General features: G+C 40.7%; 2 protein-coding genes across 2 annotated transcripts; both read left to right on the plus strand.

The window, feature by feature from the left end:
* Window positions 1-21,471: 21,471 nt before the first annotated feature.
* Window positions 21,472-21,996, plus strand: LOC110870149. Its single transcript, XM_022119351.1, has one exon. The coding sequence runs from the start codon at window positions 21,472-21,474 to the stop codon at window positions 21,994-21,996; it is 525 nt and encodes a 174-aa protein (XP_021975043.1).
* A 3-nt stretch (window positions 21,997-21,999) lies between these two features.
* On the plus strand, window positions 22,000-74,029 carry LOC110870148. The gene is made up of 8 exons (XM_022119350.1): window positions 22,000-22,840; window positions 22,931-23,242; window positions 35,070-35,188; window positions 35,351-35,517; window positions 35,854-36,150; window positions 68,728-69,260; window positions 72,619-73,118; window positions 74,003-74,029. The coding sequence occupies exons 1-8, from the start codon at window positions 22,000-22,002 to the stop codon at window positions 74,027-74,029; spliced, it is 2,796 nt and encodes a 931-aa protein (XP_021975042.1).
* Window positions 74,030-144,179: the final 70,150 nt, after the last annotated feature.

The raw sequence follows: 144,179 nt of genomic DNA on the forward strand, positions 1-144,179 counted from the left end.
AAACTTGTAATCAGAATTAATACATAAAAAGTAAAAATATAATAGCAATTTATAACTCTCTAAATACTACTTTGTATACAACATTTGATGTTTTATTCGTCACACTACCATCTTTATCTAACATTAGTAGTTAACTCCGTCTCTGCTTTCAACCCTTAACAAGATCACATATAATTGCATATGCGTCAAAACTGGATCTTTTAGAAACAATCCAACTTTAAAAAACTGTTTACTAATTTAAAGTTTAAATTTGTATTTTCTCATCGAGTAAAAGATTAATTTATGAAATTAAAAAAGAAGTAAAAATTGACTGTAACATTTAGAGGGTTTGTTGTTAAACTGAAACGTCTAAATTGACAACGAAATGTTCATGAAAATGGATTTATAGGTTCACAACCATTAGAACTATAATATAATTTAAATGTCAAGTGAATTAAACAAAAAATTGTTACATGTTCATAGTGAACTAAATAACTATACCAACAATACTTGATACTTGAACGAATTGTAACATGAATAGTAATGTTTTTATATTAACATAAGAAATCATACACAATATTAATTTAATAGTAATACATTAACCCTATAATTCCTCCCGTGTAAAGTTACAGGATTTAACGTAGTGTAATATGAATTTATTATCCAATTATTTGGTATAAAAAATTTAATTATAATTGATAATAACCTTTTATGTATCATAAAAACTACCTTGTTAAGACCGGACGGTATGGGGGACGGCCCAAGGCCCATCCTCTTGCCGCCGCCCCAGCAACGCCACCCTCCTGCTCCGTTGCCGCCCCTGTGGCGTCCTCTTCATCCGCAATCAGCCGCCCAAGCCGGCCTCACTTCCACACACACCTATACATACATACATACATATATATACATAAAGGGGCTCGTCCCCCATCCCCTAGGACATCCCCTTTAGGCCCATACTCACACCCACTTACGTAACGGTCTACGTGGCGGCTCATCCCCTTAAAAATAGGCTCACCATACCTTCCGGTATAAAACTTACTTGCTTATTAAACAAGGGGAAGGTTCAAATGAAAACCACTAGTTATTGTGAAAACTCGAAAACTAACTAAAAAAACCCTAAAAAAACATACAAAATTTTTTTTTAATTTTTTTTTTTGCAAATCAAATTTCGCAGGTTTTTTTATATAAAAAAAATTTAAAAAAAATTCGTGTAGTGCACATGTGTAATACTACACATGTTTATGTGTACTACACATGTGTATTATTACACATGTGTACTACAATTTTTTTTTTTTGAAAAAAAGTTTTTTTTATATATAAAAACCAGTGATTTTTTATAAAAAAATTGAAAAAAAAATTTTATGTGTTTTTTAGGATTTTTTAATTAGTTTTCGAGTTTTCACAATAAAAGTGGTTTTCAATTGAACCATCCCCTAGTAAACAAAACCATGTTACTATATTTTATAAACTATTTGTGACTAATTTATTAGCTTAATAAATTTCGCCGGATCCAAATGAAGTCAGATGCAAAAAATAAATTAATAAATTATTAAACAATCATTCTACCAAAATAAATCATACAATTCCTAAAAAATGCATTGAGATTGGGAAAGCTAGCTGTTAACACAGTAGCATGATTTGCCACGTGTAACATCATCACGTATCAGCGAATTAGAGACTTTAAGATAGCCTAAAATAATAGGAGGGTATTAGCCCATGGCTTTATAGTCTAGTGAAATTTTAGGATTGGAATAAGGATTTGTGACCAACAGGTTCTATGTTCTCGATTTCCACAAAGGGGGTTTTCCTATATTTATAGGGTTTCCTCCTGAATTGGTGTATAGGCACAATGTCTAGTGAAGATGGATATAATCGGATGCTTCCATTAATGGCACAATGATACTCTAATGGTACGTCAGTTATCCAAATTTTTCGTTTAAGAAAATAAAAAGAAAATAGGAGGGCATTGAAAACTAGCCAAGTGTACTTTTAAGTATAAGGATACATAGTTGACATGGTTTTAAAATTTTTTATATGTCGTTAATTCCTGTTAATCATACAAAAAATGTTGATTTCGATCGTTCATATTGTAAATCTTATGATTGAATTGTAAATCTTATGATTGAAGATTCGATTGAAAAATGTTGATTTCGTTCGTTCATATTGTAAATCTTGGATTAAGATCAAATACAAAGGATCCTAATTATAAGAAGTGTAAGAAGGATTTATAGAGTGACAAATGTCCAATAACCTAAAAAACCCCACTACACAAAAAAACCTCACTACAACAACAACAAAAAAAAAAAAAAAAAAAAAAAGAACCTTAAACATCCACCACCACCAAAAACCTAAACCTCCCCCCCACCCCTCACATCACCCACCCCCAAATATATGTATATTTGCGGAGGGGGTGGGGGTTTAGGTTTTTAGGTGGTGGTGGGGGTGGGTGTTTAGTTTTTTTTAGGTTTTTGTGGGGTGGGGGGGGGTTAGGTTTTTGGTGAGGTATAGTTTTTTTTTTTTTTTTTTGCCGGGGGAGGGGGAGGGGGGGTTTAGGTTTTTGGGTAGTGGGGGGGGGGGGTTAGGTTTTTGGGTGGTGGTGGGGTGGGTGTTTAGGTTTTTGGTGGTGATGTAGTGGGTTTAGTTTTAGTTTATTGGACACTTGTCACTCTATAAATCCTTCTTACACTTTTTACAATTAGAAGCCTTTGTAGAATAACTTGACCCTGTAAATCTTATGACTGAAGATTCGATTAAATTTCGTAACTGATATTAGTTGGCTGAGTAAAATTGGAAAATCTTATGATTGAAGATTTGATAAAATTTAGTAAAAACTAATCTAGTTGGCAGAGTAGGTCAATGGCATAAAGAAAGAGGGTTGGAGACTTGGAGCTGGTAGTCCGCATTACCGATGGCTGAGTACGCGAAGGTAAAAAGTTGATGACTATTTTTGACTTTTAAAACAATAACAACAATAAGACTAAAAATAAAAGTTTCACCTTGACTATTTTGGTCACAGCCAACAACTTTATAAAATTGGGTGATTGAACAACAGTTTTAACTTTTATAAGTACACGTTACTTTTCTAGAACATCAATTAAAACTTGACTGTTAACAAAATAATATAGATCACATGGATCAAATATTTTTTTTAACGGCAAATTTGGATTACTGAGGGATTATTAGAGTATTATCGTGCCACTAATGAAACCATCCGATCATATCTATCTCCACTAGACAATAATGCCTATACACCAATTCAGTAGGAAACCCAATAAATTTGGAAAAACCCCCTTGTAGGAATCGAACCCATAACCTAATGGTAATAAGCGTTATCCCACCACCAATATGCTGCTAGGATATAATGCCATGGACACATGCCTCAAATATTGATTGTAATTAATGATAGGAAAATTGGTTTTTAATAAACCAACCTTTGTCCCGTTTGTAAACAATAATCTTATCTGCGTAATTGGTATACCATAATCCTACCTATCAACATGTTGGTACTCAATGAACTTCCGTTAATTTTTTTAACTGAAGTTAGTTTTTAAGTTTTATTTATTACACAAACAGTCCCTGTAGTTGTAATTTACTAGTTTTAACTATTTTAAAACTAGTAAATTACAGTCCCTTAAGGTTTTTTTGTTTTATAAAATAGTTAAAACTAGTAAATTACAACTATAGGGACTTTTTGTGTAATAAATAAAACGTAAAAATTAACTTCAGTTAAAAAAATTAACGAAAGTTCATTGAGTACCAACATGTTGATAGGTAGGATTATTGTATACCAATTACGTAGGTAAGATTATTATTTACCAACGGGACAAAGGTTGGTTTATTAAAAACCAATTTTCCTTAATGATATTACTATTTTATATAATATTATGTTAGTAGTCTGTGTATTACACGGGATTTTTGTTTATAAATATTTTATAGTATAAACATGTAAGTGGTAATCTGATCGGTAAGTGACTCAGAAGATGATCTGAACAGTAATTTAATAACTGAACGTTTTTGGATAAAACAAGAAAACCTTTTTGAAAACCGTGAACTCGCCAACTCTATGTTGACATACTAATGCATGCTTGCAGATTTACAGGTACAGTTGCGGACGGACGTTGCAAAAGGATGGATTGTGTGTGGTTTGGAAAGTTTTATATTTTGTACATTATTTAAATTGTGGTTTCTAAGGCTATGCGGTATGGTAGAGGGTCAACCCTTGGGGGATGATCCGTCACGTAGGCGCTACGTCATAGTCCTTGGAGGATGCCCCTCCAAGGTAGAAACACTAGAAATGGTGGATAAACCTACCCCACCAACTTTATTTATTTATTTTTTTAACTTCATCTACTTTTTTAACATTTATTAAATTAGATATAAAAATAAATTCATTAATATTAAAAAACCAAACATTACATAAGTTAAAAAAATAAACTAAAAAAATAAAAATCTTAAGAACTTTCATACTTTTTCATGATTCTCTCTTGCATTTTTTTTTAAAGTAGCTTTTTTTCTTCGGGATAATTTTCAACGTCGGCCGTCATTATGTCCCATTCTTTTAGTTGTTTTTTTTCATTGTTCACCCGGACATTTTCTTTAGCCACCCGCGCCTTCTTTTTTGATTTTTCCCGGCCTGGGGGACATTCCTCCTCTCGTACGGCGTACTCTTCTTCGTCAAATTCGGCATCGTCGTTCAAATTAATTTCACATCTTGCGTCCGAGCCGCCGACACTAAAACTATCGGTCTCCGAGGTTTTTTGTCGTTTAGCCATCTCATCCTCAATTGGAACCGACACCCACTTGTTGGACGTTCGTAAAACTTCCCAAGCCCGAATGTGTGGGAAAGCGGTTTTTGGTTCGATTGGTATTTATCCATCGCCTCTTTGAAAACATCATCGTCGCTCATCCCATTACGGCGATTACTTGTATATAAATTATTATATATAGCCGCAAACCGGTTTATGACCGGATTCATCTTTCGCCACTTCGAAGATATCGAGTCGACATCTTGATATTGTCCTTGTTCCATTATCGCAAGAAACTTTGATAATACCGCTTTCCAAAACCCCTCGCCGGTTTGGTTGTTATCTATATTTAACAAAAGTATATATTAAAAAAAATTTCTAATAAAAAGTACATATTAAAAAAATAAAAATTTAACTTTACATACCGACAACGGGGTGTGTAGATGTGTTAATATACGCCTTCGCTAAGGCCTCCTCCTCGATCTGCGTCCACGGTTTTGGCTACGGTTTCGAAGGTTGATTTTGGTCAACCGCCACTTTCTTTTCTTTTTTTACGTTTAGAATATTGCGGTTGCGACTTTGGAACGACTTCAATGTCGTCTTCAACGGGTTGTAGTGGTTGAGAAGATTGAACGGGTTGTGGTGGTTGAAAAGATTGAACGGGTTGCATGTTGAACGGGTTTCACATCATTAAGTTTTGTAACGCTTACATTTCTTGCGTATTCGAAAAGCGTTCGCAGATTGTTGGAAACCCGCAAAAGCGTTGACGGAAAATTGCGAGAAAGCGTTCAGTTCCATTGTAGGATAGTACTCGGGCACTGAAAAAACGTTCAGGTTTGGATTTTGGTTGTTCGGGTTGTATGGATCCATTGTAAAAAGTAGAAGAATATTTTATAAAAAAGTAGAAAAGTTTATAAAAAGTTGAGAGAGAGATGAGGTTGAAGTGGGTAAAAAATGGGGTATTTGAGTTGTATTTATAAAAAGGTTTGATGAATTTTTGGGTATTTTTGAATTATTATCGTTTGTTTTTTGAAAAGGTAAGTTAATTTATTTTTTTTCCAACTGTTCAAAGCCCAAACAGTCAAAAATTTTTGTCCTCACATACCCGTTACAATCGTACGGAGGGAGACGGGGAAGATGCTGCTGGGGGGCGGGGGGGAGGAGGAACGGTGTTTGGGATGTCGCCGGGCCTCGTCGAGCCCAAGCCGAGCCCCACACCGCCTAGCCTAACTATGATAAGTTTATTTTACATTTCCGCTACAAACTTGAATTATATTTTTAAAACATTTAATTTAAACCACTAATTGTATTATTTGTAATGATTTTCAAATTAAGCAAACGGTTCAAAATAATTAGTGGCTAGATCCTAGGCAGTCGCACGCCTCCAAGGTCATATGCACTAAGCTTAACTACCCACTTGAGGTAGGCCTAGGTTCATACTTAATGTCATATGCACTAAGCTTAACTACCCACTTTGCCATTCTACCTGACATTTCAGGTTTCCTAAGAATATTCTTAATAGGAAAGTTAGTTTTCACAATAATAGTGTGAGTTTCAAAATAATATCTAAGTTTAGTGGAGGCCATAATCAAAGCAAGAATTAATTTCTCTAAATGAAAATACCTAGCTTCATCATCACGAAGGCTTTTACTTACATAGTATACTGGATGTTGTTGGCCTTCATGATCCTTAACTAACACTGCACTTACTGCTTTACCTGAAACAGCTAAGCACACGAATAATGGCTCACCATCCTCTGGTTTCATTAAGGCTGGTGCTGAGGATAGATAGTCCTTGAGAGCCTTGAGTGTAGCTTCATGTTTCTCAGTCCACTCAAATTTCTTATTCTTTCCCAGAATGTCAGAATGTCATAAAAATCCTTGCATTTCTCTAAGGACTATGAGATGAAGCTATTTAAGGTTGCAATCCTTCCTGTTAGCCTCTGTACATCCTTTGCATTGGTAGGAGACTTTATATTTACAATTGCCTTTATCTGCTCAAGGCTAGCTTCAATCACTCTTTTGGTCACAATGTATCCTAGGAATTTCCCAGCTTTGACACCAAAATGACACTTTGAAGGATTCAGCTTCATGTTGTATTGATCCAGGATGTTAAATGCCACTTCAAGATCCTTGAGATGATCCTCTACTTTCTTGGACTTAACCACCATGTCATCAATGTAGACCTCCATAGTGTCTCCAAGTTGTTCTTTGAACATCATATTCACCAGTCTTTGGTAAGTGGCACCTGTATTTCTTAATCCAAAAGGCATTGGAATATAACAGTATATGCTAGTGGGAGTCATGAATGTTGTATCCTCTTGGTCAGATGGTTCCATCTGAATTTGTTGAAATCCAGACGAAGCATCCATAAAGGTGAGCAATTCATGGCCTGCTGTTGCATCCACCATGGAGTCAATGTGTGGGAGTGGGAAAGGATCCTTGGGACATGCCTTATTTAAATCTGTAAAGTCAACACGTACCCTCCACTCTTCGTTTTTCTTTTGAACAACCACCACATTGGCTAACCATTTTAGATACTTGACTTCCCTAATCATACCTGCCTTCAAGAGTTTGTCCACCTCCTCTTGGATAATGATATTCCTTTCAGGTACAAATTTCCTTCTTTTTTTTTTGATGGATTGGCCTGAAAGACTTATCAATACCCAATTTATGAGTAATAATGTCTTTAGAGATACCTGTCATATCTTCATGTTTCCAAGCGAAGGTTGACTTTCTTCTCTTTAAGAAGGATACTAGATCTTGCTCTATACCATCAAGGATCCCGGATCCTATAAAAACTTTGGATTCGGGATCCTCAGGGTCCAGTACTATATCCTTGATGTCTTATTCTCTTGCCTCCATGACATCCATTGGAGGATGCTTTAATTGCTATGTTGCCCTTAGTTTTTAAGCTGGTTTCATTGAAGATGTGTAAGAGTTCTTTGCCTCTTGTTGATCGCCCTCTATCTTTACTACTCCCCATGGGGTTGGTAGCTTTACACATTGGTGGTATGTGGAAGGAACAACTTTCATGTCATGTATCCAGGGCATGTCAAGGATCACATCGCAACAATACAAATAGTTAATAACACAAAATTTCTGTACAGAGTTTACCCCCTCAATGTAGATTGGGAGTTTGATGTCCCCAAGCGTGTTCTTCGTTTCACTGCTGAATCCTACAAGGACTGATGATCTTGAACTATTTCTGATTCTAGGATGTTCATCCTTTTCAGGACATCAAGTTGAATGATGTTCACAGAGCTCCCACCATTTATAAGGATCATGTGAACAAAGTGGTTAGAAATAAACAAGGTAATAACTAAGCCATCATGATGAGGATCCTAGATATCAACATGATCATCCTCATCAAAGGATATAACTTTCTGTTGAGTTAGAGTGGAGGTCCTGATAGGCCTGTCTCCATTTTCCAGCTTGGTTTCTTTAGCATGCCTCTTTGCTGCAAAGAATGAGGTTCCACATATATTTGAGCCTACGGAAATGAAGTTGATGATTTAAGTATCTACAAGTGGTGCAAGAGCCCTTTCTGGTACTTTTTCAGGATCTTAGATCCTTGATTTCTTCCTACCAAACAACTCTTTCAAGTGACCTTTACTGAGGAGGTAGCCTATCTCCTTTCTGAGTGCAATGCATTCATCGGTAAGGTGGCCAAAATCTTCATGGTATGCACACCACTTTGATTTATCCTTGAAGGATGTAGACTTTGCATTCTTCTTGGGCTATCTTGCTTTCTCACGTAGATTCTGCAAGGCAAGCATCAATTCACTATTATCAACAGAAAAACAGTATTCAGATATACGAGGATATTCCTCATCTTCTTCTTGTTCAACTGCATGAACATTTTGATTGTCATGCTTGGAGTATGGCTTGGAACGATTATTCTTGTAGAAGGATCCTTGTTTCTCATGTTTAGATGAACCAATTAACCTGTCTTGGATCCTTTTATCATCCTCTAACCGGTTGAATCTTAGGGCCATAAACCTGACTTCATCTAACTTCCTACATGGTGTCATAAAAAGGCCATCATAGAAAGGAGAATCCTTTTGTAATCTCATCCTAAACGCTTCTACAGCAGTTGTAATGTCTAAGTTTGGGATTTCTAAGGATTCTCTACCAAACTTAGTAACATAATCCCTAAGTGACTCATCACAGGCTTGGGTTATTCTATATAGGTCACTAGTTAACCTTTCAAAAGTTCTACTACAAGAAAACTGATTATTGAATAAGTTAACCAAGTGTGAAAATGAAGTTATAGAGTAAGGAGGAAGACTTAGCAGCCATTTTAGTGCTGATCTAGTGAGTATGGATCCAAAGCCCTTGTATAAACAGGCTTCTTTCGATCTTTCAGGGGTGGGGTTTATCTCCATCATTTCTCTATATTGAGCCACATGCTCCTTTGGATCAATTGTACCATCATATAATTTCATGTTGGGGGTCTGAAAGCATGTGGGTATCTCTGCGTTATATATGGGAGGTGCAAAGCGAGATATTATGTGACTTCCTTTTGGAATCTTAGGAATGGGTTTAACCACTCCTGGGATGCTAGATATCATATCCTTGAGTTTCTGCAACTCCCTGGCCATAGCTTGATTAATCCCTGCATCTTGCATGAAACCATAATTAGTATCAACAGATGTATTAAAATTGTTACCTCCTGGTTGGCTTGAAGTTGGTATTCCAGAAGGGTATCTAGGATAGGACATGTATGGTGTAATAGTAGGGCCAGAAGAAGCAACGGTCTGCATTGGGATGAAATCCCCTTCATAGATTTCAGAGCTTCTCCATGATTGTCTTCCTAAGGATCCTTGATCCTGAAAGACATTGGATCCTGGGTAGGTCTGAGCTGGAGGTCTGGATGTATGATCCATGGATCCTTGAACTCGGGAAGAGGATCCTTGATGATTGAAGTAGGATCCTTGAGGTTAGAACATCTCCATGTATCCTTCTCAGCGGAGGAAGGATCCTTGAGGCTGGGCATCGCCACTGATCCATGTTGAAGGATGGAGGATCCTTGCGGTAGAGTCATCGCAGTGATCCCTGCTGATGGATGGAGGATCCTTGAGGCTGTGTGATGGACCCTAGGCACCAATGGAGACTGATCCTCTGCTGGCCCCTTTTGCTTCTTGATATCATCAATCTCGCGAAGGATCCTCTGGTTGGTTTTGTCTTGCTACTCCATGTAGCTCTTAATCTGCGAAAACAAAACAGAAATCTCACAGTTAGTATTAGTAGAATATGAACTAGTAGAAGTTTGGGATCCTTGGAAGACTGATAATGTCTTCTTTTGAGCATTATCCACATTCTTCTAGAGTGGTAGTGGAATAGGAGGTAATGATGCACTAGTTTGAGATGAGGTAACCGCCGGCATGACAATTGAAGTGGATTTTCCCTTGGAGGCCATGGAGTTGATGAAAATGAACAGAAACTGTGACATCTGTGCCTCTTTGAGCATCATAAGAATACAAGACCAATGAAATATTGTGTTTCATACTTGGTATTTGTATAAATGTGTGTATCAATTGCACATATCACTTCTTTTTTAATTTCGAGCTTTAAATCGCTTTCTGGAAAGTTATACGCGAACTGATGCGTAAACGTAATCGGTTTAACGCGACAAACACTCCGGAATAGTGACACAGGCTTAACATACCTTAAATAACCTATACATAACTTAGAAATAAGTTTTGGAAGGTTAGGTGTGTCGAAAACAAGTTTATTCGATCGCAGGGACTATTTGCGACAAACTGCGAAACTATGCCGATTTGTAACGAACATTCTGGAACTTGATCATAGGTTAAACATACCCTAAATATCCTTTACATAGCTTAGAAATAGGCTTTGAGGGGTTTGGTATGGGAAAATAAACTTATTCGATCAATAGGGACTAAAAGCGTCAAAAAGTGCATAAGTTTGCATTTTCGCGCATATCTCATGTTCTGAACATATCCGCACATCCAAAAATCTTTGTAATCAGTAAAATATTTTGTTTTAGTGATTAGAATGCAAAAATACCCTTCGTCATGTAATTTGGATCGTTTTCACGTTCGTTCGAGTTTTCGTCGTAATTAACCGAACAACGAGACCATACGACCAAACGAACCGACATCCGAGATGTTTTCAAGCATATTTTAAGTTCCCTATGCTTTAACTTCATTGTGGAGCCTTGAAATGGGGTTAACAGGGCTTAAACGTGTAAAAAATGCATCGGAAACTGAGTTTTGGACATGCAGGGACTAAAACTGACAATCTGTCAAAGTGTCTAGGAGGGACGCGTAAGACCCTGTGTGGATCTACGCGGCCTGCGATAGACTGCCAGTACAGAAACAATGAATCTGGTCCTTTGAGCTGGTTTTGATGGTTTTGATCCCTGTTTTGGAATACCAATTGATGGTTTTTGATGTCCCCTTGTATTGTAAACCGTGGGCAACACTTGTATGGTCCAGAGCACGAATTACGAGAAACGATCCTAACGGTTCTTGAAAATCTATAAATACCCACTTGATTTTCACTCATTTCTCACACATTTGATGTGAAATTGCTCTAAGTTGAAGCCTTAGCTTCATACCTGAGTGTTTTAGATCAAATTCTTCATTACTTGGACCTTTTGTAAGCTTCTTTCATGCTTGTTATTGCTTTTTAAGCGTGAAAGTCAAACAGTGTTTGACTTTCTACTTTGACTAGGTTATGGTCAACACAAAGTTCGTTCGAACTTTGTAACGTGAGCGTAATCACGATGGTTATAGTCCCTTGTGACTATACCTACTGATTACCACGTCGATTAGTCGAAGTGACGAGTCGAAGTTTCGGTCAAAATGCCGTTTATGCGCTTTTGAGATGAAACTATTTTCGGGTATCAAGACCCTTTGTTTTGATATCAAAACCTGTTTTCTAACTTAGTTAAACATGTTTTAACATGTTTAGCTCATCACTTTTAGTCTAGTGCTTGAATTGGGTCGTAAGATAAGCGGTCTTCACAACCGCTTAGACTTTTGAACCCGACCCGTTTTGTCACAACCCCCGATCCCTTATACAAACACAGGAATGGGTAGCCGTGAGCCAGTTTCGGTGGTATCAGGTATTGTCTAATTTGGCAGCGGAATTTTTCATCAGGACCGTAGTTAGGAAATATTTGATCAGAGTAAGATACCACATTTTCATAATATTAAACACATGGGATAAAACCCAAGTTTGCAGTACACACATTTTCATAGGAATAAATCTTATTTTATTTAATAAAAACATCTATTTTATTTTAGGTAACTTTATTGCCACTTTTCCAAGCCTTCAGTGCTTTCCAGCTGGCTTTTATTGGCTTCACACTAAGTTACCTGAAACACGTGTTTAAAACATTTTATCAGCAGGAAATACTGGTGAGTGAATCCCAGTTTAATCAAGTTTAAATAAAAACCATTATGCAGTATTGAGGGCACATCTGCAATTACATTTGTTTCCAAGATATAACAATTAACATCTGTGGTACTGTCATACTCAACTTGTGGAAATGTTACCACTCCAGTAACAAATTTTGTATACAAAACCCCAACATACCCACGATAATTGTATTCTTACAAATACTCAATAACTGCTTAACATATATTTTATTAAGTGCGGTTTTGTAAAAACATTTAACAAAAAGAGGATTACTCACATTGCTATTATTGGGCTTTCCTTTGTGATTCCCTGGTTATAATCTAATTAAATAAACAATGCACACGTGTTAGTATAATAACCATTTTAACATTAGTAATACCCTCCCCGAGACGGCATTCCAACGACGTCGGGCAGAACCACGACAGCCGTTACGGAACCCTAGATCAATCGGGCAGAGTATCTAATATGTATCCAGGGGTTATGATACTTACAATGAGGCAGAGCTTCGCTAATTAGGGGGGTATTATACCCGTGTATAATGCCTACACTTTAGAATTGAGAACGAATCACGAATTTTGAGCGAGGAAAATGAAATGCTGATCGTTCCAATTTATAGGGCCTGTTTTGGGTTTTTACGCGGCCCGCGTAAGACGTAGCTAAAGGCTACGCGGCCCGCGAGGTCCAGAAAAGGCGGCTAGGTTTGCCGAGTCATCGACACGTGGCGGCACCAGGATTTCGTTTATCGTTGAGCTGTCGCGGCCCGCGTAAGCTTAAGCTTACATCTACGCGGCCCGCGAGCGACTGGCAAATCTTGTTTTCCTTGATTTCTACTAGCATGAAGGTGTTTCGGGACCGGTTTTCGTATACGGGGTGTAATTTAAGACATATAGGGCCACTCTAAATATATTATGGGTGTCAGAAATATTTTAGGAGGGTTGTTATATTTTGGGTATAACTCCTGGGTTATTTAATAAAGTATATAGTGCACTCACATTAAGTATAGTAACCCAATTCTACTTTATCCCTACGTCACGAGACAGAACCCCAACGAATTTAGGCAGAGCCTTGATATACGTTACGGGGCACTACGTCAGTCGGACAGGGTATCAGTGATCAAGGGTTAAAACACTTAAAACGGGGCAGGGCTTTGAAGTATAATGATGTAAAATATTAAAAGAAAAAATGAATATAGAAGAGACAGTGGCTAGAACGAAAGAAAGAATAGAAGCAGAATTAAAGTTTGAATGGCAACCTCTATATATAGTTGCGAGCAACACTTGTAGTGCACGACAATTATTTAAATTTGAGACACGTATCCATCAATATCATTACAACTGAATATTTAGTTAAAATTTATTTTATTTGTTTATAGTCCACGTAAAGCAACAATAGATGCGAAGTTAGTATATTTTTTTATTATTTTATTAATTTATATATTATAATTAATTCAACTGGTTCACTCATTTGGCGCGTATAATTTCTAAAATATGACGTTTTATAAAATAATGAATATGCCATTAGAATGAGAATATTTTTGTCTACATTTGGGTCTAAGTTTCATTAAAAATAGAGTAGGTTCAAATATAATGTATTTTTATTATTAAATGGTTCCTACGCTTGCCCAAAATATCTCATATTTCCATTGGTCAATTTACCCATGATGCATCCTTTTAATAACATAAGTTTTTATATATTTTATAAATAAAAATTTTGGGAATGTTACATCCTTTCCACCTTGTTTTAAATCTCGTCCTCGAGATTTCCTAAAATATGGATGAATATTTTTAGTTAGTTTAGTTTCTAGGTGTATTCTGGTCTTTGTTCTGAATTTCACTTTACTTTGACCAGAACTATTCTCTGTGAGATTCTTATCCTTGACTGAAATATGTTTTGTATTTTAACACAGCTTTTAGTTACAGGTTTCCTAATGCGTTAATAATTGCAAAGGAAATTCTTATACTTTCGATGACGTTCCAACTTAAAGAGTTCCTGTCGTTCATCTTGTCGCACAAACTACGAGACGGATGATCAAACGAAATAATGTTTGATATCGAAATTATAGACGTATACGGGAGATTCCTAATAAATAAGTCTAAAATTATCATTGACACACCTGTTCGTGATTTATCCCTAATTGTCAATCATTATGGTCTTTGGATTTTCTCATAGATATACATATCTATATAATCATATATTTCACATACTATAATATACACACCATTCATAAGGTCAATGTATTTAACAGATTCATATTTCCAAAAACAGGTCAGACATCAAGTCAAGGTACTATTTAGGGAATTTCATTAATATAACATATACCCCATCTCACCCGATCTCGCCGGAGAGGTACCCTCATCTTACCCGGACAAGCTGGACTGTATACCACATCATACCCAGGCTTGCCGGAAAGGTAATTATCATTGTATTTCCCATAAATAGAATTTCTCTCCAATCATGATTTTAAAAGTGCATCATTTATTTTGACTTATATCAAGAAACAAGGAAATTAGTATTCTCATGATGGATTATATTCTAGAACCGAGTAGTACTAATAAACAAGAAATAACAGTGGCCAAGTGTTATTGCTTATTTATCATACAGGCACTGTTCTAGTTATCATCCTCACGGGATACCAATAATCATCACACTTTATTTACGCAAGTAATTGACTTATCTCAAAGCTTTATACTAAGGCATTTTTCTTAGATTCAAGTCTAAATACTGTCCTGGTTGTTACCAGTGAATATCAATATCTTAACTTTTTCATTTAAGCATAGATATTATTATGGTTGTGGTTTTCTTTTGGTTGGAGAATGGAGTTTCAAATATATCATTGTCTCCATTGATACTATAGCTAGGTTCAATGTAATAAGTATGCTTACAGCCAACTCTATTCATGCTTTGAGATTCCGATGCACGGAATATTTTATTGAGACAGATGGTATTTTAAAACATAATACGTTTCAGGATTTATTCTTATATGACTTCATGTTTTCATATGAATCACCAATGATATTTTCTCTTATGTTTATCTTACAGAAGATATTATATTGGGTATACCATCAAGAAATTCTATTGGATATATGCATATGTGTATAAAATTTCAAATCTCTAGTTAATATTAAACTTACGGAATATATACACACATATATAAAATAATAACTATATATCCGATGGTACCAATCATCAAGCTTATTTCCATGACTTTATTTTATCCTTTTATAAAAGTAGTATATTGAAATAAATTTCTGTCAAATATAATAATTTGGAATTAAAAGTTTAGGGAAATAAATTACTCAAAATATAAATTTTCTGGACTCATAAGAAAAATTTCATTTTTTTTAAAAACATTTTGTTGCGTATTTCATCCCATGCTATCAAAGTATGTCTATTTTATATTCAAAATATATTTAGATTAATACTTTACTTCATATATATTCGAGATCTATATTCAAGTATTTAACTAAATAGATCTTTTATAGATTCACGTAACCGACTTTATAAACTTTATTTGTGTCACGGTTACATCACTGATATTTTATTACTACAGTTATTTTATGAGAATTTCCATCTCCATTATTTAACCAATCACAATTCAATCTCATCTCTTTTATCTTCATTATAATCTTTTGAAAGTATGAGAACTTCGAAACCACTTAAGGTAAGTTTAACATCCAATTTATCAACTCAACTCATTTACTAGTATTGTATTATTTAGCTATTATATATCAGCCAGCTGACTTGAATACTTTTCTTTATAATTTAGGACACACAATCCTATAATTAATATGACTGGCTAATCTTGTAGTTAATCTTATAATCTTGTATTAATTATTTCCATGCATAAGACCTATTCTGGATATACCTTAATATTAAAGATTTGTAAAAATGCTTTCAACGTTTAGTTAGGCCTTTCTACGTAGTTCAACCCACCCAAATCTCTAAAAATTTTAAATGATTTTATTTAATCATGAATAACCATCATATTCATTTAACCATCTATTTTATCGTTAAGTATTTCAATAGAAACTTTTACAAGTAATCCTAACATCAGTTAATTCATAAACTATGAAAGTATGAAGTCTTATGGCCAACTGGTTACAAACCAGAAGGAATAAAGTAAAGTGGGAAATTGGTACACCTAGGTTTCAAAACTTGCTTTGGCTCGATCCACTAAAGCAATCTTTTATTAATTTTATTAATTCTTAAAATCCTTTCGGTTAATTTAATAGCTTCGGTTTTATTTATTAAATATAAACTATTTTGAAATAATGTTATTAAAACCACGAAGGTTTAAAACTTTATACCATATATTTATATATTTTAAACCAAAGTAAATGATTGGTTCCAAAAGAGAGTCATGAACATGATTGCTTTGTTAATAACTGACTTAGTTTGATGTATATTATGATATTATTTGAGTAAGTGGTATTAATTATCACAGACAAATTTTTAGTATAAACATTTGGGTACAATCATAAAAATAGATTGATTAAAAACGACGAACATTGTGACTTATATATATGTATTTATTATAAACTACAACTGGAATTCAAAATATACTAGTGATTATGCATCCGTAACTTATTTTAGTCTATCTAGGTAATAGGAGTATTATGCTCAACATGCCTTTATGTAAGGTTTATTCTATCTCTTTCCTCTACTAGGTTGTTTATTTAATGGGCAAAGTTTCTTTAAAATTTCTGGCTCATAGGTGGTATGGGTGCTGGTACTAGTTTGGCGGTTCAACTATTTATTATAAGTTAGCATTTACTGCTGTTGTGGCTAACATATGGAGATTTACCCATTGTTTATCTAATTCATTTTTCCCTACTGGGTCTGTTTCCTGAGTTTGTGCATTTATTTCCTTATTAATTTTCGCTTCCTTTGGTTGTGACTGCTTTATTTTATTTATTTTCTCTTGTCTTTTTCTAATAATTCTTCTTCTCTTCTTAGTGGTAAATGGTTTCTCAGACTGTGCCTTACGAATAAAAATTCCCTTCTCAGTATCTGCTGAGTATCCTGAGGGATTTGGTTGAAATGATGTTCCCTTATCTTTTGGCGAATTATCTAATTGACGATAGATATCTGAAATCTTTTGCTTACCCATACTGTAGACTAACAAATAGGCAAATAATATAAAACACATAATTACATAAGTTATTTCCTAACACAGAATTTAAAACTTAAGTGTCAGCAGAACACTTCTTTGGCTTGAACCAGTGGCATAGCTCTGATACCACCTTCTGTCACAACCGCCGATCCCTTATACAAACACAGGAACGGGCGACCGTGAGCCAGTTTCGGTGGTATCGGGTATTGTCTAATTTGGCAGCGGAATTTTTCATCAGGACCGTAGTTAGGAAATATTTGATCAGAGTAAGATAGCACATTTTCATAATATTAAACACATGGGATAAAACCCAAGTTTGCAGTACACACATTTTCATAGGAATAAATCTTATTTTATTTAAGAAAAACATCTATTTTATTTTAGGTAACTTTATTGCCAATTTTCCAACCCTTCAGTGCTTTCCAGCTGGCTTTTATTGGCTTCACACTAAGTTACCTGAAACACGTGTTTAAAACATTTTATCAGCAGAAAATACTGGTGAGTGAATCCCAGTTTAATCAAGTTTAAATAAAAACCATTATGCAGTATTGAGGGCACATCCGCAATTACATTTGTTTCCAAGATATAACAATTAACATCCGTGGTACTGTCATACTCAACTTGTGGAAATGTTACCACGCCAGTAACAAATTTTGTATACAAAACCCCAACATACCCACGATAATTGTATTCTTACAAATACTCAATAACTGCTTAACATATATTTAATTAAGTGAGGTTTTGTAAAAACATTTAACAAAAAGAGGATTACTCACATTGCTATTATAGGGCTTTCCTTTGTGATTCCCTGGTTATAATCTAATTAAATAAACAATGCACACGTGTTAGTATAATATCCCATTTTAACATTAGTAATACCCTCCCCGAGACGACATTCCAACGACTACGTCGGGCAGAACCACGACAGCCGTTACGGAACCCTAGATCAATCGGGCAGAGTATCTAATACGTATCCAGGGGTTATGATACTTACAACGAGGCAGAGCTTCGCTAATTAGGGGGGTATTATACCCGTGTATAATGCCTACACTTTAGAATTGAGAGAGAATCACGAATTTTGAGCGAGGAAAATGAAATGCTGATCGTTCCAATTTATAGGGCCTGTTTTGGGTTTTTACGCGGCCCGCATAAGACGTAGCTAAAGGCTACGCGGCCCGCGAGGTCCAGAAAAGGCGGCTAGGTTTGCTGAGTCATCGACATGTGGCAGCACCAGGATTTCGTTTATCGTTGAGTTGTCGCGGCCCGCTTAAGCTTAAGCTTACATCTACGTGGCCCGCGTGCGACTGGCAAATCTTGTTTTCCTTGATTTCTACTAGCATGAAGGTGTTTCGGGACCAGTTTTCGTATACGGGGTGTAATTTAAGACTTATAGGGCCACTTTAAATATATTATGGGTGTCAGGAATATTTTAGGAGGGTTGTTATATTTTGGGTATAACTCCTGGGTTATTTAATAAAGTATATAGTGCACTCACATTAAGTATAGTAACCATATTCTACTTTATCCGTACGTCACGTGACAGAACCCCAACGAATTTAGGCAGAGCCTTGATATACGTTACGGGGCCCTACGTCAGTGGGACAGGGTATCAGTGATCAAGGGTTAAAACACTTAAAACGGGGCAGGGCTTTGAAGTATAATGATGTGAAATATTAAAAGAAATAATGAATATAGAAGAGACAGGGGCTAGAACAAAAGAAAGAATAGAAGCATAATCAAAGTTTGAATGGCAACCTCTATATATAGTTGAGAGCAACACTTGTAGTGCACGGCAATTGTTTAAATTTGGGACACGTATCCATCAATATCATTACAATTGAATATTTAGTTAAAATTTATTTTATTTGTTTATAGTCCACGTAAATCAACAATAGATGTGAAGTTAGTATATTTTTTTTATTATTTTATTAATTTATATATTATAATTAATTCAACTGCTTCACTCATTTGGCGCGTATAATTTCTAAAATATGAAGTTTTATAAGATAATGAATATGCCATTAGAATGAGAATATTTTTGTCTACATTTGGGTCTAGGTTTCATTAAAAATAGAGTACGTTCAAATATAATGTATTTTTATTATTAAATGGTTCCTACGCTTGCCCAAAATTTCTCATATTTTCATTGGTCAATTTACCCATGATGCTTCCTTTTAATAACATAAGTTTCTATATATTTTATAAATACAAATTTTGGGAATGTTACACGTTTGGTCGATCGTTAGGATCCGACCAAGCACATTTAGTGACCATAGTTGTATAGGAAATAACCTTCCGAGGTTATACCTTATGGTCACTTAGTTTAATTAGTTGCATGATAGGTAGTTTATATGCCTTAGGTAAATGACCAAAATGCCCTTTTCATGCATAATTGGATTTTAAGCATATGTGATGCGGGCCCAAGTATGGAGGAGCGGGCTATTCTGTATTTGGAGGCCCAAGATCGTGTAACAAAAAGGGGCTTCACTAAAATGGCTCTAAAAACGCTTATTTCCATGAGTTATTTTATGTTTTGTGTTTTTAGTGGGTTTTTTAGACTTTTATTTTGTTCTACTTTTTGGCCCAAGTGTGTTTTAGGCCCATTTTCGAATTTCGGTCTCTATTTATATGTTGCTAAAGCTAATGAAAAGTTCAGACTTGAATTTTGAGACAATCAATTTTTTCACTTCAAATTCCGTGCCTTTTGGGTGGAATCTTGGGGGTTGGGGAAGAACACACGGGTATTCTTTGAATCAACGTTTTTGATCTTCGTTTCCGTATCATGCGCTACATTAGTTGGTATCAGAGCCGAATTCCTGGCTCAAAATGCCTCCGAGGAGAAACAACAACAGGCCTCTTGATGAAGTGTATGAACGAGAGTTGGAGCAGCGACTCATGGCGAGAGTGGATCAACGGTTGGATCAGGTGGTCGATTAGTTGACTGACCGGATGGCCGACTTGATCAATCGTCGGAGGCAGGGACCCAATGACGGGTTTGGTTCTGATTTCAGTAATCCATTTGGTGATGGTTCGACTTCCGAAGACGAACAGGAAGGGCGACCAAGGGGTGAACGTGGAGGGGGTAACATGCGTTGGGATTCTGGGATAAGGGTTGATATTCCAGAATTTGATGGGACTAGTTTGAATCCGGAGGGGTTCATCGATTGGTTGGCTACCGTGGAGGAAGTGTTTGAGTACAAGGAGGTGCCTGAAAATAAGCGGGTGGCCTTGATCGCTACCAGGTTATGTGGTAGGGCCTCTGCGTGGTGGCAACAATTGAAGTTAACACGGAATAGGCTCGGAAAGTCAAGGATCGTGACATGGACCAAGATGAAGAAGTGCTTGCGGTCCAACTTTTTGCCTCATAATTTTCAAAGGTTGATGTACCAACATCTGCAAAATTTAAAACAGGGGGCTAAATCGGTTGATGATTATACCACAGAGTTTTACCAGTTGATTGCTAGGAATGATATTCAAGAACCGGAGGAACAACTTGTTTCTTGGTATATTGGGGGTCTGAGGGTTCAAATCATGGAGTCCGTGAATCTTTTTGACCCGTTAACCATTCCAGAGGCACACCAACAGGCGTTGGCCTTTGAGAAGCAAAACCGTCGAGTGGGCGGTTCATTTACCTCTGCTGGAGGAAACGTTGGGTCGGGCAGTGGGGCACCTCGTGGCGGGCCTAGTCAGCAAAGGCCGGGGGTTAACAATACCGGGCCTACTTCTAAGGGGGCTAGTAGTAGTGGTCCGAGATGTTTCAATTGTTGTGAAACGGGCCATCGTCAAGCTAAGTGTAAAAGGGCTGGTAAGAGACATTTATTTGCTGAGTCTGAAGATGATCAGTATGAAGAGTATGAGAATAACCCAGTGTACGATGAAGAAACTGAATATGAAGAAGAGGTTGTGACCGGTGATGTTGGGGTAAACTTGGTGGTCAGACGCTCTTGCTATACACCGAAGGCGGATGGGGATGACTGGCTGAAGCATAACATTTTCCACTCAACATGTACCATTTTGGGAAAGGTATGCACATTTGTTATTGATTCGGGAAGTTGTGATAATTTGATATCTGAAGAGGTGGTCCAGAAGTTGGCTTTGAAAACAGAAAGTCACCCCAAGCCTTATAAGCTTCAATGGCTTTAAAGGGGGGGGGGGGGGTGAAGTGACGGTATCTAAACGAGCCCTTGTTTCAATTTCTATTGGGTCCACATACAAAGATGACGTTGTGTGTGATGTGGTTCCTATGGACGCGTGTCACTTATTGTTGGGTAGACCTTGGGAGTATGAACGTAATATAGAGCATAACGGGCGGTCCAATACTTATAGCTTTCTGTTTAGTGGTGTGAAGATAACTCTTGTTCCTAGAAAGACTAAGCAGTTAGCCACAAAAGAGTTGGGTACTTTGTTGACCATCAGTAAGTTTCAAGATGAGTTGGAGGACACAGACAATGTTTTTATTTTGATAGGGAAGGCAGTGCCCGAGGAAGTCAAAATTCCTGATGCTATGGTTCCGTTGCTTGAGGAATTTTCTGATGTTTTTCCTGTTGAGTTGCCTGATGGATTACCACCTTTGCGTGACATCCAACATCATATTGATTTGGAGCCTGGGTCACAGTTACCCAATAGACCACACTACAGGATGAGCCCTGCTGAGCATGAAGAGTTGCAAAGACAGGTTGAGGAGTTGATTTCTAAGGGCCACGTTCGTGAAAGTATGAGCCCTTGTGTTGTTCCGGCTTTACTGACTCCAAAGAAAGGTGGTACTTAGCGTATGTGTGTTGACAGTCGAGCAATCAACAAGATTACTGTGAGGTACAGGTTTCCTATTCCTCGACTTGATGATTTACTTGATCAGATTAGTGGTGCTACTATTTTTACAAAGTTAGATTTGAAGAGTGGGTATTATCAGATTCGTCTTAGACCGGGAGACAAGTGGAAAACTGCCTTCAAGACTCGTGAAGGGTTGTATGAGTGGTTGGTGATGCCATTTGGTTTATCAAACGCACCAAGTACTTTTATGCGTGTGATGAATCAGTTGCTTAGGCCTTTTATTGGGAAGTTCGTGGTTGTGTATTTTAATGACATTCTCATTTATAGTGCTTCTTTCAGCGACCATGTTGTGCATGTGAGGCAGGTTTTGGCCTTACTTCGTAGGGACCGTTTTTATGCAGCCACCAAGAAGTGTGTGTTCATGACCCCTAACGTGTTATTCTTGGGGTATGTTATTTCTGGTGATGGGATACAGGTTGATGAATCCAAGGTGGCGGCTGTTCAAAATTGGCCAACTCCTACTACCATTACTGAAGTTCGTAACTTCCATGGGCTTGCTTCTTTTTACAGACGGTTTATTCCACACTTCAGTTCTATTATGGCCCCAGTGACAGATTGTATGAAGGGGAAGACGTTTTTATGGACAGATGAGGCAGAGCTGGCTTTTCAAGTTTTGAAAGAGAAGCTCACTACAGCACCAATTCTGGTATTGCCTGATTTTTCTCAAGTTTTTGAACTTCATACTGATGCCTCAAAGGTTGGAATTGGTGGGGTTCTTAGTCAGGGTGGTCGACCTGTTGCTTATTTTAGTGAGAAGTTAACTGGGCCTAAGTTGAGGTACAGTACTTATGATCTAGAGTTTTATGTAGTGGTCCAAGCTGTAAAGCATTAGCACCATTACTTGTTTCAAAAGGAGTTTGTCTTATTTACAGATCATGATTCCCTAAGGCACATTCGTACTCAAGACAAGGTAGCTCATAAACATGGGCGATGGTTGGCCTTTCTTGAAAAGTTTACTTTTCTGGTCAAACACAAGACTGGTGTTTCAAATAGGGTTGCTGACGCCCTAAGCAGGAGGAGTAATCTGCTTGTATCCATGAAGGTTGATGTGCCGGGTCTGGAGGTCATTCGTGAGCAGTTAGCCATTGACCCTTATTTCTCAGTTATTTTGCAGGATGTGGAAACTGGGAAAAAGTCAGACTTTCTTTTGCATGATGGTTTTCTGTTCAAGGGGAATCAACTATGTATTCCCGACTCCTGTAGGATCGTTTTCAGACCCGAATGAGTCGATCAGAAGAGTTTATCTCTAAACGAAAGGCGGAAACAGACGTGTAGAGTTCAATTCAGCAAGATTCACACTATAAACTGTTGTATGATTGATATAAAGACGTTTTACAACCTGACAACACTTCGGCAGCACTTCGTTGCACAAGCCGGAAAGTTACAAATGATGAAAGTTTGAAGGGTATATATAGGAGGGACCCTTCCGTTTGAAACTAACATAACCTCTTCAAACGGAACCCTTCAAACTAAACCCTCTTCAAACTTTCAGCTTCAAACTAAACCCTTTTCAAACTTTCAGCTTCAAACTTTCAGCTTCAAGTGTAGTAAACCAAGACTCGATATAAGACGAAGATGACAGACGGATGCACCAACAAACTCCCCCTCGGATGTTGACGGAGTCTTCAGTGTCGAGTCTTCACATCTTCAATCTTTATCAGTCCTCTCGAACTCTTTGAAGCATATGACGTTGTAAGAATCCTCAAATCTTTCTCTTCTCTTTTCATCATCATCAACAGACTCCCCACGAACAATCTTTACTCGGATGTCTTCAGACTCCCCCTTTCGATATGCTGGGATCGCAGTCTGGCATATTGAAATTACAAAGTCTTCAGGTATCGGAACCAGGCACTCTATCTTCAGGTTCAAAATCAAAACCTGGCTACACCTGCACATTCTTAACCCAGAAGTAAATTTTCTAAATTTAACAATTTAATGAATGCACTAACACTGACTCTCTCTCATAAACATGTGTATCAACTACAACTCTTCCTCAGACACTCCCTCTCAGATCATTCACATATGATGAACCACTTGTTGATTTTAAAAACTATATCTTGACAATTAGAAGCACTCCCCCTCACAACAATGTCATCATGTTTAGCACTCGGAATTTTGATAATCAGCTTTCCAACATCAGTTTGTCGAAAATCTTTTTGAATTTTCTGAAAGAAAGAAACTAACACTACTTTGGAAAGAAAATGCAGAAAATGAAATATTTACAAACATATTTTTGTGAGTTCGTGTAAGATAATCATATCAGTTTATGAGACATGTCACTAACACCGTTAAGCTGTATTACATTTTCAGTTCTAAACAATTTACCTAGATCATCAGTATATCGGTCCACTGAAATTTTCACACAAAGTTCAATTGATCAGAGATACGATATTAATGTCTTAGAAACTAACTTATCTGTGTGTCCCACTACTTGAATATACTCCCGTATCCAGATCCCAATATTCAGTCTTACAGGTGAGTATACCACAGCTGATATCTATCTGTATAGGGGTTAGATGCGAGGGCCGTGAGAGATCAGGTCGATACTTCCGTATACGCAGAGAGATGATGACTTCGACTTTTGGTGTGTCCCCTTTAGAGGATCTTTTAATTTCAACAGCAGCGACTATCAATTTTATTGTTTCATCAGCATGCTGAGGGTGAAGCTATGTTTCAAGCTTTTTGAAGAAAGCATTATCCGGGGACTAGGTCAGTACTTCCATACAGCAGAAGTCCCGAGATAATACCCCAGATATCACTGAGCATAAAGACCTAGTATCTCAGAATAAGGGACCTTTCAAACAAGATTTCAGGGGTTACCTATATATCAAAGTTTGTGTTAACCCACAGAACAAGCAAGTTTAAACTTTTAGATTTATATCTCGTCACAATTTACTAAATGTGTAAAAACCTACTGACATATCCACAGTAAGACTGTTTATCAAATATTATCTTTCCAATTCTTTAGCATGTTGTGACAGCCTACTAACGTACTATCATTTCCTCTTTTCACAACGAAACTCATTTTTGAATTTTATCATGTTTTTGGCTTTTTCAAATTTTCTAATGTTTTTGGATTTTCTGAAATTTTCTACTCCCCCTAAAATGCAAACACATTAAAGAAATTTGAAAACAAACTATACAAATAAAGTTGACAACTGACATCGAATCACATCAAATCTCCATTCAATAGGCATAAACAATCAGAACTCCCCCTTTCAACAAACCATTTTCTCATTTAGATTTCAAAACACTTAAGTTTGTTTTAATCAAAATGATTTTTCCGGAAAATGGGTTTGTTTTTACCACTTTTAAGTTTACCACTTGTGAAGCATGGGGATATGGTTCATCATCTTGTTTATCAATCTCATATGAATAGTAAATCAAGTACAACTTAATGTCCCTGATTTGCCAATTGCAGTTCAGAAACCTCTGTATCACTTGTAAACATAATCTCTTCAAAGTATAACAATCAAATACCACTTGTAAGTAAACCCAAAGAATACCACTTGTACTTGTAGGTTTTCCTATAGGAATGAGACATCTACAGAAACCTCTTTACCACTTGTCAAATTAGTCAGAAAAATGCCGATTCCTGCTTCTCAATTACCAACCTAGAAGCTCCGGCGTAGTCCTTTAACCTGTAAAATTCATACACTATTCAAAATCTTTCAAACAAACTTTTCAAACACTAGAATGATGCCGATTCCTGATCCACGATATAAACTTGGGATCTCCGGCGTAGTCCGTTGACTTCAAGGGAAACAGACTTCCATCCAAGTCTTCTCAGACTTGATGGCTTTCAATTCTTACGCAGTGGGGTTGTATGTTGCCTTTTTAGTCGCATAAAAATCTTTAACCCCCTTTGCTTTCCCATTCAACATTTTCCCAAAAAAATTCTTTACACTTCCATTAAATGTTTTCTCGACATCAAATTCTTTTTTCTCAGTGTAAAACTGTTTTGAAATATCAACTTTTCCAATTTTCTTTTTAACTTCTTCAAATTTCAGTGATGGAAATTCATCATCATTCACTGAAATTTTCTCCTCAACCTGTGGCTCTTCTGGCTTTGTGGAACCTGATTCATCGCCGACATTTTCATCATTCCTTTTAACAACCCACACTTGGTTGTCCTTTTCTTTCTTTTTGTAAAAATTCTTCTTCGAACACTCACCAACCTCATATTTTGAATTTTCAAAAATTTTAAGTCTATTGGTTGGTGGTTCAACATCAACAACTTTTTCTTTTAATTTCTGAGAAACTCCTTGTTTTGTTTTTGCATTTGTCGAACAGTTCCATGCAATGTGACCAGCTTCATTGCACTTGTAACAGGTTCGAGTCTCTCTTTGATAAAACACTTCAGTTCCATTCTTCTTTCTTTCAGCAAGAAACTCATGATTTGACTGTCTCCAAAAAGGTTTCTTCTGTTCATCTTCTGAGCTTCCACCTGACACAAATTCTGTTTTTGTTTTAGAATTTTTATCATTTTTATAATTTTCTGGTGGAATAAATCTCAAACCTTTCTTTTTGTAGCTATGATTTTGGTTTGATTTCTTTTGAAAACCAGAACCAGAATTGTAACCTTTTTTCTTGTTTAAACGTTGTTGAACTCTTGAAGTGTATTTTTTAGGTTTTCCGGTAAGATTTAAATCTTTTATTTCAGAAATATTAATTTCTGTCATTTTAAAAACCTTTTTGATCATTTCAAAATGAACACTTCTTATTGGAAACTCTTTATCATAGTATAGTTTGTCCGAATCATTTAAAGTGTATGCAACTTCAAATGTTTCATCATCCAAATTTGCTTTCGATAACAAAAATTCTTTACTATAAGATCGTTTAACCGACGACTTTGAACCATTGACTGACGAATTAGACCCTCCAGACTCAGACTCTGACTCGGACTCCTCATCAGTATCCAACACCTGATGGACCAGCTTTTTGATTAACTCAGACTCATGATCAGTGTCAGACGAGGTAAACGTGACGTCAATGTTTTCTGGTAATTCATCAGTTGTGTCAGTTTTTAGCTTTATATTGACTGCTTTTTCAAGTTGCTCCTCGTTTGGTTTTCTAGGAGAATACCCTTCCTAGATTAGAGGCGGACACTTGTTATAGCTAACAATCGGTTTCTTACCACTATCTTTCTTCTTTGGCTTGTCATCTTGGAAAGCTTCAAAACCTGCAACAGTCGGATAAATTCGATCAATGAGATAATCAGAACTAGAATAACTTTGCAGTAAACGTCTAATTCTCTCATTCTCAATCTTTTCCGTTTCTAACTCTTGCTTCCATTTTGCACTCCCTTCAATGTAGAAATTGATAGCTTTTTGTTTTGTCATCATAACAGCATTAATCATTGTCAAAGCATCCTCTCTTTCCGAGTTTGTCTTTTGGAGACCAGTTACTGTTTTGTTTAAGACATCGTACGATTCTTTCACGTAGTTGAGGTTGAATAATAACTGCTCTTTCTTCTTCTCATACTCAGCTATCATTCCATCCTTGACTTTGCATTCTTTGCAAGCTTCAAGACACTTTTCACAAGGCTTGACAACTTCTACAATCTTCTCAACTTCAATGATCTTTTCAACTTCGATCACTTTCTCAGCTTCAGTCACCTTTTCTTCTTCAACCACTTGCCCAGTCTCAACCATCTCCTTAGCAACACTTTCAACTTTCTGAACATCATCTTCAGATTTCTTTTGTTGTTGTTTAGCAGCTCTTTTCTCCTTCAGTTTCTCCATGCGATCTGCAAAATAGAAATGAAAGCTTTCAGGAGAAAGATGAGATTTTGCAACATTTATATGTTTCTCCTCCTCATCATCACTGTTACTGTCAACTGGTGATTGATCAAATTGTACAGATTTTTCAGAATCAGCATCTGATACTCCAGAATCAGACGGTGTTTGATCAAATACAACTTCTTTTTCTGAAATAACCTCATTCTGTACACACTCATCTGAACTCTGTAAACTTTCATCAGAATTTTCTGAGCTTTCCTTAGATGTAACAGACTGCTCCTCCACACTCTTCACTGTCACACCAATTGACTTCATCCAGGTGGTAAACATGTCTGGCTCTCTCACAATCTTTGCAATAAAAGCTTTGTAATCACCATTCTCATCCATGAACATATCCCAGCTGAACCCCTCAGGTAGTCTTTCATCATCTTGATCAACTATACAAGCTTTGCTGTCAGATGATATGTAGTTTCTCCAGCTGAGATCTACTAAACATGCTCTCTTTGAATCCTCAATCTTCCTACCATGAGCCGTTTGTGAATCTTGTGATTGACCAACCTGCTGATAAATGGCTTTCCGGTAGTAATCATCTTTACCTAATGGATTCTGAGCACCGCTAGCTTCTCTATTCTTGCATTCCCGTTTGAAATGGCCTTTCTCCCTGCATCGAAAACAAGTAACTTTAGATTTATCAAAACCTAAAGTAGATACATGAGCATCAAGAAAGTCATTTCTCCCGGTAATTGTCTTGAACTTTTCAGCTCGTCTAAGAACACTAGCTAGACACCATTTGATATCCATTAGTTCCATCTCTTCGGCGTCTATTTGATCATAATCCTCTTTGGTGAGCATAGGATTTCCGATCCGACCAGCTACTAGACCCTCATAAGATAACAATACAGAACCAAGTAGAGCCATGTGGTCTTTAGCAGTATCCTCAGAAAAACTTTGACCTTCTGGGAGATTTAGAGCGATGTTGCACTGAATCACGTAGCCATTTCCTGTCTTTGTGCTTTGAGACTGAAAGCTGGTGTTTGACTCTTTAGGATTAACACTCGGAAATGATGAGAATCCACTGCTGATTTTGCTTGAACCCTAATCAGCTTTTTCCGATGAATCTCCAGCACTGAATGCAGTTTGGATTTTCGGACTTCTCTCAGATTCTGGAATTCGAATGCTACCTTTGTAGTACATCTTCACGTCCTGTTTACCACTCGGACTATTCATCCTAGAGATCTTCTGCTGTTCTAGATCCTGACTTTCGATCTTCTCTATGAACTGAGAAATCGTTAGAGATCATACACGCCCGTATTCTTTAATATCATCAAATATGTTCCCCACTCTTTCTGTGGTAGTGCATCAACAAGTTTGTCTACCCACTCTTCACGATCTTTTGTAACACCCAACATCGACATTGATCGCACTAAGTGACAGTATCTCTCAATCAGCTTCTTTGTGTCTTCACCCGGTAGACTGCTGAACAGATCAAACTCCTTTTTTAACAACGCCTTTTTGCTTTTAATCATATTCTCGCTACCGTCAAACTTGACTTTAAGTGCATCCCAGATTGATTTAGCAGTTTTGTCGTGCTGAAGCAGTATGAATATGTCTTCTTTGATTGCTTGCTGAAGAAGACTGATAATCATTTTCTCAGCTTTGTACATAATCCGTTCTTGATCTGTGAATTCTGATAACTCTTTGATAACCCGCAATTCTGTTCGAGGCAACACGTATTTCTTAAGAATACATTCCCACGACCTAAGATGGTTTGCCTGAACCCAGTTCTCGAATCTTTCTTTCCACCCGTAGTATTCTTCGATACTCATCAATTTCGGGGGTTTCTGGGTGGTTCCCGTCTCATTTTCTAAATTCATAGCTTGAACAACTGCAGCTGGACTAGACGGTGTTGCAAATGCGTTGTAGAACTCGGTATCCATGTTTCGGTATTGAAGAATTTCTCAAACAAGCTTTCAAACGAACTGGTTCACCTCGTAAGCCACCTGGATCACCTGACAACAAACAAACAAAACACAATCAGTTTAAAAATTTATCAAATAACAGAATAAGACTGATACTCGAACTGATGAGTATTCTTTGTGAACTGAAGGTTGACACGCTGTGCGGACTACTATGACCCGGATCAAATTCAAACGACCTTTTTCCAATGACCTCACTAAACCACACGACCTTGACCGAGTTTGAAATCAAATGAACTGAACCACGTCTTGTGAATGTGAATGTTATGCTTTGATCTTGATTAAACAAAACTTTGAACTTAAGCCGAGATGAATGATGGGCTGACAACACTTGATCATAAATGTGATTGGACCTCAAATTCCACTAAACCGATAATTGTTTAAATGATATCACAAAAAAAAACCGATTTGACCAAACACTTTATCTAGCCGACAACATCAAGTGTAATCACATGGGCCGATGAACTATTGCAATTTGACAATGACCAAATCAATGATATTATCACATGAAGACTACTCAAATGAAATGAAGACAATTGATTGGACCCTTTAAACCACTAATCCGACAACTTTGATCACCCCTCAATCTCCATTGGACCTTTTATTTTAGTGGATCTGACATCACATGTAAACAAATTTATATGGCCGACAAGTTTGATTCCACATTCAATTTCATTGGACCTTCATTCAAAACTTGTGACATTAAAAAGAATGGCTGACAATACTTCACTTGATTAGGCCAATGACATGAAATGTAGACTGACACATGCAAATTTTGTCGAAATAGTATGACTTATCTGCACAAAGTTTTAACCTTTTTTTAAAATGGCCGACAATCAATGTTCATATTATTATTTCATTGGGCCGATTATTCTAACAATTTATGAGTTTATGCCTTTAATCATTTCACATGGGCCGCTGACAGTTGATAATATCAAGAAAAGTATCACGTGAATCTCTGAACCAATTTCAAACGGACATCGTGTTTCAAACGGTATTCTCAAACGGTCACACCTTCAAACAGTCACACCCTCAAACTGTCACACCCTCAAACGGTCAGTCATTTTCAAACGGAAAGGTGCAGATTTCAAATGGTCACATGCATTTTCAAACGATATGCTTACTTCAAACGATATTCAAACGGTATGGCAGTTTCAAACGATATTTCAACCGGAATGCATGTTTTAAACGAGATGACCATGCATATTCAAACGGAATGTCAATTTTTCAAACGGAAGTGCCAAGCTTCGTTCAAACGGAAGTCCGATTTCAGTCCATTTTTGCCACGTTTACTTCGAATTTTGAACTAATATTCTCAAGGGTTTGTCAAAACACAATTACGCACACATTGTGAAAGTTTCAGCCGATTTGAACTGTGAAAACTTGTGATTTTCGAAAAAGAAAGGTGTAGAAACAGAAATCGCAGCTGAATTGGTATGAACTCTTCCACCTGAGCTCTGATACCACTTGTAGAATTAGTTAGACCCGAACGAGTCGATCAGAAGAGTTTATCTCTAAACGAAATGCAGAAACAGACGTGTAGAGTTCAATTCAGCAAGATTCACACTATAAACTGTTGTATGATTGATATAAAGACGTTTTACAACCTGACAACACTTCGGCAACACTTCGTTGCACAAGCCGGAAAGTTACAAATGATGAAAGTTTGAAGGGTATATATAGGAGGGACCCTTCCGTTTGAAACTAACATAACCTCTTCAAACGGAACCCTTCAAACTAAACACTCTTCAAACTTTCAGCTTCAAACTAAACCCTTTGCAAACTTTCAGCTTCAAACTTTCAGCTTCAAGTGTAGTAAACCGAGACTCGATATAAGACGAAGACGACAAACAGATGCACCAACAACTCCAGTCTTCGCTTGCAGATTATTAAGGAGTTATATGGTGAGGGACATGTTGGTCGTGATCATACTTTACAGCTAGTGCAAGCTTCTTATTATTTGCCTACTATGAGGAAAGAGGTGGATCGTTATGTGAAGATGTGCCGTATTTGTCAGGTTTCAAAGGGTACGACTACCAATGCGGGTCTCTATATGTCTTTGCCAGTCCCCTCTCAGCCATGGGTTGATATTAGTATGGATTTTGTGTTGGGGTTACCTCGTACTCAGAGTGGTAATGATTCCATCTTTGTTGTGGTGGATCGGTTTTCAAAGACGGTCCATTTTATTCCCTGCAATAAGACAACTGATGCTGTTAATGTAGCCCAACTCTTATTTCGTGACGTGTACCGTTTGCATGGGCTACCTTCTTCTATTGTGTCTGATCGAGATACCCGATTTCTGAATCATTTTTGGCGTAGTTTGTGGAAGATGGTGAATACTCAACTGTTGGGATTGAACCCTACCAGTGGAACAGATAATGTAAAGCCAAAACCGGATCACATCAGTGGACTAACAATAAGCAGCAGCTTACACTTTGCTCTCCCCTTGAATGTGGCTCAAACATCTGATATGCTCCAAAGTACTGCCTATATCAACATCTGCTGACCTACAACTGCTGCTCAACACAAAGACTGATGAAGACTAAAACCCTGCTGTTCAATCTGTTGCCTTGACTCAAGCACTGCTGTTCATGACAAGTACTGCTAGGTTCACAACAGTGGAATGATGCAGCAACATTTCTATTCATCTTATGTAAACGTTATACACTATCAGTAGTTAGCAAAGCAGTAGTTGTATAGATCAGTAGATAGAGTTTGTTAAGTTGTTAGATGCCACTTTCATGGTGACGTCAGCTTTGATACTTCAGTGGTTTGATTTGTCTATAAATGTAACAGTACTCTGTACTGTTACATTTGATAGTTTTGAGTAAGTTTTTCTCCTCAATTCAATCCTTTCATCTTGTACAACCAACCTTGGGGCATCAGGCTGAGGGGGAGCTTAGTTTTGTAAGCATGCTTATAATCTTTTGATTTTCATTGTAATCATTCAACTTAATGAGAAAGCATGTGTTTATCAAACTATTCTCTTCTTTGATTATGTTTATAAAGTTTGTATTCATTTCCGCTGCACTTTACATTGTTTTATATCCATTGATTTGTCAAATTCTTACAAACAAGCATAATCATGACAGCCTCCGATCCTAACAATTGGTATCAGAGCTTGGACAGTCAAATTCGATCTAACAATCAATTTGACATAACAGTTCAGCTCAAAATTCATTGATACTGAGGTTGATTATATTTAGTTGAAAAACAGAGTAACGAGAAATCATGTTCAAAATGATGACTCAAAAGCTCTGTAAAACAACCAAGATGTCATAAGATTCACAAATCTCATACAACTGGTGATGTCATGCACAAATCACTCATAGTTTCCAGATCTGGAAACTTATCTGGTAACTATGGTATGTTTATCTTCATTCAAAATTGATTTCAACTGTTGTTATGAACTTTGTGATGTTTTCATATTTTACACTAAAGTATGCACCACAGATTAGCAAAACCTATGTTCATCTAAACACTGGTGCTCTGCTAACATAGAAAGAGGGAAATAAAGCTCTTGTCAAAAGTTCTCATGTGCTCAAAGGCAGGTTTGTTGGTGCATGTTTGTGACAACAGCTTAGATTTGGTCTTTGGATATCTTGTAATTAGTAAACTGATAAACAGTTAGCGGGTTTAGCTTTGTAATAGTTTGTAATAGTGAATTAAGAGTGATTGGGCCTACCCAAACCCACATATGGGGAGTGGTTTGCGAAATGGGCCTTGCCCAAGACCAAGCCCATATGCAAAGCTTTGTCCTATATAAACAAAGCTTAGCATTAGGGTTTAGGTTAATCTTCTAATCACCTTAATCACTTGGAGAGAATTCGTGAAAGACAACGGCTTGGACGAATTAGGATCTTGATTGATTGTAATCGTTACGAAGATAATCAATAAAGATCGGGTTTGAAGGAATTTCTGTTTTCTACACTTTTCTGTGAAATCTGATCTAGAGGATTCCGCACTCTAGGTTAGATCGACGATTCTGTTATGATCCGCACGGTTTAAGGGGACCTACAATTGGTATCAGAGCATTCGGCTCTTGATTGGCTTGGTTCAGAATCGTTTCTGCAGAAAAATCGGCGTTTTTGGACGTTTTCGGAGGCCGAGTTCGTGTTCTGCTGCTGATTTCGGATAAGATTCAAGCATTTCGGATCATTACTGATCAAAATACTTGGAATTCGGACCAAAAATCATTCATTTCGGATCGACAGCTTGTATTTGGGACCAGAAACAAGCATTTCGGACCAGAAACAGGCTATTACGGACAAAAATCAAGCAATTTCGAACCATTTCGGATCTTCTGATTGCATTATGGATAAGAAGTCTTGGATTTTGGATCAAACAGGTTGCATTTCGGACCAGGTTAACTTGCATTACGGATTAGACAGTTCAATTTTGGATCAGGCATACCATTTCGGATCTGAAGGTGCTGATTTCGGATTAGTCAACATCATTTCGGATCAGACTTGTTCATTTCGGATAACCATAACCATTTCGAGCCATTTCGGACCCTTTCTGCTCATTTCGGAGAAGGTGGAATTTTTAGTGGCTTGCGTAAGAAAAATTTTACTGTTTTGCGTTTAGAGAACTATCCGTAACTCATCTGGACAAACCGTTTGCACCGTTGGAATCTTTGGATTTTTAGGAAAAAAAACAGATTTCGGACATTATATATCATTGGAATCGTAATCTCGAGACGAATCTAACAGTATAATTTGATAAAAACAGATTTCGGACAAAATTTGTACGGTTTTCCCAGTCTGCTTACGTTAAAATGTCGAACATGACTAAATTGAATGAACTCTTAAGGATGGAACATGAGGTTGGCACTACGAACAAACCACCAAAGATGATGAAGGTGGAGAACTACTTGACATGGAAGGATAGGTTTCAATCCTTCATTGAATATCAGGACACTCGCATGTGGATCTATATTGTTGATGGGTACACAAACCCTACACATGACTTTGAAGGCAGACCTCGTGTCACAGCCTATGTGAACATGCAGGAGAACGATAAAAAGATGTATGAGGCTGAAAAGAGAGCCTTGGCTGCCATCAAGATGTCCCTACCTGATAGTATCAAACATACCTTTAAGAAGTACACTACGTCAAAGGAAATGTGGGATGCTCTAGAGAAGAGATATGAAGGAAATCCTGATGTCAAGAAGAACAAAGTTGATCTTCTGAAGAAGCAGTTTGCTGTGTTTAAGTACATGAAGAATGAGTCACTTGAGGACATCATCACTCGATACTACCATCTGATGTCAGAACTGGATAATTATGATGTAGACTGCTATTCTGACATAGAGAAAAATGACAAGCTGCTTGATGCTTTACCTGCTAAATGGGATATCTACACTCTCATGATAAAAGGAGAAGCTGAATATGAAACAAAGGAGCTGGAGGAAGTTGTTGGGAAGCTAAGAGCTTATGAGCTCAGCATGAAGAAAAAGGACACTGGATATGATCAGGTTCAAGATCCAGGGATCTACCATGGGCTTACATCTTCTTTATCTCATGATGCGTCTAGCGACTCTGCTACTGCGTTTCTTTCGTGTGATAATGAGCAGGTCACAGTAAATGAAGATGGTGATGTGTGTTTTGTGGCTGCTTCAGGAGGATCAACAGGAGCAAAGAGAACATCAGCGTCTAAGCAAAGTAGTAGTGTTAAGTCAATGCCAATGAGTGTGAAGTCTGCCGAAGAACATCTTGCACTACTCGCTTCATTTGTTGCTTCGTACGAGAACTACATTCAGGGGAAGATATCTGATCCCGCTACTTTAGACGAAGACTATGATCAGATTGACCCTGATGATCTAGAAGAGATGGATTTACAATGGCAGATGGCCATGATTTCGAGACGTGTGAAGAGGTTCATGAACAGAACTGGAAGGAAGTTTGTAGGTAAGAGTGTTGGTTTTGACAAGGCCAAAGTCAGGTGCTTTAACTGTCAGAGTTACGGTCACTTCGCTAGGGAATGTCAGAAACAAAAGCATGAGACTTCGAGTCAGGGTTCAAACAACAGAAATGCATCAAACAACTCTAACTCAAGGGCATTGATCTCTACTGCAAGAGAAGGTTCATATGATTGGAGTGTTCACTTGGAAAATGATGAGAATGTCACTCAGGCATTTATGGCAGAGATTGTGCCAGTTGATGAGGGTGAAGCTACAGTACATGATGCTAAAGTTAAGAAAAAGGGTGAAGCTGAGGTAGATAAGGCGATAAGGCCGATCAAGCAACAGATGCTGATAAAGAAAAGCCGCAGTCTGAGCATGAAAGGGAACATGAAGAGAAAGATGAAATCATCAAAAAACTGGGAGCTCAACTTGCTGCTCTTATGGCCAACTCAGAAAAATCGACAGGAGAGGTAAGTAACTCTACTACTTCTGTTTGTTTAAAGTGTCATGAATTACAGGGTGAAGTTGACAGGTTGTCAACCCAAAACAAAAGTCTGGTGAGCGAGATGTCTAACGTAAAAGAATCGAATTTCTTTGCTAAAAGAAATGAGTCATCATATTTAAAAAAGATAAAAGGCTATGAAGCTGAAATTGAAGTTTTAACCTGCAAATTAAACGAAAAACTTCAAGTCATAGACCTAGCTCATGACATGATGGCTGAGAAAACAAAAGAGATTTCTGAAAAATGCAAAGAGTTGTCAGATGCACAACTCAAAATTGTTGAACTTGAAAAGAAATTGGGTCAATTCAGGGATTCTACTTTTGTTATGAAACACATGATGGGTGGGTTAAAGAAGAGTAATGACAAGAAGACTTGGGATTCCAGGGCTTTAATGAAGTCCCACCTCCTCTTAGTCATGACCATTCTTTCTTACCTGATGAAGATGAGTTCACAGACTTTTTGTCAACATCACCAAGTAGTTTCACATCCAGTCAAGGTGATGTGTTTGTGGATAATGATGCTAAGAAGGAAAATAATAGCAAACCTGTTTTGAAAAAGAAAAATACACCTTCTAAAAACAAAAATCAAACTCTTGTTAAAAAGGTTAATTTTGTTCAAGGAAGTGACATGAAGAACGAAACAGCTGTTATAGAGAATGAATCTAATGTAGAGTTTGCTAAAAACAAAAACCAAGAAAAATCTGAAACTAAGCAAACTGAACCTTCTAAGGCATCATCATCAAAACTAGAATCTAGTTCAAAGGCTTCAACTGAGAAGTCTTCGAAAAAGAGATCGTGCTTCAAATGTCACACAAAGGGACATGTAGCTAGCTGCTGTCCTAACAAAAAGATTGAAGCACAAGATAGTGATAAGCAAAGAGGAAAATCACCAGAGAAGAGTGGTGATAAAAAGGAGAGACAGTCTAACTCTCCAAAGAAATCTGCTCCAAAGCAACAACAGGATGTTGCTAGTGATGTAGATAAGGCTGAAAAAGGAACTCCTCAAGTTCCTCGTTTTCAAAGAAATCAACCTAGATTTCAGCCTGAATCTACATCAGGCAGATATGAGAGACCTAGAAGTAGTTCACCAAGAATGAACAACCAAAATTCAAATAATTTCAGAAGTCAAGGTCAATATCAAAATCGATACCAAAATAATGGTGGTCGAACTTTTTATAACAATGGCTTTAGAAATTACAACAATCAAGCTTCTTGGAATCAAAGATCAAGATTTCAAAGGTCAAATAGTCCAAACACATATAGGAACCCTCAGGACCAGAGACCTTATGGAAATCGAACACCATTTCCATCAACAGGTCCAAGATCTAAGACTCCAGTTAGGAGTGATGGACATTGGATGGATGTTCCTGTAGTTGATGAATCTGGACGACCCAAGACCATCAAGGCTTGGGTCCCCCACTCTGACTAATCTTTTGGTTGGTGTGTGCAGGAGCTGCTAAGGAGGATTATCAACTTATGGTATGTTGATAGTGGCTGCTCCAGGCACATGATGGGGGATGCGAGGTTGTTTTCTCAATTTGAAGAATATGATGGTGGACATGTTAATTTTGCTGGTGCTAAAGGTGGTAGGATTACTGGAAGAGGAAAAGTGACGAATGGGAAGATCACATTGGACAAAGTGAACTATGTTGAGCAGCTGAAACACAATCTGATGAGCGTGTCACAAGTTTGCGACAAGGGTCACTCGGTCCATTTTACAAATACTGAGGCATTGGTGTTGAAACCGGGTTTGGTCATTCCGGACGATTGGATAGTGATGCGTGCACCAAGGAAAAATGACACTTATGTCATGGACATGGGTGCCAAGGATCCAACTGCTGCGGTGGCGTGTTTACTGTCAAAAGCATCTGAAGCTGAATCTATGTTGTGGCACAGACGCATGGCTCATATTCACTACCGCAAAATGAATTACATTATTAAAAATGAGCTAGTGAAAGGAGTTCCATTGCTGAGGTTTCAAGTGGAAGATAAATGTCTTCCATGTCAAAAGGGAAAACAACACAAGAAACCTCATAAGTCTAAAACAGTAAATTCCATTAATGCCCCTTATGAATTACTTCACATGGATTTATTCGGTCCAGTGAACGTGAGGAGCATAGGTGGAAAGTACTACTGTCTTGTTGTCACTGACGATTACTCACGTTATTCATGGGTTTTCTTTTTAGGTACAAAAGATGAGACAGCAGAGATGCTTATTGATCTTTTTACAAAATTGGAAAACGTTCATGATGCAAGGATCAAGAGGATAAGGAGTGATAATGGCACGGAGTTCAAGAATCGGATTCTGGATCTCTACTGTCTTCGAAAGGGAATAGAACATCAATATTCTGCTCCTTATACGCCTCAACAGAATGGAATCGCTGAGAGGAAAAACAGGACGTTGATTGAAGCCGCTAGGACTATGCTTTCAGATTCAAAGCTACCAGTTCTTTTCTGGGGAGAAGCTGTGAATACAGCTTGCTACGTTCTAAACAAAGTTTTGACCGTTAAACGTTTTAACAAAACTTGTCATGAGTTGATGTTTAACGAAAAACCAAACTTAACAGGCTGTGAACCATTTGGATTACCCTGCACCATTGTGCGAAACAAAGATAAACAAAAATTCGGTGAGGTGGCTGACGAAGGCTACTTTCTAGGCTACGTGCCTGGCACACCGAATAAAAGGGTTTTTAATCTAAAAACTGGTAAAATTGAGGTTGTTTTCAATGTAGAAATTACTTCCTACAAACCTCAACAATCATCGAGTGGTCCTGCTATATTATATGATTATGAAAGTGTTTTTAAATCATTTAATATTCCTGAGGTTTCTGATGCAGATGATTCTCAGCTGATTCAAACAGTGGTTGGTGAAGACGATGAAGGCAAGTTCATGCCTAAATCGAATGTAGATATGTCAGATGCTCCGGAAACTTCCCAAGGTGCTGCTGATCCTGATTCAAGCGATAGTGAACCTGAAACCAATCAGGGGGAGGATTTCATTAATCCGTTTGCAAATCAGAATATTCAGGGGGAGGATGGAACAAACTTGGGTGATAATCTAGAAGTCGATGCTGTTGCTACCACACGGGCAAATAGAGATCATCCAGTTGATATGATACTTGGGGATCCTACTGCAGGTGTTCAGACAAGAAGAAGCATTGCAGCAAATTCTGGGTTATTTGTTTCGATTGAGAAGACTGGGATAGTTAATGAATGCTTGTATAGTTGCTTTATTTCCCAAGAGGAGCCGAAGAATATTCATATGGCTCTTAAGACAATTCATGGGTTGAAGCTATGCAAGAGGAATTGGCTCAGTTTGCGAAGTTGAAGGTCTGCGAGTTAGTGGACCTTCCTAAAGGTGAAAGAGAGATTGGCACTAAATGGGTATTTAGGTGCAAGAAAGATGAAAGAGGTATTTGTCACACCCCCAAAATCCACCTGCGGAGTATCACCGCTTGGGAGCGTGACTGACCAGGATCAAGCCACCAATCATATAGAACAATGTATAAAGTAAAAGTAATTGCAATTTAACCAAACCAATCCATATGAAAGGTGTTCCAAAACGTAAATATTTTATCACTGTTTAGCAGAAGCGTATAAGTAAAACCCAACATAATAAAGTGTGAAATGTCATAAGTGTTTAATGAAACAATCACGATCCAAGCCCACAACGACCAGCTCCTCCCTGTGCAAGCTCCATGTATCTACGACCTGCAAGGCATGTAACAGAGGATCAACAACTAGTTGAGCGTGTTCACAGAAAGTAAATGCGTAATAGTAAGTTCGTTTGTAACATGTGGCTCTACTGGGCAGATAGTACATTCTACTGGTGGGGGCTTCCCATGTTATATATCCACTAGACTATTCGTAACCATAAGTGTTCTACATATCCCGAGAACAGTAATACGTACAAGTTTACGTAGGTTTTACGTAAGTATCCTTCACAACCGAGGATAGGGGTACGCGGGGGTTTACGTAGGTTTTACGCAAGTGCCTGACACAACCGAGGCAGTAGTAAGTATAAGTTCACGTAGGTTTTACGTGAGTGTCCTTCGCAACCTGAGGACAGTGATTAGTACAAGTATACGTAGGTTTTACGTATGTGTCCTGCACAACCGATGACGATGGTATGGTAGTCTAGTAACAGTGTATGTACGAATCTATTCAATCTCATTCCTTCAATCCCATTCCCAAGCCCTGGGAATCCCATGCCTTAGTAAGAATGTGAACTCACCTTGGTTTGCTCGGTATGTTATTGCTTCTAGGGTTAATTAAATGTCTAAGTCCATTACACATGACCTAGGATACATTGCACATGATTCGATGTAAGGATTACATTCAATTAGGGTTTACAAGTCCTTGATATACAAGCAATTGTGTTATGTGTGTTCATTGTGTACAGAATGATATGAGGTGATTGTTCACACATACAGGATCATACAGTTGCATTCAGTAGCATACAATCATATACAGAATCATACAGTAAGCTTCAACACTGATGTTTGTCATAAGCATATATCATACGTGGTATTCTGACTAGTAGCATGCAAATCAGGGTGACAATCATGCTTAATTCACAAAGGTTTGACAACACAGCACAACAGAAGGTCAGACAACATTCCAGGGCAACAAATTCGGACCAAGGGGGTTCCTTACCTAAAAACTCGGACCCTCAAGGCTTTATATGCAAAAATTCGGACAAAAGGGGAGTTCCTCCCTCACAAATTCGGACCAGAGGAGGGGTGGGGGTTAAAACTCGGACAGGGGATGGAGCAAAGGTTCACAAGGTCGGACAGGGGAGTCCCCCTTCACATAACTCGGACCAAGGGGGGGGGGGTTTCCTGGCTTAAAAAACTCGGACCCTTAGTCCCTGGGTTAAAATTCGGACCCCTCCCTTCATGTATAAAACTCTGACTTCCATTCCTTCCCTAGGATAAAACTTGGACTTTCTTCCCTAGGATAAAACTTGGACTTTCTTCCCTAGGATAAAACTTGGACTATCAATTAGGGTTACAGAACTCTGACTATGTTTATCACAAAACTCAGATTCTTGTTAGGTATAAAGTTCGGACTAAGCATGTTGTTACAAAACTCAGACAAACACAAAACTCTGACCTTTGTGACTTCACAAAGCCTTGACTGTTAATAACGAGTTTCAACATACGTGATTTCCACAACCAATTCACAGAATCAAAGCAACGGTTACATTCTAACATTCATACGATCAAAACCCTAATTCATACTTTCATAATGCAGAATCAAATCAATCATCAATAGTTTTGACAAATCAATCATCTAAATCATCAGGCAATGATTACACAATGATCAACATCACTTCACAATAATCAGAATTCAATAACACAGAATCATTACATATGGAACTAGGGTTTACATGAATCACATAATCAAGAATCAGTGACAACAAACAATCATTAACAATTACCTTGAATTGATTCTAAATAGATTGAAAGATCAAGATTGATGTAGAAGACTTGTGCCAATGATGGAGATAATGATTGCCAGAGAAGATCAGAGAAGTGGCAGTACGTGTTTTGTTTTTGTGTGATGATTAGTGAATGATTAGGGTTAAGAATCACTAGGATTTCACTAATTACTCTATACATCCATAAGTATCATATTTTACACAAGTACACCATTTCAAAATAGTTCACAATTTCACCACCAAGTTCATACATTTGACAAATCTTTCATAATTAACCCATAACCATGTTCAATATACAATATACTTAACTGAATCAAAACGTTACAGTTTCACAGCAAACTAATTGTGCAAGTAAACAACTAAACAAACAATGAACGTGCAATAAATGCGAAAATGGAATCTTAGAAACTCGAGTTGTCACATTATCCCCAACTTGAATGAAATTTCGTCCAGAAATTTAGCATGCGGTTATTGAGGAAGCTAGGTAAGTTATATCGTTTACTGGTTTTCCTGGGGTGTCACATCATCCCCCCGTTGATTTGGGATTTTGTCCGAAATTCTGTAGTAGTAGCTTCAGCCTCAGTAGTGGTTGCACGGTTTCCGAATAACTGGGGATACTTGAGTTTCATTTGATCTTCACGTTCCCAGGTATACTCTGGGCCACGACGGGAGTTCCAACGAACTCGTACAAGAGGTATTCTAGTGTTCTTGAGGACCTTGACATCCTGGTCCGTGATTTCAACTGGTTCCTCGACGAACTGTGTAACACCCCCAAAATTCCACCTGCGGAAACCCCGCGAGGCGTGTTACGCATCAGAGTTCGAGCCACCAATCACATTGAACCAATGGTGAATACTTAAATAAAACATGTCATTAATTACTGAAATAAAATGTCAGCCTGATATCAATTCCCAAAATGTTGTGTAGCGGAAGCACGTAATCGTTTAGCAATCATTTCATAATAATAACCAAAATCAATGTATTGTTTATAAGTGAATCCAAGAGTCTCGATCCATGACCACTCCAGCACTCCCAGATAGCAAGTCCATGTTCCAAGGTTAACGACCTACAAGCATGCAAACAAGTGTGTCAGACTACGCTGGTGAGTTCAAAGTGTTTCTTACGGGTTGTGCTACCAGATATATGTTAATGCGATTTAATGTTGTGTTACGATGTTGCTCATGTTAGTTACCCTAGGGACTACGCCCTTACGTAACCGAGGAGTGTGCCTCTTAGCAACCCACTATGTTGTTCACGCTAGTTACCCTAGGGAAAACGCCCTTACGTAACCGAGGAGTGTGCCTCTTAACAACCATAGTGAAACCCAGATAATTAGTTCACCCCCGTCCTTACGGCCCGGTGTGAGGTTTCCCACCTAATAGCGCTATCAACTAATTACCCCATTGCCCTCCAGGCAATAACCAAAACCGATTAAGTTGTTTACCCAATGTTTCCCTTCCAAATGTTTACCAGTTGTCCCCAAACCACTGGGACGCATGCTTGAGAAAATGCAATGAACTCACCTGGGATTGCTCGGTATGATATACGAAAAGGTTCAGTTAAGCTACAATGTGATCAACCACGTCCTAGCAGGTTTATCATACAGGTCAGGTTTGTATTCAAGTATTGCACGTACAGTTACACAGAGTTAACACATTACAACACGTAGAGATCATAGCAACACTTAGCAGTTAAGTAATACAAGTTAACAGTCATAACATATTCGAACTTGTACGATTTAATAAGCCCAAAGTTCCCGGCCTAACATGTTGTGCGATCCACAACATGTTGTGCGATCCAATATGAACCGGCCCAACATATAATTAGCCCAATAGCATAAGTAGTTTAGCAAGCAAACGGCCCATTTAAACAAACCAACGGTTAACTTGTGCGACTCAGAGTTGGGTTGTGCGACTGAATAGGTCTTGTGCGAATGAGATCTTGGGCTGTCCGGCCCAGTAACAACAAACGGTTATTCACCTGTGTGTGGCCCAACATCTTGTGCGATTGGCACCAGCTTGTGCGATCCACAAGATGTTGTGCGATCATGCAAAATTACACATCTTGTGCGTCCGGATTAACCTTGTGCGTTCCATTTGGGTTGTGCGATCCGGCCAGCCCAACCCAACATGCCCCCGGCCCAACAGTTTAAACAACCCGATAGCTTGTGCGGGTCATAAATTCTTGTGCGACCAGAGAGCTTGTGCGAGTGACTAGTCTTATGTGATGGGGTTCTTGTGCGAATTTCATGCAATCAGTTACAAGTTTCCTTAATTCACTAAATTAGTTACATATCCGGATTTCTTGCCAATCGGTTACAATCATTCACAGTTTCCAAACATATGATATCAATTAACACAATCTAGGTTATCACCATTCTCTTAGTCGATCAAACAAAAGTTTTTAACATTCAATTCATATGAACCCTAAATAGATTCAACAAGAACATCAAGCATAGTCAATTAACATGGTTCAAGATCCTAACAACATCACTATCATCATAACTGTTTATCATAGTCGATCATTCGCAAACAATTTCTAGATCATAGTCAACATTACATGATTAACAATGATTGACCAGAATTCTTTACATGTGAACCGAGAATCAATACTAACCATCAATATTCATAATCAATCGTATATCATGAACACTAACCTATCGATGAACATGCAGCCGATTACTTATTATCTCATCATGATTCCTTGCACAACATATGATAATAACAACTAACAAGGACCCTAATCACTAACAAGATCATCACATAGCAACAGATTGACAATCATACACTCAATCCAATCATATTACACAACACGTAAACAATTCATACAATCAACTCTAATCGGCTAAAACAAAACGTGGAATCATAACATCATCAACTCGTAATTTATAACTCAAACACTAACCGATTGAGAGGGGAATGAAATCAAAGAAGCTTCGAAGGATGGGAGGGCCGCCGGCTTCGAGGGAGGTACGAGAGAGAGAGCTTAGGGTTTTTGTGTGTCAGGTAAATTGTAACAAAATGAAATCACAAATCCCATAGGTGGTTGTTTACACGTTTGGAAGGAGTGGGCCGGCCCTTACATGGGCTGCCCTAGTCCGATTTACAAGATGTGGCCCAAATGGGCTTGTGCGATCGAGCGGTGTGTTGTGCGGTTTGGTTCGTGTTGTGCGGTTGGGCCATTATACACATTCATACATAGCACACATCCACATAACAACATATCATGTATTCATCAATCATATTATTCACATAATTAGTCAAGTTCATAAAGTCGTGTCATGTTCATAAACGTTACACAAAGATAGGTTCAGAATTACGAGTTGTCACAGTATCCCCAACTAAAAAGAAATTTCGTCCCGAAATTTGGTACGCCCTCACTGAGAAAGCTAGATAAGTTAAAGCTAAGTAAGTTATATCGTTTGCTGGTTTTCCTGGGGTGTCACATCCTCCCCAACTTGAAAGAAATTTCGTCCCAAAATTCACCAGTGATATCAAGAGTTGGTTCAATCCCTTGAACAATTGAGAACATGAAGTTTTAACATACCCTTCCATTCCTATGTGAACTTCAGTTCACGTATTGAAGTTTAACAAGCCCTCACGATTGTCACATGACTCCTGCTAGCGAACCTTGACTTCTTAGCCCATGCTTTCGATAGATTCCCTGATATATACAACTGATCCGATGACCTCAAATTCCGGTAAGGGTATCACCAGGGTTTCATCGGGCAACCACTGCATTAAACCTAAGGCATACATACCATTACGATGGTTATCCCGCTTCATCAATTAGCCTGAGTTTGTGAGCCAAGTCACCGTTTGTTCCAGAAATCCGAATGTCTCACGCGTCGTAAAGTAAGTTTGCCATGTTTTCTATAGCATACCGCACCCCCCCCAGGGTGATGCTTTCGATTATGACACGTTTGCCTACAACAAACTCCCAGTGTTTCCTAAGCTAATCAGCTTTCCTAGCGCTCATGTGCTGCCATCAAACAATTTCCAATCTAAGCAATGTTCGAGAGTTTTGAGCTCAAGTCCTGGACCTGCAATTACGTCGCCAACTACGTTAGTCCAACAAGGAGATTAGAGTTACTGTCCAGGTTATGCCTCAGCATGGGCTGTATGCATACTATCGTGGTGCAGCTGCATTGGAGCTTCTCCCCAAGATAAGTGTCCTTCCCAAACGTTTACTAAAGTCAGTTATGCACATACTTACAACATGCCTTCGTGTGCTCAGATGGTTCGTCACTTTGCTCGATTGTCCTACAGTAATAAGCAATGTTCATGTCAAGACGTGAGCCAAAGGTGTGCGCCATGCCCGCCTTAAATTAGGTATAGTCCAATAGGTAATAGGAGTTGGCACCTCATGCCTATAATCTGTCTCTTCCAGAGAAATTTTCACAAGCTGAGAAGACTCATCAGTTCCCTTGACTGCAAGGAGGTGTGCTGGTCACATTCAGCGATCAACAATTGTTACTGTTTGTGTTTCCACTAGTGGCAGCATTCATAGCAGTCCGCTCCCATCTTCCACATAGGTGCTGCCAGTTTCTTATACTACGCCTTGACTTTTCCCAAAGTCAAAAGTCATACCCATACATTGTTAGACGGGTTTTCATGCCCAATCATCAGTACAAGATTTACATGTCCAAACGGCTTTCTTTAAAATCCAGTTGAATAGAATTTTCGAAGCCAGTGTGTTTTGCTAACCACAACTCCCCTACCGTTGCTGTGAAGTGAGATTTATAGTCGTTCTATGAGTTAATGAATATCGTTCGTTTCACCAAGGTTGCTCTTCCATGCCCCGCATGGACCCAACTTGAAAATTCTCTCCCGTTAGTTCCCTAGTTCGTACAGAACAAGTTGGGTCAGGTGGGTTAGAGTCGATGGCGAGCTGCAAAGTCCATGCACGTTCAGGTTCCACAGTCGTAATCCTCCCCGAAGTTCCATCCTACGATGCCATTTACTGATTTAGCTCTTTCGAAACCAGAGTACACAGAAGACCCTTGTGATCGGTCTAAGTAACGCATTTGGTACCGTCCAAGTAATGCCTCCGTGTAACTCCAAAGACCACGGTTTCCACCACTAGTTGTGTGTCATGCAGTTCTTCTTTGTAATTTCATTACGTAAGTCGTTACTCTCTCGTGTTGCGTCGACGTGTAACCGGGACTCTGATTCAAAACATAATGATGTACCACTGTATTACCCATGCCCTTGGGTAAAAATGAGGCTCAGTACCTTACTGAATTAGGATTCGAAAGCTGAAGAGACGTCCTCATGTTCTGGCTTTCGCGAACACGGCACCCCGCTGTGCTAAAGGGATCTAAGCTATGCGGCCTTCGAAATTCCTGTGGTAGATCAAGCGGAATCAAGAAATCGTTGTATCCTCGAAGGACTTTTGGTGTCGATCAATTTCCAAAGAAAACGGGTCTTAGCGAGATTCACGTGCATTCCCACTTTGTTGATTACATTACCCAAAAGGTACCTCTCGCATTCAGAAGCTACATTTATCGAGACTTCGCGTGATGTGGCTCCTCCATCAGGACCTCCCAAATAGGATAAAAAGTTGTCCATGTTGTTGCTTTCCCCCCGAGAAGGGTTCAAAATGTCACCCACTAGCACGGTCGGTTCACATGATCCATGAGGTTGCTGGTGTGATGATCGCTCTAAAGGTCTTGGAGTACACAGTTGTATGGCCGAATTGCGTCTGGTAAGCTTCTTTAAGAACTTTCTTCCCTTGGATTTCCATCTGATAATAATGCGCTCGTAAGTTAATCCTTGAATGAAAGCTCGTCTCTTGTAACTAGTCGATTGGTTTTCGATACATGGCCGCGGCAAACGGTTCTCAACTGTCGTCTCGATGGGTGCTCGATAATTGGTACGTACACACAAAAAGGCTTTTCTCCACGGATATAACTGGGGCTTCCCAAAGTGAGAATTAGGTCCGACAAAACTCCTGTTCAACAATTCTCGCAGTAGATTTTACAGTTCTTGCAACCCTCCTGGTGTAAGACGGTAAGAGTATGAGTATTCGGGGCTCCCTCTAATCGTGAGATCACTGAGTTTTTGACTAATAGTTGTGGTAGTAGACCTGAAAGCTCCTCCAATTGCACCTTGAGATGAGTCACAATAGTCGGTGGGTCCTCGATCCTATCTTACTTAGTCTGATCATTAGATATAGTTGCTAATACCGTGAGGTCCTCCTTCCATAGGCGCTTTCGAGGCTGTCATTACTGACATGATGCTAATCTTTTCACCACTCTGGTACTTTAGAGCATATAGTGACGCTAAATTTCTTCTCACAGGGTACGTCCGGGCGATGTGTCCTAATAACCCACCAACACTAACTATTGCGCCGTAACTGCCAAGGATAGTAGAGGTAACACCGGTGTCGAATGTCTGTCCCTCGCAATATCGAGTTTGCATCCCAACTAACATATGCAGTTTCCGCTGACCTGCCATCAGCCGGTTTCATAACAGGTTTGGTTTCAAGAAGCATCAGGGTTAAACGGAATCGAGCCGAAGCGATTTGCTATCCATCCAAACTACCATGTTGTTATTGTCCTGTCGTCGCCCACGTCAATCCTAAATACCCTTTTGCGAGCACCACTGCCGGTGTTATTGTTACAATCACACGGATTCTACCATACTGTCATCGCTCCCTTGGTTGTTGTCGTCTTGAATTATCGGCTGCCATTACATGCCGTAGGCTCCTTCATTTCCATACTGTAAGCTACTATTACAAGTACCTTGATGTCACGATAGTTGTTGCTTCTAATGTTGTTGTTCGAAACAGGACTCTACGATCCTTTACTAACGATGTCCATCTCTTCATATTTCGTGCTAAGTTCCAGGGTGCTACTCGTTGTGTCGGAAGTTACACAGTCCACATCCTGGTCGATCATCATCGTTTACGTTTCGATTGATTCGTGAAAGTCGGCCCCCATAAGTTGCTGACTAGAATTAAGGATTCGTTTGGAGTCAAATCGTTGACGTTCATTGTCAATAATTGAAGTCGTTCAAATGCTGAAGTCGGTAGAGTACTAAATTTACCCTTATGCCCATCGTTCTTACAAGTTGACTGGGTAAAACACGGTAGGTTTCCAGAGTGTTGCAGGTGTGACCGCCCTTCAGGGTCTAAGATGTGAGTATATTGAGTTCCAACAACAAAGAGGAGAGAGGGGAAAGAAAAGGGGTATAAACCAATCATGGACGCTGCAACATCCACTCAGGGACGTTCGTACAAGCACCTAGCATTCTACTTAGTTCGCTAGGCGTTCAAGGGGACGTTCAAGTAATACTCGATAACATTGCGATTTCAAAAGGATTCAGAGAGAGGTGAGAAAGTCACATTCGAGTAGGAGACGATCACTGTTATGACTCCTATTAGTTTGTTACGTTTCACACTGACCAATTAACAGAGCGGAACCCCTCCTTCACTTGTTAAGCCTCACTGGGACTCGCATGCACCCCACACTATTATTATGTGTGCACCCACAATAATATTGTGGTTTGCATGCTCATCTCAGCTCCTCCTAACTCATGTCGAATGTTTCCCCTAACTCGGATAGCAAACAAAGAGCATCACATAACATAAGTCACGAATGTTTAGGGAATTACCACCCTATCAGTTATATAACACGTGCAAGGGATACGTAAGTTCATACTATCGTGTTTAACGTGCACCAGCATGCAATATCATATGTAAGTGTCCACTAGTTACGTAGTACAATGAGTATACGAAAGATGAACCTTGCAATCTGGAGCTTAGTGTCATGATCGATTTTTCGAAGGTGTTCGGTTATAGTCTGGTTTTACAAAAACGTTTTAAAACCTAGTTCACTATAACCAGTGGCTCTGATACCAACTGTAACACCCCCAAAATTCCACCTGCGGAAACCCCGCGAGGCGTGTTACGCATCAGAGTTCGAGCCACCAATCACATTGAACCAATGGTGAATACTTAAATAAAACATGTCATTAATTACTGAAATAAAATGTCAGCCTGATATCAATTCCCAAAATGTTGTGTAGCGGAAGCATGTAATCGTTTAGCAATCATTTCATAATAATAACCAAAATCAATGTATTGTTTATAAGTGAATCCAAGAGTCTCGATCCATGACCACTCCAGCACTCCCAGATAGCAAGTCCATGTTCCAAGGTTAACGACCTACAAGCATGCAAACAAGTGTGTCAGACTACGCTGGTGAGTTCAAAGTGTTGCTTACGGGTTGTGCTACCAGATATATGTTAATGCGATTTAATGTTGTGTTACGATGTTGCTCATGTTAGTTACCCTAGGGACTACGCCCTTACGTAACCGAGGAGTGTGCCTCTTAGCAACCCACTATGTTGTTCACGCTAGTTACCCTAGGGAAAACGCCCTTACGTAACCGAGGAGTGTGCCTCTTAACAACCATAGTGAAACCCAGATAATTAGTTCACCCCCGTCCTTACGGCCCGGTGTGAGGTTTCCCACCTAATAGCGCTATCAACTAATTACCCCATTGCCCTCCAGGCAATAACCAAAACCGATTAAGTTGTTTACCCAATGTTTCCCTTCCAAATGTTTACTAGTTGTCCCCAAACCATTGGGACGCATGCTTGAGAAAATGCAATGAACTCACCTGGGATTGCTCGGTATGATATACGAAAAGGTTCAGTTAAGCTACAATGTGATCAACCACGTCCTAGCAGGTTTATCATACAGGTCAGGTTTGTATTCAAGTATTGCACGTATAGTTACACAGAGTTAACACGTTACAACACGTAGAGATCATAGCAACACTTAGCAGTTAAGCAATACAAGTTAACTGTCATAACATATTCGAACTTGTACGATTTAATAAGCCCAAAGTTCCCGGCCTAACATGTTGTGCGATCCACAACATGTTGTGCGATCCAATATGAACCGGCCCAACATATAATTAGCCCAATAGCATAAGTAGTTTAGCAAGCAAACGGCCCATTTAAACAAACCAACGGTTAACTTGTGCGACTCAGAGTTGGGTTGTGCGACTGAATAGGTCTTGTGCGAATGAGATCTTGGGCTGTCCGGCCCAGTAACAACAAACGGTTATTCACCTGTGTGTGGCCCAACATCTTGTGCGATTGGCACCAGCTTGTGCGATCCACAAGATGTTGTGCGATCATGCAAAATTACACATCTTGTGCGTCCGGATTAACCTTGTGCGTTCCATTTGGGTTGTGCGATCCGACCAGCCCAACCCAACATGCCCCCGACCCAACAGTTTAAACAACCCGATAGCTTGTGCGGGTCATAAATTCTTGTGCGACCAGAGAGCTTGTGCGAGTGACTAGTCTTATGTGATGGGGTTCTTGTGCGAATTTCATGCAATCAGTTACAAGTTTCCTTAATTCACTAAATTAGTTACATATCCGGATTTCTTGCCAATCGGTTACAATCATTCACAGTTTCCAAACATATGATATCAATTAACACAATCTAGGTTATCACCATTCTCTTAGTCGATCAAACAAAAGTTTTTAACATTCAATTCATATGAACCCTAAATAGATTCAACAAGAACATCAAGCATAGTCAATTAACATGGTTCAAGATCCTAACAACATCACTATCATCATAACTGTTTATCATAGTCGATCATTCGCAAACAATTTCTAGATCATAGTCAACATTACATGATTAACAATGATTGACCAGAATTCTTTACATGTGAACCGAGAATCAATACTAACCATCAATATTCATAATCAATCGTATATCATGAACACTAACCTATCGATGAACATGCGGTCGATTACTTATTATCTCATCATGATTCCTTGCACAACATATGATAATAACAACTAACAAGGACCCTAATCACTAACAAGATCATCACATAGCAACAGATTGACAATCATACACTCAATCCGATCATATTACACAACACGTAAACAATTCATACAATCAACTCTAATCGGCTAAAACAAAACGTGGAATCATAACATCATCAACTCGTAATTTATAACTCAAACACTAACCGATTGAGAGGGGAATGAAATCAAAGAAGCTTCGAAGGATGGGAGGGCCGCCGGCTTCGAGGGAGGTACGAGAGAGAGAGCTTAGGGTTTTTGTGTGTGAGGTAAATTGTAACAAAATGAAATCACAAATCCCATAGGTGGGTGTTTACACGTTTGGAAGGAGTGGGCCGGCCCTTACATGGGCTGCCCTAGTCCGATTTACAAGATGTGGCCCAAATGGGCTTGTGCGATCGAGCGGTGTGTTGTGCGGTTTGGTTCGTGTTGTGCGGTTGGGCCATTATACACATTCATACATAGCACACATCCACATAACAACATATCATGTATTCATCAATCATATTATTCACATAATCAGTCAAGTTCATAAAGTCGTGCCATGTTCATAAACGTTACACAAAGATAGGTTCAGAATTACGAGTTGCCACAAACTGCAACCGCTCGTCGATAGTGAGTTCCTTAAAAGGAACTAGGAGGGTCTCATCTGACAGACACTTCTTCAGATTCGACACGTGGAATACGTTGTGAACTGCACCGAGTTCAGCTGGTAGGTTTAGCCTGTAGGCTACTTTGCCTATCCTTTCAGTGATTTCGAACGGTCCAACATACCGTGGATTGAGCTTGCCTCGTTTACCAAATCTAACCACACCCTTCCAGGGTGAGACTTTGAGTAGCACTCGATCCCCAAGTTGGAACTCGAGTGGTTTTCTGCGTTTATCAGCGTAGCTTTTCTTGCGATCACGAGCTGCCGCCATGCGTTGTCGTATCTGTGCTATTCGTTCAGTAGCGTCAACTACCATTTCTGGACCTGTAATCTGACTATCCCCCACCTCTGCCCAACAGAGAGGTGACCGGCATTTACGTCCGTACAATGCCTCGAATGGAGCGGCTTGTATGCTGGTGTGGTAACTGTTGTTGTACGAGAACTCCACTAACGGGAGATGTTTTTCCCAGCTGTTGCCGAAATCGATAACACATGCCCGAAGCATGTCTTCTAGAGTTTGAATCGTGCGCTCAGACTGCCCATCCTTCTGAGGGTGATAAGCTGTGCTCATGTCTAATCGAGAGCCAAAAGCTTTGTGCATTGCTTGCCATAGTTCTGAAGTGAATCGTGCGTCCCGATCCGAAATAATAGAGGTTGGCACTCCGTGCCTCGAAACAACTTCTTTCAAGTAGACGTCTGCTAAGGTAGAGAACTTATCTGTTTCCTTAATAGCCAGGAAATGAGCAGACTTTGTGAGTCGATCTACGATCACCGAGATAGTATCATTCCCACGCTGGGATCTAGGCACGCCAGTAACAAAATCCATGGAAATTTCTTCCCATTTCCACTGTGGTATCCTGGGTTGTTGCAACAGGCCTGAGGGTTTCTGGTACTCTGTCTTGACTCTCGCACAAGTCAAACACTTGCCAACGTAAGTTGCTATGTGGGCCTTCATGCTAGGCCACCAGTATGTAGTTCTAAGGTCGTGATACATTTTATCCGAACCTGGATGTATCGAGTAGCGAGACTTATGAGCTTCATCCATCACAAGTTCTCGTAAACCGTCGTATAGTGGGACCCAAATACGTCCTGTTACATAGTAGGCGCCGTCTTCCTTTTGTTCTAATCGTTGCCTTGAGCCGCGTAAGGCTTCAGTCCTGACGTTTTCTGGTTTCAATGCTTCCACCTGAGCATCTCGTATCTGTGCAGGAAGATCAGACTGAATAGTGAGCTGCAAAGCTCGTACACGCCTAGGTAGAGTATCCTTTCGACTGAGAGCGCCAGCCACAACATTGGCCTTGCCTGGATGGTACTTGATGGCGCATTCGTAATCATTAAGCAACTCGACCCATCGTCGTTGACGCATGTTCAATTCCTTCTGCTTGAAGATATGCTCGAGACTCCTGTGATCGGTGTAGAGGTAGTGTACAGGTAGTGTAGCCATATCTTGAGCGCGAAAACAACAGCTCCCAGCTCTAAATCATGCGTCGTGTAGTTCCATTCATGAACTTTGAGTTGTCGCGAAGCGTAGGCAATAACTTTATCCCGTTGCACCAATACACAACCAAGACCCTGTATCGATGCATCACAATAGACCACAAAATCATTTGTGCCCTCTGGCAATGAGAGAATAGGTGAGCTGCATAGTCTATCTTTCAGATACTGAAAAGCGGTTTCTTGGGAATCTCCCCAACGGTAGGTGACACCCTTCTGTGTCAGCATTGTAAGCGGCTGTGCGATCTTTGAGAAGTCTTTGATGAATCGTCTGTAGTAACCCGCCAGACCCAAGAATTGGCGTATTTCAGTTGGTGTACGCGGTGCAGGCCAGTTACTGATCGAATCTACCTTGGATGGATCAACATGAATCCCATCCCTATTCACCACATGGCCTAAGAAGTGGACTTCACGAAGCCAGAAGTCGCATTTTGAAAACTTGGCGTACAGTTGTTCCTTTTGAAGTAGTTCCAAGATAAGACGTAAGTGCTGCTCGTGCTCCTCCTGACTCTTGGAGTAGATCAGAATGTCGTCGATGAAGACAATGACGAACTTGTCAAGATAGGGTTTGCACACCCTTTTCATAAGATCCATGAAAACTGCAGGCGCGTTCGTAAGCCCGAATGGCATGACTAGAAACTCGTAGTGACCGTAGCGAGTTCTGAACGCTGTCTTGGAGACGTCCTCATCCCGGACTCTCAGCTGATGGTAACCTGACCTTAGATCAATCTTGGAGTAGTAACTCGACCCCTGCAACTGGTCGAATAAGTCGTCAATACGAGGAAGAGGATAACGGTTCTTCACTGTGACCTTGTTCAGTTCGCGGTAGTCTATACACATCCTGAAAGTGCCATCCTTCTTTTTCAAAAATAGTACTGGAGCTCCCCAAGGCGAAGAGCTTGGACGAATAAAGCCCTTATCCAAGAGCTCTTGTAGTTTCTTTGACAGTTCCTCCAGTTCAGTTGGAGCTAAATGGTACGGTGCGCGAGCTATAGGTGCTGCTCCTGGAACTAGCTCGACTTGAAACTCAACCTGGCGATGAGGCGGTAGACCAGGTAAATCTTCAGGAAACACTTTAGGAAATTCACGTACAACTGGAATATCCTCTATCCTTTTCTCCTTTGTCGATGCATCAGTAACTAGTGCCAAAATGGCAGTATGACCCATCCGTAAACATTTCCGAGCCTTCAAGAAAGAGATGATGCCTACCACAGCACCACTCTTGTCGCCTTGAACTTCGAGAGGTTCTTGACCAGAACGAGGAATACGAATGATCTTCTCCTTACATAGGATCTCTGCTTGCTGCTTAGACAACCAATCCATGCCAACGACGACGTCAAAACTACCCAGAACTATAGGAATGAGGTCGATGGAGAAAGTCTGACCAGCGAGGATAAGATTACAACCCTGAACTATATGTGTGGCCTCTAGATTTTTACCATTAGCTAACTCTACGACATTTTTGGTGTTTAGGGGAGTTGGTGCACGTTTTAACATTTGGCTAACTTTCAATGACACGTAACTTGTATCAACACCCGAATCAAACAATACAGTAACATAAAAGTCGTCAAGAAGAAACTTACCCATGACTACGTTGGGATCATTTCTCGCTTCACCCTACCCCAACACAAATACACGACCCCTTGCTTCGTTGTCGTTGTTGTTCCCACCATTGTTGTTGTTGTTGCCATTTCCCTGATTGTTGTTATTGTTGTTGTTGTTGTGGTTCTGGTTCCTGTTTAGCTGAGGACAGTGCCTTTTGAAATGAGCTTCTGCACCACAATGAAAACATCCCCTGTTGCCCTGTTGCTGATTCTGCTGTGCTGGTGGCTGCTGCTGATTCTGATTCGCAGGCCGAGGGCTCCTACAATCCTTGGCCTCATGACCCATCTTGAGGCATCTTTGACAGCGACCCTTGTTACACTGGCCACTGTGGTGTCTGTTGCAGTTGTTGCACTTTGGGAGGTTCCCTCGATATCCACCCTGCCTGTGGCTACCTGAAGAGTGCTGACTGGGACTCTGATAGCTGTCAGTCTTTCGCTGCTGAACCTGTGACTGAACTGAAGCTGATCCCTTACTGGAATCCCCATCCCATTTTCTCTTGTTGTCACTGGGAGTAGCAAGTGTAGTAGCAGTGGTAGCGGTAGCAGTAGCGCTGATACGTTTAGGCAGCCGGTTCTGTTCCACTGCCTGGTCTGTGAGACGATGAGCGAGGCGTTAAATGGCCTGGATGTTGTCAAGATTAGCCGATGTCACATGGCTCTGGATTTCTGGCGCTAACCCTTTGAGATACAACTCAATGCGCTTGATTGGAAGGTCCACCATAGTTAGACACAGCACGGCCAGTTCGTTTGACCTCTTGGTATAAGCTTCAATCTCTGACCCAGTCATTTTCAGATGGTACAACTCATCTTCCAACTTGTGAATGTCTTCCCGTGTGCAGTATTCCCTTTTGATCAGTTCCTTGAAATCATTCCAAGGGGTGGCGTTAGCAGTTGCCAACCCTAAAATTTGTACTTGCGCGTTCCACCAAGTTAGCGCAATCCCCTCTAAAGTACCAGTGGCATATTTCACCGTGCGAGCCTCAGGGCATTCAAACATCTCGAACACAGACTCGAGCTTTTCGAACCAATGGAGGAGTCCAACCGCCCCCTCCGTGCCACTGAATGAGCTTGGACGACAGTCCATGAAGTTCTTGAAAGTACAAACAGGTTGCTGAACGGGTTGACCTAGTGTGCAAGAACAGAATGAGGTTAAACATAAGAGTTGTTTAGGAACATAGGATCTAAAGATCCTAGGATGAGTTACGACTGCAGGGTATACCTCCTGCATTTGCAGCTGCAAGTGCCGCAACAACTTGTTCATTGATAAGAGCCGTCAATTGGGCTTGTGTCAAGTTAATTCGTCCGGCCATTGATCTTCACATCAAAGGCAACATAGTGAGAAAGGTTCGCGAATAGTGCGATGACAGAAGAGTGTAAGCACACAAGTGTTCTCAAGCAATAACAAGTAGTGAGCAATGTAATCTAAGCATACCCCAAGCAAAGTTCTATGTAATTCTAGCATGTAGGCAATAAACATAAACCTTATTACCTAGGATGTTGAGTCTTGCACGTGGAGCGAGGCGTCGTTGTGGATCGTTGAGAGCACTGTTCTGGTTATAGTCTGGTTTTAATAAAAACGTTTTCCCATATTAAAACCAAGTTCTCTATAACCAATGGCTCTGATACCAATCTGTCACACCCCCAAAATCCACCTGCGGAGTATCACCGCTTGGGAGCGTGACTGACCAGGATCAAGCCATCAATCATATAGAACAATGTATAAAGTAAAAGTAATTGCAATTTAACCAAACCAATCCATATGAAAGGTGTTCCAAAACATAAATATTTTATCCTTGTTTAGCGGAAACGTATAAGTAAAACCCAACATAATAAAGTGTGAAATGTCATAAGTGTTTAATGAAACAATCACGATCCAAGCCCACAACGACCAGTTCCTCCCTGTGCAAGCTCCATGTATCTATGACCTGCAAGGCATGTAACAGAGGATCAACAACGAGTTGAGCGAGTTCACAGAAAGTAAATGCGTAATAGTAAGTTCGTTTGTAACATGTGGCTCTACTGGACCGATAGTACATTCTACTGGTGGGGGCTTCCCATGTTATATATCCACTAGACTATTCGTAACCATAAATGTTCTACATATCCCGAGAACAGTAATACGTACAAGTTTACGTAGGTTTTACGTAAGTATCCTTCACAACCGAGGATAGGGGTACGCGGGGGTTTACGTAGGTTTTACGTAAGTGCCTGACACAACCGAGGCAGTAGTAAGTATAAGTTCACGTAGGTTTTACGTGAGTGTCCTTCGCAACCTGAGGACAGTGATTAGTACAAGTATACGTAGGTTTTACGTATGTGTCCTGCACAACCGATGACGATGGTATGGTAGTCTAGTAACAGTGTATGTACGAATCTATTCAATCTCATTCCTTCAATCCCATTCCCAAGCCCTGGGAATCCCATGCCTTAGTAAGAGTGTGAACTCACCTTGGTTTGCTCGGTATGTTATTGCTTCTAGGGTTAATTAAATGTCTAAGTCCGTTACACACGACCTAGGATACATTGCACATGATTCGATGTAAGGATTACATTCAATTAGGGTTTACAAGTCCTTGATATACAAGAAATTGTGTTATGTGTGTTCATTGTGTACAGAATGATATGAGGTGATTGTTCACACATAGAGGATCATACAGTTGCATTCAGTAGCATACAATCATATACAGAATTATACAGTATGCTTCAACACTGATGTTTGTCATAAGCATATATTATATGTGGTATTCTGACTAGTAGCATGTAAATCAGGGTGACAATCATGCTTAATTCACAAAGGTTTGACAACACAGCACAACAGAAGGCCAGACAACATTCCATGGCAACAAATTCGGACCAAGGGGGTTCCTTACCTAAAAACTCGGACCCTCAAGGCTTTATATGCAAAAATTCGGACAAAAGGGGAGTTCCTCCCTCACAAATTCGGACCAGAGGAGGGGTGGGGGTTAAAACTCGGACAGGGGATGGGGCAAAGGTTCACAAGGTCGGACAGGGGAGTCCCCCTTCACAAAACTCGGACCAAGGGGGGGGGGTTCCTAGCTTAAAAAACTCGGACCCTTAGTCCCTGGGTTAAAATTCGGACCCCTCCCTGCATGTATAAAACTCTGACTTCCATTCCTTCCCTAGGATAAAACTTGGACTTTCTTCCCTAGGATAAAACTTGGACTTTCTTCCCTTGGATAAAACTTGGACTATCAATTAGGGTTACAAAACTCTGACTATGTTTATCACAAAACTCAGACTCTTGTTAGGTATAAAGTTCGGACTAAGCATGCTGTTACAAAACTCAGACAAACACAAAACTCTGACCTTTGTGACTTCACAAAGCCCTGACTGTGAACAACGAGTTTCAACATACGTGATTTCCACAGCCAATTCACAGAATCAAAGCAACAATTACATTCTAACATTCATACGATCAAAACCCTAATTCATACTTTCATAATGCAGAATCAAATCAATCATCAATAGTTTTGACAAATCAATCATCTAAATCATCAGGCAATGATTACACAACAATCAACATCACTTCACAATAATCAGAATTCAATAACACAGAATCATTACATATGGAACTAGGGTTTACATGAATCACATAATCAAGAATCAGTGACAACAAACAATCATTAACAATTACCTTGAATTGATTCTAAATAGATTGAAAGATCAAGATTGATGTAGAAGACTTGTGCCAATGATGGAGATGATGATTGCCAGAGAAGATCAGAGAAGTGGAAGTACGTCTTTTGTTTTCGTGTGGTGATTAGTGAATGATTAGGGTTAAGAATCACTAGGATTTCACTAATTACTCTATACATCCCTAAGTATCATATTTTACACAACCATTTCAAAATAGTTCACAATTTCACCACCAAGTTCATACATTTGACAAATCTTTCATAATTAACCCATAACCATGTTCAATATACAGTATACTTAACTGAATCAAAACGTTACAGTTTCACAGCAAACTAATTGTGCAAGTAAACAACTAAACAAACAATGAACGTGCAATAAATGCGAAAATGGAATCTTAGAAACTCGAGTTGTCACAGTATTGTCACGCGCAACAAGGCTCGGTTAGTTGTTAAAGGGTTTAATCAGCAAGAAGGGATTGATTACAATGAAGTGTTTGCACCAGTGGCAAGGTTGGAGGCAATTCGTTTGTTTCTGGCTTTCGCTTCATTCAAGGGCTTCAAAGTTTACCAACTTGACGTGAAGAGTGCATTTCTTTACGGAAAAGTCCAAGAAGTGGTGTATGTCTCACAACCAGAAGGGTTCGTTGATCCAGACTATCCAGATCGAGTGTACAAACTTGATAAGGCTTTGTATGGGTTACATCAAGCTCCCAGGGCGTGGTACGAGACACTGTCTACACATCTGCTCACGAATGGTTTTGAAAGAGGTCAGATTGACAGTATACTATTCATTAAGAGGAAGAAGGAAGATTTTCTGCTGGTACAGGTATACGTGGATGACATCATCTTTGGGTCATCTGATGAAAACATGTGTAAGGAGTTTGAACAGGTGATGAAGAGCAAGTTTGAAATGAGTGCTATGGGTGAGCTATCTTACTTTCTAGGATTACAAGTTGAACAGAAGGAGGATGGGATGTTTAATCATCAAACGAAGTATGTGTATGACATTTTGGCTCGATTCAAAATGGAGGATTGCTCTACTTTCAATACACCCATTTGCGAAAATCATAATCTTGGCCCAGATCCTGAAAGTACTGAAGACAATGATCCTACTCAATACAGAGCGATGAATGGTTCTCTGATGTACTTGACTGCTTCAAGACCTGACATCATGTTTGCCGTATGCTTCTCTGCCAGATATCAGGCGAATCCGAAAGAGTCACACATGAAAGCAGTAAAGCGCATTCTTCGTTACTTGAGGGGGAAACCTAAACTTGGGTTGTGGTATCCAGCTGATAGTGATTTGAGGTTCGTTGCTTACACTGATTCAGACTTTGGAGGATGCAAATCGAACAGAAAGTCTACAACAGGTGGTTGTCAGTTCTTAGGAGGCAGGATCGTGTCTTGGCAATGCAAGAAGCAATCCTGTGTGTCTACCTCTACGTGTGAAGCTGAATATATTGCTGCGGGTAGCTGTTGCTCTCAGGTTCTCTGGATTCAACAGCAGATGCGCGATTACGGTTTGGATTTCACTCGTACTCCTATTATGATAGATAATAATGTCACTATATCAATCACAAACAATCCCGTAAAGTACAGTAATAGAAACTCAAAAATGAGGTATCACTGTGTTAAAAGGAAGAAATGATAGTACATCAGAAAGTTAGACTGTCACACTGAAACTGAATTAAATAGCTTAAGTGTGATAGCAGCTTCATCATATGATGTACCAGTAGGAAAAAAAGCATGAAATAATCAACTTGCCAAAGTGATATAAACCTAAATGCACTGAGTATGAGTGGGGAACACATCAGTGGTGTATGGTTTAATGACCTTAATTCTTGCGTTAATAGATTGCCAAAATCTGAAGTTTTGGGTCTTTATTCTGTTATTTCATCCGGGGATATCAGGGGTGTCCTTCTGCTGCATCCAGATACATGCTGACCTAGACACACCCAGGATATCTTAAAAGAACTAAAATATGCCAAAACCCTGAAAATGAAAAAGCTCTCATAGAGAGTCATTCAATAAGTGCAAAATGCACAATTCGTACCAAAAATGGTATCTGTCTTAGCCCTCGATAAGATATTTTGGTCTCTCTGCTGTACGGAAGTACTGACCTGTTCACCAATTATCTATCGTTGAAAAACAAAACGGATGAATTCAGTATACTCACCTACTACGATGAATCTTTGTGCATACCTTGATCGCGGGGGTACATCCTGAAGTGGGACACGCTCGTATTTCGGTATTCTAAAATTACCTTAACGTATCATGCGGTAATGGTACTTGAAATGTTCATGCATTTTGTTTAAGTGGACAAACATACTGGTAATCATGTTGAACTGCTTTTCACGAAAATTACATAAAGAATTATCTATATGTGTGAAACAGTTTGATTTTGCTGATATGATCTTCTTGCCAGTGATTCTCACAAAAATAGAGTGTTTATTGCTTTTTGTACTCATTCGCTTTCAGAAAATACAAAAATACAAAAATAGCGTCTTTTTCTGTTAAAATTCTTAATGTACGGAAAACTGTTATTTTTGGAGGAATTGTTACCGATAGGGGGAGACGGTGTTAGTAAGTGGGTTCAAAATTTTCAAATCAAGCAGGTTATAAAGTGTTTTGTTTAAAATTTGTGCGTGTTGGTGCTGAATGGAAAGTGCTTAATCTGTGATACAGTCTAATGAATCTCTTGAATAATAATAATTTGTTTAACTTTGGTTGGAAAATTCTTATGGTTTCTCGAGATGTTTGTTTTATAGTATACAGATTGAAGCTATGTGTTGCTGCAAAGTTGCTTTGAAGATGAGAGTTTGCTTGGATGCATGGTAGGACCTCCTTTCTACATTGCAGACAAAGTTGAAGAGTTGAAGATTGCTATTCAAATGCTGAACTGGAGTTTACTCAAGTGCTACTGTTTTGAAGATTTGGTGATTCGATGCATCAACTTAGGGGGAGTCTGTTGCTGACAGAAGCTGTTAAAGCTGAAGCTATCCAAAGACCAAAAGACTATGAGATTCTGAAGACTGAAGTTACCTTTGCGAGCTATTGCCAAGGGGGAGTTTGTTGGTGCATGTTTGTGACAACAGCTTAGATTTGGTCTTTGGATATCTTGTAATTAGTAAAATGATAAACAGTTGGCGGGTTTAGCTTTGTAATAGTTTGTAATAGTGAATTAAGAGTGATTGGGCCAACCCAAACCCACATATGGGGACTGGTTTGTGAAATGGGCCTTGCCCAAGACCTAGCCCATATGCAAAGCTTTGTCCTATATAAACAAAGCTTAGCATTAGGGTTTAGGTTAATCTTCTAATCACCTTAATCACTTGGAGAGAATTCGTGAAAGACAACGGCTTGGACGAATTAGGATCTTGACTGATTGTAATCGTTATGAAGATAATCAATAAAGATCGGGTTTGAAGGAATTTCTGTTTTCTACCCTTTTCTGTGAAATCTGATCTAGAGGATTCCGCACTCTAGGTTAGATCGATGATTCTGTTACGATCCGCGCGGTTTAAGGGGACCTACAAGGTTGAGAATCCTCAAAAGGACCAAATTAACTTTGTCAAAACACATTAAGAAAATATGGTGTCAAAACAGTCCAAATCATACGTAATGTGAGATCTGGAAATGAAACATGTACCAATGTGGCCAGATCTCTCAAAACATTACTTCAAAATGATTCTGGATTAAGCTCTTCAAAATAAAATCTCCTAGTGAGTATTTCTGAACATGTGAATGGAAAGGGTAAAAAGGGAAAAGGGAAATGAACAAATCTCAAAGTGTGGTTATCTCAAAACTTTTGAATCCAAAAGAAAAAGAGTATAAGCATAAAACACTTATGAGGTCAAAGTTGGGTAAACAGTGGTCATCATGCAACTGTGTGCTTTCATCAAATACAGGAATCGTTCAGGTAACAATAGCATCTCCAGTGATTGTCCTTAAAAGAAGAATTTACAATCAATTATCTAGAAAATGACCCCAAACAATGGTCAAAATAACTTGAGAATGATATGATCATGAACTTCTTGAAAAGCTGTCAGATCCTTTCGATGATTTTCAAAACATCCTTTAATTTTTTAAGGTGCTTTTCTCAAATAAAACCGGATATATTATCTCATTGTTCCTGGATAATATATTTTGTTCTTTTACTCATTTTTTTTTGTAAAAGTTTCTCACCGGTCAGGCTGTAATTTCTTAATTTTTGTGTGAAATTACTATCCTTAAATCCGATCAAAAGGAATTAGCACACATATCAAGGTCATGTTAAGCTCAAGTTTGGTTGTCACAGATCAAAAATTGATTGCAAATTGATTTTGAACTACTGAGATACTCATGTTCTAGCTCAAGTAATTAGACACAAAATGAGTAGTTTTAGTAGAAAAGTCTTCATCATCTGGGATGCTAAACCACTTTCAGGAGTAATGAACATGTGGCAAAACCTTGAACAAAAATTTATGTAGATAACTGCTGGCAATTTAATCTTGATAATATACATCTAAAATGTATTTTGTTAAGAATAGCATTTCTGGTGCGCAACAGATGTTAGATAAGATATTGTGCCTTCACAAGACAAAATCAATTCCTACATCTGAACAAGCAGATGCTAAAATTATTTGTCAAAAGTCAAAACACTGCTGCACAAACAGTTGTTATACTAATGATCCTCATTATTGTCTTCAACCACTGTTGTACCTTAAATGCTGTTGTGCCTCAACATCTGCTCTCTAAAGTATGTCCACTGCTGATAGTCAACTCCTGCTCTTTCAAAAACACTGATGTTTAAAATCTTTGTTCTATCCACTGATACACCCACTCCTTCATTTCATTACCTTTGTAACTACTGATGCTTGATCCATCAGTGGTTGTCAAAACAACTGTCCTCCATTATTTACCATTTCATCAGGGGTTGGCACGTGGTCAGCTTTTAGCCGTCAGATCATTATAACCGCTGCCAAATCAGCATTCACTTTTTCCCTAAAATAAAACCCTGATTAAACCCAAACAGAGGCTCACACTGTCGAATTGAATTCCAAATATTCTCTTCACAAAGTAGTTTCCCACTCTTCCTCGCAAAACCTTCTTCGATCTTCTTCATCAAAAATGACGAAACCAAAATCGAAGTCAAAATCAAAACCATCTTCTTCCTCCACCCCAACAGACGCCACTCAAATGGCTGTTGAAGCGAGCGAAATACCATTCAAAGCTCCTCACAACTACGTGGGTATACTCACAAAACCCACAACCGAAAACACTTTCAATTCCATCATAGACATCATATCTGCATCAAAGTATAAAACTTTGTTAACAGCAGATTCTCCCATCTACCTGGAAACCCAGAGAGAGTTCTGGAAAAATGCCACTCTTGAGAAACAAGATGATGTCATCAAAGCCATAAACTCCTCAATAAAGGGTAAAGCCATCCAAATCACTCCGCAATCTATTTCAGAGGTCTTCAAACTCGATGATCAGAAAGGTAAAATTTCTTTCTCAAAAAGCGAGTTGAATAATGATTTTCTGAACAGGGGATATGCAGAACAACCTAAAAGGGATACCTTACAAAAAGGGTATTTTCCTTCTGCACCCAGATTTTTATTTCACGCACTTTTGATGTGTGCTTCAAATAAAACAACATCTTTCAATGAAATACCATTAAAAATTCAATGTCTGGGTTATGCTATTTTAAATAATAAAGATTACAACTACTCCCAAGAAATTTTTAATGATATGGCAAAGAATGTTGACAGCAAAGCATTTCTGCTCTTTCCACGATTTCTGAGCTATTATCTTGAACAAAAATTTGAAAAGAAAGATGTAGATTTGCTCAAACAAGGTTCTCCTTTTAAAATAAACGGCTTAACACCTGAGACTTTCTCAAGGATGTTAGCCCCTGTAAAAACAAAAGCAGGGGTATCTGAGCAGAATTTAGCAGATGAAACTGCTCCTCAAGTATCTGCTGCTGAGCCCAGCGCTCCAGGTGATCAAAGCAGCACTCCCACTGTTTTGAAACCCACACCTGCCACCACAAAAAGAACCAAAAAGAAAATATCCAGAAAGCCCACCAAACCCAAACAAAGGCATCTCTAGAAGATGAGATCCCAGAGTCAATGCCAGTGACAGCATAAAAGTAACCAATAACCACTGCTTCTACTTCCTCACAGCAGGTGGAAGAAAGATCTCAACCCTTGCCTCAAACTCCTCCTGCATCCTCACAAAAGGATCAGGTTGTAAACATAGGGACACCACAATATGAAGATCAGGTTGCCTCAAACTCCTCCTGCATCTCTCAACTCCTTTACCCTCACCCCACATAATACCACCATCCACCATACCTTTGTTGCATGCAGCTGGTGTTACTCAAACACAAACCAGTTCCTCTCAACCACCTATCACTGAGAGTATACTTCAACAGGTGACTGGGTCTGATTTTGACATTTCTGCTATCCCAGCAATAACTGAGGAGGTTACACTGCAGGAATTACAAGTAATTCCAGTCAGTAGTTCAAGTGGAGCAGCCACTACAAATGTTGAACCCACTGGTTTACATTTGGACAGTGGTTACATTCATAAGACTCCCTTGAAGGCAATTTCTTCAATAGCACCACCGAGAACCACCAGTGAGATTGTTTTAACTACTAGCAACATCAAAAGGTTATCAAGTGCTGAAGAAAGAAGTCCCCGGTACCAAGAACAAGGGGCATCAATGGCTGACTTTTGGGACTCTGTTCCTAAGTCATTCATTGGTAAAACCACTGCTGGTGGGGATTCAGATGATCCTGTTAACTCAGGTGATGATTCAAGATCTCAGGAATTGACGGGCAGGGTCGAAAACCTTGAAACCTCAGTTTCTAAAATAAAAGATATGGTGCAGCAGCTGTTAAAAGCTCATAAAGCCCAATCAACTGCTCCTCCTGCTCAAGCATCTGCTCAACAAGCACCTGCTGCAAATGAATTATGTAACCTATTCCAACCACTGCTGGAAAGACAAAAGCAGATGGCAGATCAGCAGCATGCCATACATGTTCAAAAGCTGACAAATATGGTGGAATCAAGATTCAAAGATACCCAGGCAGATATCAAAGCTCACATTCAAAGTGCCTATGGAAAAGTTCCCTCCACTGTTCTCTTCATGAACGAACCCTTCTCAGATAATGCCAAAAAGGGGGAGAAGATCAAGTGGAAGAAAAAGGGAATTGATGATGGTATATATGTTGAGCCAGAAAGTAGCCAAACCAAAACTGCAGTATCAACACACACCACATCACCACACACCACCACAACTACTGTTTCACCACCATCTGTGTCTACAACATCAAAACCACCATCACCATCAAAAACAGCCAACCCATCATCACCTCCTGCCAAAAAGCAGAAGACAGCAGATGTTATAACATCTGTTGTAATGGCAACAGTGGTTGAAACACCAGTTGTTTCAACTGCTGTTAGTCAGCCACTCATCACCACTCAAACAACTGCCATCACAACCCCTGCTCAAAAGCAGAAGACATCTGGTGATACATCAGTAGTTGTAATGACAACAGCGGTTGAGGCACCAGTTGTTTCAACAGCTGTTAGTCAACCATCCACCACTGCTCTCATCTTTCCTACATCACAACCAAAGCTCTTCAGCAGAAAAAGAAAGCCAATCTCTGCCGATGAAGGTATACATGATCCTAATGCTGCAAAATATCCACTGGAATTTGAAGCTATCAAAAATGAGATGAGACAATTCTATACAGAAGAGGATCCTTCAAAAAGAAGATTCTCCTCACTCATAGGCTACATGGCACCAGAAGATATGGATGATTACCTCAAGATCAAGGCAAAGCAAGCTAAAGTAAGAGCTGAAGTTGATAGTGAAAGTGAAGGTCTAAGTGACGAAGGCATTGCTAAAAGATTGGAGTTCTACTTCACAAAAGTAAAGCAGATAGAAGAGTTCGCACAAGACCTAAACAAAGAAAAGGCTGATCAAAAGAAAAAGTTAAGAAAACAATATCTAGCCTACATCATGAAAGAGAAATTCTATCCTGCTGAAGAACAACAGTTCAAAGAATGGCCAATAGTCGCTCTAAAGCATGAGGCAGAAAGAATTGAGAAAATCAAGAATGATCCTACAAAGAAGAAGAATGCTCCAAACTGAAGCAAATACAAAAAGCTCATTGCTGACCTAACTGCTGAGTATAAAGGAAAGAAAAAGGAGCTGGTGGATGCAAAAATGGATACTGCTGAAAACATATCAAAATGGTCAAAACAGCAGACTGATGAAGCCTATGAAAGACTAAAGAAAAGAAAGATAACTGTTCCAAGTGCTTCAAAGAAACGTGAACAAATGATGAAGCTTGAACAACAGATTGAAAACCTCAGAACACTGTTCAAATCAGCAGACAATCCTACCCTTGTGATCAACCAAGAAAAAGGAAAACAGCTGTCTGAAGAAGAGGTCAAAGAAAAGGAAGCTGAGTACTTCAATGATACCATCATAAAAATGGGTCTAAAAGAAGAAACTTGAACAAAGCTTCAGAACCTTTTTAAGAAGGTATTAAACAAACCTGCATCACCAAACACTTCAACAGACATGTCAGAAATTGAAAGGCAAGAACAAATTGAAAAAGAAACTGCAGAAGACATAGCTGCAGCAAACAAAGTCATTGAACTAGCCTTCAAAAGAATGTCTGAAAGTCTGTAAGTGTTCACAAGGCCATCATCTCCAAACTCATCAAAGAATAAATCTCTCCCAAGAAACCCATTTGGTTTAAAAATACTAAAGTGGATATCTGATCAAAAGACCCACGTATTGACTCTGGTCAGAACCAATGGTGAAGTGAAGTACATCTCAAGGAAAGAAGCTCTTAGCCTGAGTCTTGAAGATTTGCAGGATCTCCTTGAACTTACACTGTGTAGGGATGAAGATGATCTAAGTTCCAAGGAATTTGAAGCTAAATTTAAAAGACTAGCTAAGGAACTTTTGGTGAGAAATAAAGGTCCTGAATAATGAAGGGTTTTGGCATTATCTGTTCCAGGGGGAGATTATTGGGATTGAACCCTACCAGAGGAACATATAATGTAAAGCCAAAACCAGATCACATCAGTGGACTAGCAATAAGCAGTAGCTTACACTTTGCTCTCCCCTTGAATGTGGCTCAAACATCTGATATGCTCCAAAGTACTGCCTATATCAACATCTGCTGACCTACAACTGCTGATCAACACAAAGACTAATGAAGACTAAAAGCCCTGCTGTTCAATCTGCTGCCTTGAGTCAAGCACTGCTGTTCATGACAAGTACTGCTAGGTTCATAGCAGTGGAATGATGCAGTATCATTTCTATTCATCTTATGTAAACGTTATACACTATCAGTAGTTAGCAAAGCAGTAGTTGTATAGATTAGTAGATAGAGTTTGTTAGATGTCACTTTCATGGTGACGTCAGCTTTGATACTTCAGTGGTTTGGTTTGTCTATAAATGTAACAGTACTCTGTACTGTTACATTTGATAGTTTTGAGTAAGTTTTTCTCCTCAATTCAATCCTTTCATCTTGTACAACCAACCTTGGGGCATCAGGCTGAGGGGGAGCTTAGTATTGTAAGCATGCTTGTAATCTTTTGATTTTCATTGTAATCATTCAACTTAATGAGAAAGCATGTGTTTATCAAACTATTCTCTTCTTTGATTATGTTTATAAAGTTTGTATTCATTTCCGCTGCACTTTACATTATTTTATATCCATTGATTTGTCAAATTCTTACAAACAAGCATAATCATGACAGCCTCCGATCCTAACATCAACTCAACTTCAGTAGTGCTTATCACCCACAAACTAATGGGCAAACTGAAGTTGTTAATCGGTCACTTAGGAACTTGCTGAGGTGTTTGGTTGGTGATCATGTGAAGGCATGGGATCAAAAGTTATGCCAAGCTGAGTTTGCTCATAATCATGCTGTTAATAGGAGCACTGGATATAGCCCATTTCAGATAGTTTATTCATCTCAGCCTCGGGGACCGCTTGATTTGATGTCTCTTCCTCTTTCTGGATCTGTTCCTAAGAAAGTTCAAGATTTTGTGGAGGGTTTACATGAAGTTCATAGTGCTGTGTATGATCATTTGACCCGAGCTAATCTGAAGTATAAGCAAGCTGCTGATCAGAAATGTAGGCATGTTGAGTTCGAGGAAGGTGATTTTTTTTGGGCTGTTTTGACTAGAGATCGTTTTACAGTTGGGGAATACAACAAGTTATCAGCGAAGAAGATTGGCCCAGTTGAAATGGTGGAGAAGATCAATCCGAATGCATATCATCTGAAACTGCCTAGTCACATTTGTTGTTCTGATGTGTTTAACGTGAAGCATCTGTTGCCTTATTATGGAGAGTCTTCTGATGATGAACCTGTTGGTAATTCGAGGGCGAATTTTGTCTATCCAGGGGGGAATGATGCGGGCCCAAGTGTGGAGGAGCGGGCTATTCTGTATTTGGAGGCCCAAGATCATGTAACAAAAGAGGCTTCACTAAAATGGCTCTAAAAACGCTTATTTCCATGAGTTATCTTATGTTTTGTGTTTTTAGTGGGTTTTTTGGACTTTTATTTTGTTCTAGTTTTTGGCCCAAGTGTGTTTTAGGCCCATTTTCGAATTTCGGTCTCTATTTATATGTTGCTAAAGCTAATGAAAAGTTCAGACTTGAATTTTGAGACAATCAATTTTTTCACTTCAAATTCCGTGCCTTTTGGGTAGAATCTTGGGGGTTGGGGAAGAACACACGGGTATTCTTTGAATCAACGTGTTTGATCTTCGTTTCCGTATCACGCACTACATCAATATGTAACTTAACTTTTGTCACTTAAACTGATTATGCAACATATTTAAAAATGTTTAGGCATATAATACTTGTCATAGGACTAGTTAGGCATCTCAAACGCGCATTTGCGCGAACGACGCGTTAAAGTAGCATAAGCTACCTTAATGGGTCGTAAAGGTCGTAAGCACTTAGGACAGGTTCCAATTTAGAATGTAGGCTTTGTTAAACCATATCACATGAGTTCCAATACTCATTTGGTTTACGAGACTTCATTCTACCCGATCTTCCGATTTAGGTGTCAATTTATAACTAGTGATCCGATACTAGGTGCCACTTGATTCCTTGATTGCCCGAGCTTGTAAGTTTACTTTAATCGAGTATCCCTTGCAATCTCAAGTGAGTACATAGTTCCCCTCTTTTACTAGTTTCAATTATTTTGGGGTGATTCATATGTGCTAAACGATTTCGAGTTTTCTAAACAAATGCTATGGTTTATATTAAACACAACGATTTAAACACAAACCACATGAACTATTAAACCACTGGAGCTAGTTGAACTATTTGAACCATTGGAACTATTTGAACCACTGAAACTATTTGAACCACTGGAACTATTTGAACCACTGGAACTATTTGAACCATTGGAACTATTTGAACCACTGGAACTATTGGACTATGTGAACTATTTGAACCATTGGAACTATTTAAACCACTGGAACTATTTTAACCACTGGAATATTGGACTATGTGAACTATTTGAACCATTGGAACTATTTGAACTATGTGAACTATTTGAACTATTTGAACGATTGGAGCTATTTGAACTATTAAACGATTGGGTTATGGTAAGTGATTAGGTAACGGGGCGGGTGTAATGTGATAAAAGCATGGTGGATACGCCGCTGGTACTTCCTATATATAAGTGCTTTTAACACATTATATATCGTTGCGTTATCTAGATCACTTGGTCGAATGTTTTCAAAACGAAGTTACACCACAAGGTTTTCTTAACGATATAAACCATACAATGTTTATTTTCAACAAACGATTTACTACTTGGTTTACTAAAACAAATGTTTTCAGTTAAGATTCATGGCTACAAAGTTTTGGTTTACACATATATCAACTTGTAAAAGTTGATAGAAACATACTGCAATATCAAATTCTTTTGTTTTCAAGATACTCACTCGACAACTCTCGTAGTTGGACGAGGTATTGCAGTATGAACTCGAGTCATGAATCTGACACACTCACAAAACCTATGTACTCGCCGGCATTTTTATGCTGACGTATTTTCACATATGTTTCAGGTACCATAATTTGATGATGTTTGACGATGATTATGATGCTTACTCACATAGGAATGGACGAGGCCTTAGTGACTCAATAACAAAGAAAGTCAATTGGTTCATGTTTTTATTATGATTTAAATACAATGTAATAAACTTAATTCAATAAAACAAAACTCCAATCCATGTGTTGTGAAACAATGATTCTGTTACGACACTCCCCGACGTTTCCGCCGCAGTTTATTGTTTTAACGCGGTCGGGGTGTGACAGAAAAGTTGGTATCAGAGCTCATGGTTATAGGGAATTAGGTTATTAGTAATGCTTTGACCTAGACTATAACCTTCCTAGGACCCTAACACAAGTTACCTTGTGTTTAGTCTTAAAATAATATTGTTGCCTATCTTTAGGTGACAGCCACAACAAGAACACGAAATACGAATCTGACTTGAAAACTAATCATCTCTTCTTAGAATATTTGTTATAAGGTTTTGAACCTTCAAAGTTTTCAAAATGCCGTTAAAGTTTGGGTCTTATTAATGTGAACATGTGCAATCTGGAAGGGTGGGTGCCTGTATCTCGAGTTTTCTGTCTAAGGCTAGAGTGTTTGTACAAATCCCTATAATTGGACAAGTCACTCTTACCTGGGAGCTCTTGGGATGAGTGTCCACTTATAGGCTAAAGCATGTCTTCGTGATACATTATAAGGACCTATTTACTTTGTTCAGCTTCTGTACGTCATTTGTTTGTTCGAGGTAACAAATGAATGATCGCCTTCCTTATGTTTCGCTGATGCTTCATTTGCATTCAGCTTTGATTATCCGATAACATCTCACTTGTTATCCCTCATATTTTCCACTATCTTTAGAATGTCTTCTCATCACAGCGATGCTCAAAGGACCGAACTGGCTGCTACAATTGCCCAACGACTAAGCATAGTACTCTGTGGGACCATTAAGTTAGTTGTCGCCATGTCTCATCTCAAGGATGAAACTACTCCTGAGGCATCTTAAAAGACGAAAACTAAGCCCTCAAGAAAGTCAAAGAAGCGTAAGGCTTCACAGAACTTCGTTAGGGCTGCCCAAAACAATCACACTGCACCCAACCAACCAGCTCAACCCCCTGCTAAGAAGCCATACAAGGGAACTACTCCTTTGTGCAATCAATGCAACCGTCATCATCTGAATCAAACACCATGTTTCAAATTTACCCACTGTGGACGATGGGGGCATTTGGTTAAGGCATGTCGTTTTGCTATCCAAAACAAAACTGATGCAAATCCTGCTCCTGCGCAAGCTCGTTTTCCACCAGGTTCTTGCTACAACTGTGGCGAGATGGGCCATTTCCGAAACAATTGCCCAAAGCTTGCTAATGAAAATCCAGCCCATGGATGAGCATTCGACTGGCTGGAAGACGACGCTATTTAGAAATAATCGAACTTTATTGTATTATTTTCTTTTGTTATCCAAGTCTTTGAAACAAGTCATTTGGCTCACGTCTAGACATGAGCACTGCTTATCATTATCAAACGGATGATTAAAGTGAATGAACCATCCAGACGCTTGAAGACATGCTGCGAGCATGTGTTATCAATTTTGGTAATGACTGGGAAAGACATTTGCCTTTGGTAGAGTTTTCCTACAACAATAGTTAACACTCTAGCATTCAGGCAGCTCCGTTGAGGCGTTGTATGGACGGAAATGCCGATCTCCTCTTTGTTGGGCTGAGGTTGGTGACAACCAAATCACGGGTCCAGAACTCGTACTCGAAACATCTGAGAAGGTTGTTCAAGTCAGAAACCATATGGCGGTAGCTCGTGATCGCCAGAAAAGCTACGCTGATAAGCGTATTAAACCCTTGGAATTCGCCGTGGGCGACCGTGTTTTATTGAAAGTTTCACCCAGGAAGGGTATGGTTCATTTTAGGAAATGGGGCAAGCTCAACCCGCGTTATGTTGGGTCGTTCAAGATTTTGGAAAGAATCGGTAAGGTGGCTTGTCGACTTGAGTTTCCTGATGAACTTGGTAACGTACACAACGTCTTTCACATCTCTAATTTAAAGAAGTGTTTGTCCAATGAAACACTTATGGTTCCTCTCCAAGAACTGAAAATCAACGACAAGTTGAAATTTATCGAGGAACCTGTCAAAATCATCGAACGGGAAGTCAAGGTCTTTAAACACAGTCGAATACCTATCGTACGAGTTCGTTGGAACTCAAAGCGTGGACCGGAGTTCACATGGGAATGCGAGGATCAGATGATGCTCAAGTATCCCCACTTATTCAAAACTGCTGAACCTAACACTGATACAACTAGCGAATTTCAGGACGAAATTCCCTTTCAAGTTGGGGGATGATGTTGTTCCCGAGAAAAACCCACAGTCATCTTAACTTATCTTTTCACTCCTTCGTAACTGCTTACCAAATTTTGGGAAGAAATTTCTTTCAAGTTGGAGATGATGTGATAACCAGCAATATTAGGTTAATTCTTTAACCTAACCACATTTAACTTAGTCATACATTCATAACACGCATTTCACTAGGGTTAGTTAAGTAAGTCTACTTTTGTAATTCAAGGAATTACCGGAACACACACATGTTAGTTCTCGAACGTTGGTGACTAATTCGAATAATAATTATAAACGGATAGATTATACGAAACTTATGTGTTGCATGATAAATACGTGAATTATGTGTTTTAACTGCGAACTCTAAGATGATATATACTTTGTGTAATAATGTTATAGTTAGGGGTGTTTAGGGTTAATTGTGAAACTCTAATAACTGTTGTATAACTCTAAACCCTCCTCATAATTCATCCTACGACAGTTTTCTAATCATCATTCCTCTAATCATTTGGCTACACAAGTCTTCACATAATCATACAATCTTTGATCTCTCAATCCTTCAAAGACAAACCCTAAAATCAATCTAAGGTAATGTTTAGATTATACATTGTTATTCTCATTCTATTGATTTCATGCAAACCCTAGTTCTCCAAACAATAGTCTTGTGTTTAGTTGATCATTTTGATTGAATGAATGTGTCTGTGAAGGAATGTGCATTGTTTGCTAGACGCTAGGGATGCCATTGATATGATTGTATTGCCAAACTATTGCTTTGATTCGTAGCATTGCAGATTAGGGTATGTGATGGTAGGAACTACTACATTGATATGAAACTACAATTGTTGATTGTTCTGTATTCTGTGCGTTGCAATTGACCTGACTTTGTGAAGTCACAAAGTCCAGTCCAGATTAAGGAAACTTGTCCGAGTTTCTTAATGACTTTATATAACTTCCGAACTTTTGGTTGTAAATACAAATGTCCAGGATTTATATAAGGTGGTCCGAATATAACTAAGGATCATAGTTTAATAGCATTTTAATGTTCCGAATTTATTAAACAATCAAAGTGATCGAAAGTTACTTGTGTTATGTTTATATATCTATGTTAATATATAGAGTCCGTATATATATGTAGATAAGGAAACTTCTGAGTTAATATATATAGTATGTGTATATATATATGTCAATAAGGAAACATCCGAGTTTAATATATAGATATTGTTGCCTGAATTTGTAATTGAAAAGGGGTCCGGATTTATATTAATTTGGGAGGGTCTGAGTTTGGCCACTTCCGAGCATATGTATTTAAGTAGGTGGTTGTTGGGCTGGGCATATTTATGTAACACCCCGAAATTTATAAAACTTAAAATCAGAATAATAAAGTATTAAATAAGCAAGAACAAGCTAACTAGGAATTCATAACCCAGTTAGTTACTAGTCTTGAGATGACAAATAAAAAGGGTAAAACATCCAAGTTAGGAGTTAAATAAAACCTAGGGGTTGGAATTGTCAATTTTGAAACTAGAATGATTAAAAGAAATAATCAACACCAAACACACACTTAGTATGTGTGTTTGGTCGAACATAAACACAGGGGGCGAACCAGGGTTCTTCCACCTAACCCTAACTTACACAAAATTAACAAATTGAAGCCCTTAATCTGCTCTAAATCAAGTTTCGAGCACGAATCTGTGATCACCTCGTTGCAGGGATCAAAAGGTATGCAAAATCTTGGTATTTTGATTCTTGTTCAGTTTTAGGTTAATTGAGAAAATCAAAAATTGAGCTTGAATATATGTTGCATGGATGAAATTAGAAGTAACATGATGTCTAGGGATAAAACCCTAGATGAATTCTTGTTAAAATTTGGTATGATAATTGTGGAGATTATAATCACCATTATAGGTGATTATTGGGTTTGTAGATGTCACACCCTGACCACGTAAATCAACAAAACATGGCGGAAACGTCGGGGAGTGTTGTAACAGAATCATTGTTTCACAACCATGGATTAAACAGTTTTGTTTTATTGAATTAAATGTATTACATTACATTGGAATTAGAAACAAAACATGAACAAATAGACTTCCATTGTTATTAAGTCACTAAGGCCTCGTCCATTCCTATGTGAGCGTACACAAATATCATCACCAAACATGATCAACTATGGTACCTGAAACACATGTGAAAATACGTCAGCATAAAAATAAACCGGACCTAAATCGAAAGATCGGTAACTATGTAAATAAACCGGACCTAAATCGGAAGATCGGATAGAATGAGGTAACTAATATAGGTAACTATGTAAATAAACCGGACCTAAATTGGAAGATCGGATAGAATGAGGTTTCGTAAACCAAATGAGTATAGGAACTCATGTAATATGGTTTAACAAAGCCTACTTTCTAAAAGGAAACCTATCCTAAGTGCTTACGACCCATTACGACCCGTTTAGGTAGCTTACGCTACTTTAACGCGTCGTTCGTGTAAAACGCGTTCGGACCACCTAACTAGTCCTATGACAAGTAATATATGCCTTAACATGTCTAATAATGTTACCTAATCAGTTTAGATGTCAAAATTTAGGTTACATATGCTTAAAATGAATTTATGCGTAAAAATGGCATTTTGGTCATTTACCTAAGGCATATTAATTACCTATCATATAACTACTTAAACGTAGTGACCATAAGGTATAACCTCGGAAGGTTATTCCCTATGCAACTATGGTCACATAATATGCTTGGTCGGATCCTAATGATCGACCAAACGGGTCAGGTTCGAAAGTCTAAGCGGTTGACGAGTTAAACATGTTCTAACAAAGTTTGAAAACAAGTTTGATATCAAGACAAAGGGTCTTGATACCCAAAAGTAGTTTGGTTGCAAAATACGCAAGAATAAGTATTTTGACCGAAACTACGACTCGTCACTACACCTAATCAACGTGGTAATCAGTAGGTATAGTCACAAGGGACTATGACCATCGTGATTATGCTCACGTTGCGAAGTTCAACGAACTTCGTGTTGACCAACTCGTGGTCAAAGCAGAAAGTCAAACACTGTTTGACTTTCGTGCTAAAAACGCATAAAAAGCACGAAAGAGACTTACAAAGGGTCCAAGCTAGGAAGTTTTGATTCAAACAACTCAGGTATGAAGTAATAACTTCAACTTAGAGCTGATTGAACCAAAGTTGAAATGAAGTGAAGGAATGGGTTTATATAGGATTCGGTAAACCGTTAGGATCGTTCCTCGCATTTCGTGCTTTAATCTTGGCCCTCCACTTGGGCTCATGGTTTTCAAAACCATGGGAATGTTTAAAACCAACAAATTTGAGCCCATAGCATCCAAAACCAGCCATTAAAACCATCAACACTTCAAAATTGGACTAGGTTCATTGAATCTGGTCAGAAATTTCAAAAATGGTCCCTGCACTTGTAAAACATGATTTTTGGCACTTTTAAGCCCCGTTAACCCCATTTCAAAGCTCTAAGATGATGTTAAAGTATAGGGAACTTAAAATATGCTCAAAAACAACACGGATGTCGGTTCGTTTGGTCGTACGGTTGCGTTGTTCGGTTAATTACGACGGAAGTCGTAACGAACGCAAAAACGATCCAAATTAAGCGACGAATGGAATTTTATCATGCCAATCACTAAAGTAAAATATTTTAATGATTACATAAATTTTTGGATGTCCGGATATATTCAGAACGTAAGATATGCGCGAAAATGCAAACTTGTGCACTTTTTGACGCTTTTAGTCCCTATTGATCAAGAAAGTTTATTTTTGCACACAAAACATCTTAAAGCCTATTTCTAAGCTATGTAAAGGATATTTAGGGCATATTTAACTTATGATCAAGTTCCGGAATGTTCGTTACAGTACAAATCGACATACTTTTGCAGTTTGTCGAAATTAGTCCTGTAAGCGAATATACTTGATTTCGCCACACCAAACCCTCCAAAACTTATTTCTGTCACACCCTGGCTTTTGCGGAAGCATGGATTTATTTGGTGTGACTTCTTAATACCATAGCAACAATCACAACAATGCTATATGATAAAAATACGTGATGATCATCCATTAAAATAGTTTAGAAAAATGCACAACATATTGTCTTAAAAAGATCAATCCCAAAATACATTATAAACCATAACTTGTTTAAAATGAGTTCAGAAGACTCAACGAAAGACTACCAACAAAACAAGGATTAGAGACATGCAACCCGTCCAGGAAGGAGTTACACTTCCCAAACCCTACGACCCTGGATGACATCCTTATTTAGTACGCAGCTAACATGCATCACCTGCCAGATCCGACTAATTCCCTGAAATACATGTAGTTTAAAAATATCAACAAAAAGTTGAGCGAGTTCATGTGTAAGTTTGTGTGTATAAGCCTTTAAAATAAGTCTCATATGTATAAAAGTCCCTGGTATGTAGCAATAAGGAAAAACTAATCACCATTAGGTTGCAAAGCCAATAGTATGTGTGAAACTGGTGCAGGAAGACTCAAACCTAGCAAATTTGTCTCCGGTATGAAGACATAGTCACCACTATGGGCCGCCCCGACCTCATGGGTGTGGGCTTGCTACACCCACATAGATCTATCAATCATGCCCCGTGGTCCTACAATGAGGATTAATGGCCTTAAGTGTCATGCCCACCATTCACTTGATCGCGTAGTAAAAACCCTCCTTAAGCTAGCCATACCATGTATAAAATGTCAGTAATAAATCGTAGCATGTATTCCACCCCCGAAGTATAAAACTAAAAATAGTTAAGAGAAAAGGGGGACATGAACTCACAGTAGTGCGTCTTGTACCGTATCTCAAACTCTGTCAGCTACACGACTAACCTACAACGTACTAATGTCTATTAGATGAACGAGTCGTGCCTTGGCTTAGAGTTTTAATGTTTTGAGTTACGTTTCTCATATTATTCCGAGTAATAATTATTTGTCAAAATAATTAATATTTCAACTTAATCATATGTCGTGTTGGAATATTTGTTCGTTCAATATTCTAGTATTAATACTCCTAAAGTATCTTATATACGCGTTTCCTTCCAAGGATGGGATATTTTACACATGTATGCTCGTATCGGAAATATATTTTTAAGTCCCTTTTTGAGAATATGTATTTAACCATTTTCAGGTATAAAGCCAACCTCCGATACTTTGTATTTTGTTACAAAAGTTATGGCGAGTTTTATGTTTGAAAACATAGTTTAAAATATACTAGTAAACACTTGTCTAGAAAATATTTACTAAGTGTTAGGATTTTCAGAAAATTTCGCCATAGTCTCCTTTGTAAATGGAGGTGTCCATGCTAAATAGCATATCATTTTCTTTAACATAAATCACGTTAGATCGTTCACAAATGACCAACCCGACATTTAGACATGCAAAATACTACTTATGTCGTTTCAGCTTTAATATACGAAACTGGGCTGTTTTCGGGCATTTTTATAAAATAGTTAACTTATTCCAAAAATTCCCAAATTTTTACAGAACCTCTCAAACGATCCAAATATTATTGTGTAAAAATATCTGGGTCTAGTTCATTACTAATATTTTATAAAAATTCATTTACCGGACTGCAATCAGATTTGTCACTTTCTGACTGCAGTCTACAGAATAATTTACTTAAAATTCATCGTAAGTCCGATTGACGAAATTTCAGTTGGAGGATGAACGCGACATCAGTGATCATCTACAGTATAAATTTCATGAGCTAGTTCTACTCAGGTTTTAAGTTATGATGAAAGACATGACGCGCATTTTCTGCAGTAAAAATGCAGCTTGAGCTGCTGTCCAAAAATAGACCTTTAAAAATAGTAAACGACCTCGAAAAATTACGATTCCAGTGGAATTTGATCCGTTTTTCGAAAATACATAATTTAGGCTTTAGAAAATCAGTTTTTCGATTTATAATGATCCAGTTACAGTCAGTTGAAGTTGGCTGAAAATGCTAATCAACATGCTTTTTATAGTGTAAATGTTACTAAAACGCATCAACAAATGTCCTAACAACGGGTTTATCAAGAAATCAACGATCAAACATCAAGCATGCTTTAACCAACTTAATCCAACCAAATTTCATCTTTATGTAAATTTATGTTTATGGTCTTTGTTCATTCCCTTTTTATGTTCTTGTGTTAAACATCAACTTACAATCATTCGAATAATCAACGTGAAAGTAACCAAGAGTTAATTCGAAGACATACAACTAGCACAAAGGCTAGGGATGAACTTGTGAACAAAGAATGGTGATGAAAATGGCGTGAGAATGCAAGGTGTGATGCTCCTTCAAGACCTCCAAGCTTCAAGCTTCACAAGACTTCTTCTAGCACTTGATTTGAACTTGAAAATGGAACAAATGAATGAATGTTGAAGTGATGGTGGTGGTGGCGGTTATGTGCAACCGAGAGGGAGAGAGAGAGTGAAGAAGGTGAAGTGAACTTGTAGTGAAATGATGAGATTGATCTTATAGCCTAACCTACAGATAGTTATTGATAATTCTTGGCAAGAGCACCTCCCAATCACAATTAAAAGGAATATTTAATAGGGGATTTTGTGATGATGGGGTGGGTCCCCTTATTTGAGCCGAAAATATGGAGGGGTGGGGGTAATTGTAAGTTTTTATTATAAGTAGGTGATTACTTAGGAAGTTTAGTGAATTATCTAAGGTATCAAGTGTATGACATATTTTTATAGTGTGTTGGGATTTTTGAGACCATAATTAGTTAAAAATAATAAAATAATGTTTCTGACAAAATTTTGGTGTCTCGGGTAGTGTCCGGTTGTTCGGTTAAGTATCGTTCCGTTAAAGTGTTAAATTGTACCGTATAGTGTCTTTTATGCATCTTTTGTAACACAATTAATTTCCAACACTTAGGAAAGCATTCAGGACCATTTAGTCAATTCTCTGCATAATACGAGTATGTTAAAAGCTGATTTTTTTGCTGCAAATGCATAATTTTATGCTTAAATGAGTTTTAGGCACTTTCGAGCACTCAAACTATCGCCTAGTGACACAGTCTTATGGTCCTCACTTCCCTACACCCATACTAGTGTAGTACTTTGTCCCTGGCCCATACTGGCTCTCAAAACACCGTCTGTCTATGTACTGGCACTGTCAATATATTTCGGAGTTATCCGCTTAACTGTGCTAATTGTGCTTTGTGCATCATGTTTGTCACTAAAGTTTGTATGTAATGAATGGAGTGACAGTATGAAATGTGATGCATATGTATGTACGTTACAGAAATTAGAAAGCAGTTTACTTCATCAGTTGTAATTAAGCACAGTCATTAAGCACGTAATTAAAATTAATTAATCGTACGGATACCTGGTTTAGTGAGGGTTGTCACATTCTCCCCCCGTTAAGAAAATTTTGTTCCAAAATTTTAAGTTCTGCTTCTAGTTGCAGGGGTGTTGGGGAATAAATGGGGGTATTTCTCCTTCATACGATCCTCACGTTCCCACGTGAATTCTGGGCCAGGTCGTGGGTTCCATCGAACCTTGACGAGTTTGACACTACTGTCACACCCCCAAAATCCCACCTGCGGAGTACTACCGCTTGGAGGCGTGACTGACCAGGATCCAGCCACCAATCATACTGAACAAGCATATAAATAGTTATAAAAGTTTAACCATTCACGATTGGTGTTCCAAAACAAATAAGTTTAAGTTGCAGGCGGAAGCATAAGTTTAAAGTTATAACATAAGTTCCAAAAGTTTCAAGTTTAACATAGTCTTGTAGCAATCCCTGTCCCACAACGATCCTCCTCCATGCAAGCTCCAGTTGAGTACCTATGGTCCTGCAAAGCATATAGTAACGAGTCAACAACTAGTTGAGTGAGTTCACGGGTGGGCGTTCGTTTTAGTTGTTTCGAAAACAGTTTACTTTATCTGGCATCCTGCCGTGGGGGTTACCCCATAGTTTAAAAAGACGTGACCAGTTCATTCCCAGTTACTCCGGCACTCCGGCCGTGGGGGCTACCCCATGTAGTTATCAGGCATTTCGGCCGTGGGGGCTACCCCATGTACATCATCTGGCTCTCCAGCCGTGGGGGCTACCCCATGTGTATACTAGACTCGTTACCGTATCGATTACTGACTGTAGTCATGTTTATGTGCCCTGAAAACATCAATGTCTATCATCATTGACGTGCCCCAGATCCATTAGTTCACGCCCGTCCTCTGCGGCACGGTGTGAGGCTTGTCAGACCTAAATAGCGCTATCTAACTAATGACCCGCTCGCCATTGGCCCGGCGATTAGTCGATACAAAAAGGAGGGACTTCGTGATAGAGTTTTAGTCTAGTACGTTTATCCGTCCATCCGGACGAGGAATCACATTCCTGAACCACTGACGTCCTACCCAATGGTAGACGAGGAACCCATGTTCCTGAATCCCATTCCCAACCCAGGGAATCCCATGCTTTGTAAAGGGTGTGAACTCACCTCGGTTTGCTCGGCAGTTAATCACAGAAAGTCAATCAAGTCGCAAGTAGTCAATAACGTCCTAACACGGATATCACGTATAATCAGATTCGAACCAAGTAGTGTACAAATGTTCAACACGCATGGAAATCACGTATATAATCAGTAACAGTTCACAGTTCACAGGTAACAGTCAATCACAAGTTCAAAGTCCAACAGTTGGGCTCGTGATAACAGGCCCAAATAACCCATCAACAGTAGCACAGAAGTTCATAAGTCCGGCCCACTAACTAAGGCCCAAAGTGTGGTCTCGAGTCGCAACCGGACTCGCAAGCATGGTCTCGAGTCATGCTGTGTGTTGATCATGGATGGTTGCGAGTCGCAACCGGTGTCGCAACCGTAGTCTCGGTTCATCATGCTAAGGTCTCGAGTCGCAACCGGACTCGTAACCTGTGGTTTCGGCTTGTCCTGATATGGTTGCGAGTCGCAACCGCGTGGTCTCGAGTCATCACGCTGTGGTTGCGAGTCGCAACGGGTGATTGCGAGTCGGTAAGCTGTCATTTTCACGTTCACGTGTTGATGCAGGTGTAATCAGCCAAATAGTACAATATAATCAGGCCCAAATCCGGAAATGACCAATAGAATTCCACTAACAGTTTTCCTAATCAGGTTACTAGTCAAAGATGGATCAAAATCACAAGGGTTTTCAATCTTCAACTATCATTCAAAGTGTTCTTCAAATATTCAAACCCATCTTCATCAAGTTCATAACATTTTCATTCAACCATACTATGCATTTTCGGACAATATTTATAACACCACACTAGATATCAATATTCATCTTGCTAGCAACACATTTTTAACTAAGTTTTGCCATTATCATAAACTAGTCCGATTTCATGAATATCAACATAAATGGTTCAAACTTCTTTTAAACACAAAATATCACAACTCTACATGAAGATGTGTTAACCGATTATCATCATTGTACATACAATATCATCACTTGTTAACAAGTAGCAAATCATTTCTCATGTATAAACAATCTAACCTTCAAACCCTAGACATAACATGAACATACTAACATTCAACAAAGCATCAAGAACACTAACCGGTTATGGGTTTCGAGGGTGTGTGAAAAGCTTCCAACCGGGTGTATGTGTGAGCCGATCCAAGTCCAAATCCGAGAATGATGAAGTGTTTGTGTTCTAGAGTTTTTAGTGAGAGAGAGAGAAGTAGGAGAGTGTGTGGGTGTAATGTTCAACAAATGGCAAAAACTAACTAAGGTTGGTTTATATATAGGCTAGTTCCAAGTGTGCACCCTTCATGGGTTTCGAGTGGGTGTTTTTCGGCCCAAAGGCCCAACCGGCCAAAGGCCCAAACCGGCCTAATGGTTACGGTTCACTCGAGACCACATGGTCTCGAGTCGGGTCCTTGTTGTTTCGTGTCGGGTTCTCGGTTCACATATAACACGTACACACATATATATATATACAATACACGCGTAACAAAGCACTTATCACATAAAAAGATTCACGTTATCATTTTAACTAGTCACATAACGTACAAGCAAGTTACAACGAAAGGTTCTAGGTTTCGGGTTGTCACATCATCCCCAAGTTGAAAGAAATTTCGTCCCGAAATTTGACGGCACTCACTGAGGAAGCTAGTCAAGTTGTAAGGTTTTCCCGGTTTTCCTGGGGTGTCACATCCACCCCCCGTTGATCTGGAATTTCGTCCCGAAATTCCGTAGCTTCAGCCTCAGTAGCGTTTGTACTGTTCTCAAACAGTTGGGGATACTTTTGTTTCATCCGATCTTCGCGCTCCCAGGTAAACTCTGGGCCGCGACGTGAGTTCCAACGAACTCGAACAAGAGGTATTCTAGAGCTCTTGAGGACCTTAACATCCCGGTCCGTGATTTCGACAGGTTCTTCGACGAATTTCAACTGTTCGTCGATCGTAAGTTCCTTCAGAGGAACTACGTGCGTCTCATCTGACAGACACTTCTTCAGATTCGACACATGGAAAACGTTGTGAACTGCACCGAGTTCTGTTGGTAATTTCAGTCTGTAGGCCACCTTGCCTATTTTCTCAAGAATTTCGAAAGGTCCAACGTACCGTGGGTTGAGTTTGCCGCGTTTACCAAAACGAACCACACCCTTCCAGGGTGAAACTTTGAGTAATACCCGCTCCCCAACCTGGAGCTCAAGTGGTTTCCTGCCCTTATCGGCGTATGCCTTCTGACGGTCACGAGCGGCCGCCATGCGTTGTCGTATTTGAGCAATCCGCTCAGTAGTGTCTACCACATGTTCTGGACCAGTGATTTGACTATCCCCCACCTCTGCCCAACAGAGGGGTGACCGGCATTTACGTCCGTACAATGCCTCAAACGGAGCAGCTTTAATGCTGGTGTGGTAGCTGTTATTATACGAAAATTCTACAAGTGGCAGATGCCTTTCCCAGCTGTTGCCAAAGTCGATTACACAAGCGCGAAGCATGTCTTCTAAAGTCTGAATAGTTCGCTCGGACTGCCCGTCCGTCTGTGGGTGATACGCTGTGCTCATATCAAGACGTGAGCCAAAAGACTTGTGCATTGCCTGCCACAGTTCCGAAGTAAAACGTGCATCTCGATCAGAGATGATAGAAGTGGGCACCCCGTGCCTCGAAACAACTTCCTTGAGGTATATTTCCGCCAGAGTGGAGAACTTATCCGTTTCCTTGATTGCCAAAAAGTGTGCGGATTTTGTGAGTCGATCCACGATCACCCAGATAGTATCGTTTCCGCGCTGTGATCTAGGTAGGCCAGTAACAAAATCCATGGAAATTTGCTCCCATTTCCATTGTGGTATCTCTGGTTGCTGAAGTAGGCCTGAAGGTTTCTGATATTCCGTCTTGACTCGCGCACAAGTCAAACACTTGCTGACGTAAGTTGCTATGTGGGCCTTCATGCTAGGCCACCAATACGTAGTTTTAATATCGTGGTACATCTTGTCCGAACCAGGGTGTACCGAGTAGCGAGATTTGTGCGCTTCATCCATCACAAGTTCTCGTAAATCGCCATAGTGTGGGACCCAAATGCGTCCTGTTACATAATAAGCACCGTCTTCCTTCCGTTCTAAGCGTTGCCTTGACCCGCGTAGAGCTTCTGCTCTAATGTTTTCTGGTTTCAGTGCTTCTATCTGAGCAGCTCGTATTTGCGAAGGTAGACTAGAATGTATCGTGAGTTGTAAAGCTCTTACACGCTTAGGCGTAGTGTCCTTTCGACTGAGGGCGTCTGCCACAACATTGGCCTTGCCCGGGTGATACCTGATAGAGCACTCGTAATCATTCAGCAGCTCGACCCATCGTCGCTGCCGCATATTCAGTTCCTTCTGTTTGAATATGTGTTCTAAACTTCTGTGGTCGGTGTAGATGGCGCACTTTGTTCCGTAAAGGTAATGCCGCCATAACTTAAGTGCGAAAACAACCGCTCCCAGCTCTAAATCATGTGTCGTGTAGTTCTTCTCGTGAACTTTAAGTTGTCGTGAGGCGTAGGCTATGACTTTATCTCGTTGCATCAATACACAACCAAGACCTTGAATTGATGCATCACAGTAAACCACAAAATCGTCTGTGCCCTCTGGCAGTGAAAGAATAGGTGCACTGCAAAGTCTATCCTTTAGATGCTGAAAAGCTAACTCTTGTGCATTTCCCCAATGATAAACAACGCCTTTCTGCGTTAGTAAGGTGAGAGGCTGCGCGATCTTAGAAAAATCCTTAATGAATCTCCTGTAATATCCTGCCAATCCCAAAAATTGGCGAATTTCCTTTGGTGTGCGAGGCGCAGGCCAGTTCTTAATAGATTCCACTTTGGATGGATCAACGTGAATCCCATCCTTGTTCACCACATGCCCTAGGAAATGGACTTCACGAAGCCAGAAGTCGCATTTCGAGAATTTTGCGTAAAGCTGTTCCTTCCGAAGGAGTTCCAAAATAAGTCGTAGATGTTGTTCGTGTTCCTCTTTGCTCTTAGAATAGATCAGGATGTCGTCGATAAAGACTATAACAAACTTGTCCAGATACGGTTTGCACACTCGATTCATCAAATCCATAAAAACTGCCGGTGCGTTCGTCAACCCAAACGGCATGACCAGAAACTCATAGTGCCCATATCGAGTCCTAAAAGCCGTCTTAGGGACATCCTCTTCTCGGACTCTCAGCTGGTGATATCCCGACCTCAGATCGATCTTTGAATAGTAGCTCGACCCCTGCAACTGGTCGAACAAGTCGTCAATGCGCGGTAGAGGATAACGATTCTTCACAGTCACCTTGTTGAGTTCGCGATAGTCGATACACATTCTGAAGGTACCATCCTTCTTCTTCACAAAAAGCACTGGAGCTCCCCAAGGCGATGAGCTAGGACGAATAAAACCCTTATCCAAGAGTTCTTGTAGTTGTGTGGAGAGTTCTTCCAACTCTGATGGCGCTAAACGATAAGGTGCACGGGCTACAGGCGCGGCTCCAGGAGCTAGATCAATCTGAAACTCGACTTGGCGATGGGGCGGAAGACCAGGTAATTCCTCAGGGAATACCTCAGGATAGTCGCGTACAACCGGAAAATCTTCTAGCTTCTTCTCCTTCTCTGTGGTATCAGTAACTAAAGCCAAAATCGCAGTGTGGCCCTTTCGTAAGCATTTCTGAGCCTTAAGAAGAGAGATAATGTTCTCAACAGCACTTCTCTTGTCGCCACGAATCATGAGAGGTTCACTACCTAGACCAGGAATACGGACGATCTTCTCGTTGCAAAGAATCTCTGCTCGGTGTTGGGATAACCAATCCATCCCAATGACAACGTCGAAACTACCCAAGACGATAGGAATAAGATCGATAGAGAAGGTCTGGTTAGCGAGAATAAGCTGGCAACCCTTGACTACGTGTGAGGCTTCCAAACTCTTACCATTAGCTAGCTCTACGGTGTGCTTGTCGCTCAGGGGTGTGGGAATACGCTTAAGCATCTTACTAACTTCTAGTGACACATAGCTAGTATCGGCACCCGAATCAAATAAGACTGTAACATAAAAGTCGTCGAGAAGGAACTTACCCGTCACCACGTTGGGATCATTCCTTGCTTCACCTTGACCAATCACGAACACTCGTCCCCTAGCACCATTGTTGTTGTTGTTCCCATTGTTACCATTCCCCTGATTGTTGTTGTTGTTCTGGTTCAGTTGGGGACAATCTTTCTTGAAGTGGCCCTCAGCTCCACACTGAAAGCATCCTTTGTTGTTACCCTGCTGCTGTCGCTGGTTCTGCTGAGGTTGCTGACGATTCTGATTGACGGGGTATGCGCTTCTGCAATCCTTTGCAACATGACCAGGCTTGTTGCATCGATGACAGTTGCCCCTGGTGCATGGCCCACTGTGGTGTAGGCTACAACGATTGCACTTGGGGTGATTTCCTTTGTATCCACCATGACTTTGACCACCAGACGACTGCTGACTGGGGCTCTTGTGATCATCTGTCTTTCTCTGCTGAGACTGAGTTTGCACTGAAGTTGAACCCCTGCTTGAAGTTCCATCCCATTTCCGTTTATCCCCACTAGAAGCACCAGAAGTAGTTGCAGCACCTATACGCTTCGGTAACTTGTTCTGCTCCACCGCTTGGTCAGTAAGACGGTGAGCCAACTGTACAACCTGCTGGATAGTAGTCAACCTTGCTGAGGTCACATGACTTTGGATCTCTGGCACCAAGCCCTTGAGATAGAGTTCGATTCGCTTGTAGGGAGGATCCACCATAGTAGGACACAACAAGGCTAGCTCATGCGATCTCTTAGTGTATGCTTCAATCTCTGACCCCGACATCTTAAGATTGTAGAACTCATCTTCCAGTTTGTGAATGTCGTCACGACTGCAGTATTCCTCCCTGATCATTTCCTTGAAAGTTTCCCATGGGGTGGCGTTGGCAGCAACCAACCCTAACATCTGCACTTGAGCATTCCACCACGTGAGAGCCAAACCCTCGAGAGTACCAGTAGCATACTTCACCCTGCGCGCTTCAGGGCATTCACACATTTCGAACACAGATTCCAGTTTCTCAAACCAGTGTAGGAGACCTACTGCTCCTTCAGTTCCGCTAAAAGTAGTGGGTCGACAGTCCATAAAGGTCTTAAAAGTGCACACCGGTGCCTGAGCATACTGACCTAAGGTAGGTGAAAGAAAAGACAGAGTTTAACACAAAGGTTGGTTCACGAGAGTAGGATCCAAATGATCCTAGGACAATTTCGGACTGCAGGATATACCTCCTGCGCGTGCAGCTGCGAGCGCTGCGTCAATTCGCTCGTTGATCAAAGCCGTCAACTGGGCTTGTGTCATGTTAACGCGTCCAGACATGGTTCTTCATAACAAGAGTAATACGTGTGAGAGAGGTTCGCGAAAGCACGATAGTAGGACAGAGTAAGCACGCACGTGTTCAAACAACAGTAGTTATACTAATCAAGCATACCATGAGCAACGTACTACGTAACTAACAAGTAGGCAATATACATACATTATATTACCTAGAACGTCGAGCCTTGCATGAGGAGCGAAGTGTCGTTGTGGGCCGTTGAGCACTAAACCGGTTATAGTCTGGTTTTAACAAAAACGTTTCTCCTTTATTAAAACCAAGTTCACTATAGCCAATGGCTCTGATACCAATCTGTCACACCCCCAAAATCCCACCTGCGGAGTACTACCGCTTGGAGGCGTGACTGACCAGGATCCAGCCACCAATCATACTGAACAAGCATATAAATAGTTATAAAAGTTTAACCATTCACGATTGGTGTTCCAAAACAAATAAGTTTAAGTTGCAGGCGGAAGCATAAGTTTAAAGTTATAACATAAGTTCCAAAAGTTTCAAGTTTAACATAGTCTTGTAGCAATCCCTGTCCCACAACGATCCTCCTCCATGCAAGCTCCAGTTGAGTACCTATGGTCCTGCAAAGCATATAGTAACGAGTCAACAACTAGTTGAGTGAGTTCACGGGTGGGCGTTCGTTTTAGTTGTTTCGAAAACAGTTTACTTTATCTGGCATCCTGCCGTGGGGGTTACCCCATAGTTTAAAAAGACGTGACCAGTTCATTCCCAGTTACTCCGGCACTCCGGCCGTGGGGGCTACCCCATGTAGTTATCAGGCATTTCGGCCGTGGGGGCTACCCCATGTACATCATCTGGCTCTCCAGCCGTGGGGGCTACCCCATGTGTATACTAGACTCGTTACCGTATCGATTACTGACTGTAGTCATGTTTATGTGCCCTGAAAACATCAATGTCTATCATCATTGACGTGCCCCAGATCCATTAGTTCACGCCCGTCCTCTGCGGCACGGTGTGAGGCTTGTCAGACCTAAATAGCGCTATCTAACTAATGACCCGCTCGCCATTGGCCCGGCGATTAGTCGATACAAAAAGGAGGGACTTCGTGATAGAGTTTTAGTCTAGTACGTTTATCCGTCCATCCGGACGAGGAATCACATTCCTGAACCACTGACGTCCTACCCAATGGTAGACGAGGAACCCATGTTCCTGAATCCCATTCCCAACCCAGGGAATCCCATGCTTTGTAAAGGGTGTGAACTCACCTCGGTTTGCTCGGCAGTTAATCACAGAAAGTCAATCAAGTCGCAAGTAGTCAATAACGTCCTAACACGGATATCACGTATAATCAGATTCGAACCAAGTAGTGTACAAATGTTCAACACGCATGGAAATCACGTATATAATCAGTAACAGTTCACAGTTCACAGGTAACAGTCAATCACAAGTTCAAAGTCCAACAGTTGGGCTCGTGATAACAGGCCCAAATAACCCATCAACAGTAGCACAGAAGTTCATAAGTCCGGCCCACTAACTAAGGCCCAAAGTGTGGTCTCGAGTCGCAACCGGACTCGCAAGCATGGTCTCGAGTCATGCTGTGTGTTGATCATGGATGGTTGCGAGTCGCAACCGGTGTCGCAACCGTAGTCTCGGTTCATCATGCTAAGGTCTCGAGTCGCAACCGGACTCGTAACCTGTGGTTTCGGCTTGTCCTGATATGGTTGCGAGTCGCAACCGCGTGGTCTCGAGTCATCACGCTGTGGTTGCGAGTCGCAACGGGTGATTGCGAGTCGGTAAGCTGTCATTTTCACGTTCACGTGTTGATGCAGGTGTAATCAGCCAAATAGTACAATATAATCAGGCCCAAATCCGGAAATGACCAATAGAATTCCACTAACAGTTTTCCTAATCAGGTTACTAGTCAAAGATGGATCAAAATCACAAGGGTTTTCAATCTTCAACTATCATTCAAAGTGTTCTTCAAATATTCAAACCCATCTTCATCAAGTTCATAACATTTTCATTCAACCATACTATGCATTTTCGGACAATATTTATAACACCACACTAGATATCAATATTCATCTTGCTAGCAACACATTTTTAACTAAGTTTTGCCATTATCATAAACTAGTCCGATTTCATGAATATCAACATAAATGGTTCAAACTTCTTTTAAACACAAAATATCACAACTCTACATGAAGATGTGTTAACCGATTATCATCATTGTACATACAATATCATCACTTGTTAACAAGTAGCAAATCATTTCTCATGTATAAACAATCTAACCTTCAAACCCTAGACATAACATGAACATACTAACATTCAACAAAGCATCAAGAACACTAACCGGTTATGGGTTTCGAGGGTGTGTGAAAAGCTTCCAACCGGGTGTATGTGTGAGCCGATCCAAGTCCAAATCCGAGAATGATGAAGTGTTTGTGTTCTAGAGTTTTTAGTGAGAGAGAGAGAAGTAGGAGAGTGTGTGGGTGTAATGTTCAACAAATGGCAAAAACTAACTAAGGTTGGTTTATATATAGGCTAGTTCCAAGTGTGCACCCTTCATGGGTTTCGAGTGGGTGTTTTTCGGCCCAAAGGCCCAACCGGCCAAAGGCCCAAACCGGCCTAATGGTTACGGTTCACTCGAGACCACATGGTCTCGAGTCGGGTCCTTGTTGTTTCGTGTCGGGTTCTCGGTTCACATATAACACGTACACACATATATATATATACAATACACGCGTAACAAAGCACTTATCACATAAAAAGATTCACGTTATCATTTTAACTAGTCACATAACGTACAAGCAAGTTACAACGAAAGGTTCTAGGTTTCGGGTTGTCACATCATCCCCAAGTTGAAAGAAATTTCGTCCCGAAATTTGACGGCACTCACTGAGGAAGCTAGTCAAGTTGTAAGGTTTTCCCGGTTTTCCTGGGGTGTCACAACTACTCCGACGCGTCTTGTTAATCTTCCAATCAGTAACCTTAACGGGTTCTTCAGTAAACTGGAGCGTGTCGTCAATGTGGATTTCGTCAGCTGGAATGACCACTGTCTCTTGAGTTGGACTCTTTTTCAGATTTGATACATGGAATGTATCATGTACGCTATTTAGTTCTGCGGGTAGGTCCAACTTATATGCTACCAAACCAACCCTCTTCAGGATTTTAAATGGACCAATGTACCTGGGGTTCAACTTCCCACACTTCCTGAAGCGTGCCACACCCTTCTAGGGTGAAACTTTCAACAATACCATATCTCCCACCTCAAATTCCAGAGGTTTCCTTCTTCGATCCGTATAACACTTTTGTAGATCACGAGCCGCCTTGATGCGCTCTCGTATCTGTGCGATCTTGTCTATCGTCTCCTGGACCAATTCCGGTCCGACAAGCTGTCTATCACCTGCGTCAGCCCAACATACCGGTGATCGACACTTGCGTCCATCGAGAGCTTCGAATGGTGCGGCTTGAATGCTTGCATGATAACTGTTGTTATATGAAAATTCTACCAATGGTAGGTGAGTATCCCAACATCCACCTAAATCCATTGCGCAAGCTCGCAACATGTCTTCCAACGTCTGAATCGTTCGTTCGCTCTGTCCGTCTGTCTACGGGTGAAAAGTAGTACTCAGGTTCAACTGAGAACCAAAAGCTTCTTGGAAGGATTGCCAAATCCTTGACACGAATCTTCCGTCTCTATTAGAAATAATTGAGAGGGGCACTCCATGACGTGCAACAATCTCCCTCAGGTATAGCTCAGCTAACTTGCTCGTGTTGTCTTTTTCCTTGATTGCTAAGAAGTGTGCAGACTTGGTCAGACGGTCCACGATTACCCAAATCATATCGTGACCCCTGGGTGTTCTTGGCAATTTCGTTATGAAGTCTTTAGAAATTTGTTCCCATTTCCATTGGGGTATTTCAGGTTGTTGCAGGAGACCTGAAGGCTTCTGGTATTCAACCTTTACCTTGGCGCAAATTAAACACTTGCCGACATATACCGCTATATCGCCTTTCATTCATGGCCACCAATAAAAATCCTTAAGATCTTGGTACATCTTATCCGATCCTGGATGGATCGAGTACCGTGATTGTGAGCCTCATCAAAGATAACGTCTCTCAGACCACCAAAGAAAGGAACCCAAATTCTTCCCAAGAAACATAACGTTCCATCCTCCTTTGGTACCAATTGCCTCTCCATTCCACGGAGGTATTCATTTGCAAGGTTTTCCCTTTTGAGAGCTTCTCTCTGCGCGGCACGAATGCGCAACGAGAGGTCTGTCTGAACAATCATTTCCAAAGCCCTAACCCTAATGGGCTTAATTCTTTCTTTCCGACTTAAGGCATCGGCGACTACATTCGCCTTCCTTGGGTGATACTTGATCTCACAATCGTAGTCGTTTAACAATTCGACCCAGCGTCTTTGTCTCATGTTAAGCTCCTTTTGATCGAAGATGTGCTGCAGACTCTTGTGATCAGTAAAGATGGTACACCGCGTGCCATATAAGTAATGTCGCCATATCTTCAATGCAAACACCACAGCGCCTAACTCCAAGTCATGCGTGGTGTAGTTTTTTCTCATGAACCTTCAGCTGGCGCGAAGCATAGGCTATAACTTTGTGTCGCTGCATCAACACGCAGCCCAATCCTTGACGCGAAGTGTCGCAATACACCACAAAGTCATCAGTGCCTTCGGGTAGAGATAAGATCGGTGCGTCACAAAGTTTGTTCTTCAACAATTGGAATGCTTCTTCTTGTTTGTCTTCCTACTCAAACTTCTTGTCTTTCTGCGTGAGAGAGGTCAAAGGTTGAGCGATTTTCGAGAAATCCTCAATGAATCTGCGATAATACCCAGCCAAAACCAAGAATTGCCGGATCTCGGTTGGCGTTTTCGGAGACTCCCAATTCTTTATCGCCTCGATCTTTGCGGGATCCACATGGATTCCATTTCCATTTACCACATGACCTAGGAACTGAACTTCGCGTAACCAGAATTCGCACTTCGAGAACTTCGCGTACAACTTCTCTTTCTTAAGCAGCTCTAGAATAGCTCTTAGATGTTGCTCATGTTCTTCCTTCGTCTTTGAGTAAATCAAAATGTCGTCAATGAACACAATCACAAACTCGTCGAGGTACGGCTTGCAGACTCTATTCATTAAATCCATGAATACTGCGGGCGCATTTGTCAGACCAAACGGCATAACCAGGAACTCGTAATGCCCATAGGGAGTTCTAAAAGAAGTCTTGGGAATACTTTCCTCTTGTATCCTTAACTGATGATATCCTGATCGAAGATCGATCTTTGAGTAGAAACTTGAACCTTGCAACTGATCGAATAGATCATCAATCCTTGGCAACGGATATCTGTTCTTGATTGTCAACTTATTCAGCTCCCGGTAGTCGATGCACATGCGAAAACTACCATCTTTGTTCTTAACAAACAGGACCGGAGCTCCCCAAGGCGAGAAGCTTGGCCTGATAAATCCCTTGTCTAGCAACTCTTGAAGTTGCGTTGATAACTCTTGCATTTCTGAAGGTGCAAGTCTATAAGGTCCCTTAGCCACTGGCGCGGCGCCTGGGACTAAGTCAATATGAAACTCGACTTGTCTTTGTGGTGGCTGTGACAACTCGAGTTTCCAAGATTCCTTATTCGCATTAATTGCACGTTAATTGTTTAGTTGTTTGGTTACACGACTTGTTTGCTTTGTAATTTTATACGTTGGATTATATGCTGAGATGTTGATTTGATTTGTTATCCATGTAATATGATTAAGGTGTTTACCTTGAATACTGTTTGAAAAACTTAAACTGTTAAACTTTGAATGGCCTGATGAAACAGAATTGTTTCGCCATAATCCATAGCGACGAAATAGATATTATTTCGTCACAAGCACCCCGACGAAACAAGTTGTTTCGCCGGCCCACGATTCGCCGAAGCCCATTAAGGGCCCAGCACGTTAATTCGAGTATTAAAACATGAAACGGTTTCAGTTTCACACCTTTTAACAAAATCAAAAGCTAGAGCTCTCTCCTTTACACCGACGGCAGCCCCTCCTCATCCGAGAGTTCACCCATTCCGTTCGTATTAATCGCTTAGTTTTCCGGTGCGTCATTGCTAATGCTTATTTGTTTATGAATTGTTGATGAATGTTATGATGATCTGTGAATGAATGACTTGTATGATTTTGATTATTGGTCCGATGTAGAGTAGGGTTGGTTTATGATAATTGATCAACTTATGAGGTTGATGTATTGGTTGATATTGGCTTGGTATGTTATCAGTGGCGTTGTATTAATAGAATATGATCATCGGACCCACACATGTCTTGATCTAGTTTGCGTATGACTATCTTGTTATTTAGGGTTTATGATAGATGTTGGTTGTTACTGTATGATTTAGATGATGATTGGATTTCATGATGATGGGATTGTGACAACTCGAATTTCTAAGATTGATTTCATACGTATTACAAGAGCATGTGTTTGACTAATTACTTAATTTCACATTTGATTGATATGAAAGTATATATATATGTTTGATTGCTTGATTGTGCATAATTGTTTGATTGTGTATAATGGGTTCCATATTGTGAAACTTGTACTGTATGTTAGCTAGTTAGTGTGAATCATGGCCCAACCTACGAAGGATGTTCCACGAAACATGATGCATGAATCGAAGGATGTCGAAACATATGAAGTCTCGAAACATATCCTTCGCGCTCGAAACATATCCTTCGCGCTCGAAACATATCCTTCGATATGTTTCGGCCCAGTTGTTCTGTTGGGCTTGGCCCATTACTGTGATACGTATATATAAGGATGCATGTAAACTGATGGTTATTTTCAAAGAAAAACCCTAGTTTTCAGTTCGTGTGTGACGGCAATTACAAACACCCGGAGATTATTTGCTGAACAATTCCCTTTTTGCTCTCAATTCCGGTTAGTATTTAAGGTGTATGTGATTATATGATTTACCGATTTACTTGTAATATGTGGATTGTATGATTTATCGGATACGTATACTAGTCGGATATATGTTAACCAAATTGTTCATATCGTGATCGGATAGTATGTATGTTTTGAAAGATATTAGGGTTGCATGTTTTTCGGTTGTGAATGATTGGTAGAATTTGGATGTTCCTCGGATTTGTATACGAATTGGATATGTATGTTAACCAGATTAATAATCGGCTGGATATTGTAATCGGACAAGTTTATGTAATCAAAACATATGTGTAAATCGGATGGTTTGAATAATCTTGTAGCTTGAATGATCTGGTTATTCAGATTAGGGTTCTTGATAAACATGAGAAGTATGCTTGTTTGATCTTGTTGATGTTAGCAGATTTGTGAAAATTGTGTTAAGGGTTAATCGGATAAACGTAACTGTTACTAGCCGAAGGATACTTATTGATCGAACCACTGTTGGACCGAAAGATACCTATCCTTCGAATCATAGTAGTAGTGACCGAAGGATAGTTTGACCGACAGATAGTTTGACCGAACCATTAATTGACCGAAACCTAGTTTGACCGAAAGATAACTTGGGTCGAAAGATAGTGTTAGTTCGAAACATAACCTTCGGACCGAAGGATCATTTTGATGATTATGATTACTGATGTCGAAAGATAATGATTTGATTCGAAAGATATTAGGGTTTTGAATAATGTCTGGAACAATAGAACATATGTTGATTTAATTGACATGCTATGCTTAGTGATGAACGTATTCGTGCCATACTACGTGCTGTGCCGATATGCAAACTAACTGCTATGTGAACAATTAATTGCATGCGTAACATTTCGACCATGAACTGATTTACTATACGTGTATACAATAGGACGTGATTAATTACTTGTGAGTGCATAACTTAGCATACCGAGCAAACCAAGGTGAGTTCACACAGCCAAGGCATGGGTTCCCAGGGTGGGAATGGGTTGGATGATTACTTGTGCATACTTTGATACTGTAACGAACGATTAAACTGTTGATGCTTACGAACTACTCAACTGCCTTCGCACACACCCTGGTCGGTAAAGACTATGGTCGCGAACGAACTGATCAATTGCCTTCGCACACACCCTGGTCGGTAAAGACTACGGTCGCGAACTAACGAACATAATCTTCGCACACATGCCTGTGAGGCCGCGATGGAACTGATACGATACGAAACTTAATTGAACAAACGCACTATTACCCAAACTAAACTATAAACTGTGAACTCGCTCAACTAGTTTGTTGATTATCTGCTGCATGCCTTGCAGGACCTTAGGTACTTATGGAGCTTGCACAGGAGGAGCGGGACGTTGTGGGCAGTGGGTTAAGAACGCTATGTTTAAACATTTCGAATAATTGAACTTATGGTTTACTTGGGTTATTTACTTATGCTTCCGCTACTGATACTATGATTGTTTTGAAACGTCAATTGTATTGAATGGAGTTTTACGAATTACTTTATTTATATTATGCTATGTTCAATATGATTGATGGCTTGATCCTGGTCAGTCACGCTCCCACGCGGTGGTACTCCGCAGGTGGATTTTGGGGGTGTGACAGATTGGTATCAGAGCCATTGGTTATAGAGAACTTGGTTTTAATATGGGAAAAACGTTTTTATTAAAACCAGACTATAACCAGAACAGTGCTCTCAACGATCCACAACGACGCTTCGCTCCACGTGCAAGACTCAACTTCCTAGGTAATAAGGTTTATGTTTATTGCCTACATGCTAGAATTTGCATAGAACTTTGCTCGTAGTATGCTTACATTACCTTGCTCACAACTTGACATTGCATGAGAATACTTATGTGCTTACACTCTTCTGTCATCGCACTATTCGCGAACCTTTCTCACTTATGTTGCCTTTGATGTGAAGATCAATGGCCGCACGAATTACCATGACTCAAGCCCAGCTAGAGGCTCTCGTTGCTGCGGCAGTTGCAGCCGCCCAAGCAGGTAGTATACCCTGCAGTATAGACACTAGGATCTTTAGATCCTACATTAATTCTCGTACTTAACTTTGCCCTATTCGTACACAATAGGTCAACCCGCTCAGCAACAACCTGCGTGTACCTTCAAGACTTTCATGGACTGTCGTCCTAGCTCGTTCAGTGGCACGGAGGGAGCAGTTGGACTCCTCCACTGGTTTGAAAAGCTCGAGTCAGTTTTCGAGATGTGTGAATGCCCTGAGGCTCGCAGGGTGAAATTCGCCACTGGCACACTTGAAGGGATTGCGCTCACTTGGTGGAACGCACAAGTGCAGATTTTAGGGTTGGCAGCTGCTAACGCCACACCCTGGAATGAATTCAAAGAACTGATCAAGAGGGAATACTGCACTAGAGAAGACATTCACAAGTTGGAGGACGAGTTGTATAATCTGAAGATGGTTGGTTCGGAAATTGAAGCTTACACCAAGAGATCAAATGAGTTGGCTGTGTTATGTCCAACTATGGTGGACCCTCCTTACAAGCGTATCGAGTTGTATCTTAAAGGTTTGGTGCCAGAAATACAGAGCCACGTTACCTCGGCTAACCTCAACAATATCCAGGAAATACAGCGTCTCGCTCACCGCATCACCGATCAGGCAGTGGATCAGAATAAACTGCCGAAGCGTGTCGGCGCTACTGCTACAGCTGTTACTTCAGTCACTCCCACTGCTGCTACTTCTGCCACACCCAGCGAGAATAAAAGAAAGTGGGACGGGGATTCCAGCAGGGGATCAGCGTCTGTTCAGTCCCAAACTCAGCAACGTCGCACCAACGATTACCAGAGTCCGAGTCAGCAGTCATCGGGCAGTCAGGGACATAGTGGTTATAAGGGAAATCACCCGTGGTGTAACAGGTGCAACAAACACCACAGTGGAAGATGTCGCAGGAGTCAATGTCAAAGATGCCACAAGATGGGCCATGAGGCCAAAGATTGTAGAAGCGCGCGACCAGTGAATCAGAACCAGCAACTTCCACCGCCAGCTCCACAGAATCAGCAGCAGCAGCCACAGCGTGGAAACCGGGGGTGTTTCCAGTGTGGGGCTGAAGGTCACTACAAACGCGATTGTCCCCAGTTGAACCAGAATCGCATTAACAACAACAACCAGGGCAACGGGAATAACAACAATCAGGGTAATGGTAACAACAACAACGGGGGAAACAACAACGGCAATGAAGCTCGTGGTCGTGCTTTTGTGTTGGGTCGAGGAGATGCAGTGAATGATCCCAATGTGGTTATGGGTAAGTTTCTTCTCGACGATATTTATGTTACTGTCTTATTTGATTCGGGTGCTGATACAAGTTATATGTCCATGAAAATGAGTAACTTATTAAAACGTACACCAACACCTCTAGACACTAAACACGTCGTAGAACTAGCGAATGGTAAAAGTGTAGAAGCCGCTCATGTAGTCAAGGGTTGTAGCATTGTTCTAGCGGGTCAGACTTTCACGATTGATCTTATACCCATAGTCTTGGGTAGCTTCGACGTCGTCATCGGCATGGATTGGTTATCTCAACATCACGCAGAGATCTTATGCAAGGAAAAGGTTATTCGTATTCCTCGCTCCAGTCAAGAACCTCTCGAAGTTCAGGGCGACAAGAGTGGTGCTGTGGTTGGCATCATCTCTTACTTGAAGGCGCAGAAATGTTTACGAAAGGGGCATACTGCCATTTTGGCCCTCGTTACTGATGCATCAGCAAAGGAAAAGAAGCTGGAGGATATCCCAGTTGTACGCGACTTCCCTCAGGTGTTTCCTGAAGATTTACCAGGCTTACCGCCTCATCGTCAAGTCGAGTTTCAGATTGAATTGGCTCCTGGAGCAGCGCCAATAGCCCGCGCACCATATCGTTTAGCTCCAACCGAACTGGAAGAACTGTCGAAACAGCTGCAAGAGCTCTTGGAAAAGGGCTTTATTCGTCCAAGCTCTTCGCCTTGGGGAGCTCCAGTGTTATTTGTGAAGAAGAAAGACGGTACGTTCAGGATGTGCATCGACTATCGTGAACTCAACAAGGTGACGGTGAAGAACCGTTATCCTCTTCCACGCATAGATGACTTATTCGACCAGTTGCAAGGGTCGTGTTACTATTCCAAGATCGATTTGAGGTCAGGGTATCATCAGCTGAGAGTCCGGGATGAGGACGTCTCCAAAACTGCTTTCAGAACTCGTTATGGTCACTACGAGTTTCTGGTCATGCCATTCGGGCTTACAAACGCGCCAGCAGTCTTCATGGATCTTATGAACAGGGTGTGCAAACCCTATCTCGACAAGTTTGTTATCGTCTTCATCGACGACATTTTGATCTACTCCAAGAGTCAGGAGGAGCACGAGCAGCACTTACGCCTTATCTTGGAACTTCTTCGAAAAGAGCAATTGTACGCAAAGTTTTCAAAATGCGACTTCTGGCTTCGTGAAGTCCACTTCTTAGGTCATGTGGTAAACAAGGATGGGATTCATGTCGATCCATCCAAGGTTGATTCGATCAGAAACTGGCCAGCACCACGTACACCGACAGAGATACGCCAATTTTTGGGTTTGGCAGGTTACTACAGGCGATTTATTAAAGACTTCTCAAAGATCGCGCAACCACTTACTATGCTTACACAGAAAGGTGTCGTTTACAGATGGGGTAATACGCAAGAGACCGCTTTTCAGTACTTAAAGGATAGGCTTTGCAGCGCGCCTATTCTCTCACTGCCCGAGGGCACGGATGACTTCGTGGTTTATTGTGACGCATCAATACAAGGGCTTGGTTGTGTATTGATGCAACGGGATAAAGTTATCGCATACGCCTCTCGGCAACTCAAGGTTCATGAACGGAATTATACGACGCACGATTTAGAGCTGGGAGCTGTTGTTTTCGCGCTTAAGATATGGCGACACTACCTGTACGGTACCAGGTGCACGATTTACACCGATCACAGGAGTCTCGAGCATATCCTTAAGCAAAAGGATTTGAATATGCGTCAACGAAGATGGGTTGAACTTCTGAACGACTACGAATGCGCCATCAAGTATCATCCAGGCAAGGCCAATGTTGTGGCTGATGCCCTCAGTCGGAAAGACACTCTACCTAAGCGCGTGCGAGCGCTACAGCTTACCATTCAGTCCAGTCTTCCTGCACAGTTACGAGCTGCTCAGTTAGAAGCACTGAAACCCGAAAACGTCAAAGCTGAAGCCTTACGCGGCTCAAGGCAACGCATGGAACAAAAGGAAGACGGTGCTTACTATGTAACGGGGCGTATTTGGGTCCCACTTTATGGCGGGTTACGCGAACTTGTAATGGATGAAGCTCACAAGTCTCGCTATTCGGTACATCCAGGGTCGGATAAAATGTACCACGACATCAGCACTACTTATTGGTGGCCTAGTATGAAGGCTCACATCGCTACTTACGTTGGAAAATGTTTGACCTGTGCGAGGGTCAAGGTCGAATATCAGAAGCCAGCTGGTCTACTTCAGCAGCCCAAGATACCGCAGTGGAAATGGGAAGAAATTTCCATGGATTTCGTTACGGGCTTGCCTAGATCCCAGCGTGGGAATGACACTATTTGGGTAATCGTTGATCGACTCACAAAGTCTGCTCACTTCTTGGCTATCAAGGAAACGGATAAGTTCTCCACCCTAGCAGATGTTTACCTTAAAGAAGTTGTTTCGAGGCACGGAGTGCCCACTTCTATTATTTCGGATCGCGATGCACGATTCACGTCAGAGCTTTGGCAAGCGATGCACAAATCCTTCGGCTCACGATTAGACATGAGCACAGCATATCATCCTCAGACGGATGGGCAGTCTGAGCGAACTATTCAAACTCTAGAAGACATGCTCCGAGCGTGTGTTATCGATTTCGGCAACGGCTGGGAAAAGCACCTCCCTTTGGTGGAGTTCTCGTACAATAACAGTTACCATACCAGCATTCAAGCCGCTCCATTCGAGGCATTGTACGGACGTAAATGCCGGTCACCTCTCTGTTGGGCAGAGGTGGGGGATAGTCAAATTACGGGTCCAGAGATTGTTGTGGACGCCACAGAAAAGATAGCACAGATACGGCAACGCATGGCGGCAGCACGCGACCGTCAGAAAGCCTACGCGGACAAGCGTAGAAAGCCATTGGAATTTGAGGTCGGGGACCGGGTTTTATTGAAAGTTTCACCCTGGAAGGGTGTGGTTCGTTTTGGTAAAAGAGGCAAACTGAATCCGCGGTACGTCGGACCGTTCGAAATCTTAGAAAAGATTGGCAAGGTAGCCTACAGATTAAACCTACCTCCTGAACTCGGTGCAGTTCACAATGTATTTCACGTGTCGAATCTGAAGAAGTGCCTGTCAGATGAGACCCTCATAGTTCCTTTTAAGGAACTCACTATCGACGAGCGGTTGCAGTTCGTCGAGGAACCAGTTGAAATCACGGACCGGGATGTTAAGGTCCTCAAACACAAGAGAATCCCTCTTGTGCGAGTTCGTTGGAACTCCCAGCGTGGCCCAGAGTATACATGGGAACGCGAAGACCAGATGAGAGAAAAGTACCCCCAGCTATTCGAAACCAATGCATCCACTTCTGAGGCTGAAGCTACTACTACTGAATTTCGGGACGAAATTCCAAATCAACGGGGGGATGATGTGACACCCCAGGAAAACCGGTGAACTATGTAACTTGCCTAGCTACCTCAGTAAGTGCGTACCAAATTTCGGGACGAAATTTCTTTCAAGTTGGGGATAATGTGACAACTCGAATTTCTAAGATTGATTTCATACGTATTACAAGAGCATGTGTTTGACTAATTACTTAATTTCACATTTGATTGATATGAAAGTATATATATATGTTTGATTGCTTGATTGTGCATAATTGTTTGATTGTGTATAATGGGTTCCATATTGTGAAACTTGTACTGTATGTTAGCTAGTTAGTGTGAATCATGGCCCAACCTACGAAGGATGTTCCACGAAACATGATGCATGAATCGAAGGATGTCGAAACATATGAAGTCTCGAAACATATCCTTCGCGCTCGAAACATATCCTTCGCGCTCGAAACATATCCTTCGATATGTTTCGGCCCAGTTGTTCTGTTGGGCTTGGCCCATTACTGTGATACGTATATATAAGGATGCATGTAAACTGATGGTTATTTTCAAAGAAAAACCCTAGTTTTCAGTTCGTGTGTGACGGCAATTACAAACACCCGGAGATTATTTGCTGAACAATTCCCTTTTTGCTCTCAATTCCGGTTAGTATTTAAGGTGTATGTGATTATATGATTTACCGATTTACTTGTAATATGTGGATTGTATGATTTATCGGATACGTATACTAGTCGGATATATGTTAACCAAATTGTTCATATCGTGATCGGATAGTATGTATGTTTTGAAAGATATTAGGGTTGCATGTTTTTCGGTTGTGAATGATTGGTAGAATTTGGATGTTCCTCGGATTTGTATACGAATTGGATATGTATGTTAACCAGATTAATAATCGGCTGGATATTGTAATCGGACAAGTTTATGTAATCAAAACATATGTGTAAATCGGATGGTTTGAATAATCTTGTAGCTTGAATGATCTGGTTATTCAGATTAGGGTTCTTGATAAACATGAGAAGTATGCTTGTTTGATCTTGTTGATGTTAGCAGATTTGTGAAAATTGTGTTAAGGGTTAATCGGATAAACGTAACTGTTACTAGCCGAAGGATACTTATTGATCGAACCACTGTTGGACCGAAAGATACCTATCCTTCGAATCATAGTAGTAGTGACCGAAGGATAGTTTGACCGACAGATAGTTTGACCGAACCATTAATTGACCGAAACCTAGTTTGACCGAAAGATAACTTGGGTCGAAAGATAGTGTTAGTTCGAAACATAACCTTCGGACCGAAGGATCATTTTGATGATTATGATTACTGATGTCGAAAGATAATGATTTGATTCGAAAGATATTAGGGTTTTGAATAATGTCTGGAACAATAGAACATATGTTGATTTAATTGACATGCTATGCTTAGTGATGAACGTATTCGTGCCATACTACGTGCTGTGCCGATATGCAAACTAACTGCTATGTGAACAATTAATTGCATGCGTAACATTTCGACCATGAACTGATTTACTATACGTGTATACAATAGGACGTGATTAATTACTTGTGAGTGCATAACTTAGCATACCGAGCAAACCAAGGTGAGTTCACACAGCCAAGGCATGGGTTCCCAGGGTGGGAATGGGTTGGATGATTACTTGTGCATACTTTGATACTGTAACGAACGATTAAACTGTTGATGCTTACGAACTACTCAACTGCCTTCGCACACACCCTGGTCGGTAAAGACTATGGTCGCGAACGAACTGATCAATTGCCTTCGCACACACCCTGGTCGGTAAAGACTACGGTCGCGAACTAACGAACATAATCTTCGCACACATGCCTGTGAGGCCGCGATGGAACTGATACGATACGAAACTTAATTGAACAAACGCACTATTACCCAAACTAAACTATAAACTGTGAACTCGCTCAACTAGTTTGTTGATTATCTGCTGCATGCCTTGCAGGACCTTAGGTACTTATGGAGCTTGCACAGGAGGAGCGGGACGTTGTGGGCAGTGGGTTAAGAACGCTATGTTTAAACATTTCGAATAATTGAACTTATGGTTTACTTGGGTTATTTACTTATGCTTCCGCTACTGATACTATGATTGTTTTGAAACGTCAATTGTATTGAATGGAGTTTTACGAATTACTTTATTTATATTATGCTATGTTCAATATGATTGATGGCTTGATCCTGGTCAGTCACGCTCCCACGCGGTGGTACTCCGCAGGTGGATTTTGGGGGTGTGACAGGGATGATGTTTTCTGTGTGGATAATAATTACTGTATGATTGCTGTATGATGTTGATCGATGATTAGGGTTTCTGCGTAACTGTTATGTGGCAAAACTGATGCCTCCACGAAACGCTGATGTCGACGAAACACTGATGTGTTTCGTCAACATTGGTCACCACGAATCAGACACGGCGAAACAGGGGGTGTTTCGCCGAGAGTAGTTATGACGAAACTAAGAGTGTTTCACCGAAGTGATCATGACGAAACGAAGGGTGTTTCGTCAAGGGGTTACACGACGAAACAAGTATGTTTCGTCGAGAGGGAAATCTGCACAGTAACTTAGTTTAATTCTGTTAAGGTTAACCGGGTTAGTTAACTGCTGTTAAATATTGAGCATGACTTGTATGAGCTTGAATGCGTGTTTTGTGCTATTTGGTGATCATTGATTCAATATCCACTGTGATTGTAATTATAAGTGAACATCGTGAGTATAAACTGATTATATACACGTGCGTACTTTAGGACTTGACTGATTATTTGTGAGCGCATACTTTAGCATACCGAGCAAACCAAGGTGAGTTCACACTCTTACCAAGGCATGGGATTCCCGGTGGGTTGGGAATGGGATTGAATGATTACTCGTACTTTCATCGTACCACTGTCCTCGTTCGGGAAGGACACCTATAGATACAACTAGACTAGTAACACATGGGAAGCCCCCACTAATCTTGGCAAACATGTCTGGGAGGCTGCGATACGAATACTAATCTTCGCAAACATGTCTGGGAGGCCGCGATACGAATACAGATACAACTAGTCTAGAACACATGGGAAACCCCCACTAATCTTCGCAAACATGTCTGGGAGACCGCGATACACACTAATATGATGTGTAGTTTACAAAGCAAACATTTGATTTATGAAATGAATACTATAACTAAACAACCAACTGTGAACTCACTCAACTTTGTTGTTGACTCGTTGTTACATGCCTTGCAGGTCGATAGGTACTCATGGAGCTTGCACAGGGAGGCACAGTCATTGTGGGACATGGATCGTGGATGCCATGTTAAACTTTATGACATTTCAAACTTATACTTATGTTGGGTTTTCATACTTATGCTTCCGCTAAACACTTAACTACATTTGCGATTTGAAACACCTTTCATATTGGTTGGTTGAATTTTATTTATTACTTGTTATGTTCAATATGATTGGTGGCTTGATCCTGGTCAGTCACGCCTCCCAAGCGGTGGTACTCTGCGTGTGGATTTTGGGGGTGTGACAGATTGGTATCAGAGCCATTGGTTATAGAGAACTTGGTTTTAATAAGGGGAAAAAGTTTTTGTTAAAACCAGACTATAACCAGAACAGTGCTCAACGATCCACAACGACGCTTCGCTCCACGTGCAAGACTCAACACTATAGGTGATACTATTCATGTTTACATTGCCTACTTGTTAGATACATACTACATTGCTCATGGTATGCTGAGATTAACGTAACAACTATTGCATGAGAACACTTGTGTGCTTACTCTCTTCTGTCATCGCACTTCTGCGAACCTCTCTCACTCATGTTTCCTTTTGGTATGAAGATCATGAGTGGACGCGTTAACATGACTCAAGCCCAGCTGACGGCTTTGATCAACGAACAAGTTGCTACGACACTTGCAGCCGCACAAGCAGGAGGTATACCCTACAATCGTAACTCACTCTAGGATCTTTAGATCCTACCCTCATAAACCAACTCTTGTGTTTAACCTTGTCCTGTTCTTATATACAACAGGTCAACACACTCAGCAACCTGTATGCACCTTCAAGACTTTCATGGACTGTCGTCCTAGCACATTCAGTGGCACTGAAGGAGCCGTTGGACTCCTCCATTTGTTTGAGAAGCTCGAGTCTGTCTTTGAGATGTGTGAATGCCCTGAGGCTCGCAGGGTGAAGTATGCCACTGGTACTCTCGAAGGCATTGTGCTGACATGGTGGAATGCGCAACTTCAGATGCTGGGGTTGGCGGCTGCTAGTGCCACCCCATGGAACGAATTCAAGGAACTGATCAAGCGGGAATACTACACACGTGATGACCTCCACAAGTTGGAAGTGGATTTCTTTAATTTGAAAATAACGGGGTCTGCGATAGAGGCGTATACGAAAAGGTCAAATGAGCTGGCCATCTTGTGTCCAACTATGGTGGACCCTCCTATCAAGCGCATTGAGTTGTACCTCAAAGGCTTAGTACCAGAGATTCAAAGCCATGTGACGTCTGCCAACCTTGCTACCATTCAAGATGTTACTCGTCTAGCTCATCGTCTCACAGACCAGGCAATGGAACAGAACAGGTTGCCTAAACGTATCAGTGCTACTACTGTCGCTACCACTACTGCTACTCCCAATGACAACAAGCGAAAATGGGATGGGGATTCCAGCAAGGGTTCGACTAAAGTTCAGTCCCAGGCACAGCAGTGAAAGATTGATAACTACCAGAGCGCTAGTCAGCAATCTTCGGGTAGCCACAGGCAGGGTGGATATAGAGGAAACCTCCCGAACTGCAACACGTGCAACAGGCACCACAATGGTCAGTGCAACAAGGGTCGTTGTCAGAGGTGTCTCAAGATGGGTCATGAAGCTAAAGATTGCAGGAGTTCATGACCTGCGAATCAGAACCAGCAACAACAACCACCAGCTCCACAGAACCAGCAGCAGCATCAGCAGCGAGGCAACAGGGGATGCTTTCAGTGTGTTGCTCAAAGGCCACTTCAAGCGAGACTGCCCCCAGTTAAATCAAAATCAGAACAACAATAACAATAATCAGGGCAATGGGAACAACAATGGGGGAAACAATAATGACAACGGTGCTAGGGGTCATGCATTCGTGCTGGGGCAGGGTGAAGCAAGGAATGATCCTAATGTGGTGATGGGTAAGTTCCTTCTCGATGACTTTTATGTTACTATTTTATTTGATTCGGGTGCGGATACCAGTTATATGTCTCTGAAAGTTAGTCAAATGCTTAAACGTACACTAACTCCTTTAAACACCAAACATGTCGTAGAGTTAGCCAATGGTAAAAGTTTAGAGGCCACTCACATAGTCAAGGGTTGTAACATCGTCTTAGCTGGTCAGACTTTCTCAATCGATCTCATTCCTATAGCAATGGGTAGTTTCGACATCGTTATTGGGATGGATTGGTTATCCCAACAGCAAGTAGAGATTCTATGCAAAGAGAAGATTGTCCGTATTCCATGTTCTGGTAAAGAACCTCTCGAAGTACAATGTGACAACTCGGACTTTAGACCCACTTTGTGCAACGTATGTGAACGTGTTATGATTACGAGCTTTAATTTTAATGAATGTTATGTTACTATGTGCTACGTGTATTGCGTATTTAGTGTGTTTGTTTATTAATGGAATCGAATCGCACAACACACTCGGCCAACACACTCGGCCCAAGGGCAGCCCAAGCGGATGGGCCGGCCCACTCCCATACGCGCACCAAATTAAACACCTTAGGGATTTGATTGTTTCTCATTGTTACAAAATATCATTACACACACAAAACCCTAGCTAAACTCTCTCTTTCCCTCTCGTTCGCGAACCCAAGACGACAAGCATACTCCCGATCGGACATCATTCTTGATCGAATCACCTTTTCTTAATCGGTTAGTGTTTAATTGTTTTGCTAATTGAATGATTTATATGTTTAATGAATCGGCCGAACATGTTTGTTAACCGGCCAGACGTGTTTGTTAACCGGCCGGATATTGTTTGCATGATAACCGGATTGTACGTGATTACATGATCGCATGCTTAGACTAGAACGATTAGGAATTGTTATACTTGCTCCGAATAATGTTAATCGGTCATCATGTTATGAAATCGGATTTGTTGTTAATAATGTTTAATGATGATCTAGGGTTTCGGATTTATGTGATTGATCTTGTTGTTATTGATAATCGAGCCGTAGGGTTCATAAACATTTGGATTGCACGACCAAGAGTTAAAACCGAACAACCTGTAATCGGCCGTGATATGTTGTGTGTTAGGGTTCTTGATAAAAACATGAAATTAAGCTCGTTTGATCGGATATTGTTTAAGATAGAAATTGTTAACTGATTAATGCAAACTTGGGAACCGTGTAACCGATTGGCTAGAATAATGCTTGTAACCGAATAGCTAAATTCATGAAAAGTTGTTAAACCAATTGCACAAGATCCTTGACCGCACGAACTACTGATCGCTCGAGCTGAAAACAATGCAATTGTTAAACCGGACGGATTAACAGCCGCACGAGCTGCTAATCCGGACGAACTGACCATACGGACTAACCGCACGAGTTAACGACCGCACGGATGGTCAATCCGCACGATCCGACTATCCGCACGAATTGTTAAACCACATCCGGACCAACTGACAGTCCGCACGAGTTATCGATCGCACGAACTGGTAAACCGGACAGATTGTCTGTCCGCACGAACTGTCACCCGGATGAGTGCCACTCGCACGGATTTCCACCCGGATGGACCAGTGGTCATCCGCACGAAATGCCACCCGCACGGAATGCCCATCCGGACGGATTGGTTACCACTCGCACGATTTAATTAGTTTTGTTTGGGCCATGCATGATGCTTGCAACTTGTTAACTATGTGTAACCATACATGCCTTACATGAGCCGAGCCTGACTTGTATAATACCATGATAGGACGTGATTGACCATTACTTGTTACCTGTTCACTTGTGTATCTGCCGAGCAAACCAAGGTGAGTTCACACAGCCAAGGCATGGGATTCCCGGGTTGGGAATTGGGTTGGATATGATATTGTAAAAGGAGTTACTCGTACTTACGTATATACCAGACTATAGACCATCGTCCTCAGGTTAGTCAGGACACGTTACGTAAAGCCTACGTAACCCAGTATATTTGCCATATGTCTCCCGGGTCGGGAAGGACACGTTACGTAAAGCCTACGTAACCCAATACCATTCACCGGCTTCCAGGTCGGAAGGCCACGCTGCGTAAAGCCTACGTAGCCCCCACGCGTACCACTGTCCTCGGGGAAGGGCACGTCACGTAAAGCCTACGTGACCCTGTACGTTTTCCTGTTCTCGGTAAAGAAGAACACATGGTCGGAAGTTAGTCTAGTAAGTATCGTTAATGAGAAGCCCTCATTAGCCAGGATAAACATGGGAAGCCCCCACTAGTTATACTTATGCACTATGTTATGAACTTACTTTCTGTGAACTCGCTCAACTAGTTTGTTGATTATTTGCTGCATGCCTTGCAGGACCTTAGGTATATTTGGAGCTTGCACCAGAGGAGAGGCGGGTCGTTGTGGACAAGAACTCGTGAATGCTTATTAAACACTTTCATTCACACATTGATACTTATGTTTTGGGTTTTACATTTAATGCTTCCGCTACTTAAGCAGTGTTTGGTTTTGAACACCAATTATGTCTTTGATTATTATTAAATGCTATGTTTGATATAATTGGTGGCTTGATCCTGGTCGGTCACGCTCCCAAGCGGTGATACTCCGCAGGTGGGATTTTGGGGGTGTGACAGATTGGTATCAGAGCCATTGGTTATAGAGAACTTGGTTTTAATATGGGAAAACGTTTTTATTAAAACCGGACTATAACCAGAACAGTGCTCTCAACGATCCACAACGACGCTTCGCTCCACGTGCAAGACTCGACATCCTAGGTAATAAGGTTTATGTTTATTGCCTGTATGCTAGAATTGTTTAGAACTTTGCTCGCATTACGCTTAGATACACATGCTTTGATTTCATGAGAACACCTATATGCCTATACTTTTCTGTCATCGCCCTATTCGCGAACCATTCTTACCTATGCTACTTGTTACAATGAAGATCATGTCTGGAAGAATCAACATGACACAAGCCCAGCTAGAGGCTCTCGTTCAAGCCCAAGTCACAGCGGCACTTGCGGCTGCTCAAGCAGGTAGGATAACCTGTAGTTATAACTTACGCTAGGATCTTTAGATCCTACACTCCTAAACTAGCCCTTGTATTTAAACTTTGCCCTACTCGTACACAATAGGTCAACACGCGCAGCAGCCTGTCTGCACATTTAAGAATTTCATGGACTGTCGTCCAAACACCTTCAGCGGCACGGAAGGAGCAGTGGGACTACTCCACTGGTTCGAGAAGCTAGAATCAGTCTTTGAAATGTGCGAGTGCCCTGAGGCTCGCAAGGTCAAGTTTGCCACCGGCACTTTGGAGGGGATAGCATTGACTTGGTGGAACGCCCAAGTCCAGATCTTAGGGTTGGCAGCTGCTAACGCCACCCCATGGAACGACTTTAAGGAACTCATCAAGCGTGAGTATTGCACGCGGGAAGACATACACAAGCTGGAAGACGAGCTTTATAACTTGAAAATGGTTGGATCGGAAATCGAAGCGTATACCAAACGGTCCAATGAGCTGGCCGTTCTGTGTCCTACTATGGTGGACCCTCCATACAAGCGCATTGAGTTGTATCTCAAGGGATTGGCGCCAGAAATTCAGAGCCACGTGACGTCGGCTAACCTCGAAAACATCCAGGAAATCCAGCGCCTTGCTCATCGCATCACCGATCAGGCAGTGGATCAGAATAGACTGCCCAAGCGTGTTAATGCTACTGCTAACGTCACCACCTCAGTTACTCCTGCTACATCTGGTGACAGTAAAAGAAAATGGGATGGAGATTCTAGCAAAGGTTCAGCATCTGTTCAGCCACAAGCTCAGCAGCAGAAGATCGATCACTATCAGAGTCCCAGTCAGCAATCCTCTAGTGGTCACAGACAGAGGAGATATCAGGGTAGTCAACCCAGGTGCCACAACTGCAACAGGCATCACCACGGCCCGTGTAACAAGGGTCGTTGTCAAAGGTGCCTTAAGATGGGGCACGAGGCCAAAGACTGTAGGAGTCCACGGCCTGCGAATCAGAATCAGCAGCCTCAGCAACCAGCTCCACAGAACCAGCAGCAGCAGCAGCAGCCACAGCGTGGAAACCGGGGATGTTTCCAGTGTGGGGCTGAAGGTCACTTCAAACGCGATTGTCCTCAGTTGAACCAGAATCGCAACAACAACAACAACCAGGGCAACGGCAACAACAACGGTGGAAACAACAACAACAACGGCAATGAAGCTCGTGGTCGTGCTTTTGTGCTAGGTCGAGGCGATGCAGTGAACGATCCCAACGTTGTTATGGGTAAGTTTCTCCTCGACAATATTTACGTTACTGTTTTGTTTGATTCGGGTGCGGATACAAGCTATATGTCTGTAAAAATGTGTCAACTGCTAGAACGTGCACCAACACTTTTACCCACCAAACATGTAGTCGAGTTAGCTAACGGTAAAAGTCTAGAAGCCACGCACGTAGTTCAGGGTTGTACTCTTATCTTAGCTGGTCAAGCCTTCTCTATTGATCTCATTCCCATAGTTTTGGGTAGTTTCGACGTCGTGATTGGGATGGATTGGTTATCCCAACACCAGGCAGAAATTTTATGCAGCGAGAAGATAATTCGCATTCCTCGTTCGGGTCAGGAACCTCTCGAAGTACAAGGCGACAAGAGTGGTGCTGTGGTTGGCATCATCTCTTTCTTGAAGGCTCAGAAATGCTTACGTAAGGGTCACACTGCCATTCTGGCTCTTGTTTCAGACGCATCAACAAAAGAAAAGAAATTGGAGGATATTCCAATTGTACGTGATTACCCTCAGGTGTTCCCTGAAGACTTACCTGGATTACCGCCTCACCGTCAGGTCGAATTTCAGATCGAGCTCGCTCCAGGGGCAGCACCCATAGCTCGCGCACCATATCGTCTAGCTCCATCGGAATTGGAGGAATTGTCAAAGCAACTGCAAGAACTCTTGGAAAAGGGTTTCATACGTCCAAGCTCTTCGCCTTGGGGAGCTCCAGTACTTTTCGTGAAGAAGAAGGACGGTACGTTCAGGATGTGCATCGACTACCGTGAACTCAACAAGGTGACGGTGAAGAACCGTTATCCTCTACCGCGCATCGACGACTTATTCGACCAGTTGCAAGGGTCGTGTTACTATTCGAAGATAGATTTGAGGTCAGGGTACCATCAGCTGAGAGTCCGGGATGAGGACGTCTCCAAGACAGCCTTCAGAACTCGTTATGGTCACTACGAGTTTCTGGTCATGCCATTCGGGTTAACGAACGCGCCTGCAGTATTTATGGATCTGATGAACAGGGTGTGCAAACCCTATCTCGACAAGTTCGTCATTGTTTTCATCGACGACATTCTGATTTACTCCAAGAGTCAGGAGGAACACGAGCAGCATCTTCGCCTTATTTTGGAACTCCTTCGGAAGGAACAGCTGTACGCCAAGCTTTCTAAATGCGACTTCTGGCTTCGAGAAGTCCACTTCTTAGGCCACGTGGTGAACAAGGATGGGATTCACGTCGATCCATCCAAGGTAGATTCGATCAGAAGCTGGCCTGCACCGCGTACACCGACAGAAATACGACAATTCTTGGGTCTGGCAGGTTACTACAGACGATTTATCAAGGATTTCTCGAAGATTGCACAACCACTTACACTACTGACACAGAAGGGTGTCACCTACCGTTGGGGCAACACGCAGGAAACTGCTTTTCAGTATCTGAAGGATAGGCTTTGCAGCGCACCTATTCTTTCATTGCCAGAGGGCACAGATGACTTCGTAGTATATTGTGACGCATCAATACAGGGTTTGGGTTGCGTATTGATGCAGAGAGATAAAGTTATTGCCTACGCCTCTCGTCAGCTAAAGGTTCATGAACGGAACTACACGACGCACGACTTAGAGCTGGGAGCTGTTGTTTTCGCGCTTAAGATATGGCGACACTACCTGTACGGTACCAGGTGCACGATTTACACCGATCACAGGAGTCTCGAGCATATTCTTAAGCAGAAGGATTTGAACATGCGTCAACGAAGATGGGTCGAGCTACTTAACGACTACGAATGTGCTATTAAGTATCATCCAGGCAAAGCCAATGTTGTGGCTGATGCCCTCAGTCGGAAAGACACTTTACCTCGGCGCGTGCGAGCGCTACAGCTTACGATTCAGTCTAGCCTTCCAGCACAGATACGAGATGCTCAGATAGAAGCATTGAAGCCCGAAAATGTCAAGGCTGAAGCCTTACGCGGCTCACGACAACAGATGGAACAGAAGGCAGACGGCGCCTACTATGTAACGGGCCGTATTTGGGTCCCACTTTATGGCGGTCTACGCGAACTTGTAATGGATGAAGCTCACAAGTCTCGCTATTCGGTACATCCAGGGTCGGATAAAATGTACCACGACATCAGCACTACATATTGGTGGCCTAGCATGAAGGCCCACATTGCTACGTACGTTGGAAAGTGCTTGACTTGTGCGAGAGTCAAGGTTGAATATCAGAAGCCAGCAGGGCTACTTCAGCAGCCTAAGATACCACAGTGGAAATGGGAAGAAATTTCCATGGATTTTGTCACAAGCTTACCTAGATCCCAGCGTGGGAACGATACGATATGGGTGATAGTTGATCGACTCACTAAGTCTGCACACTTCCTACCTATAAAGGAAACAGATAAGTTCTCCACACTCGCAGACGTTTACCTTAAGGAAGTTGTTTCGAGGCACGGAGTGCCCACATCTATCATTTCGGATCGCGATGCACGATTCACGTCAGAACTATGGCAGGCGATGCATAAATCTTTCGGCTCACGACTAGACATGAGCACAGCATATCACCCTCAGACAGATGGGCAGTCTGAGCGAACGATCCAAACTCTCGAAGACATGCTTCGGGCATGCGTTATCGATTTCGGCAACGGCTGGGAAAAGCATCTCCCTTTGGTGGAGTTCTCGTATAATAATAGCTATCACACCAGCATTCAAGCCGCTCCATTCGAGGCATTGTACGGGCGTAAATGCCGGTCACCACTCTGCTGGGCAGAGGTGGGAGATAGTCAGATCACGGGTCCAGAGATTGTTGTGGACGCCACAGAAAAGATAGCACAGATACGACAACGCATGGCGGCAGCCCGCGACCGTCAGAAAGCCTACGCGGACAAGCGTAGAAAGCCATTGGAATTTGAGGTCGGGGACCGGGTTTTATTGAAAGTCTCACCCTGGAAGGGTGTGGTACGTTTTGGCAAACGGGGCAAACTGAATCCGCGATACGTCGGACCATTCGAAATTATCGAAAAGATTGGCAAGGTAGCCTACAAGTTGAATTTACCAGCTGAACTCGGGGCAGTTCACAATGTCTTTCATGTATCGAACTTAAAAAAGTGCCTATCAGATGAAAACCTCATTATTCCTTTTAAGGAACTCACTATCGACGAGCGGTTGCAGTTCGTTGAGGAACCAGTTGAAATCACGGACCGGGATGTGAAGGTCCTCAAACACAAGAGAATCCCTCTTGTTCGAGTTCGTTGGAACTCCAAACGTGGCCCAGAGTACACCTGGGAACGCGAGGACAGGATGACAGAAAAGTACCCCCAGTTATTCGGGAACAAGGCAACCACTACTGAGGCTGAAGCTACTACTTCGGAATTTCGGGACGAAATTCCAGATCAACGGGGGGAGGATGTGACACCCCAGGAAAATCAGTGAACAATACAGTTTATCTAGCTTCCTCAGTGAGTACATACCAAATTTCGGGACGAAATTTCCAATTAGTTGGGGATAATGTGACAACTCGGACTTTAGACCCACTTTGTGCAACGTATGTGAACGTGTTATGATTACGAGCTTTAATTTTAATGAATGTTATGTTACTATGTGCTACGTGTATTGCGTATTTAGTGTGTTTGTTTATTAATGGAATCGAATCGCACAACACACTCGGCCAACACACTCGGCCCAAGGGCAGCCCAAGCGGATGGGCCGGCCCACTCCCATACGCGCACCAAATTAAACACCTTAGGGATTTGATTGTTTCTCATTGTTACAAAATATCATTACACACACAAAACCCTAGCTAAACTCTCTCTTTCCCTCTCGTTCGCGAACCCAAGACGACAAGCATACTCCCGATCGGACATCATTCTTGATCGAATCACCTTTTCTTAATCGGTTAGTGTTTAATTGTTTTGCTAATTGAATGATTTATATGTTTAATGAATCGGCCGAACATGTTTGTTAACCGGCCAGACGTGTTTGTTAACCGGCCGGATATTGTTTGCATGATAACCGGATTGTACGTGATTACATGATCGCATGCTTAGACTAGAACGATTAGGAATTGTTATACTTGCTCCGAATAATGTTAATCGGTCATCATGTTATGAAATCGGATTTGTTGTTAATAATGTTTAATGATGATCTAGGGTTTCGGATTTATGTGATTGATCTTGTTGTTATTGATAATCGAGCCGTAGGGTTCATAAACATTTGGATTGCACGACCAAGAGTTAAAACCGAACAACCTGTAATCGGCCGTGATATGTTGTGTGTTAGGGTTCTTGATAAAAACATGAAATTAAGCTCGTTTGATCGGATATTGTTTAAGATAGAAATTGTTAACTGATTAATGCAAACTTGGGAACCGTGTAACCGATTGGCTAGAATAATGCTTGTAACCGAATAGCTAAATTCATGAAAAGTTGTTAAACCAATTGCACAAGATCCTTGACCGCACGAACTACTGATCGCTCGAGCTGAAAACAATGCAATTGTTAAACCGGACGGATTAACAGCCGCACGAGCTGCTAATCCGGACGAACTGACCATACGGACTAACCGCACGAGTTAACGACCGCACGGATGGTCAATCCGCACGATCCGACTATCCGCACGAATTGTTAAACCACATCCGGACCAACTGACAGTCCGCACGAGTTATCGATCGCACGAACTGGTAAACCGGACAGATTGTCTGTCCGCACGAACTGTCACCCGGATGAGTGCCACTCGCACGGATTTCCACCCGGATGGACCAGTGGTCATCCGCACGAAATGCCACCCGCACGGAATGCCCATCCGGACGGATTGGTTACCACTCGCACGATTTAATTAGTTTTGTTTGGGCCATGCATGATGCTTGCAACTTGTTAACTATGTGTAACCATACATGCCTTACATGAGCCGAGCCTGACTTGTATAATACCATGATAGGACGTGATTGACCATTACTTGTTACCTGTTCACTTGTGTATCTGCCGAGCAAACCAAGGTGAGTTCACACAGCCAAGGCATGGGATTCCCGGGTTGGGAATTGGGTTGGATATGATATTGTAAAAGGAGTTACTCGTACTTACGTATATACCAGACTATAGACCATCGTCCTCAGGTTAGTCAGGACACGTTACGTAAAGCCTACGTAACCCAGTATATTTGCCATATGTCTCCCGGGTCGGGAAGGACACGTTACGTAAAGCCTACGTAACCCAATACCATTCACCGGCTTCCAGGTCGGAAGGCCACGCTGCGTAAAGCCTACGTAGCCCCCACGCGTACCACTGTCCTCGGGGAAGGGCACGTCACGTAAAGCCTACGTGACCCTGTACGTTTTCCTGTTCTCGGTAAAGAAGAACACATGGTCGGAAGTTAGTCTAGTAAGTATCGTTAATGAGAAGCCCTCATTAGCCAGGATAAACATGGGAAGCCCCCACTAGTTATACTTATGCACTATGTTATGAACTTACTTTCTGTGAACTCGCTCAACTAGTTTGTTGATTATTTGCTGCATGCCTTGCAGGACCTTAGGTATATTTGGAGCTTGCACCAGAGGAGAGGCGGGTCGTTGTGGACAAGAACTCGTGAATGCTTATTAAACACTTTCATTCACACATTGATACTTATGTTTTGGGTTTTACATTTAATGCTTCCGCTACTTAAGCAGTGTTTGGTTTTGAACACCAATTATGTCTTTGATTATTATTAAATGCTATGTTTGATATAATTGGTGGCTTGATCCTGGTCGGTCACGCTCCCAAGCGGTGATACTCCGCAGGTGGGATTTTGGGGGTGTGACATACAAGGCGACAAGAGTGGTGCTGTGCTAGGCATCATCTCCTTCCTTAAGGCCCAGAAGTGTTTACAAAAGGGCGACACCGCTATTCTAGCGCTTGTTACTGACGCATCAGCGAAAGAAAAGAGATTAGAAGATATTCCAGTAGTACGCGACTTTCCTCAAGTGTTTCCTGAAGATTTACCTGGTCTACCGCCTCATTGCCAGGTCGAGTTTCAAATCGAGCTAGCTCCGGGAGCAGCGCCCATAGCTCGTGCACCATAGCGCTTAGCCCCATCAGAACTTGAAGAACTATCTTCACAACTACAAGAACTCTTGGATAAGGGTTTCATTCGTCCTAGCTCTTCGCCTTGGGAGCTCTAGTATTATTTGTGAAAAAGAAAGACGGAACCTTCAGGATGTGCATAGACTATCGCGAACTCAACAAGGTGACAGTGAAGAACCGCTATCCCCTTCCACGTATTGATGACCTGTTTGATCAGTTGCAAGGGTCGAGCTACTATTCGAAGATTGATCTAAGGTCAGGCTACCATCAACTGAGAGTCCGGGATGAGGACGTCACCAAAACAGCATTCAGAATTCGCTACGGCCACTATGAGTATCTAGTCATGCCATTCGGGTTAACAAACGCGCCTGCAGTCTTCATGGATCTTATGAACAGAGTATGCAAGCCCTACCTAGACAAATTTGTTATTGTCTTCATCGACGACATCCTGATCTATTCTAAGAGTCAGGAGGAGCACGAGCAACATTTACGGCTTATCTTGAAACTCCTTCGAACAGAACAGTTATATGCCAAGTTTTTGAAATGCGACTTTTGGCTTCGTGAAGTTCACTTTCTAGGCCACGTGGTAAACAAGGATGGGATTCATGTTGATCCATCCAAGGTAGACTTGATTAAGAACTGGCCTGCACCTCGCACACCAACGGAAATTCGCTAATTCTTGGGTTTGGCAGGTTACTACAGGAGGTTTATTAATGATTTTTCCAAGATCACGCAACCACTCACTTCACTAACGCAGAAGGGTGTTACTTATCAATGGGGTAATACGCAGGAGTCAGCATTTCAGCACTTAAAGGATAGACTTTGCAGTGCACCTATCCTTTCATTGCCAGAGGGCACAGACGACTTTGTGGTTTACTGCGACGAATCAATTCTGGGTCTTGGTTGTGTATTGATGCAACGGGATAAGGTCATTGCCTACGCTTCACGCCAACTTAAAGTTCACGAACGGAACTACACTACACATGATCTAGAGCTGGGAGCTGTTGTTTTCACACTCAAGATATGGAGACAATACGTGTACGGTACCAAGTGCACCATCTACACCGATCACAGGAGTCTCGAGCATATCTTCAAGCAAAAGGAATCAACGTCGATGGGTCGAGTTACTGAACGATTACGAATGTGCCATCAAGCACCATCCAGGCAAAGCCAATGTTGTGGCCGACGCCCTCAGTCGAAAAGATACTGCACCTAGACGCGTGCGAGCACTACAACTTACCATCCAGTCTAGTCTTCCTGCACAAATACGAGATGCTCAGGTAGAAGCATTGAAACCAGAGAACGTCAGGGCTGAAGCTCTACGCGGCTTAAGGCAACGGTTAGAACAAAAGGAAGACGGCGCCTATTACGTGATAGGACGCATTTAGGTCCCACATTATGGAAACTTATGCGAAGTGGTAATGGATGAAGCATATAAGTCTCGCTACTCAGTACATCCAGGTTCGGATAAGATGTACCACGATATCAGAACTACGTATTGGTGGCCTAGCATGAAAGCCCACATAACAACTTACGTTAGCAAGTGTTTGACTAGTGCGAGAGTCAAGACGGAATATCAGAAACCATCAGGCCTACTCCAGCAACTAAAGATACCACAATGGAAATGGGAGGAAATTTCCATGGATTTTGTTACTAGCCTGCCTAGATCTCAGCGTGGAAACGATACTATTTGGGTGATCGTGGATCGACTCACTAAGTCTGCACACGTTTTGGCTATCTAGGAAACAGACAAGTTCTCTACCTTAGCAGACATCTACTTGAAAGAAGTGGTTTCGAGGCACGGGGTGCTAACCTCCATTATTTCCGATCGTGATGCACGATTTACTTTAGAGCTTTGGCAAGTGATGCACAAATCTTTTGGCTCTCGATTAGACATGAGCACAGCTTATCACCCTCAGACGGATGGGCAGTCTGAGCGTACTATCCAGACTCTAGAAGACATGCTTCAGGCATGTGTTATCGATTTCGGCAACGGCTGGGAAAAACATCTCCCTTTGGTGGAGTTTTCATATAATAACAGTTACCACACCAGCATTCAAGCCGCTCCATTCGAGGCATTATACGGGCGTAAATTCCGATCACCTCTTTGTTGGGCAGAGGTGGGTGATAGTCAGATCACGGGTCCAGAACTTGTAGTAGACGCAACGGAAAGAATTGCTCAGATACGACAACGCATGGCGGCAGCTCGTGACCATCAGAAAAGCTACGCTGATAAGCGCAGGAAACCACTCGAGTTCCAGGTTGGGGATCGAGTGCTACTCAAAGTCTCACATTGGAAAGGTGTAGTTCGTTTTGGCAAACGAGGCAAGCTCAATCCGCGATATGTCGGACCGTTCGAAATCATCGAGAAAATAGGCACGGTGGCCTACAAACTGAACCTACCAGTAGAACTCGGGGGAGTTCACAACGTTTTCCATGTGTCAAATCTGAAGAAGTGTCTGTCAGATGAGACCCTCATAGTTCCTTTGAAGGAGCTCATTATCGACGATCAGTTGCGATTCGTCGAGGAACCTGTTGAAATCACGGACCGGGATGTTACGGTCCTCAAGCACACCAGAATACCTCTTGTTCGAGTTCGTTGGAACTCCCGTCGTGGCCCAGAGTTCACCTGGGAATGAGAAGACTAAATGAAACTCAAGTATCCCCAGTTGTTCGGAAACAATGCAACTACTACTGAGGCCGAAGCTACTACAGAATTTCGGGACGAAATTCCAAACCAACGGGGGGATGATGTGACACCCCAGGGAAACCAGTAAACTACACAACTTAACTAGCTTCCTCAGTAACCGCATGCTAAATTTCGAGACGAAATTTCTTTCAAGTTGGGGATAATGTGACAACTCGAGTTTCCAAGATTCCTTATTCGCATTAATTGCACGTTAATTGTTTAGTTGTTTGGTTACACGACTTGTTTGCTTTGTAATTTTACACGTTGGATTATATGCTGAGATGTTGATTTGATTTGTTATCCATGTAATGTGATTAAGGTGTTTACCTTGAATACTGTTTGAAAAACTTAAACTGTTAAACTTTGAATGGCCCGACGAAACAGAATTGTTTCGCCATAATGCATAGCGACGAAACAGATATTATTTCGTCACAAGCACCCCGACGAAACAAGCTGTTTCGCGGGCCCACGATTCACCGAAGCCCATTAAGGGCCCAGCACGTTAATTCGAGTATTAAAACGTGAAACGGTTTCAGTTTCACACCTTTTAACAAAATCAAAACCCTAGAGCTCTCTCCTGTACACCGACGGTAGCCCCTCCTCATCCTAGAGTTCACCCATTCCGTTCGTATTAATCGCTTAGTTTTCCGGTTAGTCATTGCTAGTGCTTATTTGTTTATGAATTGTTGATGAATGTTAAGATGATCTGTGAATGCATGACTTGTATGATTTTGATTATTGGTCCGATGTAGAGTAGGACTGGTTTATGATAATTGATCGACTTATGAGGTTGATGTATTGGTTGATATTGGCTTGGTATTTTATCAGTGGCATTGTATTAATAGAATATGATCATCGGACCCACACATGTCTTGATCTAGGTTGCGTATGACTATCTTGTTATTTAGGGTTCATGCTAGATGTTGGTTGTTACTGTATGATTTGGATGATGATTGGATTTCATGATGATGGGATGATGTTTTCTGTGTGGATAATAATTACTGTATGATTACTGTATGATGTTGATCGATGATTAGGGTTTCTGCGTAACTATTATGTGGCGAAACTGATGCCTCCACATCGACGAAACGCTGATGTGTTTCGTCAACATTGGTCACCACGAATCAGACACGGCGAAACAGGGGGTGTTTCGCCGAGAGTAGTTATGACGAAACTAAGGGTGTTTCGCCGAAGGGATCATGACGAAACGAAGGGTGTTTCGTCAAGGGGTTACACGATGAAACAAGTATGTTTTGTCGAGAGGGAAATCTGCACAGTAACTTAGTTTAATTCTGTTAAGGTTAACCAGGCTAGTTAACTGCTGTTAAATATTGAGCATGACTTGTATGAGCATGAATACGTGTTTTGTGCTATTTGGTGATCACTGATTCAATATCCACTGTGATTGTAATTTTAAGTGAACTTCGTGAGTATAAACTGATTATGTACACGTGCGTACTTTAGGACTTGACTATTTATTTGTGAGCACATACTTTAGTATACCGAGCAAACCAAGGTGAGTTCACACTCTTACCAAGGCATGGGATTCCCGGTGGGTTGGGAATGGGATTGAATGATTACTCGTACTTTCATCGTACCACTGTCCTCGTTCGGGGAAGGACACCTATAGATACAACTAGACTAGTAACACATGGGAAGCCCCCACTAATCTTCGCAAACATGTCTGGGAGGCCGCGATACGAATACTAATCTTCGCAAACATTTATGGGAGGCCGCGATATGAATAAAGATACAACTAGTCTAGAACACATGGGAAACCCCCACTAATCTTCGCAAGCATGTCTGGGAGACCGCGATACAAACTAATACGATGCGTAGTTTACAAAGCAAACATTTGATTTACGAAATGAATACTATAACTAAACAACCAACTATGAACTCGCTCACCTTTGTTGTTGACTCGTTGTTACATGCCTTGCAGGTCGATAGGTACTCATGGAGCTTGAACAGGGAGGCGCAGTCGTTGTGGGACATGGATCGTGGATGCCATGTTAAACTTTATGACATTTTAAACTTATACTTATGTTGGGTTTCATACTTATGCTTCCGCTAAACACTTAACTACGTTTGCGATTTGAAACACCTTTCATATTGGTTGGTTGAATTTTATTTATTACTTGTTATGTTCAATATGATTGGTGGCTTGATCCTGGTCAGCCACGCCTCCCAAGCGGTGGTACTCCGCGTGTGGATTTTGGGGGTGTGACAGTGGCAATCCTGGCAAGTCTTCTGGAAAGACTTCAGGATATTCCCTTACGACATGAATGTCTTGTATCTTTGGCTCAGCGGCTTCCTTATCCACGATGTGTGCCAAGAAGGCAACACATCCCTTCTTCAAACATCTCCTAGCCTTCAAGCAGCTAATGATCCTTAAGGGCGTATCACGCTTCTCTCCGTGTACCACTATCATTTCTCCATTCTCCGTTGGGATGCGAATGGTCTTCTCGTGACATACAATCTTGGCTCTGTTGCTTGAAAACCAATCCATTCCTACTACCACGTCGAAGCTTCCCAACTCGACTGGCAGTAGATCCAGTGTAAACTCTTGCTCTCCCAGCTCTATAACGCATCCTCTGATGACTTCATTCGTTTCAACTAGCTCTCCATTAACCAGTTCAATTGAGTACGAAATATCTAACTTACTAGCAGTTAACCCAAGCATACTCTTAAATTCTAACGATACAAAGCTATAGTCGGCACCAGTGTCAAATAAAACAGATGCAAAGCGTTGATTTATCGGGAACGTACCAGTGACAACGTTCGGGTCCTGGCGTGCTTCCCTTGCTCCGATGTTGAATATCCTTCCCTAGGCTTGATTGAGTTTTGGGCATTCGCGCTTGAAGTGCCCGGTGTCTCCGCAGTTAAAACATCCCGGTCCTCGACCGTTACCACTTCCATTTCCGCCACGATTGGCGTTAGCTCCCCGATTACCAGCTTGATTCCCATGATTCCCGTTCCCGCCATTTCCTCCCTGTTGGCGGTTTCCATTCCCTCCTCTATGACCTCTTGGATTACCACGACCAACACCATTACCAACCCAGCACGTTTCCTTTGAGTGGACAGTCTTCCCACAAGACTCACATTTCCTGAATTTGCATGGGCCTGGGTGATGATATTGGCATGCATCACACTTTGGCAGGGTGCCCATGTATCCTCTTCCTTTGCTTTCGGCACTAGTTCTGGCCCTGGCTGGTGCACTTCCCTCATCTTTCCTGCTAACACTGCTGGTAACCTTTTTGAAGTTTGAGAACTTCCTATTGTTCTCACTTGGTGATGATTCAACATGTGATTCCTTCTTTTTCGGTTCAGAGATTGAAAACTTGTTCAACCTGATGGCTTCCTCTGTAAGTGCCACGCTGAGATCAATAGCTTCGGTAATCGTTGGAGGCTTGGACGTCGTCACCATGCTCATGATCCGGGGTGCCAATCCCCAGATGAAACGTTCAATGCGTTTAAACTCAGGCTCAACCATATACGGCACAACGCGTGACAAGTCGTGGAATCTTTGCACATATTCAGCAATTTTTTAACCGTCCATTTTGAGGTGCTAGAATTCAGTTTCCAGTTTCTGTATCTCGGCCCGTGAACAGTATTTCTTCCTCATGAGCTCCTTCAGCTCAGTCCATGACAAAGCATATGCCGCCGCTTCCCCCAGGGTCTGTACTTGAAGGTTCCACCAAGATAAGGCACCATCAAGAAAGAGCCCTGAGACGTATGTAACTTGGTGCTTGGGAGCACACTTGCTTATCCGTAAAACAGAGTCCGTCTTTTCCGTCCATCTAACGAAAGCAACAGCACCCCCAGTGCCGTCATAGTTCAAGGGCTTACAATCCAGAAATTGTTTGTAGGTACAGCCGTTGGGCGGGTTATTGTTGTTGTTTGAGGTATTTCTGCTTGTTTCGGCACGCGAGGCCTCATAGTCTGATATTGCCTTTGAAATACGTTCCTGTAGTTCTGCTTCAGTAGTAAGCAAGCGCGTGTCTCGTCGTAGAGGCATCTTTCATAAGAAGATCGTAACAGTCAGGTCATCGTAAGTATAGTAAGTAATATGCGTAGGTAATAACACTAATCAACACAATAGCACATAACATCCCATGTCATAATCATAAACAAATAAATCAACAACACATGAAATGAGAAGGCTGCGAGTAATTTTTGCATAAAACAAAACCACCAATACAGTTTTACAATTGTATCATATGTCAAAAGGGACTAAAGGTCACATCGCCCTTGTCTGAGTCGTCTAACAAGTACAACAACCAAATAAATCAAAAATGTGGTCTTCAAAAGTCTTCATAATCATGGCTCGATCGTTGTCTTCTCACCAAGAGTAGCCTGTCTGTAGGAGATCTGGAATCCCTAATGCCCCTAAGCTGATGGTGGGGGAGGAGGAGGTGGAGGTGGAGGAGTGAGCACTAATCTGCGCAAATGCGCCAAATCCTCCTCGAGAGCATGGACAACGCGTATGAAGTAAGCAATCTGCTGGTCCCTTGTGAGGAAACGGACGACAGAATCAGGGTGCAGTCCGAGAGGAGCCGGTGGTGTCGCAAAAGGCGACTGGCAATGACAAGGGGTAGGATGTGGAATCCTCTCCAGCGCCTGGACTCGTCGGTTCAATGGATCCTGCTGTAACTGCAAGGATATGAGTATATCATCCGTGGTATATCCCACATGGAAAGGGTGGTATAGGTCTGATAAAGGCATAACATTGGGCGAAGACCACATAAATGGCTCGCCCGGGTGTGCTGTAGAAGTAAAAGCTGTGTGTGCAGTCGGTGCAAACGGGGGTACATATGGAAAAGCTGCGGTCAAGGGTGGCATGTGACCATGCGGGCCAGTAGAAGGTCCTTCCCCTGGACGGGGAGGGGTATGTCCTGAAGAAAGGTAGTGGGCAAGTCGGTGCGGTGGGTGTCAGATACGTGTGGGCGGAACAGTGGAACATCAACTGGTGCGGAAATAGGTGCAGCAGGTGGAGTGACAGGTAGAACAAATAGAGGATAGTCATCATCATCCTCGATCCACCCGTTACGGGTGTCGGCGTATCTCGGATCAATATGTGTGGCAAAAGGTGCAAGGTCATCAAACATCGGCATATGGTCAGGTATAGGTGCAACAACTGGGACCTCGGAAGCTGGTTGTGCAACGGTTGGTGCAACAACAGGAATAGGGTCGGGAGCGAAAACAGGGTCAGGTGCGACTCCAAGCTCTGGATCAGCTGGAGCAGGCTCATCAGGTACAAACTCGACCTCAGGCTCCGGGTCAAAGTCATGGAAAACAACGGGTGCAACAGACATCGCCATGTCTGAATCAGTGTCGGTGGATTAGTGCTGCACGTCCTAGGCGTGAATAGTGGCGGATGATGCTGACTCAAGCGGGTAGGAAACGGACGGATCAGGTAAGGCCTCCACAACGGGAGCCTCGAAAGGTGGCATAACAAGGGCATCAACAGTAGGAATCTCAATCATAGGAACAACGGGGTCAACAACTGGGATATCGGCTAGTGGAACATCGTCCTACATCGGGGCCCCACCATCCTGGTCTCCCTCCGGGGGACCCTCGATAAGCAGATCGATGTCGCCATCGGGTAACGCGTCGAGAGGCTGTTCCTCAAAGGGAACTGCGGCAAATGGGAGAGGGGCAGGGATCGGGACAAGCGGTATTAGCTAAGGGCAAGTCGTCTCCAAAGTCTGGTAGGGCAAAAGGCTGAAAATCATCTTCGTCGGTGCTCGTGGCATCTGATGTATAGACCTCCAAGTCCGTGGCTATCTCTTCGTCAGAGGTATTGGCCATAGGGTCGATCGTGTCTAATACTCCGCTATCAGAAGAAGAAGATGCCATGGTGTCTGTAACACAACCACAACATATGCACATATATCAGATAAGCATGTAAGCAAATAGCAATGTAATCATGTATGCATCCTAGTCTTCCCAGACTATCCCTCCCAATCTCTAAGACTGAACTCCCTAGTCTCTCAGACTACATCCCTGGTCTCTAAGACCAAACCTTTTCTAGTCTCTAAGACTCAAACTTTTCCCCAGTCTCTAAGACTGAAATTTTCCCCCAACCTCTAAGGCTGAACTCCCTCAGCCTCTAAGACTGAACTCCCTCAGTCTCTAAGACTGAATTATATACATAGCCTTTTATTGAAACGTGTACTTGTGCCTTTTGTTTGTAAAAACGGCTGTTCCCTGGATCTGGACATTTAGTGTATGCAATGTAAAAAAGTTTGAAAGCGTTTAAGTGAGAGCCCTAGTGATCATAGTCTAGACTCGAGAAAGAATCCTAGTTCACTATGAACCTGGCTCTGATACCAAGCTGTCACACCCTGGCTTTTGCGGAAACGTAGATTTATTTGGTGTGACTTCTTAATACCATAGCAACAATCACAACAATGCTATATGATAAAAATACGTGATGATCATCCATTAAAATAGTTTAGAAAAATGCACAACATATTGTCTTAAAACATCAATCCCAAAATACATTACAAACCATGACTTGTTTAAAATGAGTTCATAAGACTCAACGAAAGACTACCAACAAAACAAGGATTAGAGACATGCAACCCGTTCAGGAAGGAGTTACACTTCCCAAACCCATCCTTATTTAGTACGCAGCTAACAAACATCACCTGCCAGATCCGACTAATTCCTTGAAATACATGTAGTTTATAAATATCAACAAAAAGTTGAGCGAGTTCATGTGTAAGTTTGTGTGTATAAGCCTTTAAAATAAGTCTCGTATGTATAAAAGTCCCTGGTATGTAGCAATAAGGAAAAACGGATTACCATTGGGTTGCAAAGCCAATAGTATGTGTGAAACTGGTGCAGGAAGACTCAAACCTAGCAAATTTGTCTCCGGTATGAAGACATAGTCACCACTATGGGCCGCCCCGGCCTCATGGGTGTGGGCTCGCTACACCCAAATAGATCTATCACTCATGCCCCGTGGTCCGACATTGAGGATTAATGGCCTTAAGTGTCATGCCCACCACTCACTTGATCGCGTAGTAAAAACCCTCCTTAACCATACCATGTATAAAATGTCTGTAATAAATCGTAACATGTATTTCACCCCCGAAGTATAAAACTAAAAATAGTTAAGAGAAAAGGGGGACATGAACTCACAGTAGTGCGTCTTGTACCGTATCTCAAACTCTGTCAGCTACACGACAACCTACAACGTACTAATGTCTATTAGACGAATGGGCCGTGCCTTGGCTTAGAGTTTTAATGTTTTGAGTTACATTTCTCATATTATTCCGAGTAATAATTATTTGTCAAAATAATTAATATTTCAAGTTAATCATATGTCGTGTTGGAATATTTGTTCGTTCAATATTCTAGTATTAATACTCCTAAAGTATCTTATATACGCGTTTCCTTCGCAAGGATGGGATATTTTACACATGTATGCTCGTATCGGAAATATATTTTTAAGTTCCTTTTTGAGAATATATATTTAACCATTTTCAGGTATAAAGCCAACCCCCGATACTTTGTATTTTGTTATAAAAATTATGGCGAGTTTTATGTTTGAAAACATAGCCTAAAATATACTACTAAACACTTGTCTAGAAAATATTTACTAAGTGTTAGGATTTTCAGAAAATTTCGCCATAGTCTCCTTTGTAAATGGAGGTGTCCATGCTAAATAGCATATCATTTTCTTTAACATAAATCACGTTAGATCGTTCACAAATGACCAACCCGACATTTAGACATGCAAAATACTACTTATGTCGTTTCAGCTTTAATATACGAAACTGGGCTGTTTTCAGGCATTTTCATAAAATAGTTAAGTTATTCGAAAAATTCCTAAATTTTTACAGTACCTCTCATACGATCAAAATATTGTTGTGTAAAAATATCGGGGTCCATTTCATTACCAATATTTTATAAAAAATCATTTACCGGACAGCAATCAGATTTGTCACTTTCTGACTGCAGTCTATGGAATAATTCACTTAAAATTCATCGTAAGTCCGATTGATGAAATTCCAGTTGGAGGATGACCGCGACATCAGTGATCATCTACAGTATAAATTTCATGAGCTAGTTCTACTCAGGTTTTAAGTTATCACGAAAGACATGACGCACATTTTCTGCAGTAAAAATGCAGCTTGAGCTGCTGTCCAAAAATAGACCTTTAAAAATAGTAAACGGCCTCGAAAAATTACGATTCTGGTGGCATTTGATCCGTTTTTCGAAAATACAAGAAAATCAGTTTTTCGATTTATAATGATCCAGTTACGGCCAGTTGAAGTTGGCTGAAAATGCTAATCAGCATGCTTTTTATAGTATAAATGTTACTAAAACGCATCAACAAATGTCCTAACAAAGGGTTTATCAAGAAATCAACGATCAAACATCATGCATGCTTTAACCAACTTAATCCAACCAGATTTCATCTTTATGTAAATTTATGTTTATGGTCTTTGTTCATTCCCTTTTTATGTTCTTGTGTTAAACATCAACTTACAATCTTTCGAATAATCAACGTGAAAGTAACCAAGAGTTAAATCGAAGACTTACAACTAGCACAAAGGCTAGGGATGAACTTGTGAACAAAGAATGGTGATGAAAATGGCGTGAGAATGCAAGGTGTGATGCTCCTTCAAGACCTCCAAGCTTCAAGCTTCACAAGACTTCTTCTAGCACTTGATTTGAACTTGAAAATGGAACAAATGAATGAATGTTGAAGTGATGGTGGTGGTGGTGGTTATGTGCAGTCGAGAGGGAGAGAGAGAGAGTGAAGAAGGTGAAGTGAACTTGTAGTGAAATGATGAGATTGATCTTATAGCCCAACCTACATATACTTATTGATATTTCTTGGCAAGAGCACCTCCCAATCACAATTAAAAGGAATATTTAATAGGGGATTTTGTGATGATGGGGTGGGTCCCCTTATTTGAGCCGAAAATATGGAGGGGGGGGGGTAATTGTAAGTTTTTATTATAAGTAGGTGATTACTTAGGAAGTTTAGTGAATTATCTAAGGTATCAAGTGTATGACATATTTTTATACTGTGTTGGGATTTTTGAGACCATAATTAGTTAAAAATAATAAAATAATGTTTCTGACAAAATTTTGGTGTCCCGGGTAGAGTCCGGTTGTTCGGTTAAGTATCGTTCCGTTAAAGTGTTAAATTGTACAGTATAGTGTCTTTTATGCATCTTTTGTAACACAATTAATTTCCAACACTTAGGAAAGCATTCAGGACCATTTAGTCAATTCTCTGCATAATACGAGTATGTTAAAAGCTGAATTTTTGCTGAAAATGCATAATTTTATACTTAAAATGAGTTTTAGGCACTTTCCGGCACTCAAACTATCGCCTAGTGACACAGTCTTATGGGCCTCACTTCCCTACACCCATACTAGTGTAGTACTTTGTCCCTGGCCCATACTGGGTCTCAAAACACTGTCTGTCTGTGTACTGGCACTGTTAGTATATTTCGGAGTTATCCGCTTAACTGTGCTAACTGTGCTTTGTGCATCATGTTTGTCACTAAAGTTTGTATGTAATGAATGGAGTGACAGTATGAAATGTGATGCATATGTATGTACGTTACAGAAATCAGAAAGCAGTTTACGTCATCAGTTGTAATTAAGCACAGTCATTAAGCACGTAATTAAAACTAATTAATCGTACGGATACCTGGTTTAGTGAGGGTTGTCACAATTTCTAAGTTATGTAAAGGTTATTTAAGGTATGTTAAGCCTATTTCACTATTCCGGAGTGTTCGTTGCATTAAACTGGTTATATTTACGCATCAGTGCGCGTATAACCTTCCAGAAAGCGATTTAAAGCTTGAAATTGAACATGAATTGATATGTGCAAACGATACACATATTTTTACAAATTCCATGTATGAAACACAATATTTCATAAATTTGGTATTTGTTTGATGGTTGTAGAGGCACAAGTGTCACAGTAGAGACTAGATAACACTAGGATTGTGATTACTATTCTAGTGAAAACTGAATTCATGTGTTATATTCAGTATTTTTGATGTTAAAAATTTGTGTAAATTGCCTAATTGAAGTGAATGTAGATGGAAATAACATTTCAAGAACCTAGTAATGATTATGTAAGAATTTGAACCGCTAGGTGTTTGTTGAAACGCCTAAGTGAGGAATAAAATGTTAAAAATCGGACAAAAACGCAGATTTGAATATCATAATAAATTGTTCGTTGTTGATTATAAAAGAGTTCTAAATTAATTGTGAATGGAACTCTTTAGGTAAAGAATCCGGATCGTCAAGTGGACAAGCCGGAGGTGATAAACGCATGAAGGGTGCACTTTAAAGGTACGCGACTTAAGGTTTCGTTACATTATGTTATATATATATATATATATATATATATATATAATATAGTTAGATGTCTTGGAAATTAGCCAAAGAAGAAAACCCGTTAGGTCACGGAAGTGACAATGTACCTTAGACAAGTAAAACGGGTCAAAACATGTGTTTGAAATAGAGTTTGGATGTGTCTTGCAATGGTGATTCCCATTCGGCATCCAAACGGGTCAAAACAAGTTAAGTTGTAAACGTCGAAGTCAATGGTCATCACTTGTGATTGGTTATAAATAAGCGTAGTCCGTGTACCGGATACGCTAATTCGTTGCAAAAACATGAACCCTTGTAGAGGGATTAAAGTTCGGAATATTTGCTTGACAAATAATTTCGAAAGGCATGGTTATATCCTTGGAAATAAGCATGATGATTATTGCATAAGCACCCCTTGGGAGGGGAGCGAAAGGCCATAATTGGTAAACACGGAAACGGGTGAAATGGCCTAAAACTTGTGATGATAACAATACAAGTTGTGGAACTTGTAAACAAATGGGTCAAATAAACAAGAGACGAATTCTAGTTCAACTGCTTTTGAAATGATATTTTGATGCAAATCGCGTTGATAAACGTGTTCGTAGTTAAATTACGGACGCGTAGGAAAAAGAATCAACTAAAACGGATGCTCGAGTCAAAAGTTATGTCGATTTAAAGTTTCGAATTGAGAAAAATGGTGCTGGGCTGAATTGTAGCTCCAGCCAACAACATTTTGTCCAAAACACACCGTGACGCTACGCCACGGCGAATCATGACCACCATCGCGCGACGCGACGACGCTGGCGGGCCGCGATGGCTTTGCCAGTCTCCGTCGCGCGACGCGACCGCTCCTATTCCGTGAATTCCTTCTTGTTTCTCATAGTTTAGTCATGAAACTTGTTTATAATGGATGTTTAAGTGTCAAAACTAATCCTTTGTATGGTTTTGACCGTAGGTAAAGTTGGACTTATTTCGGATGGCGATCAAGCGACTCTCAAGAACCGAACGCACTTAACAAAGCTTCCGCACTTGATCTATTTTGTTTTAAAAATATGTAAACACTTGAAGTCATGTCTTGAAAGTTTATTTAGTAGGATTATGTGACACCCCAGGAAAACTAGTGAACAATACAGCTTACCTAGCTTCCTCAGTGAGTGCGTACAAAATTTCGGGACGAAATTTCTTTTAAGTTGGGGATAATGTGACAACTTGAATTTCCAAGATTTCTATTTCGCATTTATTGCACGTTCTTGTATTGTTTAGTTGTTTAATTGCACAAATAGTTAGCTATGGAATCTTATACGTTTTGATACAATGAAGTGTATTGTGTGATTGTGCATGGTTATGTGTTAATTGTGATAAAGATGTTAAATGCATAAACTTGGTGGTGAAACTATGAAATTGTTATGAGATGGTGTGCATGTGTAAAATATGTTACTTAGGGAGGTAGAGGGTAATTAGTGAAATAGAGATTCTTAACCCTAATCTCTTGTACACTAGTTCACATTCTATTCTCTGGCAATCATCACCAAATCATTGGCACAAGACATTCCTCACTTTTGATTCATTCCTCTAGAATCATTCAAGGTAATTGTTTACTGATTATGTGTTCATGAAAACCCTAATTGATTGCTTGATTAGTACCAATTCTTGATTCTTGATTATGTGTTCTCAAAAACCCTAGTTCCTCGTATTATATTCTGTGACTTTGATTTGATTCTGGATAATTGTGATTATGATAATGATTAGTCGTGAAACCGGTTGTTTGATGACAAGATATGCTTGACATGATGAGGTTGTAAATTGTTAAAGTGGTTCCTGTATGCAATGTATGAGTTAGGGTTTCTCTAGATCGTATGAATAAGAAAACGTAACTGTTACAATCTACTTGAATGTTTCGCATGTGTTGATGAGTGGCCAACCTTTGATGTCCGAGCTTTAGATAGAGTGCAAATGGTCCGAGTTTTGTATGGTACTCTTAAGGGTCCGATGATTTGATTAAAGTGGAGCCCGAACTTATTATATATAACATAGAGTCCGAATTTCATTAAGTGAAGGGATGTCCGACCTTTATTGTGTGAATTCATGTCCGAGTTTCACAAACAACACAAGGTCCCGAGTTTTAATGAATGTTGAGGTCCGAATTTTGGTTTAATGTTGTGATATCCGAGTTTTTTTTAACCCTCATATGTAGTCCGACTTTCTTTGGTTGTGTAATGAGGGTCCGAATTCTTTTAATGCCAAGGGGAGTCTGACTTTTTGCTTGGATCAATAAGTGACCGAGTTTTTGATCTAGGGCCTTTGTCCGACCTTTGGCACATGAAGGGGTCCAATTTTTGTAAACCCCCAACCCTTGTCCGATCTTGTGAAGCCCCAAACCCTTTGTCCGACTTTTTAAATCCCAAACCTTCATGGTCCGAGCTTTAAGCTACCACCCTCTAGTCCGAGTTTCATGCATAGACTTGGCCGACTTTTAAACAGGGGAAGCCCCCCCCCCCACACTTGTCTGTCCGAGCTTTGATTAGGGCAAAGCCCTGTCTAATTTTATATGATGTTTAATTGAAGCTGAATGTATGTTATTAGATATTACATGATTGAACCTGTTAAGTGTGACGGTGTTATATTCGCCAGATTGTAAAGCATGCAACTACTGTTTAGCCTGATGATCCATAAAGCGTGTTATTGATTTACTACGTTAGAATTGACCGATGAACGTGAAATATAACTGTTATGCGTTGCTTGATGATGATTGCTTTAAATACACTTCGTGATACATATTGCATGCGAATCAATGCGAGCTTAACTGATTGTGTATGCATGCATAACTATAGGACGTGATTGATTATTCGTGAGCACATAGTTAACATACCGAGCAAACAAAGGTGAGTTCACACCCTTACTAAGGCATGGGATTCCCAAGGGCTTGGGAATGGGATTGAAGGAATAAGGTTGAATAGATTCGTACTGACACAAATACTAGACTACCATACCATTGTCCTCGGTTGTGCAGGACACATACTTATGCTATTCACTGTCCTCGGTTGTGCAGGACACATACTTACAATCTACGTAGACTTATACTTACTACTATCCTCGGTTGTGAAGGATACTCACGTAAAACCTACGTGTACTTATACTTACTACTATCCTCGGTTGTAAAGGATACTCACGTAAAACCTACGTGTACTTATACTTACTACTATCCTCGGTTGTGAAGGATACTAACGTAAAACCTACGTGTATTTATACTTACTACTATCCTCGGTTGTGAAGGATACTTATGGTTACGAGTAGTCTAGTGGTTATACAACATGGGAAGCCCCCACCAATAGAACGTACTATCGGCCCAGTAGAGCCACATGTTACAAACGAACTTACTATTACGCATTTATTTTCTGTGAACTCGCTCAACTAGTTGTTGATCCTCGGTTACATGCCTTGCAGGTTGTTAGGTTCATGGAGCTTGCACAGGGAGGAGCTGGTCGTTGTGGGCTTGGATCGTTTTTGTCTTGTTAAACACTTATGACATTTGATACCTTATTATGATGGGTTTTATTTATACGCTTCCGCTAAACAGTGATAACTTACTTATGGTTTTGGAACACCTTTCATATGGATTTGATTTGGTTTAATGGCAAATACTTTTAATATATATATTGTTCTATATGATTGGTGGCTTGATCCTGGTCAGTCACGCTCCCAAGCGGTGATACTCCGCAGGTGGATTTTGGGGGTGTGACAGATTATAACTTGAAAATTATAATCATGTTTGGTCTTAAAGTCAAGAAACTTTTTGTAAACTCGAAATTTTGTATTAAATGCATGATTATATATCCTTAATTCGATTATTTTAAGTTGGGTCTTACAAGTTGGTAATCATAGCCAGGTTGTCAATAAAGTGTGTTCGGTTCAAGGTTGATCAAGCATCCGGTAAGAGTTAATTGTTTTAAGTAAATTTAGTGAATATAGAAATGAAACTTGTACTGATATGCACAAAAAGAGTGTGTAAACTCACTCAAGCACGGGAACTGCATTAAACAAGAACGGTTGAGACAAGTCATGAACTTGATTAAACCAAAACAAGTAAATCATATGTTATAAATGAAATGTTTAACGGTTAATGTAAACATTTCAGTATTAAAGATGGCGGATAAAGGTAACGATGATGCGGTGCCAAGAGTCACCGAGCAAATGAGAGAAGTGATTGCCGAGGAGGTTGGAAAGCCAATTGAAAATAGTTTGTCTGGTTTTATTGATAAGATTCAAAACATGGTTCTATCGCTAGTGGACGAGAGAATCAAGAAATTGGAAGATAGTGCGAATCTAGCAAAGGAAAAGTCCGGAGGACGAAAGCCTTGTTCATACAAGGAGTTCATGGCGTGCAAACCGCCAGTCTATAATAGGGAGGTAGACCCAATAGTATGCCAGCGATGGCTAAGTGATGTCAAAGGGGATATTTGAAAGAACCCATTGTGATGAAGATGACTACGTAGCCTATGGTACGGGTCAATTAAGGGGTCAAGCGAAAGACTGGTGGGATAACAAAAAGAAAGAAATTGGAAGTGAAGTGGCTAAGGCCATGACATGGGATGAATTTAAGACGCCGTTTCTTAAACAACACAGTCCCAAGGCAGTCATTAATCGAATCAAAGAAGAGTTCATGCAACTTAGGCACAAGGGTGAGTCCATAGACAAAATCACGGGAATGTTTAATGATAAGATGAAGTTCTGTGACGAATTAGTGACAAATGAAGAACAGAAGATATACTATTACTACAATATGTTGAGCGCCGAGTATAGGGAGTTTATGACTCCTTCAAAATACGAGACCCTTACCGAGATCATCAATGTTGCTCGGGAACGAGAGATTGAATTGAAAAAGCAAGTTGAACGGGGCGAACGGAGGGCACATGATGTTAATCCAAGCCCTACTAAGAAAGTACGAACGAATGAAACGGGGAAGAAATCTGGTGCAAAAGGCGGGTCGCCAAGTTGCAAGATCTGTGGAAAGGGTCATACGGGCGAGTGTCGCTTCAAGGATAAACCTTGCCCCATATGTCGGAAAACGGGACATATGGCTTCATCATGCCCGGAAAAAGTGATGGTTTGCTACAATTGCTATCAACCGGGTCACAAGAAGTCGGAATGTCCTGACCTAGTGGGAAAGAAAGACGGGCAAGACACGAAAGGTGAAGCCCCGAAGGCAAAGGCTAGATCTTTCCACTTGACTGCCGCAGAAGCAAAAGTTGAACCCGAAGTGGTTTCAGGTATATTTGCTGTAAACTCGATTCCTGCACGTGTATTATTTGATACGGGTGCGAATAAATCCTTTATTTCATATGGGTTTATTCGACATCCTTCATTTGTTCTAACAAAATTACGTATGCCTTGGAAGTAGAGATAGGTAATAACAAGAGTTTTATCGTTTGTGATGTATGTGAAAATTGTAAATTGAACATTGACAACGAAGAATACACAATAGACTTGATCCCAATGTCGATGGGAGATTTCAAGTAATCGTGGGTATGGATTGGTTGTCCCGATACCACGCAAAGGTGGCAAGTTTCCGAAAGGAACTAAAACTGACATCTCCTAGCGAAAATCACATTACGATATACGGTGAAAAAGGGGGTAACCCGGTGGTATGCACAATGCTAGAAGCTCACAGGCTTATGAAACATGGATGCAAGGCATATATGGTATACGCAAGTGAGTTGGAGAAATAATCCCTCAAAATCGGAGACGTGCCGGTGGTACGCGATTTTGAAGATGTGTTCGCGGAAGATTTATCGGGAATACCACCAGAACGGGAGGTAGAGTTCGGAATCGAATTGATTCAGGGCGCAAAACCTGTGGCCAAGGCGCCGTATCGGCTCGCGCCATCGGAGCTACAAGAGTTGATGTCTCAGATCCAAGAACTGCTCGATATAGGGTTTATCCGGCCGAGTGTATCCTCGTGGGGCGTACCAGTACTATTCATGAAAAAGAAAGATGGCAGTATGCGCATGTGTATCGACTACCGAGAGTTAAACAAACTCATGGTGAAAAATCGATACCTACTTCCAAGAATTGATGACTTGTTTGACCAACTACAAGGAGCGAGTTGGTTCTCAAAGATTGATCTCAGATCGGGTTATCACCAGTTGAAAGTCATGGAGGAAGACGTACCGAAGACGGCCTTTCGTACACAGTACGGGCATTATGTGTTCCTCGTAATGCCCTTTGGGGTGACTAATGCACCCGCAACTTTTATGGACCTCATGAACCGGGTTTGCAAACCTATGCTGGATAAGTCGGTAATCGTATTTATCGATGACATTTTAGTGTATTCGAAGAATGAAGCTGAGCATGTTTACCATTTGCAAGAAGTGTTAGAGACACTCAGACGAGAAAAATTGTATGCAAAATTCTCAAAGTGCGCCTTCTGGTTACAAGAAGTGCAGTTTCTCGGGCATATCATTAGTGCTGACGGGGTACTAGTGGATCCGTCAAAAGTAGAAGTCGTGTCAAAATGGAGCACTCCAAGGAATCCCTCAGAAATCCGAAGCTTTTTAGGGCTTGCGGGATATTATCGGAGATTCATACAAGATTTCTCCAAAATTGCCTTACCGTTGACCAAACTGACTCGCAAGGAGGAAAGATTCGTATGGGGCGTTGAACAAGAGAAAGCCTTCCAAACACTCAAAGAAAAGTTAACTCACGCTCCGGTGTTAACATTACCGGAAGGGGTTGACGACATGGTGGTTTATTCTGATGTGTCGCAATCAGGGCTCGGATGTGTCTTAATGCAATGAGGCAAGGTTATAGCCTATACCTCGATGCAACTGAAGATCCATGAAAAGAAATACCTGACTCATGACTTGGAGCTGGCAGCAGTGGTATTTGCCTTAAAAATATGGAGACATTACTTGTATGGGGTAAAATGTACCATCTTAACCGACCATAAAGGTTTGAAATATTTCTTCAATCAGAAGGAATTGAACATGAGGCAGAGGCGATGGTTGGAAACGGTCAAGGATTATGATTGTGAAATACACTATCACCCCGGGAAAGCCAATGTAGTGGCAGATGCGTTGAGCCGAAAGGCAGATTATGCCCCGATACGAGTACAATCAATGCGGCTTATTGTGACCTCTGGCTTACTAGAACGAATCCGAGAAGCATAAGTTGGAGCAGTGAAGGTGGAAAACTGGAAAAAGGAAAGAATTGTCGGCCAATTTAAGGATCTCGAAGAAGGCAATCACGGTTTGAAAACACGTTTCAATAGAATTTGGGTTCCTAACACATGTGGAGTTAAAAAACTTCTACTCGATGAAGCTCACAAATCCCGTTATTCCATCCATCCGGGAGCGACCAAGATGTGTAACGACTTGAAACAAAACTATTGGTGGCCCGGAATGAAGAGAGATGTAGTGAAATATGTGGAGAAATGCCTGAAATGTCTGCAAGTCAAGGCGGAGCACCAAAAACCATATGGTAAGCTCTAACCGTTGGAAATTCCGGATTGGAAATGGGAACATATTACATTGGACCTGTTAACCAAACTACCAAGGACGAACAGCGGATTTGATGCAATATGGGTAGTTGTTGATAGACTGACAAAGAGTGCTCACTTTATTCCGATACGTGAGACTTATACATCAGAAAAGATGTCAGAGGTTTACACTAATGAGATAGTGGCACGCCACGGAGTACCGGTATCCATCGTGTCCGATAGGGATACCCGATTCACTTCAAATTTTTGGCGAAATTTCCAAGAGCAAATAGGAACAAAATTGTTCATTAGCACTGCGTACCATCCTCAGACGGATGGACAGAGCGAAAGAACAATACAAACATTGGAAGACATGCTACGAGCATGTATAATCGACTTCGGAGGTAGTTGGGATGTTTATCTACCATTGGTCGAGTTTTCGTACAATAACAGCTACCATGCTAGTATCGGGATGGCACCGTACGAAATGCTTTACGGTAGGAAATGCCGGACCCCAGTGTGTTGGGGTGAGGTGGGTCCACGTGAACTCGCCCATAAGGATATAGTTCGAGCCACTAATGAAAAGATTGATGTGGTTCGGGCACACTTGAAAGCGGCTCAAGATAGACAAAAGTCATATGCGGACAAAAGGAGGAGACCGATCGAGTTTCAGGTTGGCGACAAGGTCATGCTTAAGGTGTCCCATGGAAGGCGGTTATCCGTTTTAGAAAGAGAGGAAAATTAAGCCCGAGATTTATTGGGCCGTTTATCATTGTCGAACGTGTAGGAAAGGTAGCATACCGCCTTGAACTACCGGAGGAATTAAGTGGAATTCATAGCACATTTCATGTGTCACATCTTCGGAAATGTCTAGCGGACGAAACAACTTATATCCACTACGATGACATCGAGGTGGATGATAGCCTTAACTAGGTGGTGAAGCCGATTGTGATTTTGGACCGTAAAGTGAAAATCTTAAGGAACAAAGAGATCAATCAAGTAAAGGTTAAATGGGAACACAAGAAGGGTTCGGATACCACATGGGAATTCGAAGAGGAGATGCAACGGCTCTACCCTACATTATTTGGTACCTAATTCGGTTTCGGAGACGAAACCCTTTTTAAGGGGGGTGGACTTGTAACACCCCGAAATTTATAAAACTTAAAATCAGAATACTAAAGTATTAAATAAGCAAGAATAAGCTAACTAGGAATTCATAACCCAATTATGTTGGTGCATATGTCTGTCGACTTCGTCTTGTATTGAGTCTTGTAATAGGTTTGATAGATCAAGACACGTAGTACGATAGAAGCGGGAAATGGATCTGAACCAGCTAGTTCATGCGAAGTGACCAGTTCGTACGAACTGGCCAGTTCGTACGAACTGGACATGTCTTGTTCATGCGAAGTGGCAACACTATATATATGTGTTTTGTGTCTTTCATTTGTAACTTTGTCATTCCGGTAGCGAAGCTCTGCCGAAGTGTCTCCAGCCATTGTAAAGTCTTCAAATCAATACAAGAGACAGATTAAGTGATTCTAGTGTGTATCCAGCTGAAATAACTTTGATACGTCTGATTCCTCCTTTCGTATTGGACGAGATCTCTTATGAACGACTCGTTTAGGTCGAAAAACAATCCTACAAGTGGTATCAGAGCTCAGGAGGAAGAGTTCTTACCATTTCAGCTTGTTTTCAAGAAAAAATCTCACTTCTACTCATTCTTCTTCATGTTTTCTCAAAATTAACTGAGTTTTTACGGTTAAAATGGACTGATTTTGTAATATAACATGCGAAACACTGTTTTAAACAATCCTTGAAAAAATCCGATCCTAATTCGACCTAAATCTTGATCAATTTTGTCAAAAACTTGTCCGATCGTGTGACATCATCATCAGTTCGCACGAGTTGCTTTCCAGATCGTGTGAAAATACATCAGTTCGCAAGAAGTGAGAACCCAATCCGCTTGAAAATCATCAGATCGCTTGAAACATTGCTCCAGGTCGTACGATTTGGGTCAGGTAGTTTGAGATCTTGTCAGTTCGCGTGAAATAGTCTCTCAAGTCGTATGAAGTGAACTGTCAGGTCGTTTGAGGTTTTCAGTTCGTGTGAAATTATTCTTCAGTTCGTATGAAGTGGTAAAAAGGTCTCCAGGTCGCTTAAAAATCATCACCTGTTCGGGTCACTTAGTCAACAAAGTAATCTGATTTCATATATCGGTCCAATCATTATACATTAACAATTAAATCATTTTGCATGTGAACTAGAGGTGCAGACCAGTCATACCTTAATGTGATTCAGATTTATGGAGCGGCCCAATGAGAATTGTGTTATGAATTAAGTTGTTGGCCATTGTTTAAATGAAAGAGAAAGCCGTAAATGATTGCATGTGAACAGTCCATCGGTCCAATAAGCAATTGATTAATATCAATTTGTGTCGGCACATGATATAATAAATTGGTCAAATCAGCAGTTGACCAATATCAAAGTTATCGGTCTTTGCATGTGGGAATTGTGACAACTGGCACCAAACCAGTAATTTCCGTACACTTTAATTATTATTTAATGACTGCAATTATGTGCTTTAGTGTCAACATTATCAGATTTCATACAATACAAGTGAATTCATGCATGTTTTATACTACAAAATATTGCTTTATGCATTAACGAGAGTGTTGCGTCAGAAATACTAGTAAACTCACCGGTAAGACACAATATGCCAACAACTATGCAGAAAGCAGTCAGACATTAGAATTAGGGCCTACGTGTAGGTCCAACGTCAAGAATACATTAAAACCCAATAGTACATACAAGGGTTAACATATAAACATTACAGAAGCTAAAATAAGCACTAAAAAAACACCCGAAACGCACCTTAAGTGCAGAATTTTAATAAATTCAGCTCAAATCAGCTTTTTAACATCAAAATATCATGCAAAAATTTCGTTTTATCATCCATAGTGCTTCCCTAAGTGTTGGGAATTGAAAGAGTTACAAAATGATACTTGAAAGACACTAAACGGTATAATTTAGCACTTTAACGAACCGGTGTCCAACCAAACAACCGGACATTACCCGGAACATCAAAATAATATTAGAAGCATTGTTTTATTTTTTTCTAAGCTAGTTATGATCCCCAAACATCATAACACACAATATAACAACTAGTAATCATATAACCTAACTAATACTTGAATTAACTAACTAGAACATGTAACTTACAATTGAAATCAAACTAACACCCCCCCCCCATTATTGAACGGTTGGGAAACAAGGATCCCACATGGGATTACTTTGCTATATTTTATGGGATCTTGTCTAGGAATACCCCTACATAGATGCCATATGCTATCTAATGTTGGAAGACTTGTTATAAACCCTTGGATCTTCTCATTTCCACCATCCACCAAACTCAACAAAACTCCTCTTTCTTTCTTCCTTGCTCTCGGCCTCAAGACACCACCACACCACCACCATTTCCAACCCACTAACAACTATTCTAAGGTGATTCAAGGGTGCTAGGAACTTGATTAAGAAGCTTGGTGGCATTGGAACTTGAAGGACCTTCTTCATTTGCTTTTATCCACTTCATTTACCCTCTTGAACTCCCCTAGCCTTGTGCTAGTAGTAAGTGCTCTAAAACATCATCTTGATCTTGTATTTAGTGGTTAATAGATGATAGAATGATTAAATGATGAAAACTCTAATGAACATAAGCTAAGTCTTGAACATAAAGTGATAAATGGTGGATAAAGAAAAGATATATGGGTAAATCATGTGAATCTTGTGTAGTTATGATTATTTGATGATGTTTGTTAGTAGAAGTAGGATGGATCATCATTTAGACATACTAGTTCATGTTTAAGAACATGAACTAGCAAGATGTAAAGGATAAAGTCTTGAAGGATGATGAAACCATCCACCCACGAACTTGAAACTTGAGTAAATACAAGTTTTCTAAGGTTATAAACTTGTAGATCTAAAGATCTATGAGCGGTTTTTCTAAAGAACCAAGTTAAAAATACAAGTTGTACTAAATCATGGTTCTTAAACAAAAAGACCTTATTTTTGGGTGGTTAATAAAGTAAAGATACACATGTGTAACAAGAAAAATACAAGAAGTAATATTTTTAGAAAATATAGTCACAAGTTGTAAAGAACTAAATTCTTTAAAAATGAAGCTTTTAAAGAAACAAACACACTTTAAAGAATAACAAGACTTACTAAATACCCTAGTAAGGTACTACACATTTTTATAAATTTTCAAGTTCATAAGATAGAAGAATTAGTGTATATTGTTGATGATTGTTGTTGATATTGATGATGATCTAAAAGAAAATAAACACATGTTTTGAAAACATGGGAAACCTCCATTTTTAGGGGAAACTCTGTCAAAAGTTTTATAAATTTTGACACTTGGAAAAATATATAAGTTTTGATAAACTTATTCCCTAAAAATGTATACCAAGGTATTTACCAAGGTTTCCCTAATTTTTGAGTGAAGAAACGATGATTTCGTCAAGGTTAAAAATTGACATTAAGTATGTATATTTTTGAGAAAATATATATATTATTTTATCACCAAATTTTGTGCGAGTGTATGTAGTATGTATTATACGTGCTAGTGTATTAGGACTTGAAAATACATTAAATACTCTTGAGAAGTAAAAACACAAAAATACACATACAACATACTTAGACAAATACAAGAAAATATATTTGTGAAAATATATTAGTTGATAGAATAAATAACTTGGACAAGTTATGAACATAAAATAAAGTTTTGAACAAAGATACATAATTCGGGTGCAAAGTGCAAAATACAAGATACTTATATTAATTTTTGAGAAAATAATATAAGATACATAGTTAAAAATATAAAATATTTTTAACACAACAATACATATACAAAACAGTGACTTGTGCTTGTACAATACAAGTCTAGTGACTAACGATAATAAAACACGTTTAGGTCATGACGCTCTATAAGCAAATCCGGTGAAGTTTACGACGCAAGGAACGCAAAGTTGTGAGTTCATGCTCCCCCTTTTCCTTCTAACTGTTTTCCGTTTTATAACGACGAGGGTGAAATACATGTTACAAATACTTCAATATTTACAAAATGGTATGTTGTGTACTAAAACGAGAAGTACTCTTGGTGAAAACTAGTGCCAAGAATTGATACGAGAAATTGTGTCACGAATAGGGTACCATAAGCACCATTAATCGTGTACATACTTAGACCGCAGAACAAAAGGTTAGATCTAATGGGTTTCAGGGCAGCCCCACTCTTGGTGATAACTAGAACCAAGTAGTGTTTTTGTGTCTCAGTCGTGAATCGACTACAGAAAAATGCCTATGGTTTGGTGACTTCCTATGTTGTGTCACATGTTAATGGCTTTGCAACCCATTAACACTTGATACATATAGAAATACTTGATTTATACATGAATACGTGATTTAAACAAAATACATACCATGTTTTTCATACAAAGTATACAAACGTTCAATACAAAAACTGCATGAATTCACACCAACATTATGTTGACGTTTTTTTTCCAAAACTCACATGTATTTCAGGTAACTAAAGGTGGATGTGCGGTCGGTCTACTCATGCTTATGGATGTCGTCTATGTTTATGTTTAAATAAAGTTGTAAACTTTTAAGACAATGTTTCATGCTATCTCGCGATGTAAACGCTAAACTCATGTTTTCAAATTATGAAATGTTTAGTATTGAAGTTATTTTTTTGAGCATGTAGTATGTTTACCTTTCGTATGCAATGAGAACCTTTCATGATCACACCTCGTGCTTCCGCCGCAGAAAGGGGTGTGACAGATTGGTATCAGAGCCAGGTTGTAGTGAACCACGATTGTCACACCCCCAAAATCCACACGCGGAGTATCACCGCTTGGGAGCGTGACTGACCAGGATCAAGCCACCAATCATATTGAACATGTAATTAATATTAAGTAAAATAAATGTAAACCATCCATTCAATACGATAGGTGTTCAAAACATAACCATAGTTTCAAGTGTAGCGGAAGCATAGTAAATAAACCAACAATAGTTAATAGTTTTAAATGTCATAATAGTTCAACGTAGAAACCACGATCCTTGTCCACAACGACCCGCTTCTCCAGTGCAAGCTCCAAGTACCTAACGATCTGCAAGGCATGTAACAGAATGATCAACAAACTAGTTGAGCGAGTTCACAGTAAGTAAATGCGTAACAGTAAATAACGGGTGGCTCTACAGGGCCAATAGTAAGTTATACAGGTGGGGGCTTCCCATGTTATGTGACCACTAGACTATTCGTATTATCCCTGTTCTTCGTCCGAGAACAGAAGCGCGTATGGGGTGTACGTGGGTTTCACGTACGTATCCTTTGTACCGAGGATAGAAGTAAGTGATGCGTACACGTAGGTTTTACGTGCGTGCCTGACATCCGAGGCAGTAATGGCATATGACCACGTAGGTGTTATCCAACCTACGGAACCACGTAGGTGTTATCCCAACCTACGGAA

The sequence above is a fragment of the Helianthus annuus genome, chromosome 8 (assembly GCF_002127325.2).
Source record: "Helianthus annuus cultivar XRQ/B chromosome 8, HanXRQr2.0-SUNRISE, whole genome shotgun sequence".
NCBI classification, from domain to species: Eukaryota; Viridiplantae; Streptophyta; class Magnoliopsida; order Asterales; family Asteraceae; genus Helianthus; species Helianthus annuus.

Coding starts and splice junctions, on each gene's coding strand:
- LOC110870149 (XM_022119351.1), top strand. CDS start 21,472: ATGGACGCGTGTCACTTATTGTTGGGTAGACCTTGGGAGTATGAACGT.
- LOC110870148 (XM_022119350.1), top strand. CDS start 22,000: ATGTGTGTTGACAGTCGAGCAATCAACAAGATTACTGTGAGGTACAGG. Junction 23,243..35,069: donor GTTCAAGGGGAATCAACTAT/GTATTCCCGACT, acceptor ATTATGATGTAG/ACTGCTATTCTGACATAGAG. Junction 73,119..74,002: donor TCATCGAACGGGAAGTCAAG/GTCTTTAAACAC, acceptor GTGTCTGTGAAG/GAATGTGCATTGTTTGCTAG.